General features: G+C 48.6%; 1 protein-coding gene across 2 annotated transcripts; it reads right to left on the reverse strand.

Annotated features, from left to right (window-relative positions):
* Positions 1–22,248: 22,248 nt before the first annotated feature.
* NRAP (nebulin related anchoring protein) lies at positions 22,249–120,331 on the reverse strand. Of its 2 annotated transcripts, none has more exons than XM_029610442.1 (42): positions 120,073–120,331; positions 116,565–116,659; positions 112,419–112,506; positions 109,929–110,033; positions 108,520–108,624; positions 107,903–108,010; positions 105,208–105,312; positions 101,638–101,745; positions 100,759–100,869; positions 97,464–97,571; positions 96,817–96,933; positions 95,458–95,562; positions 94,200–94,307; positions 92,442–92,552; positions 86,417–86,515; positions 83,830–83,934; positions 82,959–83,066; positions 82,213–82,314; positions 80,877–81,074; positions 74,775–74,879; positions 72,030–72,128; positions 71,699–71,803; positions 65,912–66,019; positions 64,658–64,969; positions 61,455–61,559; positions 59,824–59,922; positions 58,124–58,228; positions 56,795–56,902; positions 55,973–56,086; positions 54,943–55,140; positions 53,276–53,380; positions 52,154–52,252; positions 51,324–51,428; positions 48,315–48,422; positions 46,910–47,221; positions 45,515–45,619; positions 43,606–43,704; positions 43,411–43,515; positions 36,151–36,258; positions 33,892–34,203; positions 32,987–33,139; positions 22,249–22,758 (listed from the first exon to the last, which is right to left on the reverse strand). In XM_029610442.1, the coding sequence occupies exons 1-42, from the start codon at positions 120,142–120,144 to the stop codon at positions 22,753–22,755; spliced, it is 5,133 nt and encodes a 1,710-aa protein (XP_029466302.1). In that variant the 5' UTR covers positions 120,145–120,331; the 3' UTR covers positions 22,249–22,752. The 2 variants fall into 2 exon arrangements, with proteins under 2 accessions (XP_029466302.1, XP_029466301.1); XM_029610441.1 differs by lacking the exon at positions 22,249–22,758 and adding an exon at positions 28,683–29,178.
* Positions 120,332–122,078: the final 1,747 nt, after the last annotated feature.

Here is a 122,078-nt window from a genome sequence, read left to right on the forward strand (position 1 = left end):
TTTCCCAGCACTGAGGTCAGGCTCACCGGTCTATAATTTCCTGGATCACCCTGGAGCCCTTTTCAAAAATCGACATGATATTGGTCTTTCTCCAATCTTCAAACACAATAGACAATTTTAATTACTAGTAATAGATCTACAATGTCCTTTTTTAGTTCTTTCAGAACTCTGGGGTATATACCATCTGGCCCAGGTGATATGCTGCACTTATGTTTGTCAATCTGCCCTATTACATTCCAGGTTCACTGTTATTTGCTTCAGTTCCTCCAATTCATCAGAATTAAATACTGTTTATGGCATGGGTATTTCTCCTCAACATCCTCTTCAGTAAACACCAAAGCAAAGAATTAATTTAATGTTTCCTCTATTGCCTTGTCTGCCAAGGAGGGAAGGGTTAGGTCGGCCATCATAGTTGGTGATTCGATTATTAGGAATGTAGATAGCTGGGTGGCTGGTGGGCATGAGGATCACTTGGTAACTTGTGTATCTGGTGCAAAGGTGGCAGGTCTCAGCCATCCCCTAAATACAGTTTTAGACAGTGCTGGTGAGGAGCCAGCTGTCGTGTGGGCACCAATGACATAAGACAGTGTGAGAAGGAAGTTCTGAAAGCCAAATTTAGGATTTTAGATAGAAAATTGAAATCCAGAACCTCCAGGGTAGCATTTTCTGAAATTATCCCTGTTCCACACTCAAGACCCCAGAGGCAGGCAGAGCTCCAGAGTCTCAATGCGTGGATGAGGCAATGATGCAGGGAAAAGAAATTCAGTTTTGTAAGGAACTGGGCAACCTTTGAGGGACGGGGAATTTTTTCTGAAAGGATGTGCTTGTCTAATGCAAACTCTTAACCTTTGCAGCTGCACCTTTTAGTTTGTTTCTATTTTCCTCATTTTATCAAAGTCTCCATTTTGAAAGTTAAAAGCTAAAGTAGCAGTTTTTCTTAATGTCCTCCCTATATTAAATTAAAGTTGATTGCAGCCCCACTACTGTTGCCTCTCACACCAAATCCTGCGTTCCACCAAGAATTAGGTCTCATTGGTTCCTGGACCAGTTCCATAAAGCAATCATTTATTTCATCTAGAAACTTCACCACCCTAGCATGTCCTGATGTGACATTTACCCAATCAGTATTGGGGTAATTGAAATCTCCCATTAATACTGTGCTGCCCAATTTGTTAGCTTGCCTAATTTCTACTAGCATTTTATCATCTGTCTGTTTATTCTGGCCAGGTGGATGGTAGTATACCCCCACTTCTATACTCTTCCTCATCACACATAGAATTTCTATCCATAAAGATCCCACAGTGCATCTATTCTCCTGCAGGATCTTTATCCTGTTTGACTCTGTCATTCCTATCATATAGCATCCCCCCCCCCCCCCCCCACACACACACACACACATACACTGCCACCAAGTTCATCCACCTTATAAATGCAATATAATTTGTATCCTTCCTGGTATAGCACTATCGCATTGTTTATCTTCCCTCCACCATTGCAGAGATGTTAATTACATCTACATATTGATTCAGTGCTATACATTATAATTCACCCAACTTCACAGATTTTTTTCTGATCCTTCTGGCATAATGGTAACACCAGGGAGATACACTTTTCCCGGTTCTTCACCACCTTCTGCCCACTACTAACAAGCTTAGCACTCTAGATTTAAATGGTTAATTAAGGTAAGTACAGCATAACAAATACTCAGTGTACATTTGTTTCTTATGCTTACCAAGTAACAGTAGACAATTTACTCACTCTTGTGTTTCCTCCCCAAAAATCATAACATAATTATCAACCTTCACTATAACATTCATATGTTAGGATTTGTGGGTTTTGTGGACCCTTGGCCCAAGGTGAGGGTTGATACCACCTGTGGGGAGGAGCCCCACAGGTCCTCACCTTCGAGAGGCGAGGTCAGCTGCAGCAGGAGATACAGCAACAGAGCGTCCTGCGTCACAGCCACGTGATCGTAGGAGCTAATAGAGAGAGTACTGTGGGGAATCCCGAGGAGCGGGATAAGAGACACAGTTCAGAGAGAACCCACAGTATACAGGCAGAACTGGAGAAGCAAGTACCAGAGCAGAAACCTCCGAGAGAGAAGCGCTAGGCAGGCCCCGAGGAGCAGGGAGCGCAAGGCAGGAACCTCTGGAGGTACGCAGCAGAGACGGTCCAGGAGGGCGGGGCTGCGTAGCGAGAGAGGCTCTGGTGTGATGATGTAGGCTGACCTGCGGAGCGGGGAAGCCCGAGTTGAATCTCTGCAGAGGCTACCTAAGCAACCCCGAGGAGCAGGGCTGCGCACGGTGGAATCTCTGGATGAGAAACGGAGGCACTACCCTGAGGAGCGAGGAGGTGCAGAGTACAATCACTTGGTGTAGAACATAGGCACTACCCCGAGGAGCAGGAAAGCGCAGATACAGTCACTGGTGTAGAACATAGGCACTGCCCCGAGGAGCAGGGAAGCGTAGGTACAGTCACTGGTGTAGGCACTGCCCCCGAGGAGCGAGGAAGCGCGGAGTCGAGTCTCCAAGGTAGCAAGGTAATTCCGAGGGACAACCCTGAGGAGCAGGGAGGGCGGCAGGCAGAAGTTCTGGAAGGCGCAAGGCTAGCCCGAGGAGCGGGGAAGCCCGGAGACAAGGTCTCCAACTGGAGCGCCAGCAGGCCCCTGAGGAGCCGGTACCCGAACCAGAGTTCAGAGTTGCAGGTAGATCCAGTACAGGAACCACGGGTCCGAGGAGACAGGAGCAAGCACCAGTAGCGAAGGAACTCGTTGCCAAGTCAGCTAGCAAGGGGCGAAGGCGGTGCTTAAGCATCTCAACCTTGTGATGTCATCAGTCGGGGACGCCCCTGAGGTACCCGCCATGGGACCTTCAAAGGAAGGCTTGGTGGTGCACGTGTGCACTCCTACGGAAGGCCCTGAGTCGGCGCGGTGGTGGCGGGTTCCGGCCGCCATACGGAGCCCTGGGAACCCAGAGGAATGCGACGGCAGCGGCTAGCCCCAGCCGTGAGTAGGCCCACAGAGGACGTGACGTGAGTTGAATTGGTCGCAGCTGTCTGCGATCGACGGTCATAACATCGTAGCAACTCACCACCACCACTTACAACCCAAACATCCCAGGCTTCATCCAGATGCAATTCAAATACTTTGTCTCTAAATCCCATCATACACAAACTCACTTTTTGATTTAAAGACAAAAAAAAGTTAATCTTCAACCGCCAGACTATATCCCAGATTCAAACTAGAACTTCTGTGCACTAGGCGATGTACTGACCCCTTACCAAGGCAAATTACTCTGTAGCAGGTCAAAAACCTCTCCTAGGAATACTCAATAAAGGAATAGATTTGTTAGAACAAAACAAGTTTCCCAATGCATGAAAAGCTAATATAAAAAAAGGATCGGAGTAGCAGTTACAACTCTAAACAGCAGTGGTACAACAGCTTTGGGCTTCCAAGAAGGGTGGGGTGAGACCTGCTTGGAGGGACAGTGCTTAAAATACAAACTTCAATAAGCAGAAGGAGACCAGATATGTTTTCCAATATCCTTATTATTCTTGGTAATAAGATATAGAAGAGGGTCTTGGTGTTGGCTTACACATTGGCTTTGTATGAAGCAAGACTGAAGATGGCAAGGAATTAAATGGCCTACTAGAGTTATTTCTAGAGGCCTTCACAGTAACAGATCTTGGGCACACTTGAGATAGATATGGAGAGCAATGGTAGGAAAAGGGTTGAGTGGCTGGGAAAAAGACAAGAGGCAGGGGAATTGGTGTTAGGTTGCATACAGGAATTTATATGCTTAGCTATCGAAAGTGGATAGATCTCAACTTCGCAGACCGAATGGGCCATTTTGATCCTTGCCTACCTTCATTTATTATGCAATTTTGGAGCAGCTGACACTACTGGAATTTGGGAGGGATGGTGCAAACGGTGCAGGTTAATGCGCAACAGTAATTGATGATGAGACAAATTCCCCTATTCCATTTCTCTCACTCTTCATGTGCTTGTACATGGTCCCCGTTTCCAGGCCTTGAAAATGAAAGTTTTACTATGCCTGTCACAAACGTCTTTGACGGTGTAATACTTTGACATATTCAGCCACATGAATGGATGTGTTCTTGTGATATCCCATTTTATTTTCTGTCAGTCCTTTAGGAGCAGGGTGCTAGCAAAGTACTCTCCGTTGGGTGCGAAGTCCTGGGTAGCCTGACAGCACCGACCAGCTGTGCTTGAGTCAACAGGTGGGGAAACTCTTCAGCCTTGGTCTCACGTTACCACAACCTGAAGGTAACCCTTACTGCAGGCTGTGCGAGTGAAACAGAATACTCTAAAAAATATAAGCGTACTTCCAGGCACGATGATGGCAGATGCTAAGGCTTCTTTTCAGTCTACATCTTTTGGCTTGTTTCGTATTTTATCTGCATGCATTCCATTCTGATTACTGCAAAGAGTCCTGAGCGTGAAACCCGAAGGCCATCTTCTTCAGCACTCTGTTTGCTGTTTTGGAAAATCAGTGTAAGGCAGTCCATCTTTCACAAGAACCTTGTTTAAACACACTTGGCAGTCAGCAGTACAAAGGCGTTTGCCAACAAAGCTGCATGGAAAACTGCATGCAAAATAGATCTTGGCTTTGTCAGCAGAATCCTCTTATCTCTTGACTGGGAGGGTGCCATTGGCTTCGGGTCAGGCTGTGCTTGACCCTAAGGAAAAATAATAAGGTTACAGGCAAGTGTGAGGGTGCCCTGGGTTCCCCCACTAGTGTTCCTATCCCCAGTACCAGGACTGCAATGGTACATTCCAAAGTCATTTCTCAAAGCCTTTCTTATGCAGCGGAGAAGCGTTTTACCCACATTAATCGGCCGTCTGAAAATTACCCTCCACGTGTGCTTCTAGAGCACATGAGAGGAGGCGCTCCCGGGGGCGCATTTAGGTTGGGGAAAGAAGATTGCACATTCAAACCTTCTTCACAGGCACTTTCCCAGCGAAACTCTACCCACAGAAGAAGCAGGTGCCAGTGACCGCATGCACTTTGCACCCATGGAAAGATCGGAAGCCAAAGTACGTGCAGGCTTTCCCCTTCAGAATTGGTGCAAAGCTGGCAGGTAAAAAACACAGGCGGTCCTTGTCCCAGTGGGGACACTTTGAGAATGATCTCCCCTCCATGTCTAAGGGATCCCCTGGGAGAATGCATGGATTGGGAACACCGAAAGATAAGATGGGGGCTGACGAATGGTGCGTCCAGCCGGCGTACTGTCTGTCTGACAGTGGCCAGTTCAGGTCTCTTGGTAGCTCCTATCAGAACATAAGAACTTGCCATGCTGGGTCAGACCAAGGGTCCATCAAGCCCAGCATCCTGTTTCCAACAGTGGCCAATCCAGGCCACAAGAACCTGGCAATTACCCAAACACTAAGAAGATCCCATGTTACTGATGCAATTAATAGCAGTGGCTATTCCCTAAGGGGCGGATTTTCAGAGCCCTGCTCGCGTAAATCCGCCCAAAACCGGGCGGATTTACGCGAGCAGGGCCCTGCGCGCCGGGAAGCCTATTTTACATAGGCCTCCCGGCGCGCGCAGAGCCCCGGGACTCGCGTAAGTCCCGGGGTTCTCCGAGGGGGGCGTGTCGGGGCGTGTCGGGGGGGCGGGCCCGGTCGTCGCGGCGTTTCGGGGGCGTGTCGGCAGCGTTTTGGGGGCGGGTACGGGGGCGTGGCTACGGCCCGGGGCGGTCAGGGGGGCGTGGCCGCGCCCTCCGTACCCGCCCCCAGGTCGCGGCCCGGCGCGCAGGAGGCCCACTGGCGCGCGGGGATTTACGCCTCCCAGAGGGAGGCGTAAATCCCCCAACAAAGGTAAGGGGGGGGTTTAGACAGGGCCGGGCGGGTGGGTTAGGTAGGGGAAGGGAGGGGAAGGTGAGGGGAGGGCAAAGGAAAGTTCCCTCCGAGGCCGCTCCAATTTCGGAGCGGCCTTGGAGGGAACGGGGGTAGGCTGCGCGGCTCGGCGCGCGCCGGCTATACAAAATCCATAGCCTTGCGCGCGCCGATCCAGGATTTTAGCAGATACGCGCGGCTCCGCGCGTATCTGCTAAAATCCAGCGTACTTTTGTTTGCGCCTGGAGCGCAAACAAAAGTAGGCTATTCGCGTGCCTTTTAAAATCCGCCCCTAAGTAAATTTGATTAATAGCAGTTAATGGATTTCTCCTCCAAGAACTTATCCAAACCTTTTTTGAACCCAGCTACACTAACTGCACTAACCACATCCTCTGGCAACAAATTCCAGAGCTTTATTGTGCATTGAGTGAAAAAGAATTTTCTCCGATTAGCCTTAAATGTGCTACTTGCTAACTTCATGGAATGCCCCCTAGTCCTTCTGTTATTAGAAAGTGTAAATAACCGATTCACATCTACTCATTCAAGACGTCTCATGATCTTAAAGACCTCTATCATATCCCCCCCCCAGCCGTCTCTTCTCCAAGCTGAACAGCCCTAACCTCTTCAGCCTTTCCTCATAGGGAAGCTGTTCCATCCCCTTTATCATTTTGGTTGCCCTTCTCTGTACCTTCTCCATCACAACTATATCTTTTTTGAGATGCGGAGACCAGAATTGTACACAGTATTCAAGGTGCAGTCTCACCATGGAGCGATACAGAGGCATTATGACATTTTCCATTTTATTCACCATTTCCTTTCCTAATAATTCCTAACATTCTGTTTGCTTTTTTGACTGCCGCAGCACACTGAGCCGACAATTTCAATGTATTATCCACTATGATGCCTAGATCTCTTTCTTGGGTGGTAGCTCCTAATATGGAACCTAATATCGTGCAACTATAGCAAGGGTTATTTTCCCCTATATGCAACACCTTGCACTTGTCCACATTAAATTTCATCTGCCATTTGGATGCCCAATCTTCCAGTCTTGCAAGGTCCTCCTTGTTGTGCCTCACGGCCGCGGGCGGCCACAGCCGCAACCCCCTACCTGATTCGCGGCATCGGGGCCGCCACTGCAGCATCGGGAAGGCCACCGGAGCCCGGCTCCTTTCACTCCCACACCTCGGCGTCAGCCCCCGCGGTGGCCGCCGGCGGGGCAGGCGCCTCAGGCCACTCTACTCCGCTCCCGAGATCCAAGATGGCCGCCCTTCCCTTAGGCGCAAGGCCGCGCCTCCTCATTGGATTTAAAGGGGCCTCGTCCCTCAAATTGACTTCAACTGTGCCTGATGGGCCGGGCACAGGGACGTATATAAGCAGCCTCCCTTCATTCACTTGTCGACTTGGCAACGAGTCTGCTCGCTTCAGTGAGTATCCTGGTGCCTCTGGTTCCTAGTTCTTGCTTCTTCTCGGTGATTCCTCGGTGTGTGACTTTGGACCTGCAAGCAGTGATCCCTCAGTGACAGCGAAAACATCACGCAAATTCAATACAAATCTCAAAACCGTATTCACAATTATATGATAGAGGTGTTTAAAATCATGCGAGGTCTAGAACGGGTAGATGTGAATCGGTTATTTACTCTTTCGAATAATAGAAGGACTAAGGGGCACTCCATGAAGTTAGCATGTGGCACATTTAAAACTAATCGGAGAATGTTCTTTTTTACAATTAAACTCTGGAATTTGTTGCCAGAGGATGTGGTTAGTGCAGTTAGTGTAGCTGTGTTTAAAAAAGGATTGGATAAGTTCTTGGAGGAGAAATCCATTACCTGCTATTAAGTTCACTTACAGGTCTATCCAGTAAAGTGCGGCCGCGTTTACCCCGCTCCTAACCCGCGTTCTACTCACTTTCCGGCCGCGTTAGCCCTTCCTGCGATCCACAACCCCCTTTAGCCTACCCTTACCGCGTCCTAAAATCCCCGGGCAACCCCTTCCGCACGCGGCATGTATATTGCATGCAAACGAGCGAATTAGCTATTCCCTAGCATCCAGTAACCCGCGCCCCGACTATCGCTATTTTACCCTGCCGTTTTGCCGCGCGTTTAACCTGCTAACTTACCGCCTACCCTTACCCCAGCGTTAGAGGCAGGGGTAAGGGTAGGCGGCAAGCTTTCCCCCAGCCCCCGCTCACCTGCCCTGGCCGCGTCCATGGATGCTGGTCTCCGGGGCAGCCCCAGTCCTCTCCCCTCCTCCCGAAGCAAAAAAAAGCGAAAAAAAAAGTTGCAAGAGAGAGAGGGGAGAGGACAGGCAATCCTACGCTCCGCGACTTACTTTTGCCGCCCCCTCCGGACATCGTGGCTTCCCCCGTGCCAGTCTCCTCTCCCCTCCTCCTGAAGCAGGGTACGAAAAGCAGCCTTGCTCCGGGAGGAGGCAAGAAGGGACTGGCAGTGTAAAGCGGCGAAGCGACTTACTTTTTGCAACCCCCTCCGGACATCGGATGACCTCTCCTGCCTCCAGCTGCTCACGAAGATGGACGCCTGCACGGCCGCTGAAGACGTGACATCACATGCTGTGACGCCAAACGTCGTGATGTCACGTCTTCAGAGGCCGTGCAGGCGTCCATCTTCGCGAGCAGCTGGAGGCAGGAGAGGTCGTCCGATGTCCGGAGGGGGTTGCAAAAAGTAAGTCGCTTCGCCGGGCGCCACGTCTTCAGCGGCCGTGCAGGCGTCCATCTTCGCGAGCAGCTGGAGGCAGGAGAGGTCGTCCGATGTCCGGAGGGGGGTGCAAAAAGTAAGAGAGGGGACTGGCAATTCCGACTTCCTGGTATCTGTCATTTCAATTGACATTTGAAATGACAGATACCAGCGTGGCTGTGAAGCGTTAGGCCAGCGCACCCAGGATACTGTATAGGCGCTCTATCCAGTAAAATGGGTTTCGCGGGCCTAACGTACGCGCCGGGCACTAACGCAGCTCTTCCTACTGCTCGTTACTGGATAGACCTGTTAGAGAATAGCCACTGCCATTAGCAATGGTTACTTGGAACGGACTTAGTTTTTGGGTACTTGCCAGATACTTATGGCCTGGATTGGCCACTGTTGGAAACAGGATGGTGGGCTTGATGGACCCTTGGTCTGACCCAGTATGGCATTTTCTTATGCTCTTATTAATTCACAGAATACAAAAAGTGCCACATTTGCATGAAAACACCCCTTTTACTAACACATACATTAATCATGCAAAATTGGTAAATGAGGCCCTTAGTATGACTCCATATAGCAATTTCTTATGTTCTTAAACTTTAACATTGCAACACCCAATGAATCTGAATACCCCTGCTAGTCGGGGTGAAAATCTGTCTACCTCCCAGTTCTGTCTTCCAGCACATTTCTCTCACAAATCCCTTTCTCAGTCAAAGTTCTGTAATTTAGAAGTTTAAATCCTCTGAATTTTTTGTTACTGATATAATCCCACAAAATTACCCAGAGGTCCAGGGGACTGTGACATGCAAATCCCCTACCTGAATGTCTGACTAATGCATTCAGTGGTCAGTTAAGTATCCTCACAGCAACCTTTTCAGACTCCTGAGCTTGTGGCTCAGGTTACAGAGTTGTACTGTTCTCTTCTCTCCTGTAGCTCGCTCAATCCTCAGTCTCTTGGGGGGGGGGGTGTCACTCTCCCCCAGTTAAATCTTTTGTTGTCCTCAAGACACCACTCTCTTGGCCTTCCTTCTTTATTTTTGTGTAGTAGGCAGTCACTTGTTTGAAGATTGCCAGATTAAAAGAAAAAAAAGCTGTCCTCGGCTGGAGGAGTGATAGGCGGGGCAGCTGCCTCTCCTCCCCCATCAGAGAGAGAGATGCCCACTTCTGCCTGGACTTTTTAGCCTGTGGTGCCAGTGTAAAGAATCCCAGCTCACTGGCGTGCCTGCCTCTCGGGCACCGTTATAGCCCAGCAGTGCCAGGTTTACAAAGAAAGAAATTCTGCCGGAGCCGACTGCAGGGAGTGCCAGCAGCAGCGCTCGCTGCGGGTGCAATGCATACAGTGCCAGGGCGGCCCCGGGATCCCCGCCTATTCCGCCGGCTGCCACACAAAGGCGAGCGGCGGAGCCCGGGCCGGGGAGGGGGCGGGGCCGCACTGCCTCCCCAGCGCCATCTTGCAGCTTGTGACGTGGGGGCGCTCACCCCCGACCCGAATTCGAATAGGAGCCTTGAGCGCTCAAATGGAATGTACAGGCGGGCGCTCAAGGCAGCGAAGGTGCATGAGCGCAGGCCGTGACCTGAGCGCCCGGCTGGACGTCCGAGGTCACGGCGTGCGCTCGTGCACCTTCGCTGCCTTGAGCACCCAAATTGCACGTACAGGCGTGCGTTCATGCACCTTCGCCGGCGGGGGCTGCTGGAAGCCGCCTCGCATGGGGAGCGCCCGATCCGCCCCGGGCTGCTGAAGCCGCTCTCGCCGCCGGCTGCCCCCCGGGAGGCAGGGGAGCCGCGGTGCGCTTTTCGGGAAGAGGGGAGAGAGGACTGGGGCTGCTCCGGAGCTGTCAGCGCGCCCGCACGGGAGACCGGCACCCATGGACGACCTTCTACTGCTGCTGCTGCTGCTGGGGGCTTGCGTGGCCGCGGCCAGGGCAGGTGAGCGGGGGCTGGGGGAAAGTTTGCCTGTGAAATTTCGTCGCTCTCTGCTGCGGCTTGCCTGACGCTTGTCAAGCTGGCGATCCCCGATGCCCGAGCGTAATACGGAAATGATTTTCGCCCTGCGCCTTGCTTTATTTTTTGTAATAATTTTTCCCCCTTGTGCGAGAAGCATTTTTTTCTGTGGATTGGGTTGGTTTGGGACCGGGCGGCTAAGTTCACCACACTAACGCCAGGGTCAGGGTAGGCGGTAAATTAGCAGGTTAAAGACGCGGCAAAACAGCAGGTTAAAAAGGCGATAGTCGGGGCGCACGTTACTGTATCAGAGGGAATAGCTAATCGGATCGTTTACATCTCATATACATGCCGCGGGCGGAAAGGGATACGCGTTGATCTCAAGAAGCGGTAAGGATCGGTAAAATCGGATAGTGAATCGTGGGTTGGACTTACGCGGCCAAATTGTGGGTACAAAGCGGGTTAGAAACGGGGTAACCGCGGCCGGGCTTTACTGTATCGGCCTGAAAGTTATGTTGTTTCTCTGTACCTAATGGGCCTGTGACCTGGGGGATGGGGGCTCAGAACTGGGCTCCGGGGAGCACATGGGGGAAGTGAAAAGGTAAACAGTTCTACGCATTTCTGTAACACCTCACATTGCTACGCTCTGGCTGTGGCCTGGGGGCTGGGGGCTCAGAACTGATCAGGAGAGCACATGGGGAACTTAAACAGAGAACAGCTCTAAGCATTGTGCATGAACCTTGACAGGACAGCAAAGGACTTGGTGGGGGGTGCAGGCCAACTCACCATCTTCGAGGTGGGATGTATCCAGTCGTGGATCCAACCCCTCGAACACGTCTGGTCCCAGCCGCTGCATCAGACGCCTCTCCATGTCGGTGAAGCGGATTGGGCGAGGGGCCCTTCCCCTCCCGTCTCACGCAGGTACTCGTTCCGCTCTGCTATCTTGACCTTCAGCTGGGCCTTGATGTCCCGATAACGGTGGACCACTTGCTCCCCGCTGCGCTGGATCCCACTCTGACGCCTGATGTCTGCTGCAATGCTGGCCCATAGCTGTGCCATGGCTGCCTTGGAGGTCTTCACTGAGAGGTTGCCAAACAGATGGGCATAGTGGCGGAGGACACCTTCAATCAGCCGATCGTTGACCTCCTGGCTGAAGCGTATAGCATGCTGCCTCACCCTTGCCTGGCTGCCTGATTGGGGTGCCACTTCCGGAGGGGTCTCCTCCCTACCCTCACTCTCCGACCCACCTGATTCCCCACTCCCTCCCCCCCCACCTGACCCTGTGCTTCCAGCTCTCTTCCCCTCCGGCCTGGCTGCCTAGCCCTACCTCCTTCCACCATTCTTTCCTGCCTCACCCTTTCCCCCTCCCCCACCCTCCTATCACTTCCCTCCTGCCTATCTCTCCCACTACCCGTGTCCCTGCTCCTACTCCTCAGACACCTACCACTAGGTCCCTCTTCCTCCCTCCCCCTCTCCCTCCTCCTCCCTCTACTCTCAGCTCCCCTCTTCTGTCCTCTCCTCCCACTCCTGTCACGCTCCATCCTCCTCCACCCTCCTCCTCACCACCACCACACTCATAAGAACATAAAAATATGCCATACTGGATCAGAACAAGGGTCCATCAAGCCCAGCATCCTGTTTCCAACAGTGGCCAATCCAGGCCATAAGAACCTGGCAAGTACCCAAAAACTAAGTCTATTCCATGTAACCATTGCTAATGGCAGTGGCTATTCTCTAAGTGAACTTAATTGCAGGTAATGGACTTCTCCTCCAAGAACTTATCCAATCCTTTTTTAAACAAGCTATACTAACTGCACTGACCACATCCTCTGGCAACAAATTCCAGAGTTTAATTGTTCGTTGAGTAAAAAAGAACTTTCTCCGATTAGTTTTAAATATGCCACACGCTAACTTCATGGAGTGCCCCCTAGTCTTTCTATTATCCGAAAGAGTAAATAAACTATTCGCATCTACCTGTTCTAGACCTCTCATGATTTTAAACACCTCTATCATATCCCCCCTCAGCCATCTCTTCTCCAAGCTGAACAGCCCTAACCTCTTTAGTCTTTCCTCATAGGGGAGCTGTTCCATTCCCCTTATCATTTTGGTAGCCCTTCTCTGTACCTTCTCCATCGCAATTATATCTTTTTTGAGATGTGGTGATCGCCCCTGGAGCCCTTTTTAAATATTGGGGTTACATTGCTATCCTCCAGTCTTCAGGTACAATGGATGATTTTAATGATAAGTTACAAATTTTTACTAATAGGTCTGAAATTTCATTTTGTAGTTCCTTCAGAACTCTGGGATGTATACCATCTGGTCCAGGTGATTTACTACTCTTCAGTTTGTCAATCAGGTCTACCACATCTTCTAGGTTCACCGTGATTTGATTCAGTCCATCTGAATCATTACCCATGAAAACCTTCTCCATCATGGGTACCTCCCCAACATCCTCTTCAGTAAACAACGAAGCAAAGAAATCATTTAATCTTTCCGCGATGGCCTTATCTTCTCTAAGTGCCCCTTTAACCCCTCGATCATCTAACAGTCCAACTGACTCCCTCACAGGCTTTCTGCTTCGGATATATTTGAAAAAGTTTTTACTATGAGTTTTTGCCTCTATGGCCAACTTCTTTTCAAATTCTCTCTTAGCCAGTCTTATGAATGTCTTACATTTAACTTGCCAATGTTTATACTTTATCCTATTTTCTTCTGTTGGATCTTTCTTCCAATTTTTTAATGAAGATCTTTTGGCTAAAATAGCTTCTTTCATCTCCCCTTTTAACCATGCCGGTAATTGTTTTGCCTTCTTTCCACCTTTCTTAATGTGTGGAATACATCTGGACTGTGCTTCTAGAATGGTATTTTTTAACAATGACCACGCCTCTTGGACATTTTTTACTTTTGTAGCTGCTCCTTTCAGGTTTTTTCTAACAATTTTTCTCATTTTATCAAAGTTTCCCTTTTGAAAGTTTAGCACGAGAGCAGTGGATTTGCATACTGTTCCTCTTCCAGTCATTAAATCAAATTTGATCATATTATGATCACTATTGCCAAGCGGCCCCACCACCCTTACTTCTCTCACCAAGTCCTGTGCTCCACTGAGAATTAGATCTAAAATTGCTCCCTCTCTTGTCCGTTCCTGAACCAATTGCTCCATAAAGCTATCATTTATTCCATCCAGGAACGTTATCTCTCTAGCGTGTCCCGATGATACATTTACCCAGTCAATATTGGGGTAATTGAAGTCTAAATCAAATCCAAAATTCTCTTACTATATAATCCCACGATTGAAACAATCTATAACTAGAACACGTGGCATTAGAAACTTTATCAATTTACAATGCTGTATATAGCGATGCTTATATATATTTAAAATGTAAATTTAAGGACCATCATACCACCCACAGTGCTCACAAGTTAGAACTTGTATCTCATGCACTTTGTTTGGGTCACTTTTAATCATTGGTCCAAATCGGCTAGCATCCAAGACTTCAGTATTCAATTTTTTTGTTTTTTTGTTTTTTAACTTTATGTATTAAAAGGTATCAACTTCCCTTCTGTAGCTGTCGGGGTCATTCGTCCATGACCGGTCATGGACGAATGACCCCGACAGCTACAGAAGGGAAGTTGATACCTTTTAATACATAAAGTTAAAAAACAAAAAAACAAAAAAATTGAATACTGAAGTCTTGGATGCTAGCCGATTTGGACCAATGATTAAAAGTGACCCAAACAAAGTGCATGAGATACAAGTTCTAACTTGTCAGCACTGTGGGTGGTATGATGGTCCTTAAATTTACATTTTAAATATATATAAGCATCGCTATATACAGCATTGTAAATTGATAAAGTTTCCAATACCACGTGTTCTAGTTATAGGTAATTGAAGTCTCCCATTATTACTGCCCTACCAATTTGGTTAGCTTCCCTAATTTCCCTTAGCATTTCACTGTCCATCTCACCATCTTGACCAGGTGGACGGTAGTATACCCCTATCACTGTAGTCTTCCCCAACACACAAGAGATTTCTACCCATAAAGATTCAATTTTGTATTTAGTCTCATGCAGGATGTTTATCCTGTTGGACTCTATGCCATCCCGGACATAAAGCGCCACACCTCCTCCCGACTGCTCCTCTGTGTCATTGTGATATAATTTGTACCCCGGTATAGCACTGTCCCATTGGTTATCCTCTTTCCATCATGTCTCTGAGATGCCAATTAAGTCTATGTCATCATTTACTGCTATACATTCTAATTCTCCCATCTTACTTCTTAGACTTCTGGCATTAGCATACCAACATTTCAAAGTTTGTTTTTTGTTTGTATTTTCATTCTGCTTTTTAATTGATAGGGATAAGTTAGAATTTTTTAGCTCAGGTGAGTTTTCAGTTACAGGCACTTGGACAACTTTTCTTATTATTGGAACCTCACTGTCGGGATGCCCTAATTCTAATGCATCATTAGTATCCTTTAAAGATACATCTCTCCGAACCATGCGCTGCTGAGCGACTGTCGGCTTTCCCCTTTGTTCTAGTTTAAAAGCTGCTCTATCTCCTTTTTAAAGGTTAGCGCCAGCAGTCTGGTTCCACCCTGGTTAAGGTGGAGCCCATCCCTTCGGAAGAGTCTCCCCCTTCCACAAAAGGTTCCCCAGTTCCTAACAAAACTGAATCCCTCTTCCCTGCACCATCGTCTCATCCACGCATTGAGACTCCGGAGCTCTACCTGCCTCTGGTGACCTGCGCGTGGAACAGGGAGCATTTCAGAGAATGCTACCCTGGAGGTTCTGGATTTAATCTTTCTACCTAAGAGCCTAAATTTGGCTTCCAGAACCTCCCTCCCACATTTTCCTATGCCGTTGGTGCCCACATGTACCATGACAGCCGGCTCCTCACCAGCACTGTCTAAAATCCTATCTAGGTGACGCGTGAGGTCCGCCACCTTCGCACCAGGTAGGCATGTTACCAGGCGATCCTCACGCCCACCCGCCACCCGGCTATCTACATTCCTAATAATCGAATCACCAACTGTGACGGCCGACCTAATCCTTCCCTCCTGGGCAGTAGGCCTTGGGGGAGATATCCTCAGTGCGAAAGGACAATGCATCACCTAGAGAGCAGGTCCTCGCTGCAGGATCCTTTCCTGCTACACTTGGTTGATGCTCTCCCATCATGAAACTTTCTTCCTCGAAGGCACCAGGGCTGCCAGTCTGAAGCCACTCCTCCTCCTCACCACCGCACTCCTCCTCCTCCACACAGATAAGGACAAACAAGTAACAGACCAGCTTTCACTCCAACAGATATGACAAAAGACACAGGTTAAGGGAAACAGATGAAAACACAGAGGAAAACAAGACACCACACTCAGTAATCAATATAATATCTCCAACTACAGCTCCAACCACCTGTCTCCACTACCAAACTCTCAAAGGAGGAAGAGCAGGAAGTGACCTTTTTTACGTATTACATTATCATGGCATTTGGTAAAAAAATGTTTCCACTGACAGCAAAAACATCACACAGAGTACCGTTTTCATTCTCCCAAAGTGCAAATTCAACACAAACCTCAAAACTGTATTCATAATTCACAAAAAAAAATCACAGAATACAAAAAGTACCACATTTGCATGGGATTACCTCTTTTACTAACACATGCATTAACCATACAAAATTGGTAAATGAGGCCATTAACGTGACTCAACACAATTTTTTATGTTCTTAAGCTTTAACATTGCAATACCCAATGAATCTGAATACCCCTGCTAGTCGGGGTGAAAATCTGTCTACCTCCCAGTTCTGTCTTCCAGCACATTTCTCTCACAAATCCCTTTCTCAGTCAAAGTTCTGTAATTTAGAAGTTTAAATCCTCTGAATTTTTTGTTAGTGATATTTCCTACAAAATTACCCAGAGGTCCAGGGGACTGTGACATGCAAATCCCCTACCTGCATGTCTGACTAATCCATTCAATGGTCAGTTAAGTATCCTCACAGCAACCTTTTCAGACTCCTGTGCTTGTGGCCCAGGTTGTATAGTTGTATTGTTCTGTTTTTCTCACCTGTGCTTTCCCCAGTGTCAGACGTGTACCAAAACTGGTGCTGAGAAGACCCAACTCTGTCTTCCAGTCTGGCAGTGGGATGCACGCTCTTTCAGGGATTATATCATAATCAGAGCACATTCACACTGGTTAAATTATTATTTAACCAGTGTGAATGTGCTCTGATTAAATTTATTATTATTATTAGTTCTTTGTAATTCTTCACATTTGAAGCTCTGTTAATGTTCTATGTAATTGCTTTCATTTACCGAAGCACTGTTTTCTGTTCAATGTAAAACCGAACTGATTTGTAAACCCTTACAAGAATTTCGGTATATAAAACTGTTAAATAAATAAATAAATAAATAAATAAATTATATCAACCAATCTGACACCTTCATAACAACCTAGAACTATCTGCTTTAAACTGAGTTTTAGTTTTATATATTGCTTAAGCACATATGAGCCACCTCTCAATCAAAAGAGAGATAAAAAATGAAGAAACATCACAAAATTATCTAATAGACAAGCTCTATCTCTTATTTTTGATCTGCCTGGGAACTTCATACCCAATGTGTCTGAATACCCCTTAAAGTCAGAATGAAAATCTGTCTGCCTCCCAGTTCTGTCTTCCAGCATATTTATCTCATAAATCCCTTCTCCAGCCATAGTTCTGTAATTTAGAAGTTTAAATCCTCAGAATTTTTTGTTAGTGATATTTCCTACAAAATTACCCAGAGGTCCAGGGGACTGTGACATGCAAATCCCCTACCTGAATGTCTGACTAATGCATTCAGTGGTCAGTTAAGTATCCTCACAGCAACCTTTTCAGTCTCCTGTGCTTGTGGCCCTGGTTACATAGTTGTATTGTTCTGTCCTCTTCTCTCCTGTAGCTTGCACAAACTTCAGTCTCTTTGGGGGGGGGGGGTTGTCACTCTTCCCCCCCCCCCCCCCCCCCCCCCCCCCCCCCCCCGCAGAGACTGAGGTGCTGCATTAACTCGTTAATGTTTCTAACCCGCAGAAGGGAGTCCGCCGCCAGAGCGAAGCAGCACGACCTGGGCACCTCTCTTAATAAAACGTGGCTTGTGCTCCATAATTAATGGACAGAGCGCTCGGCTTGAGTCCCGGGATATCGTGGCACGAGCACTGTGCAGCTCCTACGCTTAAGGATTCCTCCCAAGGGACAAAATAAACGGCAAATGAGTTCAACTTTCTAAGAAGGGAATTGAAACCGGTTGCACTTCCTAAACTCGTGTTTATCGGTTTTTTGCAGTTTGCACTCTTATAAAGCCCGATCCACTCAACATGGCGATTTCCTGAAATGTCCAAGAATAAATAAAAATAGTCATCTCTTATGTATTAAAGATGCATTTCAGGGGGCCCTGTGTACCTTGGAAAGGTTGCATAAACCCTCTGCACACATCTTTTTAGGGCGCTCCCCTGCTAGGGTTGCAAACATTTCCACAGACCAGGACTGGACATTGGAGGAGAGAGATGGCGTCCCTCATTTGCATACATTTTGGATCCTGGCCAGTGAACTTCCTGTGCCCTCTTTCTGTACCGGTGCCTGCATTAAAGGGCAATAGTGAATTAACAGGGCTGCAGGCGGGCAACAATTTCTCTTCCAGCCTCTGGGGGCAATGAAGGGGGGGCCCCTGCCACTCAGCTGCTCCCTATTTCAATTTCTCCTGGATTATATTTGGAGGTTGGTGGGTGGCACAGACTTTGCCCTGTGTCCCTCTCTCATTTACATACACAAACACGCTCACTCACACGCGCCCCCTCTCTCTTTCACACGTCATCTCAGAAGGTCAGGAGCATGCTGGGCAGGGAAGGGGGGGGGGGGGGAGAACCAGGGAGGTCAGAAGAGGCAAACAACTGCCCGGGGTTCCAGGCCCAGCGGTCACTAACAGGTCAGCGCTGCTTGCCACCATTGTAGTGGAGCATGCGTTCCCTAGCCCCTATGTGGCTGCTGGCTCAGGTGGCCAGTCAGGTCATCCCCCAGCTCCGCCAGCCATATTACCTGCATTGTCCGGTGGGGAGAGGGCACTGAGCAGCCAGCAATAGGCCTGAGGGGAGCAGTGAGATAATAGGTGGGGAGGGGGACGACTGGGTTCAGGGCCGGGGATGCTGGGCAGAGATAGGGCCAGGAAAGAGGTACAGGCACGGGCAGAGGAAGGGGGGGGGGCCCTGCAGTACACTTTATATCTTGCTCCATGGCCTCCCCCCCCCCCCCCCCCCCGTATCTCAACCCTACCACGCTCCCCATGTGCCACCTCTGTGCCTCTGCCCTCTCCCCACTCTGTACCTCCATCTGTCTGTCTACCTGTTTCTCCACCCTCTCCTCTGTGCCTGTACCTGTCTCGGCTGGCTCACTGCCGCCCCTTTCTTGGGTCCTGGCCCGCCATGCTGTGAGAGGGGGAGGACCAAGAGGGCGATTGTTACAGAAATCTGTGGTCCTGAGAGCACTACTGGGCCCCGCCTCCTCTGCCTGTGCTGTCCAATCGCAGCTCAAGAAAAGAGGGGAGGGGCCAGGAATACAAGGCAGGTCTCCTCTGAGAGGCTCCCGCCTGCCCGTCTCTCCCCGTAACCAGGAGACTGAGGGGAGAGGAGGAGCCTCCTGCAAAGCCGGGCGCTGCACAGCAGGCCTGAAAACCTGGGTGTTCGGCAACCCTATCTCCTGTTCCGAACCACCTAACACATTGCCCACTTCATCAGGGTGCGCATGAGCCTCGTTATCTCTTTCCTGATGGGTGGAATCATGTCCGTTTGTGGATGATACTAAGATTTGCAACAGGGTGGACACGCCGGAAGGAGTAGAGAGAATGAGACGGGATTTAAGGAAGCTTGAACAGTGGTCAAAGATTTGGCAGCTGGGATTCAATGCCAAGAAGTGCAGAGTCCTGCATCTGGGGTGCGGTAATCCAAGAGAGCTGTGTGTGATGGGGGGTGAAAGACTGATATGCACGGACCAAGAGAGGGACCTTGGGGTGATAATGTCTGGGGATCTGAAGATGGTGAAGCAATGTGAGAAGGCGATAGCTAAAGTCAGAAGAATGCTGGGCTGCATAGAGAGAGGATTAATCAGTAAGAAAAAGGAGGTGATAATCCCCTTGTACAGGTCCTTGGTGAGGCCTCACCTGGAGTAGTACTGTTCAGTTCTGGAGACCGTATCTCAAAAAGGATAAAGTCAGGATAGAGGCGGTCTAAAGAAGAGCAACCAAATGGTTTGAGGTCTGAATGAGAAGACCTATGAGGAGAGGCTGAAGAGAGGAGGTGCAGGGGGGATATGATACAGACCTTCAGATACCTGAAAGGTTTTACTGATGCACAATCGACAAACCTTTTCTGTTGGAAAGAAATCAGTAGAACTAGGGGTCATGTAATGAAACTCCAGGGAGGAAGACTCAGAACCAACATCAGGAAATATTTCTTCATGGAGAGGGTGGTGGATGCCTGGAATGCCCTTCCGGAGGAGGTGGTAAAGACTAAAACTGTGAAAGATTTCAAAGGGGCATGGGATAAACACTGAGGATCCCTAAAGGCTGAAGAATGGAAATGAAAGAATGGATGCTTGGGGGTAACTTGCTGGTGTGGCCTTTACTCCCCTTAACAAATAAGTCTTCAATCTCTTCACACTGTTGATGCTGCTCCATCATTGCTCTCTGCTTCAGTGGCAGGGGGAAAAGAGGAAAAGGGGAATTAGATTCCGACAGCAACCAACAAGGACATTGGATTTTATGGTCTGGGAAAAGAAATAAACATGGGGGTAACCTGCTGGTGCGGCTGTTACTACCCTTAACCAATAAGCCTTCACACGGTTAATGCAACTCAACATTGCTCTCTGCTTCAACAGCAGGGGAAATGTGGAATTGGATTTGAACAGCAACCAACAAGGGCCCGGACTTTTATGATCTGGGGAAACAAATAAGTATGGGGGTAACTTGCTGGTGTGGTGGTTACTACCCTCAACCAATAAGGCTGATACTTTCATGCACCTTCAACATTGCTCTCTGCTTCAACGGCAAGAGGTAACAGGGAATTGGACTCAGACAGCAACCAACAAGGGCCCTGACTTTTACGATCTGGGAAACTGACAAGCATGGGGGGTAACCTGCACGGCGCGGCAGATTCGACCTTAACCTTGCTGGGCAGACTGGATGGACCATGTGCTCCATTTCTGACATCATTTCCGTGTTTCTCTGTTACCGGCATTTGGAACAGAGCCAAGGAAGTGAAACGAGCATGCTCTCACCAAAATGTCACCCCAAAGTCAGAGCATGAAGGCAAAAGCACCTGGCAGCAACTCGGTCACCGCCCCTGAGTCATTTGAATAGACTGAAATGCACTTACATGGTCCCTGCTCCACAGAAATCAATAGGAGGCAGGGGCAAGGAAAAGAAAAATAGCAAAAGAAAATGGCGGCCATTATTTTGTGATAGCTTACATGTGTGCACAAGTTACAAAGAAATGTTAACCCCCATTGCACACTCTGCCTGGCCCTCACTCCTTTATTCCAACTTCGGTGGTTTCAGCCTGGCCCAATTTTCTGAGCAGTGCGCGGACCCCCAGACCTCCAGTAGCAGCATCCAAGGAATATTTCTGCCCCTTCCAGCTGACCCCGTTGCTATTCTCCCCTACCCAACCCCTCTCGACCCCCAGCATTCTGCCTCTCCGGGCTTGACCCCCTCCAGTCTCCCCAAGACAAAGCCCAGCCAGCACGCTCTTCCCTCCTTTCCACCTAAGCAGGTGAAGCACGGAAGGAACGGGCGCTAATGAGAATGTGGAAATGTCTTCAGATTCAGATCTCACTTCCCTGGACTTCAGCAAGGTGCGTGAATATGTGGGACTGGCCTGCTGGAAATGAGAATCCTGCCCCCTAGTGCAAGCAGAAGAAAAGACACGACAAAGGGGAAGTCAGTCCGACCCACCCTGGCCCCTCTTCCCTCATCGATGCCGGAGGTCAGGACCGCTGCAGAGTCCCCTCTGGCTTCTGCCCACTGGTCGTGCTGCTTTGCCCCTCTCACAGCGCCTTCGGGTGTCCTTGTTTCCACGGTGCGTTTGGGGAACAGATGCTCTAAATTACCAGGCACTGCTTGCACTGCTTTGCCCCTCTCACGGTCTGGGCATAACTCGGGCTCTTCATGCCAGTTCATGCTGCTTCTCTCCTCTTTTTTGGTGCCTTGGGCGGTTCATGCCCCTGTTGTTGTGCCCTTTGCCCCCTCTCAGGGAGGTTCATATTCAGACACAGCAAAGTTAGTTGAATAAACTTATCCGGCTAACTTTGGAGGAATATTCAGTAGTGAAACTGCACTATTGAGTACAGCCTGCTAACTTTATCCTGCTAACTTTATCCTGCTAACTTTAGCCAGCAAACTTTATCCTGCTAACTTTAGGTCAGCTCTTTGGTCCAACCAGACTTAGCCGGCTAACTCAACTCCTCCCAGTTATGCCCTCGGAACACCCCTATCCTATCAGGCGGCTAGAATTTAGCCAGATACGTGCCCAAATATTCACTTAGGTGGCTAACTTCTTAGTTAGCCGGCTAAATGCTTTTGAATATGGACCTCATGGTGTATTGGGATGTTCCTGGCACTGTTGGTGCTGATTTTAGTGCCTTGCGTGGTTGATGCCATCGCTGGTGGTGCTGCTTTGCCCCTCTCGTGGTGCCTTGAGCCATTCATGCCAGTCTTTTTTTGTCAAAATCATTTTTATTAATGAGCAACGCAGGTACAACCAGAACTATACCTTGGGGGAAAGGAAGGTACAATATGAGCCAGAGATTAATGCAGTTTTGCACGACAAGAGCAGTCCCCCAAAGTATCAAAGCCAACTGTAACAACACCCTGTGTACTCTCTATTTGAGGTCCATCGGACCAGAATAAACAGACCAAACTCAAACCATATCCCACTACCCAGTCACTCCACATACAACCACAGACAGTCTCCACACTACACACAACTCCCAACCCCTGGGAGACAACCCCTCTATGACAATCATCTACAGACATACATAGTGAGGAAATATCGAACGTCTTATAAAGTCCATTCCCCGCCGTAGTACACGGTGACCGCAGAGCAAGCGCCAGTGTACAGGGCAGTCCAAGCGGCGCGGGAGATCCAATCAGTTCCAGATGCCAGTCTTGGTGCGGCTTTCCCCCACGCTTGGTGTCTTAGAGTAGTATTTCCTCCGCTGCTGATGTCCGTCTGCCAGCTTCACTAAAACTGAATAGAAAGCCCCAAGTTTAGAGCTCAAAGTAGGATGCATTGCTTCTCCCGTTGATTTTAATGGAAAATGAATAAGTAAATGAAACGAATAAGCGAATAATTATTTTAGGCCCAAACTGAACAAGAACCAACCACAGAGCCAAATGAACAGATTGAACCAATGACCTGGAAAAACAATGGAGCCCCGGTTATGACGTTGGGTTTAGCAGTGATGTGCTCCCCTGTCAGTAAGGAACTGGAATGAGAGCACAACTCAATTACGAAGGAATGACCAGCGCAGATATTTGCAATACGCAAAAGGCACGGCACAGGGCCTCTCGCCGTCTTGTAGGCAGTGGCGTAGCCACGGGTGGGCCTGGGTGGGCAGGTGCCCACCCAACTTAGACCCAGGCCCACCCAACTGGCACCGGAACTGCAAGGCTGTCGCGGGATCCCATCCCCGCGACAGCGAACAAGAGAACCCACGCCTCGCGCGCCATCACGGCACACATGGGGCAGCGCTGCTGCGGCCGTATGGCCAACCGGTCTTCCTGTTCGGGGGGGAGCGGAAGCGCCGCGCGCAGCTTCCGCTTCCTCCCCCCAATGCAGGAAGATCAGCTGCCTCTCCTGCTGCCACCCGTTCTCCTGCTATCTTCGGGCCGTACAGCCTGCCGAACTTCCTGTTTGGGGGAGCGGAAGTGCCGCGCACAGCTTCCGCTTTCTCCCCCAAAGCAGGAAGATCAGCTGCCTCTCCTGCTGCCACCGGCCTCCTGCTATCTTCTTCGGGCGTCGGGCCCGCCGATCTTCCTGCTTGGGGGGGGAGGAAGCGGATGTTGTGCGCTCCGCTTCCGCTCCCCTCCCCCCGACAGGAAGTTCGGCAGGCAGTACGGCCCGAAGATAGCAGGAGTCCGGTGGCAGCAGGAGAGGCAGCTGATCTTCCTGCTTTGGGGGAGAAAGCGGAAGCTGTGCGCGGCGCTTCCGCTCCCCCAAACAGGAAGTTCGGCGGGCAGTACGGCCCGAAGCCCGAAGATAGCAGGAGGCCGGTGGCAGCAGGAGAGGCAGCTGATCTTCTGCTCTGGGGGAGAAAGCGGAAGCTGTGCACGTGCTTGAATGTGTATGTGTGGATGAGAATGGGAGTGTGTGTGGGTGAAAACTGGAGCCTGGGTGTGTATGTGGGTGAGAATGGAAGCTTGAATATGTGGGTGAATGGGAGCTCGAATGTGTGTATGTGTGGTTGAGAATGGGAGCCTGGGTTTGTGGGTGGGTGAGAATGGGAGCTTGAATGTGTGTATATATGGGTGAGAATGAGAGCCTGGGTTTGTGTGGGTGGGTGAGAATGGAAGCTTGAATATGTGGATAAGAATGGGTGCTTGAATGTGTGTATGTGTGGGTGAGAATAGGACCTTAAATGTGTATATGTATGGATGAGAATGGGAGCTTGAATATGTGTGGGTGAGATTGGGAGCATGGGTTTGTGGGTGAGAATGGGAGTCTGGGTTTATGTGTGTGGGTGAGAATGGGAGTCTGGGTTTATGTGTGTGGGTGAGAATGGGTGCCTGGATGTGCGTCTGTGTGTGCATAAGAATATAAGCCTGGGGAGGGGTGAGAAAGTGAGAACTTGTATGTGTGTCTGCAGAGAATGTGAGCTTGTGGGGGGGGGGGGGGGGGGGAGAGCATATGAGAGTGACAGCTTGAGTGTGTGAGAGGGAGTCTGTGAGAGAAAGCGTGTATGTGTGTGTGTGTGGAAGGGAAGAAGACAGTAATAGAAGAAAGACACTGAAAAGGAATTAGGAAATGAGCTATAAGGGAAAAAATGGGAAAAAGAGACCAGGACCAACTGATTAGAAAAATACAAAGATCAGACAAGAAAGGTAAAAATATATATCTATATTTTGAGATGTTAGCAATTTAAATATAAGCAACACAACCGCTCTCTCAAAATTTATGGACAGGTAGGAGCCGTGTATAAAATCGTAATAATAAGAAGGCTAAACTACCACAAATCACCGTGAATTATGTTTGTATCATTAAGTAAACCTCATACTTAGGCGTAGATGTGAATGCTATGCTGCATAATTTGGCATTATTTATCAGTAAAAAAAACAACTAGTAGACCTGCATGCCTACAGCCCACCCATGTTAACCTTGTGCCCACCCAAAAAATCAATTCTGGCTACGCCACTGCTTGTAGGTCTTCACGTTGCCTAGTGGCGAATGCCTGACATGACTATCAAAGGAACTGCAGCGCAAGAGATGCTTGCAAGCTCCTCTTTACCTGCTACATGTAAAAGGGACAGGTTTTATTCCGACTCATTGCATATCCAGAGCATTATCCGACGGCTGCTGGAAGAGCTGTGACTGCTCTCCGTCTTTACAGGAAGTGTGAGATGTTAAGGGCTGCGCTTATAAATTACAGGTTAGCATTGTACTCGTGGACGAGGAAAGGCCGAATGAATAAACTGCCCTGCTGGTGAAAAGTACAAGGCGGACTTCCAAAATGAAAAATGAATTTCAACAACAAACTCTTTGTGGAGAGGAAATTAGTGCACAGCGCTCCTCGGGGTCCCTTTTCTCTTTACTCAGTGGCAGACGCCATTGCTTTAATGTTTGACGTAGGCCACATATTTTTTGTGAGCTTCATAAATAAAGTCAAAACCTAAGGGATTTACACAGCTCTTTGAAGTAAGTTGCCAGCACTTCGTGTTAGTAAATTTCAGGCTGGATGAATCGGATGAATCCTGCAGAAAATTAAATCCAAAGCTCCCAGCAGAGTACTTAAGTGCAAAATGCCACCCTAGAAGAGCGGTTCTCATAGCGGTCCTTCAGGACCTTCCCCCAGCAAGTCTGTTTTCCATGAAATGCTTTTGCACACAGTGGAAACAGCGCAGACAAGTGTGGGTGTTCCTCGTGGATATCCTGTAAACCCAGCTGGCAGGGGGCAGGTCCCTAAGGAGAGGCTGAAAGCTGCGCGTGATACATGTAGGCACCAAGGACGTAGGAAGGCGCGGGACGGAAGTTCTGGAGGCTTGAGTTAGGCTCTTACAGGAAGATTTCAGCCACTCTCTGGCTCAGATAGCTGTGCAGCTGCGCAGCTGAATCTATCCAGCCGGATGACTTTAACCACCTAACTTTAGACCTGCTCAAAGGCAGGTCTAACTTATCCAAGTAAGGCTGAATACTGGTACTTATCTGGCTATCCTCACCCTCAAATGCACCTATTCCGCCTCTCACTCAGCTGGATAACTATTTAGCCAGATAAATACTCATCCAGCTAAGCAATGGTCGCTGAATGCGACCCAATATTCGAACAGTGCCACGTCTCCGGCTAAGTGGTGCTGAATAATCAAACTATAAGGTAGGAAATTGAAATCCAGAACCTCCAGGATTGCATTCTCGGAAATGCTTCCTGATCAACGCACAGGCCCCCAGAGGGAGGATGAGCTCAGGGTCTCAAAGTGTGGATGAGACGATGGTGCCTTGTTAGGAACTGGGGAACATTCTGGGGATGAGGGAGCTTTTTTCGGACAGGATGGATTCCATCTTAACCAGCGTGGAGCCAGGCTGCTGGTACAAACGGTTAAAAAGAATGAGATAGAGCGGCTTTTAAACTAGAACAGTCGCTCAGCAGTGCATGGTTCAGAGGGAGATATCGTGAAAGGATACTGGCAAACCAAATTTGTTAGAATGTCCCGAGAGAGAGAGAGAATGGTTGTAAAAGCTGAAAAAACTCAGGCATATTTAAATCCAGAACAAGCAGCTAAAGTTGACACCAAACTGCCTGTATCACCTGATAATAAGCAGGTTGTTAGAGCACATAAATACCGAAATACAAATAAACCTACTTTAAAATGTCAGAGGTCTGAAGAACATCCTTTTCAGGTTTACTGGAGCAGATGCAAAGCCCCGATCTGTGAATTCCCTGCCTCTCACCAGAAGAGTATCAACACTTGGAAACTCATGACACATATGCAAGCTCCTTGTGTGCCACTGCTTTCTTAATAAACTGCTCATGTTAGTGCACTATGAAATTAGCACAGTACAGGATACCAATCTGACTTGAAAACCTTTGCTTTGAAACCTTCCACGCTGTGCCCTATGAAATAAAAGAACATGTAAACTCTGTGAGTGCTATAAACAGAAAGGGAGTTCTGCATCCTTTGTCCCTCCTTCCCCCTCTACATTACTCGTCATGCATATTTCTTCAGTCGCCTGAAATACTGGCATCCTGGTAAAGCACAGCTGTGCAATGGAAGCACAATGGCTGGGCATTCCCAAAATCTTAACTGAAATGCAATATATGCGTATATTTTAATTCCACTGCTTGTCCTTTATGAAAAGGCAGGATCTGAAGTTGAAATGTTGGATTTCTGAACGCCTCTGCCAACATAACTGTGTCCTCACGCGTTGCTGGACCAGTTCCGATTACCTGATTCCTCTCCGGTTCCAGTCCAGTCATTATCGTTCTGCGCAATGCATCGAGATGAGAGTTGGGAACCTTGATCTGTTGGGGGGAAGATAAAGTCAAGTTCTTAACACGACTGAAATTAACTCCTTGGTGTTTCGCCTTGTGGAACTCCAGGAGCAGCATGACCTCCGAGAAAGCTCCGAGTAAGAAATTTGGGGACTGTCAGTGCCTCTGTATTAACCAGCTTGAAATGCAATCTAAAATGTTATCATCGCTCTTCTAACGCAACAGCCCGACCTTGTGCTCTTGTGCTGGAAACGTTGCCCGTCAAGGTCATATGGCATGGTGTGTAGTGGGATACAGGGGGTTTTGGATAGAGCTCCCCCTAGAATATCAGACCCGTAGGCATACAGGGTCTCTTTATTGGGGTAAATCTTACTGCAATCAATCAAAAATACATTAAGAGTTCAGCTCTTTACATGGGTGGCGCGTGTCGGGGTGTTCACCAACATTGTTGGATTGATATCCGAAAGTTTGGAATACAATAGTTGGAGTAAAAAGCAAATCCCAGGTAAGTGCATTTAGAAACTGTTTATGGACTATGCACAGATACAATCGGTCACCTTTTCGCCCGCTCCTCTACCGTCTTTTCTCCGGCTGTAGATGCCTTGGTGGCTCCCTTGTTTCTTTCTTTATTTTTCTTCTTCCTTATAGCTTTTTCACTTTTTGATGTATTCTTTTCTTTGCAGTTGGTTCTCTTTGCCCAGTTTAATGCCTCTGATTCGTGTGCCCTTTGCAAATGCTTTCTGTTGGGAAAGACGATTTACAATTTTTGACGCTGTGACGGAATTTCAGGTACCAAGACAGATGTGGTTCCTGAACGTGCGTTCCACTATTTGTAATGAAAGATGTGCGTGCAAGCGAGAAGGTAGGACCAGTGATTGGAGCAGTGGTCTGAGAGCCAGCAAAGGCAGGGCTGAAAACCCGCTGCTCCCATTTAAGTTACTTGTGGACTTGAGCAAGCCACATCGCTTTTAGTTGCCAACTTAGATTTTAAGCCCTCTAGGACAGGGACCCGAGTTGTAGCTCACCTTGAGTTCTGGTTTAGAAAGGCGAGTAATTAAATCTGAAATTCAAAGAATATCTCAGCTTTTGTAAGAGAACTTCAAACACCTTCCACAGCGCTATCATGCCATCCAGCTAATGCATAGTTATAAAACCACAAAATCAAACTAAAATAGATCTGAAGGAAATTAGGGCCAGATCGATATCCCTTGGTGATATGGAGTTAGGTTGAAAGTGCTGACTCTGCATTGAATTTGCCGTTATTTAAGGTTTTTACCATGCATGCTATGGTTTGTTGGCAGTCACCCATTCTTTTGGTTAATATATTTTCTTCCAGTTTAGTATGCCTCTGCCGCTATCCCTTTGTAGTATTGATTGCAACCACTGGGAACGACTTGACCTGAGATGGCACCATTGCCTAATCCCCCAAGAAGGAATTGCAGCATTAAAGGACACAAAGCGACTCTTCTGATCGACCGATTCCATAAAAATTACTTTATACTTTACATAGGAAAGATAAGCATTTCACTCCTTCTTAGTACAAAGCTGAGCCCGCCAGTCATCTAGTACTAACATCATTTGCAACTTGAAATAAATATCAGAACGTGTATTAATTACAATTACAAATCATTAAGAAACCAATTCAAATTACAGCTCAATATTAAATTATCACTTTGTCAAATAAGGACATCAAAGGTACAATACAGCTGACCAAGCTCATGTACGATGGTCTATTGATGGCTAGAAAACCTACAGCTACCAGCTGCTAAAAGGCTTGGATAATCAAAGTGTGTGCTGAAATGTTCAACATATTCAAAATCTTCTCCGCTTTCTTTTCTCCTCAACACCCTAGGCTTTCACTTCCTGTTTGGCTGCATTTTCTTCCGTTTTTCTTGCAGGATTTCTGAGGCATCGGGGTTCACCATGGCCTGCTGGGGTGCTCCCGCGTAGGCGTGCTCCCGCATTCCCTGCCAAAACACCAAAGAAGAAAGCAATTTACTGAAGGAGGTAGGAGATTGAAATAAAAATTGGGAAGAACTCTTTAATCATTCTATCCCGAGTGCCACTAGGACAGTGTACGGTAAGATATCCGCCAACTGTTTTGTCTGTGAGCCAATACAAACTATCAGTGCGTTTATCTCCGCACGACCTTAAACACCTTGCTGGGCAGACTGGATGGGCCATGTTGGTCTTATTCTGCCATTGTTTACTATGGTACAATGTTACCATGGTGATCCCATCTGGAGGCTTAAATATTTTTGTGTCTTCATTCTATGATATAGCATGATGCACAATAATACAGATACACTGCATCACACATTAAGTTTTAAAATATATATTCTTATTTTGGAATCTTAACTGTTCCGTTTTAAACTAAATAAGTAACTTGTCCATATGGAAGTCAATATTCAAAGTCATTTAGATGAATAACTCACAAGTTATCCATCTAACTCCATCTAATCCATTTAAATGTTTAGTTCTGAATATTGACCTCACGGTTTTTATCCATTCTCTGAGTCTGGTACTTTTTTTTTGTTCTTGAACACTATAGAGTAGTGCTGGTCCAGCGACCTCATAGCAGCCTGGCTCTGCTTTGTCCCATCTTGGTGTGGACAGAGCTTTACACATCAGCTTCTGAGGGAATGAGTTGATTTAATTTACTGTACTCAAGTGCACCTTATAAGGAGGTGTCAAGGATGGGTCATAAGAATGGTTCATAGCAGCAAACCATGTGTAAAAGTATGATACTCATTTTAAAGGTGTGATACCTCATTAATAGCTTTTTAAGGTTCCTCTTCTGCTGCTCGTAGGGCATTGCCCCTTTAAGAGACTCCCCACTTACCTACAGTAACGCGATGTTTATTTTATAGCCATGAGGCAGTCCTGTGTGGTCGTGATGGGACTGGGAGAGGTATCAAAGAAAGGATTTACAGCATCAAGCAGCAGAAGCTAGGAATAACCTGAGTTGCCCAAAATGAGCATTGTTTAAAAACATGTTAGCGCCATTTTGAAGGTGGGCTCAATGGCAGCAAATATTATGGTCGCATCTGATATCATGGGGAAATGCAAAGGCAGCCATATTGAAAACAGGCCGATGTGCTGACATTGCTGACCAAGATTTAATAATAAATACTGTTCATAATTTTATAATCTAATGGGGGGTGCTGATTTTAATGATCTGCAATAGGCAACAGTAACAAAATGAAATAAACCAATCTAATTTTGTAGGCTTTAGTTTGCTCCTCAGAAGATGTAGATTATCAAGAAAGTTTTAAAATGGCAGTTCGGGGGCCTGTTTTAAACTCTACAGATTTCCATGTACTTTTTGGTTTCTAAGAGGAAAACTCTATAAAGTACATTTTAACTTGGAAAATATAGACATATGATATTTCATACAGTATATGGTTTTATGCGGGAAGCTTTCCTCTTGCAATTGATCTATGTGTCATGACTGAAGTCTGTTTGGTATCTGAATAAAATGTTCCAATGGCAAAACTCTATTATTTCCTATGGAGGTGAAAGGTTCAATAAAGAAACATTGAATTTGAAATATCGAGATTTTTGATGCTAATATTACAACTTTTAAAGTAACATATATTATCAAACTTTAAAAAAATACAAGAGAGTACATGACACCAACTAATATTTCCTTTCGACAGAAGATGATCTTTCATTTAGTAACATTTCAGATATTGTATCAGTATGTTATAAATAAATATTCATTTTTTTGTTTTTATGTTTTACTTTTTTATTTTATTATTTGTTTTATTGTATTGTGATTATTGTGTACTTTTGGATTTTATGATTTGTTTTTAGTTTCATTTTAATTAGATTGTATGTAATTATTGATCTGTTTATTTAAATGATTTGGTATGTGTTTTATTGAACTGGAATTCCGTATGTTTTATCAGTAAATCGCTGTGACCATTGGAATTGCAGTCGATAAACATTTTATACATAAATTATTAAAAACAATGCGAAAATATCATTCCTTCATTGCTGTCAATGAAGGAATGTCCTATCCATTGCTATTGGATGAATTATCTTGCTGATGCCTGATTAGCAAAGTTATCTACTCTTTCAGAGACATCTCCTTCCCCACCCCTCCAGCAATCTGGTGATCTGTATTTAACCAGTCAGCAGTGAGGTGGTGTTTGTGTAATTTCAGGTAACCAATAAGCAGTCATTTCTCAGGAGTTAAGTTTCAGCCTCCAGCTACCACTATACTGGAGGCTGGAGCCGACATGAAGGAGAAAAAAAAATGATCTCCGTGTAGCTGTTTCTTCTGTCAGACCACAAACAGAATGGAAGCTGCTTCAAGTGACAGGACCTGATCACGTATCACCCTCTGTCACCTTTAATGGAAAGAAACACGGGTAAGTACGAAACGTAGCTACGATCAGATTTTAAGATGTCAGAATAAATTGGATTACTAAGTTTTGTAACTTATAAACAGGTCAAATATTTATTTGCCTAGCTTACCTTATGGTAAGGGATTTTGGAAATGCTGCATATAATTTATATGGTACCTAGCCTGTAGGTGCTAATAAGCTGTATAGGGTTGAATGGGATCAAGAGACAAGAATGAGACCCGTTGAAGTCAACAGAAACTAGGACAAATAATAAGTAGGTATCTGCTTATCTGTATCTCTGTTCTGTCTTCACAGTAATTTAATATTATATTGCTGTTCTGTACTGTCATTGTTTTGTATGCTTTGTTTATATGTATTACTGCCATCTAGTGCTGGTAGAGGAAAACTGCAGGAACATTTATCATGTTTTTTTTCCTAAAAAAAAAAAAAAAAAATGTGTAGCCTGTGCTCTAATTGGACAAGACACGGAGCATTATGGAAAATCTGCTTCATTTGTCAGAAACGTCTGCAGTCCCAGTCTCTCTCTCTAGATCCTTGAGAAGACACTGTTTTCTCTATTGAATTCAGCAGAGGTATTTAAGCAGGACTCATATGTGTAAGTATTATTCTGATTACTATTTCATACTGTAGGAAGTCCTGTCCTTTTCTAGTTGTTTTCAATAAATCTTTTGGAACTTATGAGAGCCTGTCTTTCTGCTAGGGTAAAATCCAGGCAGGGTCAGGGCCGTGGAGCTCAGGACAGTAGTCCTCCTAACCCCTCAGAGTAGCTGGGGAACTGAAGGAAAAAGGAAGCAGCATGGGGAAAAAAAAAAAAAAAGGGGTTGCAGAGGAACAGGGACATTCACAGCAACCCAAAGGCAGACTCGCCCTCTTGGTATCGGAGTTTCTACACAACGAACTCTGATTCTCCAGAATTTGTGTGTATCAAAAATGTGGCTTCAGTCTGTCACCTCAATCTTGTAGTTTTTTCAGGTCCTTCCTGCAATTCTACCAGTTCCAGTGTTTACTAGTTCTGCTCTTTGTGACCTGTTTCCTGTCCCTCAGTTCCAGATTGCTCCTTGTAACCTGCTTGCTGATTTGTTTATTTATTTATTTTAGATTTATATTCCGCTTTTCGCACTTTTTTTCAGCATGCTTTCAATCAGGCCGAGCCGGGCCGTTCCCAGTCAAATCATCTTCCCGGGGTAAATGGCTTTGACCATGTTCCTGCCCATCATTAAGAGCCAGCCAAGCTCCACTGGGCATTATTGTTAATAAGATGATCAGGTTTTTCGTGGGGAGTGCCGGCAGCACGCTCCCGAGCAAACCTCGTTGGACCTACTGTAGGCATCACGAATCAATGCACAGCACTGAAAAGCAGGTAGAAACGTCCTCTCCCTTTTCCAGCTCTGCGCTTACTTACAGCTGCATGCTCACGGCGAGCAGACGCCCCGTCAGGGTCCATTTCCTGGGCGTATGCCAGCTCGGCAGCTCTTCTGGCCAGCTCCACTTTATAGGAACCGGGAGGGGTCCAGCCGACGCCCTTGATCCAGTTCAAGTCAGATTTATATTTGACCTGGAAAACGCAAGATTAACAATCAATTAGGATGAATGGCCAAGCTGTCGCGAGGTCACGCAGCGCATGGTTTCAGCGGTGGCCGATGTGGGAACTAGAAAGACAAACAAAGAACGCGTTAATTTGTGCTGGAATGCATTTTCCTTCACCGCACCAAAGCAGGCATTGGAGAGGTTACCCAGGCGCTGATTTCATCCATAGTCGGAGCACAGCGATCACGGTGCCCAGTTATGGAGCAGGATTGTTAGGCTCATCCAATCTATCCCCATCTGCTTTAGGACTACTAAAATGGGCAGTGGTCTCAGTTCTGAAGCAGATAGGGATAGATTGAAAGATGTAAACACGAAAACCGTGGAGGAAAGGCGAGATAGGGGGAAGAGCTAATAGTGACATTCAAATATGTCGAAGGTTTCCATGCACAGGACGTGAGCCTCTTTCAACAGAAAGGAGGTTCTAGAACGAGGGGGTCATGAGATGGGAGTAGACTCAGGAGTAATCTCAGGAAATATTTCTTTACAGAGAGGGTGGGGGATGTGTGGAAAAGCCTCCCAGTGGAAATGGTGGAGACAAAAACAGTATCTGAATCCGAGCAGGCACGGGATAAATACAGGGGATCTCTAAGGGAGTGATGGGAATTGTTAGGGCTAGATAAATTGGACAGTCGGGCAGACTAGATGGGCCCTATGGCCCTTTTCTGCTGTCATGTTTCTCTGTCAAGCTTGCGTGTGATAATGTGACCTGGGCATGCTTACATCACTCTGGAGTTTGTGGGCCTGCTTGGCATGCTTCAGGTTGAGTTGCTCGGGGTCGCAGGTGTAGTGATGCAGGTGCTGCCTGTAGTTCACGTCGCTGGCTTGCTGCTGGCTCCTCTTGGCTTGGATGAATCCCGGCTGGTCCAGGGGTGTCTTGTACTGAAGCCTGGTGGCAGCGGACTGCCTCTTGTACTCCTGCTCGCTCTGCAGCTTGCTCATGTCTACGAAGTGCTTCATCTTGGGGTCATCGTCTATGCTGCGGAATCCAATCTGATGGCCTTTGCTCCTCAGGAACGCCTCTCGGTACCTGAACTGTGGGGACAGAAAGCCTTATATTTCCTGCTTTCCCTTCCCAGACGTCCTCCCTTGCAGAAGCCCATCCAGGCCCATCCTGCACACTCCTAGCGATTCGTTTAGGTTCAGACTTGCTCTAGAATACCCGCTGAGAATCAGCCATAGGGTATCCCGGCTCTTACAGGGGATGTTGTGCTGTTTGAAAAGGACATGAACAAAACCGATGACGTTTGGCGTTTCATTTCAAGTCATTTTCAAGTGCAACAACAGAAAATAAAATGAAATGTTGGTTTTGGTGCACACTAAATAGTTTTTGCAGTGCAAACACCAAGCTCTTACTTTGTTGGTGCAGATGCACAGGTTATTAATGAACCATGAGGGGCTCACTTAGGATGAAATTTAAGGATCCGGCAAAATTAGGGCAAATAATTTACAAAAAGACCACAAATCACTTTGCTATACCCATCACAAAACTTTTTGCTGCTGCCTGTGTTTTTCATTGTGGCGGGGGTTTTCTTAATTTGTATTTATTTATTTATTATTATTTGTTTAAAGGCTTTTCTATTCCATTTATATCAAAACTGTGTGCCTAACGGATCGATTTGGGTTTGAGTTTCTTAATATTTATTTCAGTTTGGTTCGTTTGCTGAACCGAAATAAAAACGTTACACTGTTAAAAAATTACACCCCTCCCCCCCCCCCCACCAAAAACAGAATCTGAACTGGGGCCTTCCTGGGCTTCATTGCTCCGTCTCTCTGCCTTCAGCACCACTGCAACTGAGCCAAAGCCACCCTGGCCCCCTCCACTCCCCCCCCCCACCACAGCTAAGCCAGGGCTTCCCGCTTACCCCCGGTCACTCCTGCCCTGCCCTGAGCCAGTGTTTGATGACCGTAAGGCACAGGGGCCCATACAACAAAATGGCGCCACCCTCAGAGCCAGGCAGCACCACCGCACAACTGGGAATCAGCGGGGCAGCAGCGACGAGCGATCACTCCGGCTCCTTTCTACGTCAAAGGAGTAAGTGGGGGTCCGGGGAAGCCCCGTGCATAATGAACCGAATAGCAGCTTATCTGATTAAAAACGAATGGCTGGGCACTGTTTGAATTCGGTGCGTCTGTGGCCAAAGGGTTGAACTGGCCACCAACTTCTGGAAGTGGAAAGAGACTCCACAGGGGGGGGGGGGGGGGAAGTGCACTTCTTTTCCACTGACCTTGCCTGATCCTTAAATATGGCACTTTTGTTTCTTTTAATTTCTTATTACAATTAAAATAAAAAGAAAGCTGCAAAACTGAATTGGCAAAACAAAGTCAACCGTGACTCCGTGACACGACTCAATGGATGGCAAAAATCAAATCTAGAACCCACGTCCAGTATCCACCAGGCCCGGATTTAGGCCCGGGCAAGCACCCATTGTCTATCCGGGCCTGCATCCCAGCCACCGGAGGTGCCCCCCGGCTGTCCATCACGTGCTCCAGGCCCTGCGGCAGCCTCAGCCCTCAAATGGGAAGCCCCCGTGGGAGGAGGGGGCCATGGTCACAGCGGGGCCCACAAGCACACGACGGGGCACCTGGAGGTCCGGATCAGGGCCCAACTGCTCTCGCCAACAAGCGGCTCTGAGGTGAGAGGAGGACCCGGACAGCAGCACCCCGGGGTCTCTCGCTCCCCTCCCTTTCCCAGACTTTGAGGAGATGGGAATTTACCCTCACCCCCACCCCCTCAGTTAATTTAGGGGGTCTCAGGGCGCCCAAAATGTAAATCCAGCTCTAATAGCCAGCGAGAAGATGCCTGCTACGCTGACATTTCCTTCAGGGTTGAGAATGGCAGCTCACGACGGACCAGAAAGAGCAGCATTTCATTCATGCAGTGGATCTCCTTTCAAATCACTGAGGGGACCAGGATTGGACTTGTTCTGTAAGGCAGTGATCGTGTTGCACGGTAAATAGGTTTTATCCATTTCTCCTTACATCGCTGGCAATATCTCTGGAAGCTTTCGCTGTCTGGAATGGGATAGCATCCAGCCGGAGGTCATAACCCAAAGCTCGGGTCTGTTCCCAGGAAGTTCTGTAGGCTTTCTGTTTAAAAAAAAAAAAAAAAATACATACAAGGTTACGAAGGATTCGGATCAGCCGTGAGCGGAGAATGACTGATATCACGCTATCCAGAGCGAGTTCTTCAAAGTCCTCAGCAAGCTGTGACTATTGCATGCACTCCATTTCTCCCTGTGGAATCAGACGCCATGCACTGGACAGACGACTGTGTTTCTACGCAGCGAGCATCCCTTAACCTGACAAAACATGATGACGTGAGAACGGTGGGGCCCATTATTCATGCTGAAGCCTTGGTTTTATTACTGCTGTACTCTGTTTTATATTTATAGCTTCTTGTACCTTGCTTTGACGTTTTGTGATGAGAGGCGAGTAATCAAACTTTACTAAATAAATAAATAAACATGCTATCGGTAACGGTTCAAAGGACGTACGAACGGCAATTCCACATCTCTAAGGAAATTCAAGAGGCTTAGTGGGGACCTGTGTGGGCGTGAGCGGGGGCGTTCGCAACACGAGGACTTTCGGCTGCGGCGAACAGGAATATTCGGGAGCGCGGAGGGAAGGCAAGCGGTTACCGAGGTTATAGGGAGAAAACTCTGTGCCTGCGGGCATTTACGTTTTCAGCCGTGTGAAGTGTGTGATGCAGTACGACCTGGCCCGGGGCAGAAACAGCTGAGACACAGCCGAGCAGAAGCTAGTGGTACCAAACTTAGCCACCGGAGGGCGCTGAGGAAGGTAGCAAAGACTACACTTCCCAGGTTCCCCGAACCAACACCTGACCCCTGGCTGGAGCCTGAGCAGGAACAGGTGGAGGAAATTGGGACTGATCCCTATGACTCAGCAGAATCTATGGAGGCTGAGGAAGAGGGCGTGCCCCCGTGGTGGACCTGGCCACAAAAGCCCGGCTCCTCTGAGTCTCTGGAGGAGGAGATGGAGGTAAGCTGGGGAGAGGAAAGCTCCAGCTGTTCCTCTATGGAGGTGGAATAACCAGGAGGTTGGGGGATGGTAAATCCTGTATTGCTGTATGGGTGTATGAGACAGGCGGGAAGGGAATTGTGTTTTAAATGCTGTGTACCCTGGGGCTTGTAAGGACAACCCCGCATTAATATAAGGCTGCAGCCGCTGAGCTACAGCACCACATTAAACTCCTTATTGATTAAGATCCTTTTTCTGTGTACTGCTTGGGACTGTGAGGAGTCCATAGCAGCGCTATGCTTGAGCTGTGCAAGGGGACAAGACGTGTCATAGGAGCGAAGCCAGAGGCCTGAAGCCCAGCAAAGCCCCACAGCATGCTGAGCGGAGGGACCTGGTCGTGACAAATGGTGGCAGCAGTGGGATCCTTGAAACTCGCTGACTGGAGGGCAGACCCAGCGGTCAACTACCTGTGCTTCTACTGACCTAGTGAAGGTAAAGGTGAAGGAGGGCGTCGGGGCAGGATTGCTCACTGAAGCCGGGGAGAAAACAGAAAAAAAAAAAAAAGAAAAAAAAAAAAAAAGTCTTGCCACTTTAGTTTCTGGTAAGCGTCCAGAGCTAAGGGGTGGGACCCGAGGAGAAGTACGACTCTGCGAGAGCCGAAGGGGGCTGGTGTTGTACGGCCACACTTGGTGTTTTTTCGTGTTGTTTCCAGGCATGGCGTCCGAGGAAGTGCTAAAATGGATGGCAACCCAGATGCAGCAGCAGCAAGAGGCCATGCAGCACATGATTCAGCGCATGATGGATCACCAGCAGCAGCAACAGCTCCCGTTGATCCAGATGTTGGAGGAGCAGCGCAAGGTCACCCAGCTCTGGGCCGCCCAGCAGGCTACTGGAACAGCAGGTACCCCACACCCGATGACTGGGACTGGCGGAGTAGGCCGGATGGACCTCATGCACGGTATCCACCTAGAGAAGATGGGTCCAGGGGATGACCCTGAGGCCTTCCTGGTCACGTTTGAACGGGTGGCTAGTGTGGCTGGTTGGCCCAGAGAACAATGGTCTGCCCGGTTGGCCCCTTGTTTAACAGGCGAGGCCCAAGCCGCCTATAGGGCTTTGGCCCCGGAGCAGGCCATGAACTATGCCTTGCTGAAGACAGCCATCTTGGACCGACTGGGTATAACCCAGGATTGGTATCGGCGCCAATTCAGGGAAACCTGGTTACAGCCGAAAGACAGACCTCGGGCCCTGGCCCAGCATTTGAAGGACCTCGCATATAGATGGCTAGAACCCGAAGGGAAAACGGTGACTAAGCTCATGGAGCTGATAGTGCTAGAACAGTATATAGGAGCACTATCCCCTCCAATGAGGAGCTGGGTGATTCGCCAAGGAGCAAGTGGGCTCGAGAGGGCGATAGTGAATACAGAGAGATACTTGGAGGCAGAAGCCGCTATGGGAGGCGGCGCATCCTCCAACAAAGAGAAAGGGTCTAAAGGACCAGGTCTGAGCAAGGCAGGTAGTCAAGGGGTTGCAAGGAATCAGAGAGGTCCCTTACAGGTGCTCGGTGGAAGGGGTGGACCGCAGGAAGAGACAGGCCCAGGACGGGAGGCGGGGGTAAGGCCGGCCCCAGGGCGATGTTTCCATTGTGGGGGAGCTGGGCACTTCAAAAGGGAGTGTCCACGCTTAGCGACCGCATATGCCCACCCACCGGAGCGAAGGGAGGAAGCAGTATCCAGAGACCCGAATCCCTACTTTCAGCAGGTTCAGGTCAACGGACAGCCAGTGCAGGCCTTAATAGACACGGGCACTAATCAGGCGCTGCTCTCTAAGAAATTGGCTGTGGCTTTGGGACTCAAGATGCCCCAAGCCCAAAAAGGGGAGGTGGTGATACGATGTGTACATGGTACGGCCGTTAGGTACCCGGTACATGAGGTACTGGTACGTTGGAGAACCCATGAGGACATCGTAGAGATAGCCATAGTGGAAGGATTGCCGGTGCCCCTCATTTTGGGGAGAGAGTGGAGGCACCTCGCGGAGGTGTTGGCGGGCAGGCAAACTTTGATAACCACAAGAGCCCAAGCCCAGACACAAGAGGTATGTGAGCATGAACCCCCTCTAGGAGAGATTTTTCCCTTTGAGGAGGGGGAGGTGGTGGAAACTCCCGGGGTTAGTCGTAAGCCCCGAGCGGAGAGAAAGAGGGAGAAGAGGGGACAGACTGGCCCAGAGGAAGGTGAGGACTAGGGGTCCACTAAAGAAATGATAGGCACCCTGCTAGCCCAGTTCCCAGAGTTTAGAGAGGAGCAGGTTAAGGACCCAGCCTTGAAAGTGGCCTGGGAAAAGGCTAAAGTATCTATACAACAGCTCGCTAATAAAGAGGCTATGATATACCCCTACTTTATGGTCCAGAGGGGATTACTGTACAGGGTAGAGGAAGGACTGCAGGGACAGGGACCGCATAAACAACTGTTAGTGCCCCTACGGTTTCAACCTGAAGTCATGTCACTGGCCCATGACCATCCCCTGGCCGGACACTTGGGCCTGCATAGCACCTTAGCCCGTGTCAAGTGGCGATTCTTCTGGCCAGGTATTTACAGCACAGTTAAGAAGTTTTGCAGCTCGTGCCCCAACTGTCAGTTGGTCGCCCCAAGGGCCCCCCCTAAGGCACCCCTGGTACCCGTGCCGGTAGTACATGAACCAATGGATCGGGTAGCGGTAGACATCATTGGACCGATAGAAAAAAGTAAACGCGGTCATCAGTATATTCTCGTGGTATTAGACTACGCGACCAGATTTCCGTGGGCCGTCCCTTTGAGGTCTACTGGGGCAAGGGTGGTAGCCCCGGAGTTGATAAGGATATTTTGCCAGTTCGGCTTTCCACGTGAACTACTGACAGACAGGGGTACCAATTTTATGTCCCGGGAATTAGCAGGCCTATGGGCCCAGTTCGGTATTAAACATATACGAACTTCAGCGTACCACCCCCAGACTGATGGGTTAGTGGAGCGCTATAATCAAACCCTGAAGTCCATGATGCGCAGTTGTCTAGAAAAAGATGCTAGTAATTGGGATCGCCTCATCCCATTCTTGTTGTTTGCCTCCAGGGAGGTGCCCCAAGCTTCCACAGGGTTCTCACCTTTTGAACTTATTTTTGGGAGACAACCCCGGGGTCTGCTCGATGTCATACACGAGCAGTGGACAGGGGCTGAGGCGGAACCTCAGGACATCATAAGTTACATTGGGGGTATTAGGCAGCATGCTGAGACTGCCCTGGGTTTGGCAAAGGAAAATCTCGAGCAGGCTCAAGAAAGGCAGAAGACCTACTACGACCGCGGGGCTAGGGACCGGGAATTTCAAGAGGGAGATCAGGTCTTAATATTGGTGCCTATGTCCCCTAACAAACTTTTGGCCAAGTGGAAGGGCCCAGGGACAATTTTAAGGCGCCTGGGGCCCCTAAATTATCAAGTCAAGGTAGGACTTAAGCGACCCCAGGTGTATCACGTCAATTTGCTGAAACCTTGGGTAGAGAGGCAAAGTATGTCCGCGGATATGATATCCGAGGAAGAGGTGGATTTAGGTCCACAAGTAAGGGAACTTAGTAAAAAAGTCGAGGTCCCGATAGGAGAGGAGCTAACTCCCAGGCAAAGAGCCCAAATACAGGAGATAGTTGAACAGGCCAAGGACGTGTTCTCCCCGTTGCCAGGACGAACCACGCTAATCACGCATGAGATAACAACACCGCCAGGACAGGTGGTTAGGAGGAGGCCCTATCGCCTCCCTGAAGCCATGCAGGATGAGGTTAGAAGGCAGGTTGAGGAGATGTTGCAACTGGGGGTCATCGAAGAGTCCAGTAGCGCCTGGTGTAGCCCCATTGTCCTGGTGCCTAAGCCAGATGGAACTTTACGTTTCTGTATAGATTTCCGGTTGGTTAACGCGATATCCACTTTTGATGCCTACCCCATGCCACGAGTTGACGAACTAGTAGAGAGGCTGGGACGGGCTCAGTATTTAACCACCCTGGACCTGACCAAGGGATATTGGCAGATTCCCTTGGCCAAGTCCTCGCGAGAGAAAACAGCGTTTGCTACCCCAGCAGGGCTGTTTCAGTTCGTGCGTATGCCGTTTGGACTGCAAGGAGCTGCGGCTTCTTGTCAGCGCCTCCTAAACCTGGTGTTACGCCCCCATATAGCATATACAGCGGCCTATATGGACGACGTCATTATATACTCCACTGAGTGGGAATCACATCTAAAAAGGGTTAGAGCAGTACTGCAGTCGCTTAGGGATGCGGGGTTGACGGCCAACCCGGCTAAATGTAGGATTGCCCAACGAGAGGTTAAATACCTAGGACATCTGGTGGGGCGAGGGTTGGTGAAACCCTTGCTGGATAAGGTGGAGTGCATTCGGGATTACCCGCTGCCCGAGACCCAGAAGCAGCTCCGAGCCTTTTTAGGGCTCATTGGATATTACAGACGGTTCATACCACACTTTGCAGATCTGGCCACCCCTTTAAATGACATGTTAAGGAAGGGGACCCCAAACAAGTTGCGGTGGGGCCCACTGGAGGTAGAGAGGGTGGAGAGACTTAAACGGGCCTTGTGCCGAGATCCCGTGTTGAAGGCGGTTGACTTCACGTTACCATTTCTGTTACAGACGGATGCCTCAGGGTGTGGGTTGGGGGCAGTTCTCTCCCAAGTGGACAAAGGGGAGGAACACCCGGTCTTGTACCTTAGCAGGAGACTTCACCCCCATGAGGAAAAATATGCCACTATTGAGAGAGAATGTCTAGCCGTTAAGTGGGCTATTGAAACACTAAAATATTACCTGGCGGGACGCCCCTTTGTGTTAGTGACAGACCATGCACCCTTAAAATGGTTGCACGTCATGAAAGAGTCCAATGCCCGATTAACCAGTTGGTATCTTACCCTTCAAACCTATCGCTTTGAGGTTAGACACAGAGCTGGTAGGGATCATGTTAATGCTGATTTCCTTTCCCGGTTGGGGGAGAAGACTGGAACTCGGGTGAGGAGTTCCAGGGTTTTTAAAAGGGGGGGGGGGGTGTGTGATGCAGTACGACCTGGCCCGGGGCAGAAACAGCTGAGACACAGCCGAGCAGAAGCTAGTGGTACCAAACTTAGCCACCGGAGGGCGCTGAGGAAGGTAGCAAAGACTACACTTCCCAGGTTCCCCGAACCAACACCTGACCCCTGGCTGGAGCCTGAGCAGGAACAGGTGGAGGAAATTGGGACTGATCCCTATGACTCAGCAGAATCTATGGAGGCTGAAGAAGAGGGCGTGCCCCCGTGGTGGACCTGGCCACAAAAGCCCGGCTCCTCGGAGTCTCTGGAGGAGGAGATGGAGGTAAGCTGGGGAGAGGAAAGCTCCAGCTGTTCCTCTATGGAGGTGGAATAACCAGGAGGTTGGGGGATGGTAAATCCTGTATTGCTGTATGGGTGTATGAGACAGGCGGGAAGGGAATTGTGTTTTAAATGCTGTGTACCCTGGGGCTTGTAAGGACAACCCCGCATTAATATAAGGCTGCAGCCGCTGAGCTACAGCACCACATTAAACTCCTTATTGATTAAGATCCTTTTTCTGGGTACTGCTTGGGAGTGCCAGGACTGGGCCTGGCATTCTGACTAGAGGCTGTGAGGAGTCCATAGCAGCGCTATGCTTGAGCTGTGCAAGGGGACAAGACGTGTCCTAGGAGCGAAGCCAGAGGCCTGAAGCCCAGCAAAGCCCCACAGCATGCTGAGCGGAGGGACCTGGTCGTGACAAGTGCATTAGCAACGCACGTACTGTATGCCTTGAGGTTACTCAAGGTACGCGCATACTGTTTATCCACCCGGCAACCGAATCTTCAAACGCAAACTCTGCGGTGCTTTGAGGTCGATATTGCAAGAGCCAACGCGCGACTAAGTTATTCAGTGAGTCGTGCACGCATCAGTCTGCACACATAGCTTTACCTTTTAGCACCAGAACTAACTTCAGCCTGAGAGCGTCCAATATGTGAGCTCGCTGGCTGCAGTTTAGCCCTGCCCACCCTCAGAATACCCCCAGGGCCATCTCTCTGCAGCTTGATACTCCCTGCGGCCTCATACTACACATGTGCCCACATGCACATGTGTAGTATGAGGCCGCAGGGAGACCTACCACATTATTATTTTATAACCCGCACTTAGCATCCATTTTCAGCCCGTAGCCAAAGAAATAAAAAAAAAAAAAAAAGAAAGTTAATGCGAGGGGCTGATGTCCCCTGTCCCTTACGTCGCTGATCTGGGAGGCGTTCACGCGAGCTCTGATAAAGTCAGGGTGGTCAGGAGGCAGGGTGCATCTGTGCATCGCTTCCGAGTCTCCGGCCCTGTACAGCCTCTGTCAAATTACAAACACAGTCAGGAGTGAGCACTGCGCGCCTGGCTCGGGGGGGCGCCCGTTAAGAACGTACGATGAAACAACGCGTACATCACTGCACTGGAGGTAGCTCGTCCTGGCGTGGAGCAGGCCCGGAGAGTCGACCACCGCCGTGAACTTCATGGCCCCCGGATTCTGACGGTATTTTGTCTGAGGAAAGAGGGGGAGAGAAGGAGACCTTAAGTACAAACCGAGCGACGCGGCGATGAGCTAAGTTCTGAAAACGCCGCCAAGGGGAAACAAAAAGGCGCTTGCGTTCTACCCTTCCTGAGAAGGACAGCACGGAGGTCAGGCAGCCGGGCACAGGTGCATTTTCAAGCAAAAACAAAAAAAATCTGCACAAACTAATTCAGAGGTAGCCAGCAGATCAACGAAAGAGTCTGCAACCGTTTGATAAATGGCGATGACTAGGCCGTGGTGTCTTCCTCCGGTTCTTAAAATGAAATACTTTCTCGGCTTTTAATCATCTAATAATTAATCTAAAGCTGCTAAAATTAATAACACACAGCAGAAATCAATAAGTAAACAAAGATCATGCAGCGCCTTTCAGTCCCATCAATGCTTTTGATCCAGTTCTGTTTAAAATTACAAATCATAACGAAGGCATCGGTCAGTGAGCCGCCTGTATCGTTATGTAAGAGACTCTCTCATTTCATTAACGGGGAGCCCTCCACAACTTGAGGGGCATTAGGGACATAAAAGCGTCTGTTACATAAATCCTGAGAATTCATAGGCTGTTCTTATCAATATCAAGAAAACCCTTGATATTAATGGTCAGGTTAGTGTTGCCAGCTGGCTCCAGATATTCAGGACAGGTCCATCCGGTCCTGGTTTTACTCCACTGCATGCAGGGCCTTGTAGTCCCGACTTCCCTATGCGTTCCTTAAGAAAAGCAAGACTACGAGCTCCTCCACCCGGCGAGGTAACACCAGGACTGGAAGAGCCTGTCCTGAAAACCTAGAGCCGATTGGCAGGCCTAGGCCAGAAATGCTGTAAAAGCCTTTTTAAAATGCAGTATTTCATGGATTATACCTAGAAAGTCTGTCCACTACAATATTGAGAGATATATTTCCATATTTCTCATTACCCTGGGAAAAATTAGGGCAGTGTACATATACATACAGGAACATAGCTTTAATTTAATTCCAGAATTTATATTCCACAAATTCCAAGCCATATGGCTCGCTCGAAGCAGATTACAGGGCTAGAACAAAATCAACAGTACAATACGACTTTACAACATAGCATGAGCTATTGTGCAAGATTCAGACTGGAACTAGAAAAAGCAAAAAAGGAATTTGTAGTTAAAGGAGCAGTGTATTTAAATCCAGGCTGGAAGTTTAACTTCTTGGAAATGTGCTAAGTAACCGGCCCGGGGACTTCTCAGCGGCAGTAGATACTGCCCGCCATGAGTCTGCTGGGATTCTTGAGGGAAGCTTCGCACTCTGGGTCGCCCCCCGCTGGCTGGAAATGCCACTGAAAGCGCTTGCCTCACTCAGAATCAGTTTTGCCCTGGTACCGGATCAATGGGGCAGGTGAGGAAGGAGCGACAGTGAACGGAAAAGCAAGCCAGCAAAAACCAAAGACATCAGGACAGAACTGAGGGTATTTGGGTCAGACCACATCAGTGAAAGGATACTGAAGGGGGTTACAGTACTGAGGTGCACTGTCACAAATAATTTGGGCCCTCCCCTTATGTGAACGGGTTCCCGTATTAAATTCAAACTACGAATGCTATTGTTCCTCCAAGCTGCACACGAGGCCTTGGATGACAAAGTGTCTGCCCGGGCATTGACCTTACGTGACCTTGGGTTAAGTGCCTCGCCCGCCATCGCCTCAGGTACAAACTTAAGATTGCGAGCCCCCAGGGAACAGGGAAGTGCCGCCTGTGCCTGAATTTAATCCACGCTGAAGGGGCGGGAAAGCAGAATGTAAATTAATAATAATAATAATTTAGTACCTCGCTGATGAGCTCTCCTGCCTTCCTTACGCTTTCGATCTGCGGTGATCCCAGCGCCATCCAGCCGACCCCCCTCATAAAGTTCAGGTCAGATTTGTAACTGGTCTGTGGAAAGAAGCAAGCGTTTTAACCAGTCAGACACACGTTTCAGAGCCAGAGCCTTCCTGTGCTTCCATCCACATCAGATCCTGAAGTCAAACCGTTTGCATCTCTTTACTCTACTACTAGCAATTAAATAATACAGCAAGCAGGCTATGGAAGAAGCCCCTTAAGTGGGTTGACGTGACTCGCCCCCTAGAAGTAAGTTCTGTTGCATATTACCGGGAATCCCTGGTCTTTCATCATGTGCCGTATGGGCTCATCGGGGGGGGACACGCGTACTCCTCGCTGACCTTTAACGCAGCTCCGCCCGCCCCTCATGTAGTTTTATTACTAGCACAGTCACGTCTAACCGCTTGGACCGTGGAGTCAGGTGTCGTTAATGCTTCTTGGAGGTTTATCTCAAAACCGCTTCAGTAACGAATTTTATATGACAACGAGGAAAGCTCACTAACGCGACGGGTTCATTTCTTCCAAACGCCTGAGCTACGCCAGTGGCTGAGTATCCAGACAGATCCAGTCGGGGCATTTTCTCTCCACCTTCAAAATAGGTGCCCAAACCAGTTAGGGGGATATCTGGCTTCAGGCGCAAAGATTTACTCCTGGGCATATTTTTTAGCAAACCTGTGCATTTCGCAGAATACAGCTCGTTTTACATTTTTATAAGCACTACATGGGCCCCAGAGCTCATCATATTACACCTTTATTTGAACACCCATTAAATAAACTTCTGAGAAGCTCCTAACTGCTTTTAAGACTTCATGTAACGGCCCGGGTGGGATGCAAGAGTTGGCCACAATGGACGACTGCTCTGACAGAGCTCAGCTAAATCAAAAAAACGGCAGCATGAAAGCGGCAGCTGAACCAAGCAGAATACTCTGGCGGGCAGATTAACATCTTTCACGCGTTTCCCGTGTGCATGTGATACAGACCCGAGGCGTGCCACTTTTATCTCACCGCCCACGCTTCCGGGCGGCGGTGTACTAAAGTCTTGCAAGTCGCAAGATCCTAAGCCAATCATGGAGACTCTCCTCCTTTCACCAGCGAGCAGCGAGAATAAACCCCGCGCCTACCGTACGCAGCCGATAAGTAACGAGAGCGTGGGCGACCCCCTCACCCCTGCCCAGCCGGGAGGAAACCCTTCGCCGAAGCACCTCCCCGCCAGGTAGGGTGGGAGTCACCGATGCCGGGGGTTGCAGGGGGTGGGGGCCTCCCGGTAGAATGATCCCCGGTCCCCCCCGACTCTAGAGCGAAGCCTGTGGCGGGGGGGGGGGTGGGGGGGAGAGGCTCTCTCACCTCGCTCTGCAGCTTGTGGGCCCTCTTCGCCCACTCCAGTTTCAGGTCGTCGGGGAGCGCCGTGTACCGGTGGAGCCGCTGCCTGTAGTCTTGGGCGCTGGCCAGAGCCTGGGCCTTCCTGGCCTGCACCAGGTTCACCATGTCCAGGGGGAGGTGGAAGTGGGCCATGGCCCGCCGGGAGTCCTTACGGTAGCGCCGGTCGCTCTGCAGCCTGGCCACCTGCAGGCAGTGCAGCATCTTGGGGTCGTCCAGAACGCTCCTGGCCCCAATGAGCTTCCCCTTCTCTTGCAGAAAGCCGTGTCTGTACTGGTACTTTAAAAAAAAAAAAATAGAAAATAAAAACAACGTTAGCACTGCGCTGGTCGGGTAAGAAATCCTACATTTTTCTAGTCAAAATATTTTTAGCTTAATGCCCTTTTCTTGTTAGGAATGTTACTATTTACGAACACCGTAAGTCCAAAAAAACCCCCCAAAAACTGGCTTAAAAGGCTGAGATTTTAGAAACAGACCCTTGTTTTAAAAATACTTCCTTGTAACTTTTTGCATTTCTGAACATGGGCTTAGAACGGATTCCAAAAGCGCCGCAACACCGGGAAACGCTCTGCGAGGGATGTGCAGCGGGGACGGATTCGTCCCATTCGGTATTCGTATTCGTCGGGACCCAAATCCGTTGCATCCGTTCTCGGGGGACCCCAATCCGTTCATTAGTTACACATGTATTCGTTTCCCCAAAAAAAAAACCCCATCCCAACCCTTTAAATTTAATTAACTACAACCCCCCACCCTCCTGACCCCCCCCCCCAACACTTGCTAAATGTCCCTGGTGGTCCAGCGAGGGTCCTGCACAAGTTGCTCCTACCATGTGACAGGGGCCGACCAATGGCACCGGTAGCCCCTGTGACATAGTGAGGGCAAAGGCTATCGGCGCCATTTTGAATACCGGCAGCCGACGGCCCGAGTGCAGGAGATCACTCCAGGACCCCCGCTGGACCATCAGGGACATTTGGCAAGTCTTGGGGGGAGGGGTCAGGAGGGTGGGGGTTTATTCGTAAGTGATACGTTGTATTCGTGGGGGGGGGGGGGGTCGCCATACAGTGTCGTGACCCCCACGAATACAACGAATATGGCATATACGTTGCGGATTGCCAATACGTTGCAACCTAATGCACACCCCTAACGCTCTGCCGGTGTCACTGGGAGAATATGGAGCCGCAGTGATTCCGCTCGGAGCGGCAGTGACGTCACTGGGGGATGCGTCAGAACCCCACTGCAATGTAACATTTTCTGCCTTCCACCCTCCTGCCTGGCACAGTTATGGAGCTGCCTTAGCTCGGTGGAATCCATCTTGCATGATTATCTTCTCGCGCATCATCCAGGGGCCAGAAAGGAAGGCCATGCTACTCACGTCGCTTGCAATCTCTCTGGAGGCCTTGGCCGTCTGGAACGGAATAGCTTCCATGGTCAGTTGGTAGCCCAGGGCTCTGAGATTGTGCCAGGATTCCCTGTATTTGGCCTGAAGTGGCCCAAACAAATAGAGACATTTTCTTTTCAGTTCAAAAATTATAAAAAAAAAAAAAAAAAAAGGAATTTAAATCATACATTCTGACACAGCTGCAGAGAATTAGCCAAAAATATTTATTATACGGATAACCAAAAAACCCCTTTGATTGTTTTCTTTAAATATTATACGTGCACGGACCACATGCCGCATATTTCCATATATTATTAATGGTTTTTCTTTACTACCTGCTCCATGTAAATCTTCTAAAGTTATTTTACACCCGTTCCATGTAAACCGATGTGATGTGCAAAGGGAATGTCGGTATGAAAAAGTTCCAAATAAAAATAAATAATCTTTGATAGGAAGGTACAGATTGCATCTGGTCACTACCCCCATTTCAGATTAGTCAGCGTCAGCGCTGCTAGGAATCTGACACCAGGTGCAGCAGGACATCCTGTGTCCCTGCCCCCCGGGGGCACAGCAAGATCCAATCTGCCCCCAGGCATCCAGCTCCCAGCTCGGGGGTTGTAATAAAACCCAACGACGAGCGATTACGGGAGCCTTCAGATATATATTTGTAAATGTAGACTTTTTACAGAATAAAGCTGTTCCTGAGAGGCGCGTGTCCCTTCATCCTTCCGAGGTCGCGGCAGAGGAATAACCGCACCCTGATGCCGCACTGATACAGCAGGCTTGCTGTACAGGTGCCTGGGAAGGGAGGGACCGTCTGTCACCGTAACAGAAGTAGCAACATCAGTCCAATGTTCTTCCTTTGGGAAGCAGTAAAGGGGGGGGGGGGGGGGGGGGAATCCCAGTTCAAGCCGTTTCAGAGGTTGCCTTCAACCAACGCAGTATGAAGATCTTTTAATTGATACATTTAGGGATTTCTTGGGATCTTTTTTTTTTTTTTTTGGCAGTCTTATTTTCAAAAGCCTGAGAGCCTGAAAATGAATTGAGGAGGGGGGGGGGTGCAAGGCTGAGGGGGGCCCTAGGGAAATGGTTCCCAAATCTGTTCGGGGGGGGGGGGGGAGGGGTTCTCCAGCCACTCCTGCTTCCAGGACGCTGCAGTGAAGAAGCTTGGGTAGGGGAGAGCTCGGGTCATGTCTCGCTGGCCCTGGGCTGATCTGGGTTTCTTTAGCTCTCGCTGCTGCCACTGCAGAGAAATCCACGGCATCGCAGGCCGAGGAGGAGAGGCAGAGAGAGGGAGAGGGGAGGGGGCTGCTGCTGGGCGGAAACGGATGGGGGAGAGGGGGCTCCCTTTGCTGGGAAGGGGTGGGTGAGGGTGAAAGGGGGAGGCAAGACAAATAGTGAAGGGGGGGAGAAAGAGGCAAGTGGTAGGGGGGATGCAGGGCAAAGAGAAGGGGACACATAGATGGATTCAGGGCACAGAGAGGAATGGGGGAGAGGGGACGGAGGGAAGGAGGGGAAGGAGGGGAGGTAGGCGCAGGAAAGAGAAAAGGTTTGCTGGGCATGAGGTGGGGGGGGGGGGAGACAGAGAGGGGGGGTGCTTTACTGAAGCTGCCACCACTATAAGGACAGCTGTGCCTTTGCTGCTGAAGGAGAAGCTTCTGCTTCAGGGCAGACCCTGGAAAGTGAGGGAGGGGGGCGGTTATTCTGTATATCTGCCCCGGGCGCAGGAAAAGCTGGCCCCCGGCTCTGGGGAGGGGAGGGCAAACCGCATGCGGAGAGTTCCCCTTTGAAAATGGACTTGAAGGTCTGTGAATACTTCCCGGCCGGTGGGTGTGCACGCACGTGCATTTCAAATGTGTTTTATGGTGCAATACCAGGGAACGCGTGACTTGTACTCCTGCCTGCTGACCACGTGAGTGAGTACGTCTAGTGAGGGGACTCAGACCCAGGCTGTGCCTATAACCCCAGCCAGAGAGGGGCAAACCTCAGCTAAAAGGAAGGAGAAGCAATTCCATATTAAAGGGGTCTGTTCTGAGGAAGCGTTGGCAGGAGGGGGGGTCAGCTGCTAGTCTTGACCACGGATTACTTTCGGAGTCAATATTTAAAACTGGCCGGTTAAGTAACTAAGGGGAGGGGGGGGGAGGGTCATTCATCAACTTGCGTTAGGCCGTCATCGCGCGCGTTACGCCGTTATCGCACACGATGACCCTGTACCGCACGCCATAAACGGCGCATCCCACATGGCGGATGCAAATTTTGATATTTTCTAGTGAAGTGGGAGGAGTTTGGGCGGGGTTAAGGGAAATCAGGGGCTGGCAGCGCTGCGCGCGATAAAGTTTATCGCCCGCTGGCGCAGGAAATCTCGCAGGAAATGCCTGCACCTTTCTTCTGGGCGCTACGGGGGAGGGGGGGGGAAGGCACTAGCGATGCCGCGACGTCGCGTGACTCCGTTTTCCGACGCGGCGGGCTGCAAATGTGCCTAGCCACGCCCCTTTCTGTAATGCGGCTGCTTTTTTTTTTTTTTTTGATGAATGTAGCTCTTAGCCTGTTAGAACTTCTCCGGCCAAGTTACGACGCCCGTTCAGCGGCACGACCATGCTGCTGAACGCACAAGTATAACGGAGCGCTTAGCCGGATAAAAGATTCAACCCGCCCTAAGTCAAGTTTAGCTCAGCCGTGCGACTTATACGGCTAAAGTCTGAATGCCCTCAGATAGCCGCATAGGTTGTAAGGCTAACTCGCCCCGCCCCGATCCGCCCACAACTCATGCTGCCAACTTTCTAACCACACATCAGGGACTTAATACAGCGGGGGCTGCTGAACGGGGGTGCGCATCCAGCGGCCACTGCCGAGCTGCGTAAGTCCCGCGCACCGTCTAAATCGCGCTGATTCAAGCGCTTTGAATACCGACTTCCCCACGACCTCGTCACTCGTCAGTGCCAGGGATAATCTTAACCCAGCTTCTAAAATGTGACAGCGGGAAAGAAAAAAGTCATTACTCACATCGCTGAGGTTGGCGGCGTTGACTCTCGCTCGCGTAAACTCGGGCAAGGCCAGGGTCAGCGTGTAGTGATGCAGGTTATCCTCCCCTGCTGCTCTGTACAGGCGCTGGAGATGCAGAGGTCAAAATAATTTGTTACTAATTCATACCTGGATTGTAGGAAATCCCTCCCTTGCTCTCCAGAGTGATTATTATTCTGTATGATTTGTTTCTGTGGTCGAATTGCCTTCTTTTTTTTTTTTTTTTTAACACGTTTTTTATTCCTAGTTCTGCAGTAAAGCATGAATACTACATGAAAGGCGCTGATGATAATTTGCAGCCTGTCACATGCAGGATGAATACTGGAACGTGACAGAATGCATGCATAGTAATAAGCACTGGAGCGCAGGACATTAGAACTATTAGAAAATATTTATTCACAGAGGATGCAAGGAATAGTGAGGGGTTAGCTAGCAATCAATTGAGGTCTATAGCATTGCACCAGGTAGTGCGCTGGGCGGACTGGAAAGGTTTTATGTTTCTCCGTATGCAGCACTGCCTAATCAGCGGGCATGCAAGCCCTCCCAACCTTACCACTCATGTAATGAAATTAAATCAAAATCCAGTCACCCTGATCTTTTTTCTGATTTGTCACCATTCCTTTTTTTTCTCACACAGAGGACTTGCCCACGGCAGCAGGCATTCACCATCCGCCACGGAGCCGTTTCTTAAAATGATCTCCATGACCTCTCTTGGAAAGAGTTATTTCTCTTACTCCCTTCCCTCATTCCGGTGCAAGCCATTTAGCAAAAGCACCCCTTGTAATGAATGCTGCACGTGTCCAGCCACTTACCTGGTTAGTGATCATACTGCTGAATTTGGCATGCAGGAGGTCAGGGGAGTCGGTCACCGAGGTAAACCGGAACGAATGCGGCTGCTGACGATATTTACTCTGGGTTCAAACAGAGAAGAAATCAGGAGGTTGGTGTTTTACCTGAGAAATGCAGGTTATGACCAAAGCCTGGATTTCAAGTGGATCTTGTCAGCATGTGGAGATAAAGTGAATTCTCCAAAGTCAAACGCAGCAGAAGGACATGTTGACCTCATAGCCCCAGTCTTCCTGACTCCCGGTCCAACGTTCTAATCAGTAGAGCCCGCTCCTCTTCCCTAAACTGATTCATCCTGTCAAGGAGATAAAACCTTTTGGCTTGGCGGATGGAGCACCCGACCCCCTTCCTTCGGAGCTCCGTCTCTATCAGAACCGGTCTCTGTCGGGCTTATGGCACCAGCAGCTTTCATTCAACGCTGCCTGTTTCTGCCCCCCTCACATCCCCTTTCAACTCAGCCCAGCCATTATAGCAACAAGGCTGGGCCAGGGGCCACAGACAGGCAGCTCTCTCCGGACATGGCGTCTGGCCATTAGACGCCGCCATCCAGCAAAAGCCGGGGGCTTCCATCCCAGCCCGAGAACGCTGCCTTCACGGCATCCCCAGCGCCGCTCGGCCCAAGAGTCATTCCCAGGAGCCTCTGCACAGCAGTGCACAGAGGGAGAACCTTTTCCCAGCAGTTTATTCTGTGTTCATTTTCTTAAAAAAAAAAAAAAAAAAAAAGCTACCAGGTCGGGTGTCAGTGGTAGCCAAGCAAGCTGAAAAAGTTTCCAGGTCAGCGGCCTGGCGGACGGTCACCACCCAGTTTCCCGGCTTTGCTGTTTCTGATTTCGGTGGTTGGTAAGGAAAAGGCTGATTTTTGCGGGTCCCTGCATGAAGGCGGGTCCCTGTCCCCTTGGACAGGGACCCGCCTTCATGCAGGAAATGCAGAATAAGTATAAACAGGTCTTTGATTTGAGCAATGCGTTGCTAAACCTCGTTTTAAAAAAGACTGCGGTATAGAAGGCTGACAATAGAGGCATTTCGGCTTAATAAATGGGAAAAACTCTTGCTTTTCATTGCCCAGTCAGAAACCCCCGTGGCCTTACCTCACTGATGAGATCTGAAGCTTTCTTCCTTCCTTCGATTTCCAGTGCTCCGGTTGCAATCCAGCCTGCTCCCCTCATATAATCCATGTCGGAGCGGTACAGCCTCTGTTGGAAAGCAGGCCCAGAGTATTTACCTCGCTCAATAATCTGAAGGCGTTCTTCCAACTGCCCCCTCAATGCACTCAAACCACCCACAGTCCCTTGCGGGGAGCGGGGAGATCGGAATTTACCGGGCCCAGAGGGCACTGAGAGCAGTACTAGTAAATCAGGACCAGTCCGAAACGTTGTGATGGCAAAAAACCATAGGCTGGCAGCCCTGGACTCAAACGTTCAACAAACGAAATATATCTGGAAGGAAGCGGGAGAGAACCTCAAAGCTTGGGTCATTGTAGAGGTCATTAGTGTTTTCCATTTTTCTCTTTGAGAACGGTGTCCTGCTGCTAGCACTGGGAATTAAGGCTACAGGTACCACCCATAGGTAGTGGGAGGGCAGGCGCCTCCAGGTTTCCCTGGCAATCAGGCCCGTGCAGTATCAGCGAGTAAAAAAAAAAAATAATGTACATCCAAACCGGGCGCGCATCCACCTGCCCCGGGTGCTCGACGCGATAGGCAGATGAGCTGCTGCGCTAAGAGGTAACCCGTGCATCCCTGGCGCTCTGCGGTGGGCGCCCGGGAGAAGTGACTGAGCGCCCAGAGCAGCACTGCCCAGAGCTCCCTCCCCACCCCCGCAGGGCTGCTCCTGATTGGTCCTTTTCACGGACATGTGACAGTGAATGGACCAATCAGCAGGAAGGGAAGGAGTTAAATACATTAATATCAAGTGCCCGACACTTAATGTATTCACTCCTTCGCTCACTGCCGGCAGCAGCTCCTCCCATGAGGAACCACAGAAAGTGGGATTTTTGTTGTTGTTGTTGTTAAGCTCTTGAGCGGGACATAATTCTGTTTTTTGTGGTTCCTCCTATTCAGTATCGCTAGGATACTAATAAGAGGAATCACATAAAGCAAGACTTTTTGGGGTTTTTTCCGTCAGCCCTTGAGCACCGCATGCTTTAATGCTTGCTCCCGGGCAGGCATTACATTTGCAGTGTTAAAATGGACACCGTAGCTGCACGGCAATTTTTTGCATCGGGGGGGGGGGGGGTAATAGCTAACAGCCTCATCTACATGAATGTATAAGTGATGAGTGCTATTATCTATGCTCTGGTTTGGTCCATGCGTTTTGGAGGCGCTAATCCCCTTATTGCATCGGGTATCAGTCTAGCGCGTCCAAGCACGTGTAAAGCCGTGCGCTCCTCCGAGGGCATCAGCCTGAATGTGCCCTAACCCTTCTCTGGAGAGAGCAGCTCTTAAGGGACGAGGGGGATCTCATAGCTCAGCCCGTGCACCCAACCAGGTCTTGGGACCTTCACTGGGCCACAAGGGGTTCCGATGGGTTCCGCAAACGATGGATGCTCTGCTGACCTGGATGCCGATATCTGCACAGGTTACGGTAAAGGTTATTATAATAATTCTAGCTTCCTTAAATGCCATCACTTTGGCTAATGACAGCAGCTGCAGAAAGCATTTTTTTTTTATACACAGACGATGGGAGGTAGGGGACCTGCTGGCCCGAGCGTAATGTCTCGCGGCTCGCCAAACGCCCGGCCTGCTCGGCAGGCACTTACCTCGCTCTGCAGTTCGTAGGCTTTCTTTGCCGACTGCATCCTGAGGTCATCGGACAGGGAGGTGTAGTGGTGCAGCAGCTGCTTGTACCTCTGGTCGCTGACCAGGGCCTGGGCATTGCTGGCGTGGACCAGATTCACCATGTCGAGCGGCAGGTGGAACTGCGCCTTGCTCTCCTCAAAGCCTTTTCTGTACTGCACCTAAGGGCACAAAGCAGCTTTTCCTCTCACGCGCCTGCAGGAGGACAGAGATTTCCCCGGCCCTGGCTCCGTTAACCGTGCGGCTCCGGGAGAACTCGCTCGCCTCTGGCCTCACCGAATTATTGTCGTTGGGAGGAGTTTATGAATAAACTGGCGGTCCAGTCCGCTGGCTCATCCCTCCCTCAGCTCATGCGGAGCCACCTAGGTTCAGTTTCTGGCTCGGATCTTCCGGACCCCCCCCTACCCTCTCGGGTCGGTAGGGGCCAGGAATACCGCAGAGGCAGCGTTCCCAGCCCCCTGGAAGGAGAGAGGCACAGTCATCGCACATCGACGACGACGACGCCCCAGCGATTTGGCGCTGGTGATCGTAGGGCACCCCAGGGAACCCGGGGGGGGGGGGGGGGGGCTTGGGCCCCCGATCAAGAGCCGTTGCTGCTACGGCTGGGCTAAAACTGGGAGGGGAGATCCAATGGGGGACTGGGGGGAGGGGAGAGGAAGAAATCCCCAGATGATTGGGAAGGAAGGCTCCTGGCGCCATAGTCCAGATGTGGATCCAGCTGAGCTGGGAGCAGACAAGGAGCGGAGCAGGAGAAAACGTCCAGGTGAAAACGAAACGAATAAACTGGCAGGTAAAAACATCACTGACCACCGGGATCATCCTCATCGCCCTTTGGGTAAATAATATTTCCCCTCCCCTTTGAGCTGCAATATTTTTCGGCTGTGTTTTCATTGCTGTTGAGTTTCGTACTCGGCCTCCTTTCTGCTCTGCATTCGTTCCCCCCCCTCACCCCCCCCCCCTCGGCGTCAGGATATTTTCCTGCCCTTAACTCACATCGCTGTGCAGCGAGGCCGCGTGCACCGAATGGGCGATGCTGATGTCATCTTCCACACCGTGCAGGCCGATCACCTGCCCTTTCGTCTTCTCGTACGCTTCCTTATACTTGCGCTGCAGAGAGAAAAGAAAAAAAAAAAAGCAAAAACACGAGTTTGAGCGCTGACTGCCCAGGAAAACAAATCTATTTATTTCTGCATGTCAGCGAGACAAATCTTGCACGAGCGGTCAGGGACGCTGTGAGGTTTCAGACGGTTAATTTGCAAGGAAAGGAGTTTGCAGACGGAATGCTTTTCTCTACAGAAGGGGCTTTGTAAGATTGCGGGTAGGGGGCTCCATCCGCATTGCACTACATTTATATTCTCCTTCTGTAACTCTGCCCCCTACCACTCCCAGGACTGAGAGTCCTTACGGTACAAGGACTTAGGCAGAGTGAGCTATCTAACCCCACTGTGAAAGAAAGTGCCCATCGCACCCGTTTGTTTGATTACTGGCAGAAGGAAAATACCTCTGCAACCGCAGATGATAAAGTAGGAGACAGACAATGCCACGTCAAATGGTTTGCCTTCTTCTCAGAAGAATTAAGACTCTCTTTACATCAGGGCTTCCCAAACCCGTCCTGGGTGCCCCACAGGATATCCAGAATGAATATGCATGAGACCAATCTGCATGCGTTGGAAAGCGAGTAGATGCACCTTTATCTCACGCATGCTCCTGGGATATCGAAGGAGGCCCTGCCTTGCACAGTCCGGACGCTCCAGTAATGCAAGGGGAGGAGAGGCCCAGGGGAGCAGGGAAAGTCACCCCCCGAAGGGGACCTACCTCACTAATGATGTCAGAGGACGCCTTTGCAGCCTGGAAGGGAAGGGCATCCAGTCTGAGCTTATACCCGCCATCCTTCATCTTCTGCCAGGATTCCTTGTAACGAATCTGTTTGGAGAAACGTCGAGCAGCGTTAGAAGGCGGCAAACCGATGGTAGGGCCTTGACTTGCAGAACCGCCCTGCGGCGCTAGGAGGAGGAGGGGGATATCATTGAGTTTGTATCCATTGTTTATTGTAAGCATCGTACATCCGGCTTAACTAGCGCACCGAACAGCAGCTGGATACGGAGCCTGAAATGTTCCCTGAGGGCGCAACGTCAAAAGGAAAAAGAGAAAAGAACTTAACAGCCATGTTCCCCGAAAATTTGGAACTGGGTGCTCACGAACTCCCTGCAGAACCTATCAGGGCATCGCCGGAGAGGAAACAAATGTCTCTTAAGGTAAGCTAAACCCCGAGTCAGAGGGCATATACTGTACTGCCCTATCCTCAGAGAGCTTGTCAACCAGGCCTAAGTTTTGAGTTTGTAAGGTTGAAACGATTCTTTGAGGTTGTATTGTGATAAAATACAGTCCTATGCCCTCTTACAAGTTTTGTGTTTTCCGTATAACTTCAGGGCACAGGACTTCTTCATCCAGCTCCCCAGCAAGTTAAGCAAGAGGCTGAGGGAATCTATAGGAAACTTCCACAGACCACCTTAAGGGACTGGGCACAGCTGTCTTGCCCAGTCTTCCTTAAGATCTAGACCCACCAGGAATCCTGGATGAAGGGAGGAGCCCCCCTCCCCAGGGTACAAGAACTCAGGGCCTGGAAGGGAGCAGACAGGAACCCCTTCCATGCAAAGACCTGCTATGTCCGTGTGTCACCTGAACTTGAGGAGAGCTGCACTGTAAATAAATTGCACAAAAAGGAAACAGCCAGGCTGCCTTCTTATTCCTTCTAGCTGATTCCCGAGCCACTATCGCCAAGTTACCACAAAGGGTTTCTCATGTCTAGGGACCTTCATTTTCAGGTTTTATTTTATTTTTCCAGGGATTTTGTCAGTGTTTTTTTTATAAAAACAAAAATGGAAAATCGGCGGAAACAGCGGCTCATTTTTTTTTCTCACTGACTTTTCTCCCATTTTTGTTCGTTATGATAATCGCTGATAAATTCCCTGGAAAATAAAATACAAACTTTGTGGAAGGCCCTGCTCACGGCCACAAGCCGAGAGTCAGGTTACAGATTTTTTTTTTTTTTTTTTAAATATTTTAGTGTCGGACTTTCCTTCCCTAAAGGAAATGTTTCAACCCGAATTTTGAGTAACGCAGCGCTCATCAGTGCCCCCTTACCTCACTGATATTGGAAGCGTTCTGTTTTGCCTGCAGGAGCTCAGGGAGGTCCGTGGTCGGGGTGTAATGATGCTTCATGCTCTCCCCCTGCTCCTTGTATTTCCGCTGGAAGCAGAGGAAAGATCTCAGATTAAAGACCCCCAAGTTCAAAACCCCTTCCCCGCCCGGCCCTGATAACCAGACAAGTCTATCAAACAGTCAAAAAAAATAAATAAATAGATAAAATCTAAAAAAGAACCCTGCCCAGATATTCCTCCAAAGCACAGATAAAAATCCATTTCACACGTTTAATGATGTTTTGCCTATGTTTTTTCCCCACAGGTACAAAGCGAGGAGAAAGTTCTGTCGGGAGCATGAACCCGTGTCTCCTGTCTCCTCCTCGGGTCTCTGAATGTTCGGCCCTTGAACTGAGTCTCTAGCGATGACATCTACCAACGTCTTTGTGACACACCAACCCGGGAAGAAGCAAATGGAGTTACTATTTATAGGGCCCGATGCACTGAGCATTTTTCCCATAGGACACAAAACGTTCAGTACATAGGCCCCGTGGTTTGTTGTTGCAGAATTTAACTCCGTGGATTATCGGGGTGACTGGGTGGGAATCAGGAAATCTCGGCGACACCAGAGCGCGCTGAGACGTCATCAGGCGCTGGGTGAAGCCGCCCTGCCGTTGGCCAGCGCCTCGTGGCGGTGTCGGCGCACGTCAGCGCGCGGTTGTCCGATGCTGCCCGACAAACCACGGTGCTCGATTTTCCGTGGCCGTGTTAACGGTGGGATTTTAAACAAGTAAAAGGTCGGTGCTCTCCGCGAGAAACAACGCTGCGCCCCCGTTCGCTCAGCGCACCGCCCCTCCGCCTCCCTGTTCCATCCAAACGAACTTGTACCACGGCAGCGGAGCCGCAGCATGGCTCCACTGAAATGAAAAGTAAAGTCTTTGGTGCCCTGTCCTCAAAAAAATGTTGCTGTGATAGATAAGAGCAGGCTTTTATTTTGTGGCCTTGGACGTTTTTGCCTGCTCCTTCCGGCTTCTGTAGGGTCACAGTGCTTAGGAGCCTTTATTTGCCCATCCCAGGGTGTCCCATGACTTTCTTCCCCCCCCCCCCAACGCAGCACCTAGTCACTGCAGTGATGATGTTAGGCCACAGCCTGGCTGATGCGGCCACGAAGTCTGGCCACTAGGTGTCACTGTTCTGCGATGACTGGGACTTCCCTCCCTCCCATTCCAGGCACTGTGCGTGCTGGCTTTGTGGCAGAGGGCCGTGCCTGGGGATATTCAGTGTGGCAGCATCCAGCACCACCACGGAAGCCACCGGGACCAGCCCCCGGGGTAAATGGCCTTGAACACACACACATAGGTCACAAACAGAGCTGCCCTATGGTCTACTGCCAGGAGGGAAATCCCAGGCCAGTCCTGCATTTCTGGAAACCCGTCTTGATTGCACTAAGGGGGGGGGGGGGGGTGTCAGAAACTACAAACACCGCCATGCTTTGGGATGTGAGTTCAAATCCCGGGCATGGTCAGAGAGTCTCTCCCCCGCCCTGGAAGTGGGCTGCTCTGCAGCACAGCATGCAAACTCCCAGTCTCCTCCCGAGCAGCCTTCCACGTGCGTGCGTGCGTGCGTGCGTGTGCGCGCCACAATCAAGGATGATCAAAGGGGACACCGTCCCTCTAATGATAAAGTCTCTAGATTAGAACTTACATCCACTGCCTGGTTATAACTAATTTTCGCCTGGATCATCTCAGGAGTGTCTTTAATACTGGTGTACTTCAAAGCGTAGGGATGCTGGCGGTACGTCCTCTGCGGAGGAGAGAGAGAGAGAGAGAGAGAAAAAACCCAGATCAAAGCAGGGGAAAATGTGCGCTGTCCTTTCATGCAGTTTGAAAGGGAAAGCGGGGGGGGGGGGGGGGAGGGAAATGGTAGGTGGCTTGAGATTAGAGTGAATTTGTGAACATAATTATTGGAGATGGTTTTGCTTCCTCTTTGTCTCCGCCGTCCTTTCGGATTAATAACTCGTGGCGCTGTCGCCAGGACCCTGCGATCGTTGCCGCACCCATAGCAGATGCCTTTGGGTTTTTGTTTTTTTTTGGGGGGGGGGGGGGGGGTACCATTTTTACGTGCAGTGCTGTGTAGTATACACCGGTGCTCATAACTGCACAGCCCCCTTTATAAGACCTAAAGCACGCACTTCCCTGCTATATTTACAGCTCCTTTCAAAGCCAGGATTTTATTCGGCCACAGTTATTCTGTTTTGCTTCTTTCCTTTTTTTTTTTTTTTATAGCTTTATGATTTTTTGCTCAACAGCTGAGCAGGAGATTCACTGGGACGAGTCGTAATTAAAGGCGTTCAGGGAGCACCCCAGTAATCCTCCCGTAGGATACCGTAAATACAAAATCTCTCCAAGCCTGGGTGGTGGGATCAATTCATTCCTGCAGTTGCCAGCCCGGCACCTGTCCCTGGGCGAGGCTGCCCGGCCCTTAATGCCAATGCTGCACAAGAGAACCGAAAAGTCACCCGGAGTGGCTGACACAGCAGGGTACAATTGTGCATGTGGGTGCTTCTGCTGTAAGCACCTTCCTGACCCGGATGTGTGCATCTTCCCTAGCGCATCCTTTGGGCTTAGGCTGCTCATATTTAAATAGCCAGTAGTTAAAAAAAATAAAAACCCATCCCTATGACCCAAAGCACTGGCCAAAGAGCAAATCATCCCAGAAAACCTGGGCACGTTCCCTTTGAAAAGCAGGCTGGCGATTGTCTTCCAATCTCTGCTGCGGGCTCTTAGAAAATAATGTGCGGGGGGGGGGGGCATTTCTAATATTGATGGGGAGCGCTTCCCTATGTAAATGTGGCCCGCACATGCGCCGCAGGTACAAAGCAACCCCCCCCCAAGGCTGAAGCAGGTAAAAGCGCCTGCAGGGATTTCAAAATGCCCCATCCCCCTGGGTTCTCTCCCCTGACCACCCCCCCACCCCACTTTTATCCTGCGGGTGAAGACGTGCATGCCCACTGAAAGGGGGGAGGGGGTCTCAGCTGCCGTAAAAGCTTTGAGAATTGCTCTGGCCGCACGGTAGCGCGCCATGCACGGAGGCCCTCAGCGCGCGAGGAGAGAGGCGCGGAGCTGCTTCTTAAGGTCCCGTGACTGCAGCTTTGCATTAGAAATGAGGAATCCCGGAAGCACGAGCTGCTGCGTTTGTCTTTCTAATGAAAATCTGTCTGTCTGTCTGCATCCGCGCATGCGGTGTCTGCCCCCTCCCCCCATTCCCCAGCTCTGGCGGGGGGGGGACTCTCCGCGGGCATTAATGAATCCTTGGGTGGAGGGGGTGGGACTCACTTCGCTAATGAGCTCCGCCGCCTTCTTGGCCTGCTCCACGTTCAGCGAGCCTGCGGCCGTCCATCCGACTCCTCTCATCCACTTCAGATCCGCCCTGTACTGGTTCTGGCAAAGAGAAAGGCAAGCGAAGATGTGAGGGCTCCCGAGCATTCGCCCCCTGCCCCCCAGTGAGATCCCTGAACCCCATTACGGATCCCAACGGAAAAGCTGCTTCAGTTACTGAGGACTGACTTTTTTTTTTTTACAAACATTATCCATTCAGGGGCAATTTTCAGAAGTTGCACCGTCCGGCCACGTATCTTGGACCTAATCTTCAAAGAGGAACTATCCAGAGAAACACAGAACTGACCGCAGGGAGAATTTCCCTTAAAAAAAAAAAATAATAATTCACCGCCAGTGCCCAGCGGCCGCGTGCCCTTTCACCTGCTGCTTCCACGGGCAGCAGAGAAGAGCGCACGCATCTGAAAATGCGACCGCACGCGGGCTGTTCCTTTCCCCTCCTAAATGCACCTCCCCCCCCCCAGGGAATGTTGCAGTCCGAAGCCTTGCGAAACCCCAGGCTCCTTATCAGCTGCTGCGAAGCTGGGGGATGTACCCGCCCCCTCCCTCCCTCCCTGGCTAAGCTGGGGGATGTACCCGCTCCCTCCCTCCCTCCCTGGCTAAGCTGGGGGATGTACCCGCTCCCTCCCTCCCTCCCTGGCTAAACTGGGGGATGTACCCGCTCCCTCCCTCCCTCCCTGGCTAAACTGGGGGATGTTACCCGCCCCCTCCCTCCCCCCCCTCCCTGGCTAAACTGGGGGATGTACCCACCCCTCCTCCCTCCCTGGCTAAACTGGGGATGTACCCGCTCCCTTCCCTCCCTCCCTCCCTGGGCTAAACTGGGGGATGTACCCGCCCCCCCCCCCTCCTGCTAAAGCTGGGGGATGTACCCCCACCCTCCCTCCCTCCCTGGCTCCAATTCTGGGGGATGTACCCGCCCCCTCCCTTGCTCCCTGGCTAACTGGGGGATGTACCCGCCCCCCTCCCTGGCTAAACTGGGGATGTACCCGCCCCCTCCCTCCCTCCCTGGCTAAACTGGGGGATGTACCCGCCCCCTCCCTCGCTCCCTGGCTAAACTGGGGGATGTACCCGCTCCCTCCCTCGCTCCCTGGCTAAACTGGGGGATGTACCCGCTCCCTCCCTCGCTCCCTGGCTAAACTGGGGGATGTACCCGCTCCCTCCCTCCCTCCCTGGCTAAACTGGGGGATGTACCCGCTCCCTCCCTCCCTCCCTGGCTAAGCTGGGGGATGTACCCGCCCCCTCCCTCCCTCCCTGGCTAAACTGGGGGATGTACCCGCTCCCTCCCTCCCTCCCTGGCTAAGTTGGGGGATGTACCCGCCCCCTCCCTCCCTCCCTGGCTAAGCTGGGGGATGTACCCGCCCCCCTCCCTCCCTCCCTGGCTAAACTGGGGGATGTACCCGCCCCCTCCCTCGCTCCCTGGCTAAACTGGGGGATGTACCCGCTCCCTCCCTCCCTCCCTGGCTAAACTGGGGGATGTACCCGCCCCCTCCCTCGCTCCCTGGCTAAACTGGGGGATGTACCCGCCCCCTCCCTCCCTCCCTGGCTAAACTGGGGGATGTACCCGCCCCCTCCCTCCCTCCCTGGCTAAACTGGGGGATGTACCCGCTCCCTCCCTCCCTCCCTGGCTAAGTTGGGGGGATGTACCCGCCCCCTCCCTCCCTCCCTGGCTAAGCTGGGGGATGTACCCGCCCCCTCCCTCCCTCCCTGGCTAAGCTGGGGGATGTACCCGCCCCCTCCCTCCCTCCCTGGCTAAGCTGGGGGGTGCCCCAGGCTGGCACCATTCGAAAAGGCCCATCAGGACCACCAAGAACTGTTTTGTCCCCTTGGGCAAATGAAATACTCATTCCCCTCCCACTAGCAGCAGGGGAAGGGGCTGAGTCTTAGGTTACATAGGGGCTCTTGTCTGCTCGCCTACACACAATGATAAACTGACCATAAGGAACAATGTCCTGCAGGCAGCCAAGCGTCTGTGGTGAGCAGCTGGGCTATGTCCTTGAAGTGCAGACAGGAGTAACTGGGCAGACTGGATGGCTTACTGGTCTTTTTCTGCCATCATCTGCTGTGTTACCAAGTGACTATACTGCTGTGCACGGGGAGAGCAACCCTGGTCACCGCTCCCCGCCATAAATCTCAGGGCCTTGCCACTGACCACCAGCAAGGTCAGTACTTGAAAAAATAGTCCCGAGCTCGGCATTCAAGTGCAGGGAACTTCAAGACCAGAGAGACGCCGATGTCTCGCAGCCGGCAAAGATCACTCTGCAAGGAGAAAAGGGCGAGGTGCCGGCACCGTCTGTCCCGGGTTCGGATCTAACCTGGCAAGAAGCTCACAAACAGCCAAGCCAGAGCAAAAAACCCGAGTCACCTTACGGCCCCCAGTCACGGAAAAGCTGCAGTGAAAGCTGGAGAGCTGCAGGTTTGCCTAACGGCCAGAGATGCCGTCACCGTCCAGACTGCGGCCTCGGAAGCATGAGGACGACGAGTCATGTGCTGATCGCTTCCTCGTGCAGTCAGCTCCCCTTCCTCACACCTCTGCGGTCCATAAGTGAACCAGGGATGTGAACCTGCCGCGCTTTTCCAAACCACTCCCAGGGACTGCCTCATTCCCACGGTTTTCCACGTGCAAATACCACGGCAGGCGGTTTTTCAGAAGCCCCCCCCCCCCCCCACACAAATCCCGGGGAAGCAAAGGTAAAACTTGACTTCACTGGCAGCTAAGGTGACTCGGGCAGGGAATTAAAGGTTAAGGACAGGGGAGGCCTGTGTGATTGATCAACTCCAACTGGTTCCTTGCGCCTTCTTAACCCGTGGGACAGCAAACCAGTAGGTCAGAGGACTTTAAAACAAAACCAAAAAAAAAAAGCGAACGTTTCTGCACTATTCAGTGATACAGGGAGCTGAATTTCTTTAGTAATTAGAGTAGATCTAGAATGCAAGTCCATTTTTTTTTTGTCTTTTTATTAAGACAGTCTAAATAAAATGTCTGCTCAATTGTTCCCCCTTTTCCCTGTAAACCCAGTAAATGTGAACCACGCGTTTCGCCGGCAGCGTCCCCATTTGCGCCCCTGCCACGAAAACCGCACCCGACGGGGACAAGAAAAAAAGCGCAAACCCCACCCCCCCCCCCACCCCTCCCGCCAACTCACCTCACTCTGCAGGCCGTAGGCCCTCTTCGCCCACTCCACTCTCATGTCGGTGGGCAGGGCGCTGTAACGGTGCAGGCGGGTCTTGTAGCCCTGGCCAGTGGCCAAGGTCTGAGCCCTCCTGGCCCGCACCATGTCCAGCATGTCCATGGGGAGATGATACTGGGCCTTCGTGGCCTCCGACCTCCTCCTGTACTCCAGGTCGCTGTGCAGCTTGGACATCTGCAGCGAGTGCGCCATGCGGGAGTCTCCTTCCGCGCCTCTCGCCCCGATCAGCTGCCCCTTCCCCTTCTCGTACATCTCCCGGTACTTTATCTAAGCAGGAAAAGGAGAGGGGGAGATTGTTAGAGGCTTCAAAATACCTAGAAGAGAGTGCAAATGCCTGTTAGAAACCAACCATGGGTGCATCCATGAGTCTGAGCATGGGCAGGGCGCCGGAAACCACGCCAGCAGCAGCACCGGGGCGCTGGCAGGAGACCACCGTGGCCCCAACAGCCTTCCAGCAGCTTCACGTCATCCGTCTGTGGCGTTGCTTTGTTCTCTCCCCTCTTATTATAGGAGAGGGATCTTCCCTTGCGCCCCCCTCCCTGCCCCGAGCCCCCCCTTCCTTGCCACTCCCCGTCCTGAGGCTGAAAACTTTCCACTAGCGTACATGGGACCGGCCGCGTTCAGCAGACTGAATACACCTGTCCCTAATGTAATAAGATCTGTGATGGTCAAGCCTCCATGAATAAGGTGGGGGGGGGGGGTGTACAGCCTGGAGACAGATTTCAGAGTTGATGGTTGGGGGCTGTCAGGCGAGGCACTTAAACTTCCCACCGCTCAACCCTCCTGCGTTCTTAAGGAATTCCCTGCCTGGTTTTCACCCCCGAGCCGGCTGCACATTTTTCGTTAAGAGTTTTCAGGACTTGTGTGGCCTTGCGGCTCTGTATGAGACGCACTCTGTAACCAGCCTCTCCCTTCCCACCCGCCCAGGCAGCAGATTGCTGAGCCACGAAGTCTGTGGACGTCAATATCCTAGTGGCCACGGAGTATTTCCTGGCCAGGCTCTGATAAGGTTTTGTACAAACTGACCGAAGCAGAAACAACGAGCACACAAGCAAGTTGTGCATTTGCGCACGCGTTAAAACCAAGCACTCGAAGCACTGTATGCAAACTTTAACCTCGCTGTGTAGTAGGAGCCGACCAGTCCCGTGTGGGTTCTGCAGTCCCATACAGGTTAGAACCAGCTGTCTGCCAGGGGCTCTTTCTACTTACATCACTTGCCAGGTCCCTCTTTGCCTTGGCCGTCAGGATGGAAAGCGCATCCAGACGAAGCTCAAATCCTCTCTCCTTCTGCCTCTCCCAGCTGCTCTTGTACAGGATCTAGGGGGGTTCAGCAGGAGCAAGAGACAAGCTTAGGGGGTTGCACAAGCGACACGCACTGTGGAGCATTACACAGGAGAGAGAAACAGCCTGCGACCAGGGCCCACGGCTTGGGGTCCTGCCTCAGCACGGGTCACAGGGACCTTTGCAATAAAATTCTTAGGGTTCAACAAACTTGGAGCAGATGCAGAGGAACGTGGCGAGGGAAGTGTCCAGAGAGCGAGTAAGGTCTCAGGGGGATGGTGGCAACTGGTCAGTCTGGATGGGCCAAGAATTACAGTGTCACTATGTAAAGCTATTTTTTCTTTTGTTAACTAATATATGGGAGCTTACTTTTCTAGGAAATAAACAAGAGAAAATAATATGGCCCTGGTCAATGATTAGTTTTTGTGGAATATTCCAGAACTTTTGGGTGCCAGATACACACTGCAGTTCCTCAGTGATGGCCTCCACGGCCTGCATCCTTCTTAAGTCTAATCTGTGGGCTGTGCTATGAAATATTCTTCTGCAATTTGAAAAAAATGCAGACGAGAGACAAACTGAGACCCTCCGGTCCTTGAGGGCTACACATTGGTCAGATTTTTCAGGACATTCCTAATGAATATGCATGAGAGATTTGCATACACAGTGCCTCGCGTGCAGACAAATCTATCTCGTGCATATTTATTAGGGATCTCCCTAAAACCCGACTGGGGTGCAGCCCTCAAGGACTGGCGACAGCCCGCCTCTGAAAACACAGAAGGTAGGTACATTTACTCTTTATATACATTTACTCAGTTTAACCAATGCCAGGGGAGTTTGGTATCAGCGGGTAGCTTTGACAGGGCCCTGATGGCAGGTCCAGTTGCCGCACACCTCAGAACTGAAAATCTCTCTCAGGGACTGGGCTCCCTAATCGGTAACACTGCCTAATAGTAACGTGGCATGGAGGAGCAGCCTAGCGATGAAAGCAGCGGGCTACAAACCACGCTTACTGCTTGTCAGCTTTGCGCAAGTCATTTACCCTCTGTTGTCTCAGGTACAAACTTAGGGGCCAGTGCATTAATCTGAGCATTAGAAGACACTATGCTGGTTTTCAGCGCACATCTTTAACACTCAGGTACAAACTTAGGGGCCAGTGCATTAATCTGAGCATTAGAAGACACTATGCTGGTTTTCAGCGCACATCTTTAACACTCAGGTACAAACTTAGGGGCCAGTGCACTAATCTGAGCATTAGAAGACACTATGCTGGTTTTCAGCGCACATCTTTAACACTCAGGTACAAACTTAGGGGCCAGTGCATTAATCTGAGCATTAGAAGACACTATGCTGGTTTTCAGCGCACATCTTTAACACTCAGGTACAAACTTAGGGGCCAGTGCATTAATCTGAGCATTAGAAGACACTATGCTGGTTTTGAGCGCACATCTTAACACTCAGGTACAAACTTAGGGGCCAGTGCATTAATCTGAGCATTAGAAGACACTATGCTGGTTTTGAGCGCACATCTTTAACACTCAGGTACAAACTTAGGGGCCAGTGCATTAATCTGAGCATTAGAAGACACTATGCTGGTTTTCAGCGCACATCTTTAACACTCAGGTACAAACTTAGGGGCCAGTGCATTAATCTGAGCATTAGAAAACACTATGCTGGTTTTCAGCACACATCTTTAACACTCAGGTACAAACTTAGGGGCCTGTGCACTAATCTGAGCATTAGAAGACACTATGCTGGTTTTCAGCGCACATCTTTAACACTCAGGTACAAACTTAGGGGCCAGTGCATTAATCTGAGCATTAGAAGACACTATGCTGGTTTTCAGCGCACATCTTTAACACTCAGGTACAAACTTAGGGGCCAGTGCACTAATCTGAGCATTAGAAGACACTATGCTGGTTTTCAGCGCACATCTTTAACACTCAGGTACAAACTTAGGGGCCAGTGCATTAATCTGAGCATTAGAAGACACTATGCTGGTTTTCAGCGCACATCTTTAACACTCAGGTACAAACTTAGGGGCCAGTGCACTAATCTGAGCATTAGAAGACACTATGCTGGTTTTCAGCGCACATCTTTAACACTCAGGTACAAACTTAGGGGCCAGTGCACTAATCTGAGCATTAGAAAACACTATGCTGGTTTTCAGCGCACATCTTTAACACTCAGGTACAAACTTAGGGGCCAGTGCATTAATCTGAGCATTAGAAGACACTATGCTGGTTTTCAGCGCACATCTTTAACACTCAGGTACAAACTTAGGGGCCAGTGCATTAATCTGAGCATTAGAAGACACTATGCTGGTTTTCAGCGCACATCTTTAACACTCAGGTACAAACTTAGGGGCCAGTGCACTAATCTGAGCATTAGAAGACACTATGCTGGTTTTCAGCGCACATCTTTAACACTCAGGTACAAACTTAGGGGCCAGTGCATTAATCTGAGCATTAGAAGACACTATGCTGGTTTTCAGCGCACATCTTTAACACTCAGGTACAAACTTAGGGGCCAGTGCACTAATCTGAGCATTAGAAGACACTATGCTGGTTTTCAGCGCACATCTTTAACACTCAGGTACAAACTTAGGGGCCAGTGCACTAATCTGAGCATTAGAAGACACTATGCTGGTTTTCAGCGCACATCTTTAACACTCAGGTACAAACTTAGGGGCCAGTGCATTAATCTGAGCATTAGAAAACACTATGCTGGTTTTGAGCACACATCTTTAACACTCAGGTACAAACTTAGGGGCCAGTGCATTAATCTGAGCATTAGAAGACACTATGCTGGTTTTCAGCGCACATCTTTAACACTCAGGTACAAACTTAGGGGCCAGTGCATTAATCTGAGCATTAGAAGACACTATGCTGGTTTTCAGCGCACATCTTTAACACTCAGGTACAAACTTAGGGGCCAGTGCATTAATCTGAGCATTAGAAGACACTATGCTGGTTTTCAGCGCACATCTTTAACACTCAGGTACAAACTTAGGGGCCAGTGCATTAATCTGAGCATTAGAAGACACTATGCTGGTTTTCAGCGCACATCTTTAACACTCAGGTACAAACTTAGGGGCCAGTGCACTAATCTGAGCATTAGAAGACACTATGCTGGTTTTCAGCGCACATCTTTAACACTCAGGTACAAACTTAGGGGCCAGTGCACTAATCTGAGCATTAGAAGACACTATGCTGGTTTTCAGCGCACATCTTTAACACTCAGGTACAAACTTAGGGGCCAGTGCATTAATCTGAGCATTAGAAGACACTATGCTGGTTTTCAGCGCACATCTTTAACACTCAGGTACAAACTTAGGGGCCAGTGCATTAATCTGAGCATTAGAAGACACTATGCTGGTTTTCAGCGCACATCTTTAACACTCAGGTACAAACTTAGGGGCCTGTGCATTAATCTGAGCATTAGAAGACACTATGCTGGTTTTCAGCGCACATCTTTAACACTCAGGTACAAACTTAGGGGCCAGTGCATTAATCTGAGCATTAGAAGACACTATGCTGGTTTTCAGCGCACATCTTTAACACTCAGGTACAAACTTAGGGGCCAGTGCATTAATCTGAGCATTAGAAGACACTATGCTGGTTTTCAGCGCACATCTTTAACACTCAGGTTAATTTTTTTTTTTTAACTCCCGATGCAATAAGCTAATGATATGCTAATGCATCGGGAGTTAAAAAAACACGTAAAAACTGGAAAATGTGCATTCAGCAGAATATTTTAATGCAAGGAGGGGGAGGGTGTGTCTGTACAAGTGGCAGCAGCAGCCACCGCTATCACCCGGTGAGATTAAATACCAACTTATCCGGCTACATGGCAGTGGGAAGCAGCTGCGAGATAGCCGGAATCGTAGGTACTTCTCCACCTATCCAGCACGGGTCAGCGCTATGTAACTGGATAATGTACTTATCCAGCTATGTGCCAGTGAAGTACCGACGTATCCGGCTATCCCGCAGCTGCTTCCCGCTTCCCAGAAAGACAGACACGTCAGTACGTACCTGGCTTAGGTGCTGGCGACGGCGGCTGCCACTTACCCACCCAGACCTTTTATTTCACTTTTTCAATTGTTTTTTCTATAGCACTGGAAACGTAATGCCAGCCTTGACCCAGGTGTGAAGCTCCCGGTGTTGAAGGAGGTGCGCTGGCCTGATGGATGCTCTCTCTGCATCGGGAAGTGACACTCAATGCCCTCATTTGCATGGGATTTCCATGCGAGGGCGCTAAGGGTTTCTTTGTGTGCACGTTTCTTTGTGTGCACATTTTCTGCATGCAAAGCTCCTTCCTGCATCAGGACTAAGTTGTGCCCGCAGAAAAGGCGTGCAGGAATGCAGGTTAAAAGGCTTGCGCCACTGAACGCATCCCTTCTTCTGCTGGCGTACAAGAGGCTTCCAACCGGCCACGGCGTGAGCCGACTATTTAAATTCTCACAAGCCAATCACACTTCCCTCTCCCTTAATCAATCAAAGCGTCGTACATCCAGGACGGAGCGCACTGTTAGCCTGCTATTGGACGTGCGTTTTCCCTTACCCCTTATTCAGTAAAGGGCGGAAAACGCGCGTCCAACCCGCCGAACCTAATAGCGCCCTCAACATGCAAATGCATGTTGAGGGCGCTATTAGGTATTCCCGCGCGATTCAGTAAGTAAAATGTGCAGCCAAGCCGCACATTTTACTTTCAGAAATTAGCGCCTACCCAAAGGTAGGCGCTAATTTCTTCCGGCACCGGGAAAGTGCACTGAAAAGCAGTAAAAACTGCTTTTCTGTGCACCCTCCGACTTAATATCATGGCGATATTAAGTCGGAGGTCCCGAAGGGTAAAAGAAAAAGAAAAAAAAAATTGAATTCGGCCCGCGTATGTCGGGCCGAAAACCGGACGCTCAATTTTGCCGGCGTCCGGTTTCTGAGCCCGTGGCTGTCAGCAGGCTCGAGAACTGACGCCGGCAAAATTGAGCGTCGGCTGCCAAACCCGCTGACAGCCGCCACTCCTGTGAAAAAGGAGGCGCTAGGGACGCGCTAGTGTCCCTAGCGCCTCCTTTTGCCCGTTTCTACCGCCGGGCCTCATGTAAATACTGAATCGCGCGCACAGGCGCGTGGGCGTTCGCCCGCTCTCCCGCGGACTTTACTGAATCGGCCGGATTGTAAGCCCCCTAGGAATAGGGAAATGTCCACAGCATGTAAACTCTCTAAACAACAACTTTGGAAATCAGTTTTGCTTTTCTTTTCAATAATACATTTCCTAGGAAGTTAGGGTTAGTACTGGGGATAATACCTGAATGTAACTCGTCTTGGGCTAACTCTACATAATAATGCTGCCTTTCGTGGATTTCTGTAAATGCAGTAATGTTTGATGGGTTTGGAGTGCAGGTATAACAGCCCAATGCATTATGCAATTTTGTAGACTTGCTTCAGCCATTTAAAAGTCAAGACTACGATTGGCTTAAAGTCTTCTTCTAGAGATTGGGTCACATAATGGGTGTAGAGGGATGAGCTCAGAGCTTCCCAGCTCTGGGGTTTTTTTTTTTAATGTACAGCCCAGTGCACCGTGGTATCTATAATGCCCGGTTTCCACCATTTGATCAGTGCTGACCGTATTGGGGGTCATCAGAAATCCAGGCCCGACCTGCCATCTCCCTTCTTAAACTGGGTCAGTTGGCAGCTCTATGCGGTAAGGGCTTCCACTTACGTTGCTAATGTTTTCCGCGTTGGCCTTGGCCTGCCGGAAGAGAGGTTCATCCTTGTTGATGGTGTAGTGGTGAAGAAACTCTTCTCTCCCTGACTTGTAAGCGAGCTGCAGACAGAAACGAGGCACCAGGATCTCTTTGGGGTTGACAGTAGCTTAACATTTTACAATGCCTAAATCTCTGTGGAGGTGTCAGTTTTGCAGGTTCAAAAAAGCGTTTGCCCCCCAAAAAATCGAAACCTAGCCCAGGCTGGCCACCTTCCTGTTTATCCGCCACCCGAGCTGCCAATTCACTTATAAAACGGCATGGGGGGGAGAATCGAGAGAGACTCACGTCGCTCTGCAGCTCCTGGCTTTTCTTGGCGTGTTTGATCTGGGGGCTGTCTGCCACGCTGGTGAACTTCAAGGCATCTGCCCTCTGACGGTACTTTTTCTGCAGAGGAGAAAACATGGCGACACGCATGACCATCAGCACCACGCTGGTCCAGGTCCTGGGCAGAACCAAATCCTTCCCTGCCTGTGTCAGAGTTAGCCAACGACATTCCAAGATGGACCCCCCCCCCCCCCCCGCCCTCCCCCGCCTCAGAGGGGACACCCACACACACACACGGAGGCAACGGAGAAAAGGGTTGAATTAGCAAAAAAAAAATCTGAAAGTGGGGAGCAGTGGCGCCAATAATTAGGAGATGACTCCGGCGGTTCAGTCAGCCAAATCCCAAATCTTGAGGTGCCAGCTCTCTTCTATACTGTTGTTTCTCTAGCATGCAATTGTTTAAGAGGGCAAAAGAAGGTCAAGAGATTAAGTGACAATTGCCCGGGCAAATTATTTTATTGTTATTTAAAGTGAAGGAAACCCATGACTTAGCCTGATTTTCACTCAGTCGTTGCAGCAGTGTAAGCTACCTAAGTACTTATCAGTCCAGCCCTGAATAGTCAGGTTCTCAGAAGAGCCACCATGAATATTGCATGAGATGTATTTGCACTCACTGGGTCTCCAGAGGACATACATATGCCTCATGCATATTCGTTAAAGATACCCTGAAAACCCAGGTGAGCCTCCAGGGCAGGGGTAGGGGAAACACTGCTAAGGGTCATCAGAATTGTAAGTCACTTCTAAAATTGGTGAAATGAAAACCAGCCACTCAGTTGGTTCAGGACGGTACATCCTTGCGTCTAGCCAATGATTAAAGATGCAAACTTTCACAGCTACTATTACCTGGGAAAGGGACCTTAGCGATATCAAAAGCTTGCACGCACATAGGATCACAAAACAAACGTACCACCTTAAGCAGCTACATTGTGCCACCTTAAATACAGATGGTGTGGTAAGGAGAGAAGGGCCTGTTCTAAAAACAGCTGCAATAGAAGGACGGCCTGAAAGCTGATGACAAAATGCCAGCTCCTATAAATACAATGCAAAGTGATCTCTGTTTCAGGCCCACAAGCTTCTTAGTACAGATAAGCCCTGGCTGGAGGACCAGCAGGAGCTGCCAAGCTGAGGCAGGGGTGAGCACCTCTGGCCCTGGAGGACCACAAGCAGGCAGGTCTGGCAGGATACGCAAAGCAATCAGTGCAAAAGCAAGTCTAAGGAATACTCCTTGCATTCAAGGGCCACTTTAGTACTGCAAACCAGCCAGCGCTGGGTGTCCAGCAAGCGCAATAGAGCTGAAACCTCACTGAGCAAAATACCCCGATGGCCGCCTGCCGACACACCCACATTTCCATAACCCCTTGTCACTGGGGTTGCCCGGGCGGGCCTGCTCCCTTTTAAGGGTTGCCAGTTTATCAGAGGATATATCATGATGGTTAGCGCCATTGAGGCAATTGGTATAAGTGCATGGCATCATGGCATATCATAAGTATTCACTTTTGCCCAGATTTCCAGAAAAATTGTTCAGATTAAGACAAAAATTATTATCTTCAAATAGTTCTTTACATAAATGTATTTTTTCCTAGGAAAATCTGCGGCTCTGCAACCCTTTTAGTGCAAGATCTTCCCATCTGGAACTCTTACCAGTTCAAGGGGCATTTTTTAAAGCTTCCTCCCAACTTGGAGATGATACACGGGTGAGCTAGATGATACATTTCCATTTCCATTTTGATATACATTAATTAATTAATTAATTAATTAATTAATTAAGACGTTTTGGCTCTTCCAACTACCTCGTCCCTGCACATCTCCCCTCCCCCGACCGCCTTAGATATCTCTCACTGAAATGTATGACATATGAAGACATCAAGTGAATGTAACTGGCTACCTATGATATTTGTGTGATGATGTAAACCATTGTGATCTTCATTTGGAATGACGGCATATAAATAAATACAATCATTTCGTTCCTCTGGATACTGGATGGCACCTCCCAATTGCTTTCTGTATTATCCGTGATAATGATTTCAAGTAGCTGGACTCTGGATAGGTTCCTCCTCAGGGAGACTGGGGGACACACGGATGCCCCAGCCTGCTGCAAGTGCAGAACCGAATTCCTCAGAAAGGGGAGGTAGCAAAAATAGGACCAGTCCTCAAAATCCAGGCAAATGGAAGGAAGGCTGGATCCAACCTTCCTCCAAAGAGAATTCGGAACTAAAGACTAATATTCCTGAACCAAACGGGAGAAGAACATCTAGGACTTCATCTTTCCCGAAATAAAAGAAACAGGAAATGAAACAGGAAATGTAGGAACTGAACAGGAAATGAAGGAACTGAACAGGAAATAAAGGAAAAGAACCCTCCCCCCTCCCACAACAGGGGACTCTGTCTTTTCTAGCGACTTGGGGGAGCTGAGAACCGTTCGGCCTGCTCCCCTGCCGTCATCAGCGGGGAAATGCCCAAGGGTTAGCAAAATAACTTAGCAGCCCTCGATGAACCTTGAATCAGCCAGGGAAGAAACCAGAGGCCTACAATAAGCCCGCTCCGCACCGGTCTGGAAAGATCAAGGTCATTCCAAGGACTCCGTCTCCACTCTCAGAACATGAGCCGGTCAACACGATGAACTCATGATGACTCAGGCTGAGCAGAGTCCAACCTGCTTCTATTTAGAGCAGTCGACAGATAGCGAGAGCAATGCGCTCTGTTTACCTCACTGATGAGCTCGCCTGCTTTCTTGGCCTGTTGTACATTGAGACTGCCCTCTGTCATCCACCCGACTCCTTTCATCCAGGTTAGATCCGCTCTGTACTGACGCTGCAAAAAACAAACAAACCCCAAATCCATAAATATTAGATTTCTGTTCACCAGCTTGCATGTACATGATAGAGGGAGGGAGGCCGTGAGAGGGAAACAGTCAGGTGAGGCAGTAACCGATAAAATGCCTGTAGGGGGAAAAGGACCAAGGGTCAGGTAAAGCCAGGTGAAACCACTGCGATCTACCTCTGCAAGGACGGCACAGAAAGAAAGCATAAATATATAAATAAAATATGCAAGCTTCAACGCTCATCGCCAACAAAAAGGAAATAATGCACCTTGGGCTTCCTATGCTGATGTGAAATTTATTGTAGGTAACCCCCCACCCGGGCGGGGCACATAAACCGTGAGAGGGTCCGGCACCTGACCGGGCCGAGTGCGGGTCTTTCAGGAAGGGGTCAAGGGGAAAGTGGGTCCAGCAGATGGTGCAGTGGACCTCTGCCCAGAGGTGAGGAGGGCATGCACTAGGCCTGCACTGTAGAGTAGGGATGTGAATCGTTTTTTGATGATTTAAAATATCGTCCGATATATTTTAAATCGTCAAAAATCGTTAGAGGCGATATTTAATAGGAATTCCCCTGATTTATCGTTAAAAATCGTAAATCGGGGGAAGGGGGAGGGGAAGGGGGAGGGCGGGAAAACCGGCACACTAAAACAACCCTAAAACCCACCCCGACCCTTTAAAATAAATCCCCCACCCTCCCGAACCCCCCCCCCCCAAATGCCTTAAATTACCTGGGGTCCAGAGGGGGGGTCCCGGTGTGATCTTTTACTCTCGGGCCTCCGGTGCGTTGTAGAAATGGCGCCGGTGCTACCTTTGCCCTGTCATATGACAGGGCAAAAATGGCGCCGGCCATACGCCGTATGGCCGGCGCCATTTTGTACAGCAAAACGATTCGAGTGCAGGAGGTCGCTCCCGGACCCCCACTGGACTTTTGGCAAGTCTTGTGGGGGTCAGGAGGCCCCCCCAAGCTGGCCAAAAGTCCCTGGGGGTCCAGCGGGGGTCCGGGAGCGATCTCCTATGCTCCTGACGTCGGGGGACAAAAAACAAAATGGCGCCGGCGCTACCTTTGCCCTGTCATATGACAGGGCAAAGGTAGCGCCGGCGCCATTTCTACAACGCACCGGAGGCCCGAGAGTAAAAGATCACACCGGGACCCCCCCTCTGGACCCCAGGTAATTTAAGGCATTTTGGGGGGGTTCAGGAGGGTGGGGGATTTATTTTAAAGGGTCGGGGTGGGTTTTAGGGATGTTTTAGTGTGCCGGTTTTCCCGCCCTCCCCCGATTTACGATTTACACGATATTTAAAAAAACAAAACCGCGACGATCTGATTCCCTCCCCCCCCAGCCGAAATCGATCGTTAAAGACGATCGATCACACGATTCACATCTCTACTGTAGAGCGATCTCAAGCTCCCAGGAATCTCCCCTTTGACTGTTCTTCCCTTGCTCGGAGACATCGTGCTGGAGAACAAATGGAACTTCACCAATATATTCAAGCATCAAGCTTTTACTTTCTGGGGGTGCCAGCGGTCAGAGTGTGAAAGAGTGGGATTAAAGCTAACACTGATTGCATCAGGGTACGTAGGCTTGCCCATAAGTTGGGGTGGTTACAGAAAATTGTGCAAAAATTGAAACGTGCTAATATGTACAGCTTCTCCCACGGTGGAAGTTAGTTACAATACACTGAAAAAATGTCCAAAGAAAGTTTCCTTGGAGAGATCACCCAAAATGTAAATCTATCTCTCTGATGAAACTGAAACACACTCTTGTTGCTTCGCAATAACCATCATACTAGGCGTCATTTTTTAAATAATTTTATTACTGCAAGAAAGAAAATTTGGCACTTATCTTGACCATCTTGACCAAGATCCCAATAATATAGGTCCCATTCTCAAAACTGTAAGGATACCTCCTGAAGAAGAATACATATTCAAACCACAGACCATGGCGGGGTTTATTTTGGGGGCTTATCTTTTGATTGGGACTTATGTCATGATTACAATTTTGAGAATGGGACACAGATCCGTGTTTCAAATGTGTGCTTTTCTCCACAGGGCATCCTTACAGTTTTGAGAAGGGGACCTATGTTTCAACGAGGTCTTTACAAGTCTAAGAGTTAAAGAAGACAGCAACATTTGTTCAAGATAAGTGGAAAAGATTTTTTTATTGCAATTATAAAATTATTATTTTTTTAAAGTGGATCATTTATTATGTGAGATGACCTATGATTATACTGCATATAAGGCTGTTGGATTATACATGTGGTGGCAATTATTAATGATTCCTAGTATGAGGGTCATTGCGAAGCAACAATAGAGCGTGTTTCAGTTTCAGCAGAGAGATATATTTCTATTTATAGAAGTTAGTTACACCATATTTACACCATTCCCTTAAACGCCTTTGATTCACCACACTCTTAGCAAATATCACTTCCACTCCTCTTATTCCTTTTTCCCTCTCAGAGACAGCATGTACCAGAGTCTTGACACCATAAGTACCAATTATAATCACTTCATTATTCACTATTGGACTGTGCTCCATATCCAAATACATGTCTACTCCCATCAGGCACATGCCCTGGTGTCCCCAGCTCCCACTCTTCTGAGACTCTTCAGTTTCCAAATCAAGTCCACACCTATAGGACCTCCCAACTCTCCTTCACTTTTGGAGACTCCCAACCCAATCCCCTTGACTCTTTGGCCATTTCCCCTTAAGGAGAAACATTTTTCCCCAAGAGATCACCTCGGGTCGAATCCACTCCCTGGATGGACTCTCTCCAACCTCTCAACCGTCATGAACTCCTCTCTAAAATCCTCAACCACCCCTTTTATATTGGGTGAAACACTCCCTCTATAGGACCTAGATCCCTATCCTTCCTAAAGAGAACCTTCCCATATAGAGCATCCACCACTCTTCCCATTAACACAATGCAAATGCATTGTGTACTCTCGCCAACAAAAGGCCATCTAGTGGTCATGCATAATACCACACCCTCCATGTTTAGCAGCAACAAAGAGCTTCTGCCATCTTATAGAATTTTCACATAGTAAATCTACAACCAGAATAGCCTTTCCCACCCAGCATCTTCTCCAGGGGTTCCTTATGTGATGGGAAAGGGCTCCTTGTTGGGAGATCCTTCACATGTACATATAACTATATGAAATAGTCATTATAAACTTATTATGCATGGTTAAAAAGCAATTGACAAAATGATTTGCCTACAATAACATCAATGCAGGATGCCGTGACTTCCTTCATGTCATCGACTTCTACATTTACATTTATTACATTTGTGAATCATCTAACACAAAAAGGCCTAGGCGATGAACATATTAAAACATACACAAATATTTAAAAAACATGATAAAAATGTAAGAAAAATAAATAAAACATAACTGAGTAAAATATAATATTATCATAAAAGAAAGGAAAAAAGAGTAAACAAATTAAAAATAATTGAGCTTAAACAAAAAGGTCTTAGGGAGTTCCTTAACCGTCTTGACTGAATCATACTGGCAGATTTCTATTAGTAGGAAGTTCCAGAATTCTGGCCCGGCCACCGAAAAGAAGCATTTTCTGGTAGTGTGCAAGCATGCAACACGTGGAAAAGGAACATTCAATGTCCCAACTGAGATGAACGCAAGGTTCTTGCTGGCTGGTAAAATATTAGTATTGCATTTGCCCAAGGGCAGGATTGATCGTTGATTAATTTGAATATTGTCATTCCCAATTTTCATGAATAGAAAGCCAGTGTAATTAAATCAGGGCCGAGGTAATATGCTCAAAACATTTCAAACCAGTGATAAGACAAGCAGCTGAGTTTAATAGTAACTGTAAAGGACGTATTGTTGAGTGAGGTAGACAAGTGTAGAAACTATTGCAATAATCAAGGAAAGGAAAAATAGATGCCTGCAATACGATGCAGAACTCTGGAGGATGCAGACGTTTCCTTAAGCCAACAAGAACATGCAATCTGAAAAAACCCTGTTTGATAACTTGTTTAACCTGAGGTTTAAAGGAAAGTGTGCTATCTAGAATAACACCAAGACTTTTCACTTGGTTTTTGATTTGGAAACTTAGACCATTGAGACAAACGGAGCTTTGATTCAGGGGAGAATATGGGCTGGACAAGGCCAGAAACTCCGTTTTGGACATGTTAAGCGTGAGTTTATTATGTTTAAGCCAAGAAGTAACAGTGGAGAAGCAGATGTTGAGATGGTCCAGAGTTTCGTTCCAGGTGGTACGGACACGGATGACAGATTGGAAGTCATCAGCGTATATTTTGTAGAATTCTGTTAAAGTGGCCACAATTTTAGCAACAGGAGCCAAATAAATGTTGAAGAGTACTGACAAAAGACAAGAGCCCTGTGAGACACCATCTTTAAGGGAAGAAAGAGAAGAAATTTCATTATTAATCCTAACGTGTTGAGATCGTTGAGACAGATAAGAACGAAACCATTCAAGAACCTTTCCTACTAGATTGCATTCTTGAAGGCAGAAGATAAGGATATTATGGTCAATAGTGTCAAAAGCTGATGAGATGTCAAATGAGACAAGTGGAAATTGGTGGCCATTGTCAATCCCTCTTCTGATGCTATCAATCAAGGAAAGCAATAGGAGTTCCGTGTTCATAGCACGTCTGAACCCAAATTGGTGGGGATCAAGTATTTCAAATTTTTTGAAAGTTGTTGAAGAACTGCAGCTTCGAGGATTTTAGAAAAGAGGGAGAAGATAGGTCTATAATAGTTGGGATCTGAGGGGTCAAGGTTCTTTTTTTTTAGAAGTGGGCGAGCTATAGCCTTTTTCAAACTTTTGGGTACAATGACTACTGTTAAAGATAAGTTGATTCATTGCACAAAAATGGGCAATAAAGTGTCTTTGACAGCCTTGAATAGTGCTGTGGAGCAAATAGTCTGCAGGCAAATGGATACATTAGAGCTAGAGATGAAATTCCTAACTTCAGTGGAAGAAACAAAATCAAGAGTCCCAGGGAGACAATGGTTGCACAGGGATATTTGAGAACCAATGTGGGACATTGAGAAAGTTGAGACAGAGTTTCTCAATTTTTAGGTTGAAATGAATGAGAAAAGATTCAGCTAACATGGATTTAAGGGGGGAACTGGAGGGAGAATTAGGATTTGTAAACTGCTTAGCAATTGCAAAGAGAACTTTTGGATTATAACCAAACTCTCTAATTTTAGTGGAATAGTAATCTTTTTTAGCATCAAGATTAAAGATTGGTAAGTGTTTAGGGAGACACGAAAAGACTGAGCAAGTTCTGAGGAGGGATGCTTCCTCCATTTACGTTCAGTTTTCCTAAGAATTTGGCGAGCAGTTTTAACGGAAGGCGTGATCCAAGGTTGAGAAAAAATCTTACGCGAATTACACGGCTTTAGAGGAGCTATACTATTGATGGCCAATTCAAGTAGGGAATCCCACTGAGAAAGGGCGTCGGCCATATTATCCAGCGAGATCTCAGGAATGGACAAAGAATGAGCGGCGTTTAGCTTCTAGTGGGGATCATTCTCAGGCAGGGAAATACCCCCAGTTACCTGAATGTAATCCTCTTTAAAGAGCCTGAAAAGCAGACCATAGGTCAAATACATAAATAAACAATGTTCAGAATCAGGAAGGGCAGAGTTCAAATCCCGCTGATGCTCCTTGTGACCTCGGGCAAGTCTCATCACCTTCTGGGGCAGTGAAATAACCACAGTACCTGAACTGCAATTCACAAAAGGTGAAACAGAAATTAAAAATTAATTAAAATTAAAGGAGGTAATTTTCAAAGGATTTACCCGCCTAAAACTGGGTTTTCCGTGCGTGAATGGACTTTACATGCATAAATGGGCTTTTGGAAATTGCAAATATATGTGCTCCTTTGGAAAATGACCTCCTATGACTACGGAAGTTAATAATGTCAGGAGGATATCATTCACACAGTAAAAGGAAGGCTGAAAAGGAACATTTGTGTTGGCGCTATCAGAGCATTCCTACCTCGCTCTGGAGGTTATAGGCTTTCCTGGCCCAGGTTGTCTTCATGTCGGCAGGAAGCGCCGTGTACTCGTGAAGCCTCTTCCTGTACTCCAGGTCGCTAGCCAAAGCTTGAGCCTTCTTGGCTTGCCTCAAGTTCACCATGTCCATCGGAAGGTGGAAGTGAGTCTTACTCTCCTGAAATCCCTTTTTGTATTCAACCTATTGTACAAAACAGAGGCCTTCGTTACGAGAAGCCTCGGCAGGAGGCCTTGCTCCAAACAAGCAGGGCCTCACCGGAGCTAAGAGTTACCTAACATTTATTTTCATGCAGCACGCCGCCCTGGTGCAATCATTGTGAAGGCCACTTACAACACGATATTTAACGAACAAGTCTGAGAAAGGCAGTCTACCCCAGGCCCTTTTCAGTCATGCTGGGGGATGTTCCCCTGAATTCGGCTGCAAAGTTCACAAAACCCAGGAGCTGCCACAAATATTCTTGGGTGGCCCCAGACTGCCAGCCGTTTTATATGTATTGGGGCGGTACACACGATATTGGTAAATCAAGGCACTTTTCAGGGTCACCACTGCGGTATGCAAGCCTCTGGCACATCAGTGTCTTCCCAGCGCCGCTGGCTGCATTGTGAATGATTTGACGAGGTGGTGTTATTTTAGGTTTAATGCGTTGCTGTTTCAGAGCGCCCAACCACGTCGATTAGAAGTGGAAGATTAGACTTAAAGGTCTCAAAACCTGCAAGGCATAATAGTCCTTGCTACCTGTTTTAGGTTTCTTGAGTATCTTGCTAATTTTCTGATGCCACCTTTCAACTTGGACCCTATTGAAAATGACCTCACCCCTTACTGGATCGAGGCCATTTCCAATAAGGTACCCGCCGGGCCATGCTTCAGCTTCCCGCCCCCACTCCACTATTACACTTTCGGCAGGCTCCGCTCTAATGCTTCTTTAAATGTTTATTTCCTTTCATTTCCTTCCTCATCTGCCATTAGCTGCCATTTTTTTTTTTCTCTTTGGCTTCAACCTACAACATAACGGCAGAGATGTTCCCCTACTTCATTACCACTTTCAGCGGGGGCAGAGTTGCGATGTGAGCTGGTTTCTGGGGGCTGGGAGATTCATGGCCCTTCCTGGTTTTGGAACGTACGTCCCAATGCATTGTGGTACCTGTAGGCTGCGGCCCCTCCTTCAATCATTCAAAATCAGCACCGCAGGCACCAGAATGCATCAGAAGAGGGAGGCCAACGAGCCAGGATCTGTGCATAAGCTTCACCCCAGCCACGGCTGGGAAGGTCATGGGGCCAGAGGTTATCGGGGGCGGCGGTCGGAAAGGCTGCGATTTACCTCGCTGCTCATCTTCGCCACCTGCAGCGAGTGTAGGAGTCTGGAATCGCTGGCACTGGTTGCTTTGCCCTTGGATTTCTCGTAATCCTCTTTGTATTTAATCTGGAAAAGGGAAGAGAAAAAGCAGCTTAAGTTTTCCAAGCGTCAAGCAGTCTTGCCGAGACCCGTGAAAAGCATGGCCAGCATTTCAGAGCACTTAAAAGGATGATTTGGACTGGAAACAGAAGGAAGCAGAAGCAGCAGCATTGAATCCTGCAGCAGGCTCCCTAGAGCCTCGTTTGCATTTCATTTCCCTGTGCATACATGTTAATATCAGCTCGTTTGCACTAATGGCTTTTCCAGACCTGCTCAGCCTGACCCAAGAAGAGTCCACTGCAGTGTACAAAGGGCCAATCGAATAAGGAAACAAGAAATCCGACTCCCTGCTGAGAAGGGTCACCCTTTGACAGGCTTTACAAGTACTATATTCTGCTTTTATGGCCAGTTATCTCTTTAGCGTGTACTAAGAACAGGATTCCAAACCGGCTTCCTGAAGTAGGTAACCCCAGTCCTTTAGGGGCGTGCGGTCATTTGAAAATGAAGGGAAAACCCCATCGCTATTTCTTGACACAAAGATTAGCAAAATATTGTTTTGCCATTTTTTGCCGTTTTAGCGTTTTCTAAAGTGTTTTCCACGCCCATCCCTAGTCACTATTGTAACCACTGAAAAGGCAGATATTAGCCTGCTGGAATGACGCAAGTCCTACCTCGCTGGCCAGGGCTCCTGAGGCTTTGGCGGTGAGGATAGGCAGGGAATCCAGTCTCATCTCAAAGCCCTTCCCCCTGGACTTCTCCCAGCCTTCTCGGTACTTATTCTGGAGAGAGGGGAGAAGTAACGGGCAGCGCGTCAGTGGCAGGCACCATTCTTACAATGGGCAGAAGCCCACATTTGTTAGCAAAAAAAATCAAAACAATATACTTTATATGTGGAGAAAACAGAAATATAAACTTAAAGTGCCAAGCTTTATTGAAAAAAACAAAACGAACCCTTCTGAAAGCAAGTCTCAGTAAGTTTCTGGCATTGCATTCATGGCTAGATTGGGATACCTGGGAGAAAGTGGTTTTCCACCCAGCCATACTTGTGGGGTCAGTTTTCAGAGCTGTCCGCTTTGGGGTAAAGTCTGCAGGGGCTATTACCTGCGGGGGACTTTGCGAACGCGCAGCTCTCACTTTGAAAAGTCACCTGCGGATATCTGAGCCTGCTTTTTGTACCGGGGGGGGAGAGAGATCTTCCGGGGAAGACAAAGCACATAGACGTGGACATCCAATCTACGCGCAGTGTTTCCTGATCCCTCCTAAAACACGTCCTGGGCGCCGCCGCCCCCCAAAAAGTTGCAATCAAAAGGGTGTGCTGGATCCACTTTTAGCCTTGTAGAGGGAGAAGAGTTTTCAGGCAATCCATGCATGGAATTAAATCGCATTTTACCCATGTAAGAAGCTTGGAAAATTGTCATCGGAACAGCTACGCTCAGGTACACACAAGCGCCCTCATGCAGCTCATGCGAAGGACTGGGTCATGTTTCCTGCGCTTTTCCGGAATCGTTGATTCATTCATTTACTTGCTGGTGTTTTACTTACCTCGCTGAAGAGTTCGGCGTTGGCCCTGGCCTTGACCAGGTGAGGAACGTCTTGCGGTAGGGTGTAATTCGTCTTGGTTTTCTCATACTGAGCTCGATAGTTCAGCTGCCAAACAACAAAAACAGAGAAGTCATCTGCCGTTCACGGGGGGGGGGGGGGGGGGGGGTAGCGAATGCAATATTACTGAACACAAGGAAGACAGTTTCAGACCCATTGCTCACTGTGCGGTAAACGTGTTTGCAACCATGCTGGTTGTACTGGAAATGGAAGTATTTCGGGCCAACATAGACATTACCCATAAATTGAATGTTAGGTTTGACTCCCAGCCATCTGATTGGCTAAATCACGGGGAAAAAGTGCCATGGAACTGCACCGCTCCACAAATTTAGTGGTTCAAGCGCTATCTTTTAACTATAGCATGAAAAAGACCCGCTAACGCAAATTGCAGTGCATAGTAAAAACAATCCTCTCTGCACAGGGCATGTAGAGGAGCGCATTTCTGATCGTAAAAGCCTTCTCTTTCACCATGTGAGAGAGAGCATTAAATGTTGAGAAAGGATCTGTCCGCCGGAGCTTATTGGCTAAGTACTGCCCTGGGCCTGAAGGCTGGGCAAGTGAGATGTGAGGAAGCAGCCGGGGGGGATGGAGAAAGCTAATTAAATATATACATTTTTAATTAAACCATCGCATCAAGCAGTGAAAATCCTTCAGGCTTCTGATGTCAGGATACCCGCGGGGCCTTGGTAAGAGCATGGAGCTTTCTAACGTACAGAACCAGCTCTTCTAAACTTCCATCGAGCTGAGGCATCCTGGAAATTTCCTAGCAATAGATACGGAAAAAAGCAGCACAAATAGACCACGGCGAGAGTCTTTCGTGCGTAAAAAGCCCAAAATGGAGACAATATTTCATACTAGGCCCCCCTGTCCTGATCTTTAAGCTGCTTGGGCCTCCTCCTTGATTGTAGAAAGATTTCCTTAGTCAGGACACAGCTGGGTAGCCAGAAACAAAGTTAAAATAAATTGGCAACTCACTAAAATAATCTCAATCTAGGTAAACTGTGGCTGGAAGCAGAGTTTTGTGCGTTGATCCACCGATGGGCGGTGCTTTCGTGTTTGTTTCCTCCTCGTTTTTGTGCAACCTTTACCTACTGGGTGTCACCTCCTCCATCCATGCCTCCCGCCAAGTTGCATCGCTTAGAGGAAAAGTCAGAATCCGGCTTATTAGTTTGCACTTTCTTCAGAAATGAAAGCCCTTGCTTGATCCCCTGAGGGCTACGATGCGCTAGGGCTACTGCACTTCTTATCGGTCTGCTCTGCTCAGCCAGACACTGTTTTCAGAAATATTTCAACAAGGAGTCCCTGGACCCTCCAGCAGCTCGCTTGCCCATGAGATGTTCAGCTTAAACCTTCTTCGGAGCTGGTCCAAAGTGATAACAGAAGGTGGAACACAAGCAGCCCTCGACTTTGGGAGGATAATTTTACAGGGGCCCGCAGGGTGGTAAGGTCTGCGTGCGCATTGTACGTGCCTCACGCAGGCTTTCCTGACTCATATTCAAAGTGAACGTACGTGAGCACGTTTGCACTGAAAATCCTGGGGTAACTGGCTGAGAGCAAGCACAGATTGCATTGCGTAATGTCTGCGGGTAACTTAACACGCATACTTTTGAAAATGAAATGCAGGGAGAGTATTCACCCAATCAAGTTGCACAATGCACAGTTCCCCCACACAACGTTTACACACGTGCTCTGGGGCTTATTTGAAAATGACTCTCTAAGACCTTTGGGCGACAATGATCCAACGTTACTTTTTAGACTCGACAGCCATTATCCCACTTTACGGTGTTTGTTTTTCACATGAGCATCACGCGCGAGCTGATGACTGCGAGGCCCTGCGAGGTCAGCAGAAAGAGCGCCAGGGAGTCCATCTCCTTGGAAAAATGTCAATGCAGTGTCCTGTATATATATGCCTTGGCAGTTTCCTCTTCAGACATTAAAAAAAATATGTAATGCTTTAAAATGTGTCTACTTTTTGCATTAACATATATTTCTAAATTCCAGAATTATTTGGTGAAAGTTTGGTAAGGGCTGGGTGCTGGAACCAATCCCCCATTTATGACATTGATCTTAGGGTTCAACCAATTTTAGAGTTAGGTTTCGACATTAAGAAGCAGTTTTCAGGAAGCAGTTGCATCTTAAGTCTGAGGAACCCTTGTTATAGACAAGAGAGGTGATAAACCATTGTGAAATGTTATAAGAACATAAGAACATACCATGCTGGGTCAGACCAAGGGTCCATCAAGCCCAGCATCCTGTTTCCAACAGTGGCCAATCCAGACCATAAGAACCTGGCAATTACCCAAACTCTAAGAAGATCCCATGCTACTGATTCAATTAATAGCAGTGGCTATTCCCTAAGTAAAATTGATTAATAGCCGTTATTGGACTTCTCCACAAACATTACATACCCAAACTTCTGAGCCCTGAGCACTCCATAGGAAATGGAAACCCTTAACTGTAAGGACTTGGACAATGGACAAAACTTCCTTATCAATCGCAGACTGCATGTGGGCGCAGAAGGGGGACTTACATTACTCAGCTGCTGGGCATTGATTTTGGCTCGAATTATTTCAGGAGTGCTGGTTACAGAGCTGTATTTTAACTTGTCGATGCTTTGTCTGTAGTTTACCTAAATATACAATGAAAAAGAAATTGTCAGTAAATTTGCAAACAACATGCGACATGGCTTTCTTTCATAATTATTTATTCTTAATTGCCCCTTTCAAGACCTTTCTGTCCTGCTAATGCTTCTTTGTGGGCCTCCAACCATATTTCTGCTTCCGGACCTTCCTGGCAAGCCTTGGTCATGACTAGTGACCTCTTGTGTCTAGCGAGACAAGGGGTAGACTGGGGAGCCCCTTTCAGCTCCATCACCAGGGCTTCTCTTCTCGTTCCGATTCCGTTTTCCCCTTGCACGAAGTCATTTTTCTTTCCATGTATTGCAATAACCTTTAAGGTCTAGTTAAAGGCTGCGGTACCCCTTCCTAAGGCTGCCTCGGAGGTGTTTTCGGAGAGGTTATGACTTTTGTTATATTTGTTTTGTTTTATTTTAAGCATGTTCTAAAATGTTTCATGCGTGCTAAATGAAACGAACCCTCTTCCTGAAACAGAAAAACAAAAAAACCCAACAACGAATCCAGAAATGAAACAAAAAAATAAAACTACTTTTTGTTTTCCCTGTACCACCCCTACTGTTTCCACATAAAAAACTAGGAACCAAAGCCAGTAATCAAACCTCAGGGCATCTTATTTGGTAGCTTGTGCCACTAATCACGGAGTCATCTTTCCCATAAAGGAGCAATGAAATGCAGCTCCTCAGCTCAGTTCACCAGCAGTCGGTATGACTGGATGTCTTACATTTCAGGAGATATTCATTCGTTTATTTTAGACAAAAGAATATCTTGCTTCTCCACGTATGGCCCTACTAAGTCATTCCAAGCCGTACTGCATGAAAAAGGATCTTCACTTGCTGGCCTAATGCAAACCAAACTTATGCAAGTTTCTGCCGGGGGATGCGCTCTATTTTCTATCACAAAAGCTGCTAAGGAAGAGAAAGGTTATTACAGGAAGCTGGAAGATGGGACGCTAGAAAGAAATGTGAGGAAATCCCACTTTCAACCGAGAGGGCGAATGCCTGCCCAGAGCAGAGGTGGGAGTGAGCCAAACATTGACAACATATGAAGTGTGCCTGGGACAAACCAGAGATTAAGCAATGGTCCGCGGTGACAAGGCAGGTAAGGGGCAACTGGACAGGCTAGGGTGGGGGGTCGTTTCCGTCCAGAACTAGAAAGGTTACTGTTCTGAAAACAAACGTTAGCTAGCACAAGGCATTTAGAAACAAATCTCTTTCAGCATCGAGTTACCAACCATGTTAACTCCATCATCAAGGGCCTTCCCACCCACCTACAATGAAGAATGCCGGCCCCTGACCATCCCTGTCCCAGCCGATACCCATTTAATCTGTGCTGTTCTGACATAGCAGTGGTGGAAGCCCAGAGAGCGGGGCAGAGGGTTCCTCGTTCCCGGCACCGATAATAAAGGTATCAGCTGGGATGGAGAGGGACAGGGAGATGGGGGTTCTTCGTGGTGGGTGGGGGAGGGGAAGCGGGCAGGCAGCCGATGGTTGTGTTTTACAAGCGGAACCGGGGCCTGGGGACTGAGGCCTGGCATTCAAGTTTGGGGAGAGATTGGGGGGGGGGGGGGAGGTAGGACACTACAGCTTAGGTATCACACTTTGGGGGGGCAGAGAGGGAGGGGACTGGCCGCCCTCCAGTTTGCCATTTTATTTGGTTGGATAATGACAACGCTACTTATTATTAAAGATAATCTGGTAAAGTAGCGTGATATCCGGCCACGCAGGTTAATTGTAGGCCTGCTCAGAAGCAGTTCTGAAGTTATCCAGCTAACCTAGCCGGATATACTCGATAATCAGATAACTCAACCCCTCCCTGGAACCCCCCTCATTTATCTGGCTATATCCTACCCAGGTAACTAGCTACCCAGCTAGAATTTATCCGGAAAAGGCCTGACTATAGCCATGTAAGCCATTGAGACAGATAGCTATTATCTTATCCATCTAAGTGGCTTTTGAATATGGGCCTTGTAAGATCTCCTGTAGTGAATATTTCTTTTTTTCAGGAGTATATACTTATTTTTCCTACAGGTCTCAGTGTTAAATACACCACAGGACACAATTATAATTCACAGCAGGAATCAGTTGCCATTCAACAGAATTAAAATCATCTCCTTCCGTCATCAGAAAGTCATGATAAGGGCTCAAAAACCAGTGTCGTTAGATCACTTAAAATGAAAAGCCGCAGAGCTCTAATGCCAAGGAATGTCTAATTATTTCCCTTCGCTGTAAGACCTCATCAGTTTACATTCAGATGGAATATATTTCCAGACAGGTGGTCCTAACAGAAAGACTTCACATGCCAAACAGAAAGCCTGCAAGCTGAGAAATAATTTATCACTGTACATTAAAAAAGGGAAATCTGAGTAGCCAAGTGCCCTTTGCAGATGTGACTGAGGATCTTAGGGAACAGGGGTGCGTGCTACTTGTCTGCAAAACCTCAAGGAGTTAACGTGCACTGCAAAGTGTGACAAGAGAGGCCACAGCAAAGTTCCTAGGTCGCTTTGAATCATGCAAGATTGGTTGCGCTAAACGATTGCTCCAGAGGAAGTCCATTGTTTTCAGAAAGATCTTGACCTTGTACATAGCAACCTAGTAGATGACAGCAGTTGAAGTAATTGGCCCATCCAGTCAGAACCTAAACCTGGGTTAACTAGTGTGTATGTGTAGCACTATGAAGGAATCTTTGTTAGACCCTGCTTAAAAGCTCAGGACCAAGCATTTAGCCTGGTCCACCTTAAGCCACATACAGGAAGGGAGTTCCACTCTGAAGGCATTTTCCTTAGAAGGGGATAACAAGCTAGACCCAGAGAAGTGAAGGAAGCCTAGGGAAGGCTAATACTGCTGAACTGTGAGTTATATCGCTGTCTTTAGTTTGTGAACTACGAAGGTAAGCAGAGCTGCTTCTGTTTGTTTTCTTGTCATTAATAAAGGAGTTCATGAGAGAACAGCTAGAGTCCAGCCTGAGTCTGTACTGTGGCCCGCCCAAGACCACTCAAGGTGTCACATATTGGGAGAGAAATGGGATTTCTGTGCTAAGCCTTGCACAGGCAGAGAACCATGCCCAAAAAGAGGAAAAAAGAGAAGGAAAAGAAAGGAAAGTTTTATTCCTGGGGCCTGGCTGCAGCCGTGGCTGGAGATGATTTCACAGCAGGCTAAGGAGGATAGCTCTGCCTGGAGAGAGGGACTTATATAGTGAGTCAGAGCCAAACAGGTAGAAGGTTCTTTTGTGTTTTGGTACCTGCTTGAGGAAAAGATATTGAACAGGACAGAATCCTGCAAGAAAGCTTTTTGTGCAAATTAAGTCAGTTAACTAACATGGAGTGATTACTACAGTCTCTCACAGAAGAGCAGCAGCAACTCCAGAGATGGGTTCAAACCCTACACAAACAGTATGACCCAAGCAATGCAAGCTCCACAACATGGACAAACCCAGTGCATCCAGTTTTGTTTAAAATGAAGTCAGTGGAAGATCCAGATGTTTTGAGCTTGATGTTACCCAGATAGAGTCCATCAAGCTAGGTTGAGAGAACATTGCACAAATATCACCTTTGAGTGAGTTTCCTCACTCCGAGGGTCATCAAATCTTCACAAGAGAGCACTGTTCTGTTCGCACGTCTCACTTTGAATGTCAGATACCTAAACCTCACCTCGAGTTACTAGGTGAGCCTCCATAGAGATATAAATACCTATCTAGGGTGAGGGCATTATGGCTAGTCTTTCAGTCTCTCTCTCAGTCTCTCTCTCTCTCTCTTTCTCAGTAAACATGGTCCCCCCAGTGGATTGTCTCATTGCATGATGAGGTTGTAACTCTGATTTTGCTAATCCCTACCAGTTCTTCAGAGAACCCCTGTGTTTGCCCCATGCTTCCTTGAATTTAGATACTGTCATTGTCTATAGCACCTCCACTGGGAGGCTGTTCCATGCATCCACCACTTTCATGTAAAGAAATATTTCCTTAGATTACTTCTCAGTCTACCCCCTTTCACTCTCATTTCATGACCCTTCGTTCTAGAGTCTCCTTTCCTTTGAAAAAGGCGCATCTCCCATGCATGGAAACCTTTGAGATATTTGAATGTCTCTATCATATCTCCCCCATCTCACCTTTCCTCTAGGGTATACAATGTTTAGATCTTTAAGTCTATCCACATATGCCTTAGAATGAAGATCACTAATCATTTCAGTAGCCTCCATCCATACTGACTCCATCCTGTTTCTATCCTTTTGAAGGTGCGGTCTCCAGAACTGTACACAGTATTCCAAGTGAGGTCTCACCAGGGTACTGTACAAGGATCAAGATCACCTCCCTTTTTCTGCTGACTATTCCTCTCCCTATGTAGCCAAACATCTTTCAGGCTTTTACCGTCGCTTTATCCACCTGTTTATCCACCTTAAGATCATCAGATACAATCACCCCCAGATCTTGCTCTTCGTCTGCGCTTGGAAGAATTTTACCCCCTATACTATACTGCTCTCTTGGATATTTGCAGTCCAAATGCATTACTTTGCATACTTTAGCATTAAATCTTAGCTGCCAGACTCTAGACCATTCCTCAAGCTTTGCTAGATCCCTCCTCCTGTTTTCCACACCTTCCTGGCTGTCTGTCCTTTTGCAGATTTTGGTATCACACAAGACTGGATCAGCCTGTTCGGATGGCCTGGGCTGAAGTGGCAACCCTAACTTCAAATGTCTTTAAAAATGTCATCCGAACAATTCAAGCAATCTTCAAAGAATTTTCAGTTTCAACAAATTGTTCAAATACATAGAGTCCCACAAATCTGCCAAATCCCAAAGGAAAAGCACACATCTAGAAAGGAGGAAAAAACCTCAATCACAGCAGCTTGCACAGACAGACTGGAGCAGTCACGGTGAAGAACGACCCTGATGCAGCTTGGATGTGAAACGGGGGCCACGTCAGTGGCATCTGTTATCCTAACATTTCTTTAAATTTGAAAAATGAGAAGAAACTTTCTTGCTTTATGCAGCAGACATTAAGGGGTAGATTTTAAAAGGTTGTGCGCTGGCGTACATGTGCGCGCGCTACCCGGTGCGCGCACATGTACACCCAATTTTATAACTTGCGCGCGTAGGTAACAAGTTATAAAATCTGAGGTCGGTACGTGCAAGGGTGTGCACAATTATGCAACTTGCATGTGCCGAGCCGCGCTGCCTTCCCCCGTTCCCTTCCCCCTAGCCTGACCTTCCCACCCCTTCCCCTAACCTTTCCTCCCCCTAGCCCTACTCTAACACCCCCCCAAAATTTTTATTTTACCTTTTGTGCCTGCCTCCGGGCAGATGCATGTTGCGCACGCCGGCAGCCTGCCGACACGCGATCCTCCGACACAGCAGCAATGGCTGCTCTGTCGGAGGCCTCTGGCCCCGCCCCTTTTTGCAAGCCCCGGGACTTACGCGTGTCGCCGGGCCTTTTTAAAATAGGCCCGGCGCACGTAACCTTTTTAAAATCCGGCCCTAAGGATTTTGAGATACGTTTATAACTTTTTAATGAAACATTTTTCAAAAGATTATAAAAAGATAAGTTGAATGAAAATATTTTTTAAAAATGGGAGGTTGATTGCACTGTTGAGCTCTCTTCAAGCTCTTGCAGTTTATGCTCAATTTTGAGATCTTTTCCTCCTTTCTAGAAGGGTGCTCTTCCTTTTGGATCTGGAAGATCTGTGGGACTCTTTTTGTATATGTATTTGATTTATTTGTTGAGTCTTAGCCCTGGAGTATTGTGGTGATTCATTCAAATAGTTCAACATCAAAACTATTTTGAAGAAGTTTGCATATCTCCAGGCACTGCTGTCTATTGCTCCTACAGAGATTGCATCTTTGCTGACAAGAAGGGACCTTCCGATCCTCAGCAATATACTTAAACAACAAATGGACCTAAATGCCATATTAACATTTCAGAATGCTCACGTCTTTCAATGGAACCAACTTCCTCGTGGTCTGGTACGAAGGAGTAATGGTAGCCGGGTAGTAGTAATCAACATCAGCATCATGCTGTTTGTAATCTGATTTATAGGCAATCTGAAACACAAAGGAGGTTCACTGGTTCATTCATAAATAACCTGCTGCATTAGCCTTCAAATAAATTAATTCTAAGAAGATAACTACAACATCTGTACAAGACTTTACACCAGTAATTATGTCCACAGGAAAGAGAAGACCATCCTCTCTTGATTTAGCAATGGGCTACCAGGTTAAAATAGGAGAACTGAACTAAATCCAAACCTGATAGACTTATAGGTAGTTGAAGGCTGATCTTTGTGCTGGGATCAGAGTAATTTTATTTATTTTGTTTAAAAAAAAACATATTCCACAACCTCCTGCCTTTTTATTAGCTTTCTACAGACTCCTGGAGCATCGTGGCTTTAGCAGGCAGCCGCACTGAAATTATATGAACCATCCACAGAAGTGGCTGTCCACCATTTTTAGTGGGCATCGCCATATGTAAATATGTAAAAAGTGCGCATGACCTGAAGAAACTGATTCTTTGATTCACAGTAAAAAAGGTAATGAAACTGTGGTAAGACCAAGAAGTTTACTTGATAAATACAAAGAAGCCAATTAAAAAAAAACCCCGCAGGAGAGCCGGCGCTGTGTTGAGCGCCGGCTCTTCCGACTCGCTCCCAGGCACCTCTCCTGGGTGCGCGATTCTATATTTAAATTAGGGCTCGTGGCTGTCAGCAGGTCCGACAACCGACGCTTAATTTTACCAGCATCAGTTGTCAAACCTGCTGACAGCCACGGGTTCGGAAAACGGACGCCGGCAAAATTGAGCATCCATCTTCCAACCCGCGGGCCGGCGGACAGCTTTTTTTTATTTTTTATTTTTGGTGCCTCCGACTTAATATCGCTATAATATTAAGTCAGAGGGTGTACAGAAAAGTTGTCCATGATTAACGCCTGCCTTTGGGCAGGCGTCAATTTCTGAGAGTAAAATGTGCGGCTTGGCCACACATTTTACTCTCAGTATCCCCCGGGATAACTAACAGGCTCATCAACATGCATTTGCATGTGATGAGCGCTATTAGTTTCGGGGGGGGGGGGTTGGCCGCACGTTTTCCACGCGCTATTACCCCTTACAGTATAAGGGGTAATAATAGCGCATCTAAAATGCGCGGCCAAACAGGGACTAAACGGTGCGCTCAGCTGCTCTTTAGGGAGGGAGTCACCTGAAGTTGTTCCTATCCTACGGATTTTTATTGATGTTCAGCTGCATTTTTCTGAGTTACTGATAATGAAATGGCATAACTGCTGTTCATATGTGACTTGGTGGTCTTCCCCCACCCCTTCCCGAATGACATGACAGGTTTTCATCGGCCCCTCTGCTCTCCAGCTTCCTATGAGGGAGGTGCTCATTGCCGATAATCTTAAGCTGCACTGGATGTCTGTCTTCCAAATTATTATACAATCAAGTACAGTCTCAGAGAAGAGGAGGAACTGCATGAATTACAAAGTTGGCTTAATTGTGCCAATGAAAGTGGAAAGAATAGCGCAGGCCGAATCACAAGAAAATGAATGCAGGCTTACAATATTGAACTCATCATCATACAGATACCGTGTAGGAGAAGCATCTATCTGTTACAATGGTTACATTTTAAATCGAGAAGAAACTTGGGGTGGCACAAGGCAGGTGATAGGGCAAGTTCAATTGCAAATAGTTATACTCACATCGCTTGCCAAGCTCCCAACCTTCATGGCGTGTAAAGTGCGTTTATCCAGGCCTACGCCCTCGTAATGGCCTTTCATTTGGTTGTGGTAATTCTCTTTGTACTTCAGCTGTGCACGGAAATAACATCACCTCAGCACAATTTTTAAAACTTTCAAAGGGGTACTCATGTTACTGTGAGGCAGCAAAACCAACCACAGAGGCGTGGGGACACCATATAGGCCAACAGATGCATCTGACAAAGTGGATGCTTGTGCTCGAAAACTCATGCCTCGGTCAATCTGTTAGTCTATAAGATCCCACCAGTCTTTGTAATAATCTCCAAATGAGAGACTACTAGAGGTAAAAAAAAAAATATCGTTCCCAAGTTATATATGGATGAAAGCCAGAAAGGATTTGTGTATTTAACGATTGAATCTACACTTATGGCTGTCTCGTACTGTGGAATAAGATTGAAATTGCTTAGAGATTGGTAGATGATGCGAACCTGTGGATATAAAACTGGACTGAATAACCTCATGGATACCCAATACTGTAATTCAGAGTTGACTGCACTTGTGAATGTAAATGGAGGTTATGTTGGGTAGGATACTCTTTAGGATAAGATCATAAATAAAACCTGCTTTAGAAACTGCCCAAGAGCTGTTGACGGGCTATTGTCTCCTAAGAATGTGGTAATGGCAGGAGTATATTTCATTTCTTTATGCCCACCTTCAGAAAGTTGTTGCATGAATTCCATTCCTTTCTGAATCATTGCGTCTAAGGAATATGATTGAGAAGTAATTGTGGATCAACCTAGTGAAGAGGGACCTAGGCTACAGCATCAACATCCCTTTTAGGTTCAAGATATTTGACAACTTCGGTACGACGATGCACTTCCATTGGATAAGCCCAATTTATGAATACAACACAGTAATTTCTAGACTGGCAGGATGATATACAGAGGCCATTTTTGTTTCTGTGTATAAATACTACTCTGACAGCTGTTAATTGAATTTGTTTAGCTCACAGAGCTTCTAAAAGAGGTTCTGAAGATTACTTGCCATTAGCATTAAATAATAGATGGAGAAAAATAAATCAATTCCTAGTAGAATTGGGCCTGCAATATACCAATTAACAGGCCTGTATTACTAGTGCTTTTTATGTCCTCTGTGTTCCTGAAATGATGGCTGTAATCAGAGACCCAGGCAGTGGAGTATGTACATGCACACATGCACTCAACAGCAGCTATATTAAGCATTCATGGAACTGCATGCTTACATCACTGGTGTATTTTGAGATCTTGCTGACATTCTTGAATTGGGGCGTCTCACAGTAGTTAATACTATGGCCTTTACTGTGCTCCAGGTCTTTTTTGTATCCCACCTTAAAAAAAAAAAAAAAAAAAAAAAAAGATTAACATGTCCACTTGGCAAGAGTCACAGTGTTTAAATTTGTTTTCTACATATGTTGTCAACACTGATTCACGCATGCACAGGTTTATTGCCCATGCTCTTGTCAAACTGCAAAGGCTGCCTGATGAAAAAATCAACTCTGGAAGTCCAGTGTATTACAAAATGGGCCGCTCTTGTATCAATGAAAACCTAAAGCCCTTCCATTGCCCACAAAACGAGTACATTAGATGCAGCTCAGCTTCTCCCACGTTGCCCTTCCAATATGTTTGGAAGGTGAGAAGGCAAATCATTTTTTATGCTCAATCAATTTTTGGGCTCTCTATAGCGAATGCCAACTAAGGTCCAAACTGGTATCTGCTGTGGCAGGGATTTTAATGATGTTTCCTCGGGGAAGTGGACTCCAGCCACCAGCTCATTTCATCCGGGCTAATGAAGAATCTTCAAATGGTAATGAGTTCTGGTCACTACCTAAAGGTTGTTCAGGATTTGCAACAGCATCCTGTAAGGCAGATATGTTAATCGAAGGCTACGGTAGACTCTGATCCCAGGAATAGAAACAGGTGGGGAATCCTAACCAGGAAACAGCAGGGAGATAAGAAGGGTTAACACAGCCTCAGAGAGGAGCATGCTGCTAAACAGACTGGGAGCTTGGAAGGAAGGTAGACTGGAAGGGGCCCTAGGAGTTCTGAGACGTGTGTGGGGGCCAGATCTCCGTACCACCCGAAAACAGGTGCAAAAAAACAAAAAGCTTAAAATAGAGCATGGGTGGTCAGAGCCAGGATGGAGCGCTGCTGCTAGGAATCACCTGGCAAGGCAGTAAGAAACCTCACTCAGGGTTTGCGAAGGCCTGACCCAGTTAAAAGGCCCTGGTATGCATAAAGTTTTAGCCCAGTGACGGTTAGGGATTCTATGCTGGTCGATTTTTGTTTTCTGCTTAGCCTTTGAGAAAATGTACGAGCACTGTTAAAGAGAGGGGAGGAGCCTGCTCAGACACATAACCTATCTATGAACTGCATTTAACACTACAGGCAAGAAGGGCATCCGCTTTGAGCTTCTGGAAATAAATTAAAATTAAAATGAAATACTAACTGCCTGGGAAAGAGCCTGGAGGGGCCAGCTTCAAGCCCCAGCCGCATACTGAAACGAGTAGCCACGATGCCAGCACACCGAATCGTCCCACTCCCTGGTGACCTGCACGCAGCCCCCGGCTTCGCCGGGTCCTTACCTCGCTGACCAGTTTGTTGACGTCCTGCGCCTGCTTCACGGCCAGATTGTCCTGCGTCGTCAGGTAGTGGTAATGAGCCGCCCCCTTCATCTTTGAGAGGTCCTTCTTGTATTTGATCTAGGATTCAGAACAGGAAAGCATGACGGGGGGACCTGTTCTCAAAAGGCCTGGAATGTTCTTGAACTTGCAAGCTTCAACATGCTCGTTCCCCACCACAAACTGAAACGAGTTCTCTTCTACTGTGATTATGAGATTGGTAGATTCCACTCGCCAGACCCACTGGTTAATGATATTCAACTCAATACTTAACCGCCATAAATGAACCAGCAGCCCTTTTATCGACAGTGCCTGAATACTTTATTCTGTACTTATTGATAAGTAATAGTGAATTTGGCAAGGGTAATATAGGTCATTTATATCAAAAGCCTTCTCTATTGTCATCGTATACAATACAATAAGGTCCTGGTAAAATGTATTAATTTGCTGTTTGTCCTTATTATTCTCTCTCATTCACATCCTCTTTACTGCCCGCTTCGTTATTGCTTTTATTGTGGTTGCTTGGTGAGGAGAGAGATTTTGGTTCAGTTTCATCCTTCTGCCGCCTCTGGCACGGCCCCACCCTATCTCTGGCAAGAGGAAATACTTACATCGCTTGCAAGCTCATTGGCTTTTTTGGCTATCTGGTATGCGGGCGTTATCATAGCAGGGAAACTTCCTTTCCCTCGAACTTGCTCATAATCTTCTTCTGAATAATCCTGTGGAAAAAGGAATTCGAATTTAGCACGATCCAAGTTAGACAGTCATGGTTTGGCAGAACAAATGTTTTGGAAAGGCTGATGGAAGGGAAATAATTTCTAACCCATGAAATCCTGAACGTTTATGCTCATCTGTACAGCAGGGTAGGGGAACAGACATTTTCTAAATAAATAACAAATGGAAGAGATGGGAAATGGGAGTGCACCAAGATCTGAGAGGCCTGCGCTATTTCACCCCCAAGAGGTTGAGAGCAAAGTAGACAACCTGAGGGGCCTGGAATTTGCAAAAAAAAAAAGGAGACTAGAAAGAGCATCAAGCAAGAACAGATCCAAGGACGCTGAGAGGGGAGTGAGAGAAGAAGAGAGAGTGTCAAAAACAACCAGAAGTACAGAAAATAAGGAGGGATCGTTGATGCAACAGAAGGCAGGCAGCTTGTTCATTCCTTCTAAGGATGCATCTTATAGGTCCACGTTAGATGCAGCATTGTTAGAGATTTACAAAGGTAACACTGCACCCACCCATCTGCTAATTAGAAATGGCAGAACTAGCTGAAGATATTCTCCCCAGGCAAGGTTTATGGTGTTGAATTCTTCTGTATCTCTGATGACAGTATGACAAGCAGATGAAAGGGACTTAATAGTGAGGATCACGTGTGACTTGGCTTGGCCACTGTTGGAAACAGGATGCTGGGCTTGATGGACCCTTGGTCTGACCCAGTATGGCAGCTTCTTATAAAATTGCACCTGCACAAAAAAGGCCGCAAATTCTGCTGTCATGATGCATTGCCGTAATTTTCAGAATTACAGAAGACTATATAAGATGGGATTTAACTTGCCTACAATATCTAAATTCCATTTCTTAGTCTTATATGCGGTATAGATTTTATTGCACTACCTCATTAGTAACTAATATAATAATAATATTAATAATAGGGCTAGAAATAGGCAAGCCAGATCAAATTCACAAAACATCCAAGGGAGAATGTCAAAAACTGAGCTTCTGTCCTAGCGAACATCACAACAAGGAAGTTTAATTTCAAAGTAAACTAGTTCAATTGACCCCGAGAGACAGCAATAAAAATTCAAGCCAGGTGATAGTCAATTCTGACTTTTCTAGGTTTGAGACACTCAAGAGGACTCTCAAGAGAAAAGAAGGGAAAAGGAGGGATGTGATAGAAACCTGCATTATTTGACAGGGCTCAATAATTCAAAGGAATGGAACATTTACTACAGAAAAGGAATTTCAAAGACAAGACGAAGTTCTCATGATATGAAGTTTGAGGGAGAAGGCTCAGAAGAAACCAAAGACAGTATTTCTTTACCGAGAGGCTGGTAGATGCCTGGAATCACCTACCAGCAGAGATGGTAGAAACCAGTATGGTGACAGAATTCAAGCATGCTTGGATGGAGATAGAAGACAGTGGTAAGAAGAGGGTTGAGAGGCTGCAGTATTGCAAACCACCCACTCTTCACTCCTTCAAGAGCGGAGGCAAGGGAAGAGGAGAGATTAGGAGAAAACCTAGACAGATAAAGGAAGCACGTTCTAGTGATACTCCAGGCCGTGGCTTAGTAGGGTTGGAACTGGCAGGCTACAGCTTCCCAGAAACCGACCAGGCTGATGCTGACAGCTTGGTGCTGGTAAGGGACTGCCCAGCAAGATAAAAAGGAGAACACAAAGTGAGGATAAAGGAAACATGATCTAGTAACATGGCAGGCCGTGGGGTAGGTGGACTGGTAGCAACAGACTCAATGTCCCCAGAAACCAACTGGGTGAGTTCTGGCAGGTTGGTGGTGGGCAAGTACTGTCCAACAAGGCCACAGCAACCTAGGAAACTGGACATTCAGGCAATAGCCTCACCAGTTTTGGAAGGTATTTCGGTTATTACAAAGGTTTGTGGTAAGACATGGGAGGGGAGGATAGGTGTTGGATTAAGAATGGGAATTTGTGCACTCATCTACCAAGGATGGTAGAGAAGCAAAGAGGAAGACAGCAAAAATGGACTTCTACAGTTGGCAGCTGGCATACATCCTTAGCAGAACAGAATAATTGGAAGGGCTAGATGGACTAATTGGTCTTTTTCTTCTGTCATCTATAAGGTTATAAAACCTTAGCCAGAGAATATCTTGCCCAAAATAACAATAAATATTTACTTGACTATCTGCAAGAAGAAACAGAGCCATTAGTAGACCTGGATATTTAAGCCATTTACTACAGCAACGCTAATCTGATATTTCTGATTATGCATTAAAGTGAGGGATTATTATCTAGAAAAGTGAGCCGCACACACACTGACAAATTTCTTCTTAAGGGATGTCCAACGTGCCAGTATTTGAAGAAAGAGACAAAAGTGAGGGGCAGGAAGATGACAATGACTTAATCTTCTACTGACAAGTCTCAGAGACAGGGAACTCGTAAGAGACTGAGGGCCTTAGTCAGAAATTACCGTTCCGCATTCTCTCAAATAAGGCCCTGAAAGGGAAAACCCAGTCACTTATTTCCCAACCAGCTAGGACGTCTCCAGCTGGCTTACGCAGCATACTATATGATGCACCCGGAGGCCCGCTCAGATTTAGAAAGGCTATCAAACTGGGTTTTACGTGCTCCAGAAGAGTATACTGCCACTGTTAACTTTGCAATTCTGATTCTGCAGGATGCTTTAGTACATTGCCACCACATTTTCTGGACAGAATGCATTAGTCTTGTTTATACATCAGTGCGGGAGGATTTTCGCATGGTGTTGGGGAGCTAGGCCACCGGTCATTACCCTCCTTCTATGCAAAAGGAGCTGCATTCCCTGCACGCCAGATGAGCAGAGAAAATTCTGTTTCAATTCCACAGGAAAACCCAGCATATTTCAGAGTCTGCGCACAGCACGGCACTGCCTTTGATCTCTTATCCCAGTTTCATATGACCTTGATTTATGCATCCAGTGCATGGATAGATGCGATGCTGCCTATATCCTTCATAAATTCCTCACAGACTCATATTACGCCCCTTGGCCTGCAGGAGCAAAGATGTAATTCAGATGCGGACTTTCTGTCCTCTGAGATTGTTATTTTTCTGGCAGAACTAAAGAGTTTCAGACGAGGCTGGGGGTTTCCTCGCTGTGATGTGCGTCCGGCATTACTATTAATGAGCAGTCACGCAGTACCCAATGGATCCCCTTCTTCTCTTAAATATACATACCTGGCATGGGCAATACACATTTCCATTTTCATCTGCAAAAGTCACATGAGCTCCAGATGCATGGCTTGCCTTCCCTTTGATTTCTTGTTCATATTTCTGATGGTACCTCACCTGACAAAGATTTTAAAAAAATCAGAGCAAACAACTGATTGTATAAAGGGAGCATCTTCTGTGACAGGCTAGTTGGGCTTTTCATCCCACTTGCATTTATCCTCACCGAGTCATACCCAATAATGCGGAGTCTGCACAGCCAGCCCGGGTTTGTTTTGACCGTCACAGTAAGGATTCAGCATAGAACTTACATCGCCTTAAAAGTCTTGTCCTATGCTTGACTTGCTTTTTTTTTTTTTTTTTTGGAACTTAAGGACCTTCTCACAGCCGCTGGGGGAGGGAGGAAGTCTCAGCCATCACTCAGGGTGACACTGACTGGTAAGACCCAGGTTCCTGGGGTTGGGCAGGAGTAGTCTATGTGGCCTCTGGCCAAGGACCGTCTCTGCAAAGACCAGGCTAGGTGGCGGGGTGAAGGGGGTACGCGTCGTAGACCAGGGGAGAATCCCCGGATAGTTGTGAATGAACATTCCATAGCGCCATAGCCCGTAGAGACCGGTTCCAACTGGGCTGCAAACCCAAAGGAGGAGGAGGAGGAGGAAATTGACAGCCAACTAATAATAATAATAATTTAGAAGCCTTCCATCAACATTTTAACTACAGGCCCCTTACAGCGGCCGTCTTCTAGCCAAAATAATTTTGACTAACGGGACACTGGTACAGTGCATCGTGCTACCATATAGTGCTGCCCACCGCAAGGCTGGGGCTTCAGTCCTGGTTCTTGAATCAGGAGCCCTACATAGCACACACCGCGCTAGCTTTTACACTTACCTCGCTGGCTAGCTCGTTGGCTTTCTTGGCTATTTGATATGCCGGGGTGATCAGTGCAGGGAAGCTGCCTTTCCCCCTCTGCTGCTCATAATCCTCTGTGTATTTCAACTAGAAAGCCAAGAGTTAAAAAAGAAGAGCCAAGGAAGGATAAATTTGTCAAGACTTCAGTTCAGAAGTTGGTCTTCACATGATTTCCAGCTTATTAATATGTTGAGAGATCATTTATAAACCGTGTGGTCTACAGACATTTCTAAATGTGTTATAATGAAGTATTACTGGGACATTGATGTTGAATGCAGCTTAAGAGGATAAGAGCGTCATCACCCACTCATGAGTTACATCATTGCCTTTCATCTTTTTGTAATTTAAAGTCATTACGTGCTCTCTCCAATGATTCCTCGCTCCCTCTCCTCTTCCTTGCAGCCCTGGTCATGGAGAGGTTGAGGCCCGCATGAAAATGGGCAACTGTGAAATGCAAAATCGAAGGTTGCCATGGGCTTCCAAGAAGGCACCGGGGTACCCTGCATGGAGTGACTACGACTAAAACCCAAACTTGAATGAGCATGGGGAGGCCAGATGTTCTGGATAATGGCTTCAGTAGTTTTGGTAACTGTGTGGATAATTAGAAAATGCGCTAACAAGACATGGAAGGAGACCTTAGATATTGCATTTAGCCTTCGTCTTGTACAGGACTGGCTTTAGGCTAACCGGCGGGCCTTGTGTGAAAACTGAAATTGCGAACCTCCCTCCATCACTTCGGTGGCAGCTCTGGCCCGGAACTGCCTCCTTGAGCAGTGGCAATGGCTCCAGCACATTATATCCACCTCTCCCCCTCACACGCACTTCCTTCTCCAGTGTTCCCCCACCCCAGCGTCCTCTTCTCATCCCTCTCCCCTTTTTTTGCCCAGCCGCCTCCACCTTTTTCCTGCTTCCTCCCCACCCCTCTCTGCAGGCTGATCCTTCACCTTCCACCCCGGTCAGAAATCCCCCTAGCTCCTGCCCAGCATTGCGGAGTCCTCCTGCTTGTGGACATCGTGGTGGAAAGGTGTGGGAGGGAGCGGGCGGCAGCCTGGAACCCTGTGCTGCTACACAGCTCGCACACTCCCAAAGCCAGCCCTGGCCCTGTAGGTATTACTGAGGAATGGCTTCCCAGTGGAGGTGGTGGCGGCCAGCTCTTGAACAGATTCTAGGCCTGCTGGAACTGATAGGGCAGTGGTAGGATAGGGGTAAAAGGGAGGGGGTAGGGGTTATGGGAATTCATATGTGGAGGAATCACAAGTGGGCAGAGTGGATGGTTCCAGTTTTTCCTTTCTGACTTCCCACACTATCAGGCCGATTCAGTAAAGTCCACGGGAGAGAGGACGAACGCCTGCTCACCCGGCACGCGCACTGGCCATTCGCCGGTGCACGCGATTCAGTATTTAAATTAGATGGTGCGGTAGAAACAAGCAAAAGGAGGCGCTAGGGACACTAGTGTGTCCCTAGCGCCTCCTTTTTGACAGGAGCGGCGGCTGTCAGCGGGTTTGACAGCCGACCCTCAATTTTGCCGGCGTCGGTTCTCGAGCCCGCTGACAGCCACAGGCTCGGAAACCAGACGCCGGCAAAATTGAGCGTCCGGTTTTCGGCCCGACAGTCACCGGCCCATTTTAAATTATTTTTTTTTATTACTTTTCTTACCCTTCGGGACCTCCGACTTAATATCGCCATGATATTAAGTCGGAGGGTGCACAGAAAAGCAGTTTTTACTGCTTTTCCCGGTGCTGGCAGAAACTAGCGCCGACCCAAAGGTCGGCGCTAATTTCTGAAAGTAAAATGTGCGGCTTGGCTGCACATTTTACTTTCTGTATCGTGCGGGAATACCTAATAGGGCCCTCAACATGCATTTGCATGTTGAGGGCGCTATTATGCCGCGAGTTGGACGCGCGTTTTCCGCCCTTTACTGAATAAGGGGTAAGGGAAAACGCGCGTCCAAGAGCAGGCTAACAGTGCGCTCCGTCGGAGCGCACTGTACTGTATCGGCCTGTTAGTTACTATGTGATTGAATGTGGCAAGCCACGATCATTGTACCCTGGGATCGGAGGGTCGTGACTGAGTGCAGTGAGAACACACGGCTGAGCACTGGGGAGGACCAGGAGAAGGGGAAAAAAAAATATTTAGAATGCGCATGGAAAATATTCCATTTCCTGCGATCCACGCTAGGAGATCCCTTGATCAGAAAACTTTGTAAATTAGTCACAGAGTTCTTACAGTGTCTTGAAACTGGGGTGGCCAACGATTTCATGTTACCAGACGGATGCAGTCCTGGTCTCACGCCACTGCATGTAGGGAGGGGTAGTTTTGATTTCCTTAAGATAAGGGACTCTCCGAGTTCGCTCTACGGAAAGTGGCGTTACTAGCGGCGTCCCTCAGGGATCGGTCCCTGAACCTGTTCTTTGCAACATTTTTGTGAGCGATCTAGCGGAAGGATTGTCGGGGGGAAAAGGGTAAACAGCCAGGAACAGCTCCCCAGTGAAGGTGGAGGAGACAAACGTTGGGACCCGATGTCACGAAAGCAGGGGAGTAAATAAACGGGATCTCGGAGGCAGTGATGGGAATTGTGAAGGTAAATTAGTTGGGTGGTTGGGGGGCAGAGTGGATGGGCCATTCGGTCTTTTTCTGCTCCATGCGGGGGTAAAGAAGCAGGGCCGGTTCAGTCTGCCCCTCGGTGTAGATTTCTGGTTCTGCGGTTTACAGCCCTCCCGCTGCTGCTGCTGTGCTTGATCGGGGTATAAATAAAGCTCTTTTCAAACGGGCCCGGCTCACAAGTCTTCCCCCTCTGCACGCAGGGTTTCCGCAGTGTGCGTGATTTTTTGCTGAGCTAAAGAGGGGAGCTGGAGAGGAAAGCAACGCACACCCACCCCCCCAGAACGGGGAAGGGGCTTTCAGCCCGCACGCTTCACGCTACCTCAGTTTCAAACGGAAACTCTCTGCGCTTTGCCTTTGAAAATTAGCTGCAAGCTACGTCCCAGGAAAGTAGCCAGGGACTCTCCGGTTCGGTGGCCGATGCAGAAAGGCACGTCCGGTGGCATTAAGCAATACTCCCTGGCGCAGAGAGCCTGCATCTGGCCGACGCACCGTTTTGTAGCGCTGGAAACTTAACGCCCGGACCGGGAGCTGGAGTTAAGTTTCCAGCGCTACTGTGCGCTGGAAACTTAAAACCCTAAAAATGGGGGGGAAAAGATGTTTTTTTTAAACCTGCTTTAACATGTCCGTGGCTGGGTACTGACTTATCCGGGCACGTGGTGGCAGCGCCGGCACATGGTTTCTTAACGCCCAGATTACTGCATCGGCCTGTAGGCGGGCTACTCAGCATTGCCCCTTCTTATATAAACCCACGCCGGCGGCAGGTTGCATTACCCCTAGTGGAATTTTCCCCACACACAAAAAAAAACAAACCAACCCCCGATAATGCCCCTTGTGCACCCTCCTGAAAAGTCTGCCATGTGGTGAACCGACAGAAAGCTTGGTTCCCCCGCCTCAGAGCAGATAGGCCAGGGATTCGTTTTCTGGTAAGGGGCTCGCAAGACTTACGTCGCTCAGCAGCTGCCCTCCAGCCTTGGCGTGCAGTACATCCGGCGAGTCCACCACCGAGGTGTATTTGGAGACGCGTTCCTCGTGGCCACGTTTGTATTCCAGCTGAAAGAGCAAAGGGAAGGATGAGGTTCAGTCAAACACTTTATTTTTCTAGCAGCTCTCGGAAAGGAAAGAGATGACCGTCGCCGCAGCGTTTTTACTCTCCATAACTGCTTCTCACTTCAGGCCAACGCACAAGTGGGCTAAACAGAGCATCTGTTGTAAAAAAAAAACACAGGCCTTGGGCAGAGTCAGGGTTGGAAATCAAACCGCGCTGCACTGCATGCGCGCAACTATGTATTCTTTAGGGTATTGCGGGAATGCCTACAGAGGGGTTCCCCCAAACCTGCACTGGGGATCCCACAGCCAGTCAGGTTTTCAGAATATCCAGAATGAGAACTCGCCCCCACCGGAGGTGCAGTGCATGTAAATGCCTCTCATGCATATTCACGGCAGATGTCCTGAAGCCCCCCCCCCCCCCCCCCGGACTGGCTGTGAGGTCACCAGGACAAATCTGGGAAGATCTGGCCTAGAGGCCCTGCTAAGGCGCTGGTCTTGCCATGCTGCCCGTTTTATCGTCTGTCGTTGGGTCTGGATTCAATGGGCGCTACCGCCGGAATGCGACGAAACCTTCGTACGAACCTGACAAAGGAAAGGAGGATCTCAAAAACTAGTCAGGGATGTGTGGAGTTATTCCAATAAAGGCCACTTTTTCTTGACCCTGATTTCTAAACGTGTTCCAGCCAAGTTATTGTCCTTTTCCTTCTGTTTTGAGGTGCCCCAAACATCCACTTGTTTATGGCATGAGAATGAAATTTACCGTTTGCTGTAGGTGAGAAGGGATGGACAATTTTTCCAAGGCGTCAAGCCGTGTCAGTAATGACCAATGCAGCTAAATCCCCTCTGCAATGCACCCAAAACATACGCTGTGCCTGTTTCAGGCCGTGCTGAAAATGGGTGGGGGCAGGGAGGGAAAACATGCACAGGAATTTAATTTAGAAAACCCTGACTGTACTTTCCCACATGTACTGAGCACCTCTCGGAACGCAGGTTCAAAGTTCAAAGTCCTTTTATCACTCGGTGCCTGCCAGCCCTGAATTTCCAAAGGGGGCTCTGTGGATTTGCAGGCTTCCCAGGCAAATTCAAAATTGTCCCCTAATAGATTGAAGATCTACCTGCAGCTGTCTTTCTTTCTTTATGACCTGGCAGTTTCCTTCCAGCTCAGTCAGAACAGGGCTGGGATCCTGGCTCCGTGAGCCTTCGTTTCCAGGTAGCCAGGGATTCTTCTCCCAACTTATCCTCAGTCCAATCACTGCAGTGATGGGCCTGGGCCGGGATTCCGTGCACCAGAGCTCCTTCTGGAGCTCTGCAATCGTGACTCCTGAATCCGGCCACTAGGTGTCAACCTTGTGCAATGACCAGGACTCCCTCCATCCCAGAGAACTGGGGACACTGCCTCCACAGCATCCTCAGCTCCAGCCCACCCAGGCAGCAGAAGATCCAACCCAAGGATCAAAGCAGGGACCTTCTGCATGGCTGTGCAAGGCATTTACCACTTGATCCACCAGGCTGGCCCATGCAGGTAATTTAACCTGCTTCTCTTATCTAAATTCTGTGCCAAAACTTTGTTTTCTGAATTAATTATGATTTATCTGTATTATTTTATATTTTACTTATGTTGCCATGTTTGCATTGTTTTAGATTTTAATTGTGTTGTTATGCTTGTATTATTTTAGATTTTTGCTGTTTATAAAATACTGTACACGATTTAGAACACATTCTGCCATTATGCAGTTTATAAATGTTTTTAATAAATAAAATAATAAATACAAGTGTTTTGTTTCTGTGTTAAGAAGCATGCTCGCTGTGAAGGGGAAGGAGAAGCACTGTGCTATGGACATGCATTAAAAACCTCCGCTGGAGTATCCTAGCTGCCCCTGCAGCTTTAGTGCAATCCATGTGGTTATTCGTTTCATATTGTATTAGTTACGGTTTAAAAACCAAGTATCTTGAGCTCTGTTTACCTTGTACAATTTCTTGCTTCTAGTCCTTGTTGGGTGGAGGCGGGGAGGGAGGGTTCTTAACCCTCCTCCATTAGTTATGTTGGGAGAACCAGCTGGTCAAGAGTGAGAAAGGAAGACCCTACTCAGCCTGAGGCCTTTAATGCCCCTCTTCCTTCCCAGGTTACCCCGTACAACATGGAAGCACCAGCCCAGCATTGATTATCCCACCTTTTGTAGGGCACCTGAACCCATCCCAATGGACAGAAGACCTGAGTAGGTCATCTCTGCATCAATGCTCAGTGCTGCGGCTGCCAGGTCGTGATGCTCACCGTTGCGTTTCTATTTCTGTGCAGCATAGAATAATTTGTGTCAAGTAAAGTCCACGGGACCTGCTTTCCCGGCGCGCGCACAGGCCACTCTCCTGTGCGCGCGATTCTGTATTTAAATGAGGGCCCGCGGTAAAAAGAGGCGCTAGGGACAAAATGCCTTCTAACACGTTGCCTTCACTACGGCTATTCCCCTTGTCTATGACAGAGGGCACCTCCAGCACTGAGACCCTCCACTCTTGTAGCCGGTGGGGAAGCTCCACCGTGCCCCAGATGCTCCGCTCTGTTTGGGGGAGGGGGGGTCAGTGTAACGGTCGGACTTACGTTGCTTGCAAGTTCGTTGGCTTTCCGTGCTATCTGGTAGGCAGGGGTGATCATGGCAGGGAAGCTGCCTTTCCCTCTCTGCTGCTCATACTGTTCTTTGTACTTGACCTAGATAAAAAGCACACGAGGCACAGTTTGGTGCACAGTTTGGTCCGTCAGGAATAATCTTCTCCCCCCGGCACCCTTCGCTCCATGCTCGGCCCCTCCAGCATCAGCCTAATCTCTTTTCCCATTGTTTTCAGTGCCCAGCGCGCGCTCTCTCTCTCTCTCTCTCTCTCCCTACCCCACCTGCCCTGAATCCTCCCTTTCCTTCTCTCTCCACCTGCCCTCACCTGCTCGGAACCCTCTCTGCCTCCACCCGCCCACATCTACCCACCATCCATTCCCCTCCCCCCCTGTGGTGCTGTGACGTAAAAGCGGGTAGGCGGCACCTGCAGGTTGCCAGGATTTTTTGCCTCTTCCCTCCCAGATTTCGGCAGCCCTAGGTATCCGCCTAGTTTGCCTGAGGGAAGAACCGGCCCTGGGGGTGCCTGAAGGATTTCAGCTTCAAACCCCGCGTCCTGCCACTCATCCGAGGACCTCGAAGGTCTGGAATAAGGTACAAGCCCCACACTTACGTCACCGAGTCCTTTCTGGGCCTCAGCCATTTGCACCATTTCAGGGTCTGGGCCAGACGAGGAATACCAGGCCTTCTCTTGTTCGTACATGGCTTGGTAGGCTTTCTAGAAATGGACGAGACAGTTGAAGAAATGAGACTGCATTCTTCCAAGTCGTCAGGAAACAGACCCTGATGATTATACCCAGCCCTGTGGGCAGGAACCCCCATGGGACCAGGAGAGGCGAGCCAAGGCTTCTCGGCCGGGATGACCAACCGGCCCGCGCACCTCTCCATTAGGATCTGGATCCAACGGGGCCTGCTGGCTTATTACATCTTCCATCCAATGGGGGGCAGGGGGCTTGCGCGCACGCAATTCTGGTCGCCGCATCTCAAAAAAGATATAATTGCGATGGAGAAGGTACAGGGAAGGGCAACCAAAATGATAAAGGGGATGGAACAACTCTTCCTTTATTATATTATTTTTATTATTTATTTTTTATTTATTTTTATTTTTATCTTTATTTTATTTTATTTTTATTTTATTTCTTTCCTTTTTATTGGTTCTTCCGCTATTCTCCACTCCTATTTCTACTTATCTTCTTTCCTTCTACCTAACTAAGCTTAGTACAAGGACAACAAATTGTTGGTTTATTCATCTGTTAGATTTTATTACTTATGACCTTCATTACTATGTTACCCAATTCTTATTTACCGTGATTACTATGTAATTCAAATTGTATACATGGTTTTTCTTCTCTTTGACTATGTTACTTAAAGTTGCATAAATGTTCATTGTTTCATGTAATGCCATCAGGCAAGTTTCTTTTGTTCTATGTAAACCGGTTTGATTTGCATCTAATGTAGGAAGATCGGTATAAAAAAACAATAAATAAATAGATAAATAAATAACTCCCCTATGAGGAAAGACTAAAGAGGTTAGGACTTTTCAGCTTGGAGAAGAGACGACTGAGAGGGGATATGATAGAGGTGTTTAAAATCATGAGAGGTCTAGAACGGGTAGATGTGAATCGGTTATTTACTCTTTCGGATAGTAGAAGGACTAGGGGACACTCCATGAAGTTAGCATGGGGCACATTTAAAACTAATCGGAGAAAGTTCTTTTTTACTCAACGCACAATTAAACTCTGGAATTTGTTGCCAGAGAATGTGGTTCGTGCAGTTAGTATAGCTGTGTTTAAAAAAGGATTGGATAAGTTCTTGGAGGAGAAGTCCATTACCTGCTATTAAGTTCACTTAGAGAATAGCCACTGCCATTAGCAATGGTTACATGGAATAGACTTAGTTTTTGGGTACTTGCCAGGTTCTTATGGCCTGGATTGGCCACTGTTGGAAACAGGATGCTGGGCTTGATGGACCCTTGGTCTGACCCAGTATGGCATTTTCTTATGTTCTTATGAGCTTCCGTACCTGACTCGCCGGTTTCTCCACCGTCTGCGCATGCTCCAGCTCCCTGGACCTCACGTCCCAGTGGAAAACGGACTTAAATTTCTCCCCTTCCTCCCGATATTTAATCTGCAAAGTAACGGCAGGTTAAAGAACTGTTCCGGGAGGTGCGTTCGCTGCTGAAATTCTCCCCCCCCCTCCCCCCCCCCCCTTATCGGCAGGCCGTGAGGCCCATCCAGAACAAAAAGTACTGGCCCATTTCCCGAGGGAACTGGAATACACTCTCCAGAAATAACTGGAAACCAAATAATCAGAAGGCGCGCTTAGGCTGAAGGCTAATAATACAGCAGCCGAGGCAGGGGCCGGGTGGAGCCACGTGAGCCACGGTTTCATGTTGTGCACAGATCCTCCTGTAACAGGCCCCGCGTTGTGAAACAGCCGTCCCCCCTTCACGATATTTATTGTGACCTTTGTGTTCGGTATTTTCTGTTCTTGTCAAATCCTTTCAACAAATGCCAAAGCATCTATAGCATGTCAGGCCCAGGGAGGGTTTTTTGCAGGCAAGTGCCTTGTGCCAAATTTCTGTCAGGGTTGCATCTTGCTTTGCTAAACTTTAGCTGCTGACGCGGTGTCTGGAAAATAGGGAGGCCGAGATTTAGAGCTAGCCAGCTCTGTAAGTTAACCAGATGAGATCCACCTTGCTAGCTTACTTGGGATGTCCCGTGGCGCGGTGGTGCCACTGAATATTACCTGGATAAGTATTAATGTCCTGCAGGTTTATCTCCTGCAGATTTACCATGGATATCCCGGAAAAAAAAAAACGAATGACTGTGGGCTCACAAGATAAGTTTGGGAAGCTCTGAGCTACCCTGTAAACTCACTAACCCCAGCCCTGGCATTCCCAACCCGGCCAATTTGCTGGTCGGGATATCCACAGGAATATGCATGATGTATACACAGCAGTGTATCTGCATACAGCAAGGGCAGTGCATGCAAATGCACCTCATGCATATTCATCACTGCGGATCTCCTGAAAGCCTGACTGCCTGGAGGTGGGGGAGATGTCCCAAGGACGCAGCTGAGAGCTACGGCACCAGAACTCGTGGCACAGAACGGAACTGCCCACAGAGTGCAGGCGAGAGAGGGAGCCCGGGAATTCACAAGGATAACGTGGACCTTTCACGCCAGCATCCCTTCAAGCTGGTGTGTGTGTGTGAGTGAGTGTGTGTGAGTGTGTGTGAGTGTGTGTGTGTGTGTGTGTGTGTGTGTGTGTGTGTGAGGGTGAGGGGGCGGATTCAGGAAGAAGAGCATGGAAAACAGTGATGATATCTGCCAACGTGGACCCGCAATGGCAGACGTGTGGGGCCCGGGGAGGGGGTGCAGAGCTGAGATGGGGGGAGCACCACAAAGAGGATGCAAAGAAATGAAGCCCAGTCCTCCCCAGCCTCTTCCCGGCAGTGACAGAGGGAAACGGGAGGCTTTCCTCAGAGAGGATGGGGAGGGTGAGCAGGCTCCCAGCTGCACACAGTTAGGGCAACGGGGGTCTCACGTCGTATTCTGGATTACAAAATTAGAGCAAGCGGTAAATCCGGACTCATTCCAGGTGGACAAATCCAGTGGTGCTGCGTTCAGGGCTGTGGCAGGCTGGAAGGACTTTCAAGATCCAGTTTGCTCCAAGACCAGTAGGGGTAACTGGGACTAGAGTCAGTGCCGGCGCCAGGCCGGAGCGTCCCCGTTTTAATAACAAAACCAGTTACTGGTCTGCATCTGCAGGAGGGCCCTGTGGGGCCTGCAAGCCCCTTGTCCTGCCTGACGATGAGGGAAAAATGGACAAAAACTGATCAGCCAGAGGTTAAGGGCAGCCGCCTGGTCCCCTTGACTGGAAGCGACGTGGGTCAGTGGTCGCTAACCGAATGCTGAATATTTTTTCTGCGGCTCTCTGCGTTCAGGAGAATAAAAGCGCACATCATTGCTTTTTTGCAAAACGAATGAGTTCGCTGACCCTGAGGAGCCTCTCCAGTCACGTCTGTAAGGTTCCACGGTAGAGGGCCCTGCGTTGGGCATTTAGGTGGTAAGATTAGCTCGTATGTGTGTGTGTGTGAGGTTTGCGGGAAGGCGTGGCATTTATTTGGCCTGGAGGAGACCGAGGTGCTTCACACATTAGGGTGGAGTTAGAAGGGGGTGAGGTGAGGAGCCTGGTGTAAGAGGAACAGGTTTAAGATCCAATTTGGGAGATTTGGGCTCCACGTTGGGAAGAGCTTCCTAACCCTAAGGACAGTGGCACCCTTGGACCGGATAACCTTAAAAGCACATCTGGTTGGGTCTGGGGACGGTTTAGGCTTTGTGGATCTTGCCTCGCGACAGCGACTGGACCGGATGACCCCCTCGAGGTCCCCCCCTGCCCCGTCTTTCTCCGGCTCGGTCTCGTATGTGATTACGGATCCACGGTGGGGCACCAGGGCCACCGATTTATTATCCTTTTTTTAGATGGGACGTGCCCTGTGAGCTGCTTACCTCGCTGGCGGACTCCGACTGCTTTTTGGCGTGGATGTTGACTGGGGTCTCGTAGACGCTGGTGAATGTGTTGTTCCTGGGGTTGTGTCTGGAAAAGAAAAGCCATGACAAGCGATCAGTGGCGCTCTCGCTCCCGCTCAGTAAGGGTTTCCAAACTCGCTTTTTGCTTTGGGTGAAGGCCTGCAAACTTGCACCCCCCCCCGATCGCACAGGGTCCAATGCAAACTCTCGAGTGGCGACAGAGACCGGAACGAGTTTTCCTGGCGGCGCTGCTGGCGTCCTCGGGTCGTCAAAAAGCTCCGTTTTCTCTGGACGGCTGAGCCAGTCCTGGTTTTACCCCATGGCATCTATGAGCTTGGAGTATCGGGGGGGGGGGAGGGGGGGAGGATGTAAGGGTCGCTTTTGCTCTATCCTGGTTTGCCTTTCTAAGTCCATGCCTAAGATTTTTCTGCACCCGCGATGCTGGGATGGGTCAAGTTCCCCCTATGGAAACCTGGGTTGCACGCGATTTGAGGGACGGTGAGACGGAATTTTTGCTTTTGGGGAAGAAGGGGAGCGGTGGTTGTGGGTTCCCCAAATTCAGGCCCCTCAGCCTGTACCAGTGGGGAAGACTTGCCCTTGCTGTCCAGTTGCCTTCACAGACCTAGAGGAGGGCACTGCCCAGTTGGAGAAGAGAGGGATTTGTCTCTTGTGTGAGAGTTGCTTGCTCTTCTCGACCTGCTCCCAGTTCGTAAGCTGCCATCCTGGGTCAGACCGAGGGTCCAACAGTGGCCAAAGCAGACCACAAGTACCTGGCAAGTACCCAAAATGTTAAGTCTGTCCCGTGCTACCGATGCCAGTAATAGCAGTGGCCATTCCCTAAGTCAACTTGATTCATTTTAGCTTCTCCGAACCTTTTTCAAACCCAGCTACAGTAAGTGGCTCAGGGGGGCTGAGGGGAGCAGGAGGGGGCTTCTGTGCCCTGCGAGCAGAGAAAGTCGATCAGCTGCCCGGGCACTACTTTGCCCTGCGTCTCGGGAACGCTGGGGACTGGGGATGCCAAGAACTGGGGTTTATTTTTGTTTTTTTAAGAAGATTTTGTTTTTCCTGGGAACAGGAGGGAGTTTTCCCACCTCCCTGCCTGCGGTGGAGAAGAGATTTTCCTGCTTTTCCCATGAAAGGGACGGGACGGTGACTCAGAGGCTGGAGATGAAGAAAGAGTTTGCGGCACTTGGGGGTTTTCATCCTCCTTTGTATTCTGAAGAGAGGGTTTTGTTGTTGTTGTTTTTTTCCTGTTTTGGCCTGCATCCTACTTTTTTCAAGTTACAGTTCAATTTCTCAGGTGAACACCAGCCCGGTGTCCTGCTTGCCCCCTGTTCAACCACGGAGGCTGAGAGAACCGAGAGGCCGTGGAGCGGATTCCCACCCACCCTCCCGAGGAGCTGGGGGACTGCTCCCCCTCCCCAAGGGCGGGACCCCCAGCATCCCCAGGGGCTCAGCTGTGCTTGAACGAAGAAAAGGGTGGCAGGTCCAGAACATTCAGATTGGCCCTGGGGACCATGTGGCCCCTGCATTCTGCCTTTAAACCTGAGGGGAGGGGGGGGGAGGGAATTGCAAGGGTAAAACCAGAACCCGGCATATCTCGGCCAGGTCAGTATCTATTTATCATTACATTCAGGGGCTACCTCACCCCATGCGAGGCCAGGCTGGGCCACCACCATTTCCCCCCAGCACAGGCGCGCAGCCGGGACATTTAAAGGCAGCGGAGGAGGTGTCGCCGCCTTGCCCAGGGCAAGCCCCAAGAGGCTGATCCAGGCCTGGTTTTCCCTCGGTGCATGCAGGGAGACGTGGTCCCCGCTTTTTTTCCTCTGAGAAAATCGGGACAGTTCCATGCGACACGGGAACAAAACCAGGACTGAGTCAGCCTCTGTGGGTTGACCCGCACCATGTGGTAAATCTATTTCTGATGGCCGGTGTTATTCCTACTGCGGTGCTCCAGTGTAGCAGAAGCAGCTGGGCCCTAGTTTGGGGGTTGGGGAAAGGTCGTCCCGCTTACCCCCAGGTCAGCCAAACAGGATGATCCATCTCTGGTTTTGCCCCATTGCATGCTTGGAATTGCAGTTCTGATTTTTTCCCCACTGAGGTCCCTAAGGAAATCAGAACTACAACTCCAGCCATGCGAGCGGGGCAAGCCCAGGACTTGACCGGTCTGTTCGGCTGGACCTGGGGGGGGGGTGAGGTGGCGTCAACCCTAGGCTCTGTGCGTGCAGACCCTTTCCCTGCATTGAAATCCTCTGACCCCCCTTACTCAGCCTATCACAGAGCCCCTGGGCTCCCACAGCAGCTGCCTAACTGGCTGAGCAGAAGGTCTGAGGACAAATGGGCAAACCTCATGCAAAAATAGTCCTTTAAATTACAGAGAGAAAACGAGGATTAGAGGTAACTCTGGGCAGTGAGCTTGAAGTGCTACTACAATATCTGACAAGCTTGATGCAGGGCTGCCACGGGAACCAGCTCAAGCATGACCGTTAGCCACTGCTGGTTCTTGAACTCGCATCCCAATGCATTGTGGTATTTGTAGTCTCTGCTTCTACCATTTGAAAATAGCACTCTAGGTACCACAGTGCATCAAGATGGGGTTTGCCAGGAATCCAGGACTGGCCCTAAAATCGCCATCTTGGAACTGCGTCGCTCGGGATCTCTGTCGATGTTTTGCTGGCCTGAGCTGATGTTGAACCCTCTTTAGTTGTGTTTCAGTTGTATCGAATAAATTGAACTGTGAGGTGAGCCAGCTGGGTGGCTCGGTGGTACCGCTGTGCAGAAGAGCCAGGTTCGATCCCTAGAACCAGATGAGACAGGGAATGCTGCGGAGGCAGCACTCACAGTCTCTGGGGCTGCTGGGAGAGAATCTCAGACATTGCACCGTGGTGACACCTAGTGGCTAGACTCGAGATGCACCTGCAGCTGGTTCAGGAAGGGAGTCGATGTCTGTAGTTCCTGGCCAAGGATTCTCTCTGCAGTGGCTGGGCTAGGTGAGGGTTATAATAAAGGGAGAACATCCCAGATGGCTGCAAAGGGAGATTAATGGCTCTATAGCCCAGTAGAGGCTGATTTCTGCTGAGCTGGAAGCCCACAAGGAGCAGGAGGAAACCACTGGGTGAAAATAATTTATGGGCACATTCTTGTCATTTGTATATATGGTTCAGGTTTTATTTTTTTTTTTTTTTTTACTGTGCACACGCAAATCCACACTGAAAAGGTGTTAAGCTTTCACAGCTCCTGGTTTTGTTTTAGTGTTTGAAAATGGAATGGAATGTAAAGAAAATTTAGAGTGAATACTGGTCAGTTTTCAATCATTCCTCATACCTGAAAACTCTCTGGGTTTAACCCAGAGACTCAGGGATTTCAGTGACATCTCTGGGTCTCCAGAGACACCTGGGTCATCGCCAGGTGCTGACCTGTCCCCTCCTGTTTCCTGCAGGCTGCCTGGGAGGGGAGAGGAACAGGAGGGAAGGGGGTTGGATTAGAGAACAGAGTAGCTCTTCTTTGCTCTGCTCTTTCCACTCCAACCTCTCCTCCCTCCCTCCTGTTCCCTGCATGACCTGATGAAAGGGGGCTGGACTAGGGAGCAGAGTGGTTTTTCTGTGCTCTGACTGCTCCAGCCCCGTCCTCGCCCCTACCGTTCCCTTCACTGGGCCTGCAGGGGAGGAGTTGGAGCAGGATGGAGAGGGCTGTTCTCTGCTGAATTAAATTCTTACAGGAGCCCTATACGCCCATGCCTAGGGAAGGGATGAGGGAGGGGGAAGGAGAGGGTAAGGAGGTCAGGGAAGAGGGAAGGCACTGGGGGGCTGGTCCTGGGGGAAGAGGGGGAGTGCAGGGTCATCCCTGGAGGAGAGGGAAGGACAATGTGTGGGTGAGAGAGCATGTCAGGGGAGAGGAGGGGAAGAGAAAAGGTTGACATAAACCTACTCCCTCTTCCTTGAGCAGCTAATCCACACAAAATCTCAGGGTGACCACGTATAGGCCAGATAAACTGCTTCGGATTGGCTAATTTAGTACGTTTCCCGCATGTCAGGAGGAAACAAATGGCTATTTTTATAACCAAAATGAGGGACGCTGCCGCGAGGGTCCCAGCTCTCTGGCCGCTCCCTGCCTAGCTGTACTTACGCGTGACAGTAAGGCATCTTCTGGTAGCTGACAAAGTTATTCACGGTTAGGATCATCTTGCAGGTCTCGCAGTGGAAGCACGCCTTGTGCCATGTCTAAAAACAGGACAGGAAAAAAAAAAACAGCGCCGGTCACTTCTCCTGCACGTAAGATGCAGGGGCTTCACCCTCGTTCAGCTGCCCGGGTATGCAAAGTGATTCGTTGCTTTTCAGCATTGCTCAGAGGAGGGCTGGGTTATCGAGAATTAAAGTTAGAAGGGCGTGCATAGACCAGGGTTGCCAGCTCAGCCAGGTCGATCCGCTCCTGGATCGTCCCATTGCACGACTTCCGTGAAAAGATCAGAACGGCAGCTCCGTGCATGCAACGGGACACAACCAGGACTTGGATCGGTCTGTTTGCGCTGACCTGGGTTAGACATGCTGGAGCCCTGGGCAGAAATTTTTGGAGCGAGCCTCCCCCCTCCTTCTCCTCTCCCCTTCTCAAGTCCTCGTCCTCCTTCACACCTTTCCCGCTCCCCCCCGAATCCTCTGCTGCTGCCAGCTCTCATTCCGCATCCCTCCCTATCTCCTCCCCCGTCGTTGCATCCTGGGTCCCCTCCCATCTACCCCAATCCAAATCCGTCAGCCTCCCAGAGGCGGAGCTGCCAGGTTGGCCGGTTCCAGGAGCGAGACTCTTTGGACCTATCGTTCCAACGCCGTGCGGTACCTGCAGTCCCTGATTTTTGCCCGTTGAAGCTGGCGCATCAGAGTGGGGGGCAGTCAGAAATCCAGGACTGGCCTAAAATCTCCCTCCTGGAAGCGGGGAACTTGGTAGCTTTGCAAAGGACCTCCGTCCTGTGAGCCGTAACCATCCCCAAGGCCCCTCCCTGAGTCCTCTCCCTCCTAAGCCCCTCTCCCCAACTCTAGCCTTTCCCTCGCCTCACTTCATTTGGCCGCTCCCGAACCCAGCAGAGATCTTCAGGCGACGGCAATGGGAGTTAAAAATCAGCCTGGGGCCCCTGGGGCTGCCATGTGCTCTCTGTCTCTGCGGTGATCTACCCCTCTCGAGGGCCTGTTCAGGAGGAGGAGGAGGGATGGGAGCACCGTAGGACCTGTGCGCGTGCACTGACTCGTAGGGTCTACAATGATTTTCCCTCTTATTGCCACTATCTGAAGACCTCCACCAATGGACCTCTAACAGGCTGTTCTGATTTCAGCTCCGGGCTGGTCCATGGGGCCTCTTGTGGCAGGCAAGCTCCAGGTAATTGCCCTTGTCACCCAACTGGGGGCATTTCAAGTTGTCCTTCATTGAAAGCAGAGTTGAAAGGCAGGGTAGGGGTAGTGGTTGCAGGTTAGTGTGGAATCGGCACCCAGACGACCAGCGAAGTCCTAAAGTTCTGATCAGTGAATTGGTTGCTGTAGGTCCAAAACAAATCCAGCAGGATGTTACTGGGTTTGGAACTGCAGGCTCCCGTTACCGCAATCCTTGATCGCCTTCACTGGATTCCTCCTGCATTGGGAGGTCCATAATCAGCGCAACTTAAGCCGCTTACGTTCTGACTCTGCTGGCTAAGCGGTGCTATGTGAATATTCGGCCACGCTTAGAGGTCGCCACTTAGCCAGCTGTTTCTCCAGCTAAACAGTCGGATAAGTAGGGGGCCATACAGGCATTGGGGAGCAAAGCTGCTTATCCAGTGTTAGATTTCACGACTCAGGGGTAGGCCAGCAGAAGAGGCTCTGCGGCGGGGGGGGGATGCTGCCGTCTCTCAACCCCCACCGAGCACGGGTCCACACGCTGCTGTGCTGACTACCTAAGGCGCGCACACGCGCAACTCTCCATCATAATGGGGCCACAGCAGGAAAACTCCCCATGGCGCCCTCTGATGAGGTCATCCAGCTTTACTATTTAAGGGCCCTTCGGCCACCTCTTCAGCGGCTCAGTAACGGGGCTCTTGCTGTAGCCGTGTGTGTGTGGCCAGCGTTCTTCCTCCCTGTTCTCCTGAGTTCCTGATCCAAGCCTCTTCCAGCCTTGCCTTCCTTGGCTTCTCTGGCTTCCTTCCTCCAGTCCACCTTGTCCTACTCCGTCTTGTTCGTCTCGCCCAGCGTCTTCTGTACATCTTCGTCCTTCCTTGGCCTGACTCTCTGGATCTTGACCATCTGCCTGGACCTGGCAACGTTTTGCCTGCCACCGGGACCTGACCTCTTGCTTGGACGTCTGTTCGCTGCCTGCCCTGACCTCTGCCTGTCTTTTTGGGCTCTTGTCCTTGCCGCCACCCTAGGGGACCCACCTACGACTTGCCAGCCGCCAGAACCTCAGGGCTGAACCTGTGGGGAAGGTGTCTGGTATAGGCAAAGCTCCAGTTATTGCCACCACAGGGTGCGTCTGCCAGCTGAGGGGGTGAGCCTAGCAGGTTCACGCGCTAGGGAGGGCCATTCACCCCTCGGCACCAAGAGTCCACCAGCACTAGATCATCTGCCGGTGTTACATCCAGTTAACTTAGATAAGTGCCGAGATTCAGCCTTATCCGGCTTAGTTAGGCTAAGTCTAGGCCAGCTAAGTCATCTGGATAACTCTTAATATCAGTTTCCAGCTAATTTAGGGTTTCATTTGCTAAGCATTTTTTCCGTAGACACAGAATGGGAGAAAAACCTTAGTAAATCCAGGTCCTTAGCCTGCTAACCAGACACTGCCCAGGTATCCCCCGGGACCCCACTAACTTACCCGGATTAAGTGCCCATGTATTCATTCAGCCAGCTAGCGTCTGAGTTAGCCGGCTAAATGCTTTGGAATATGGATCTCTTAAGAGTTTTAAACGGCTCCGATTCAGGCAACCTGTTTTGTTATGCGATCTTAAGCTTTACATCCTTGCTGGACAGCTGAAGACCTCACAAGATATCACCTTCTGTTTACCAGGGACATTAGTTATTTGGATACTGGGAAGAAGGCCGGTCCCTGAGGGGGTCCTGTTATTCGCAATTCCTCCCATTTGGATTGCTTGTCAGTTAGGAAGCTTTGTACATAAAGCCTGGTATTTCACACTCACTTTAAAGGTTGAATTTTTTTTTAAGATATTATTACTCTGTTTGGATTGATTGCTACTTGTGTTTGTATTCTTCCTAATGATGTTAGGTTTCTAAAATGTATTAGTGTTTATTTATATCTTGTTGGAAATCACCTAGGGCTTCTTGATGGACATCTCCTAAATCCTAGAATGAATAAAGACTTGATTTTACAAACCCTAATCCTTCCCTGACTTCATCTCAAACAAATAGAGTACTGTTCTGTTTCTGAATCATTTTTATGCCACACAAATCAAAATGAGCCTACAAGCGTATACATCTTTTTTTTTTTTCAACATTTTAAGCTTTTTTGAAAACGATAGCACTGCTTGCATGCCAAGACCTGATCTCTATTGCTTCCTAAGCACACACACTGAGCATGTTACGCCCAAGCAAGGTTCGCCACTAAGACAGGAGCACCTGTTAGTATAGTAAATGGCACGAAAGCCACTGGCATAGCGTCCACTGACCTGGTCTATACAGTTAATCTTCTCGGCTGGATAGACCCCAAAGCCGCAACGGGCACAAGGATTCACATTCATCACGAAATGAGCGCAGATGCAGAAGGTTCAGAGAAGTCACGCGTCCACACTGTGGGCCACCCAGCAAGGCAGACCGTCCAGTTCAATGCTCCTCACTGCTGCCCCCAGCTCTGGTCAATTACCCAGGCACACGCCTCAACCTCCCCACCTCCGCTAACCTAATCAGCCAAAGTCAGCTGCTCCTTCACTTTTTACAGATGCCAGTTACTGGCTCGTATATATATAGGAGTCTGAGGGGGGGGTGGGGATAGCAATGGCATCTCTCTCTAAATAGAAGCCTGAACTCACAGGACTCTCGCTTACGTCAACGACAGACCCTCTAGAGTCACTCTAGTATTTCTGTTTTGCTGCTCATTGGTAACAGTCATAGCCTGAGGATGGAGACACAGGGTCTTCTCCGGATTCATCATTTTAAACAGCAAAGTGATGTAACACAGAAATAAGTTCCCTAAAAAAAAAAACCCAAAAAAAACAAAACAAAGAAGGTGACAACGGGTTACCGAGAGCGGCGTTACCATATTTCACGCGGCGCAGCCTACGCCGGTCACCGTGTGACAGCGTTCCACAAAAAGCATCGTCACGGGCGTCGCTCTGTGTGTGATGCCGTTTCTTGCACAGGGTATTGACGTCTTGTCTATTCCAGCCTTGGATTTGTTATCCCGCCTCTCTCCCAAAGGGACCCAAAGCAGCTCTAACAATAAATGTAAAACATCTTAAAGCAGCAACATATCAATACAGCAATAATATTTATTTATTTTATTTTTATTTATATGTCTTTTATATACCGAAGTATTGGTAGGGACCTTCACTCCGGTTTACATTTATAACAACGCATACATTGAAAATCAGGTGAACAGTTTAAACAGAGTTAAAGTTATAATGAATATATATAATATATATATAGGCAAGTTAAAGGTCTAAATATGTCAGAACTGTTAAAAAGCATAGATATACTTTATCATGTTTATAATTAAATCAGTAGATAGACAGGGACAAGTAATAGCTCATGGGAGCAATACAGATGGAGGGTTAGAGATATATTATCAAGAGGAATGAAGGTTAAGATGCTCGGGAAGAGAGATGATTGGATAAGTAAAGGGTGGGGGGAAAGAGTTGAGGGGAAGATGGGAGGATGGGTTTGGAGGAGGAGAAAGAGAAAAGAGAAAAAGGAGGGGAAAGTGGGAGTTAGGGCAAGTGGAGGAGGGGGATGTATGAGATTTTCATAGTCATTGGTTTAACCTATTCCGTCTTTGTAAACTTGCTTGAAGAGCCAAGTTTTGAGTAGTTTTTTGAACATTTTGGTATTGTTTAGTAGTCTGAAATTGGAAGGAAGAGTGTTCCAGAGGATAGGTCCAGCAATTGAAAAGGATCTTTTTCTGGTGGTAGTTAATTTGGCTGAGGTGAGTGGAGGGATTTCTAGACGTGCTTTATTGGTAGATCTCGTGTTGCGTTGATTGTGGTGAATTTGTATAAGGGAGTTGAGGCAATTGTGGTCAATGTGGTGGATAGAGTTGTGAATCATTGAAAGTTGTGAATCATTGAAAATAACAAAATACAGTTATTATAGTACAGAAAATGTAAAAAGTATATAAAGTATATATATTGTTTATATTCTATTAATACAAAGTTATACATGGTATTGTATTCGTTCAGTTACTATGTTATATTGCAAAGCGCAATGCTGAATTACTGTTTGAATGTAAACCGAGGTGATGTTACTTACGTACCCCGGTATAAAAAAAAATCTGTAAATAAATAAAGAAAGAAAGAAAGAAAGAAAGAAAGTGTATCCTAAATCCATCCTAAGATACCAGCCCCCTCTCTCTCACAATGAGTTTGCAAACAGTGCAAACCCCCTCCAACTCCCCAGAAAAGCAATAACTAAAATATATTGAAGCTATAAGACCCACTCCCTCGCATCTTCGGTGGCAACC

Source organism: Rhinatrema bivittatum, chromosome 7 (assembly GCF_901001135.1).
Source record: "Rhinatrema bivittatum chromosome 7, aRhiBiv1.1, whole genome shotgun sequence".
Classification (NCBI taxonomy): Eukaryota; Metazoa; Chordata; class Amphibia; order Gymnophiona; family Rhinatrematidae; genus Rhinatrema; species Rhinatrema bivittatum.

Coding starts and splice junctions, on each gene's coding strand:
- NRAP (XM_029610441.1), bottom strand. CDS start 120,144: ATGAATGTGAATCCTTGTGCCCGTTGCGGCTTTGGGGTCTATCCAGCC. Junction 108,625..109,928: donor TGGAGAAACCGGCGAGTCAG/GTACGGAAGCTC, acceptor GTCCATTTCTAG/AAAGCCTACCAAGCCATGTA. Junction 52,253..53,275: donor CTTCAGATCTCATCAGTGAG/GTAAGGCCACGG, acceptor GTTTGAACCCAG/AGTAAATATCGTCAGCAGCC.